General features: G+C 46.9%; 4 protein-coding genes across 25 annotated transcripts; all 4 read right to left on the reverse strand.

Annotated features, from left to right (window-relative positions):
- Positions 1–1,221: 1,221 nt before the first annotated feature.
- On the reverse strand, positions 1,222–18,368 carry PDLIM7 (PDZ and LIM domain 7). 3 transcript variants are annotated; one of them, XM_064279223.1, is made up of 13 exons: positions 18,258–18,368; positions 17,191–17,297; positions 12,851–13,002; positions 12,744–12,774; positions 11,771–11,787; positions 11,400–11,536; positions 11,223–11,259; positions 10,204–10,265; positions 9,842–10,079; positions 8,669–8,849; positions 1,934–2,054; positions 1,725–1,840; positions 1,222–1,560 (listed from the first exon to the last, which is right to left on the reverse strand). In XM_064279223.1, the coding sequence occupies exons 2-13, from the start codon at positions 17,284–17,286 to the stop codon at positions 1,474–1,476; spliced, it is 1,275 nt and encodes a 424-aa protein (XP_064135293.1). In that variant the 5' UTR covers positions 17,287–17,297; positions 18,258–18,368; the 3' UTR covers positions 1,222–1,473. The 3 variants fall into 3 exon arrangements, with proteins under 3 accessions (XP_064135293.1, XP_064135292.1, XP_064135294.1); XM_064279222.1 differs by lacking the exon at positions 11,771–11,787 and adding an exon at positions 12,152–12,270; XM_064279224.1 differs by lacking the exons at positions 1,222–1,560; positions 1,725–1,840; positions 1,934–2,054; ... (2 more) ...; positions 10,204–10,265; positions 11,771–11,787 and adding exons at positions 10,658–11,020; positions 12,152–12,270.
- Positions 18,369–27,839: 9,471 nt separating this feature from the next.
- Positions 27,840–32,780, reverse strand: DOK3 (docking protein 3). Its single transcript, XM_010594293.3, has 5 exons — positions 32,700–32,780; positions 31,448–31,744; positions 30,243–30,342; positions 29,935–30,107; positions 27,840–29,855 (listed from the first exon to the last, which is right to left on the reverse strand). The coding sequence occupies exons 1-5, from the start codon at positions 32,763–32,765 to the stop codon at positions 29,175–29,177; spliced, it is 1,317 nt and encodes a 438-aa protein (XP_010592595.3). The 5' UTR covers positions 32,766–32,780; the 3' UTR covers positions 27,840–29,174.
- A 1,885-nt stretch (positions 32,781–34,665) lies between these two features.
- On the reverse strand, positions 34,666–40,990 carry DDX41 (DEAD-box helicase 41). The gene is made up of 17 exons (XM_003404904.4): positions 40,584–40,990; positions 40,391–40,501; positions 39,937–40,096; positions 39,784–39,858; positions 39,642–39,702; positions 39,384–39,520; positions 38,296–38,368; positions 38,021–38,174; positions 37,806–37,942; positions 36,794–36,956; positions 36,466–36,597; positions 36,115–36,186; positions 35,884–35,980; positions 35,587–35,736; positions 35,414–35,485; positions 35,210–35,320; positions 34,666–35,029 (listed from the first exon to the last, which is right to left on the reverse strand). The coding sequence occupies exons 1-17, from the start codon at positions 40,608–40,610 to the stop codon at positions 34,893–34,895; spliced, it is 1,869 nt and encodes a 622-aa protein (XP_003404952.2). The 5' UTR covers positions 40,611–40,990; the 3' UTR covers positions 34,666–34,892.
- A 3,005-nt stretch (positions 40,991–43,995) lies between these two features.
- On the reverse strand, positions 43,996–76,550 carry FAM193B (family with sequence similarity 193 member B). Of its 20 annotated transcripts, XM_064279208.1 has the most exons (15): positions 76,320–76,433; positions 75,212–76,169; positions 72,287–72,375; positions 70,295–70,522; positions 69,672–69,732; positions 60,666–60,908; positions 59,662–59,893; positions 59,344–59,434; positions 57,775–58,171; positions 55,055–55,256; positions 53,895–54,134; positions 46,672–47,668; positions 46,445–46,520; positions 45,473–45,570; positions 43,996–44,150 (listed from the first exon to the last, which is right to left on the reverse strand). In XM_064279208.1, exons 6-14 carry the CDS (start codon positions 60,698–60,700, stop codon positions 45,474–45,476), a joined length of 2,367 nt encoding a protein of 788 aa, XP_064135278.1. In that variant the 5' UTR covers positions 60,701–60,908; positions 69,672–69,732; positions 70,295–70,522; positions 72,287–72,375; positions 75,212–76,169; positions 76,320–76,433; the 3' UTR covers positions 43,996–44,150; position 45,473. The 20 variants fall into 20 exon arrangements, with proteins under 20 accessions (XP_064135278.1, XP_064135282.1, XP_064135277.1 ...); XM_064279212.1 differs by lacking the exon at positions 72,287–72,375 and having other exon boundaries at positions 60,666–60,803; XM_064279207.1 differs by lacking the exon at positions 72,287–72,375.
- Between the last annotated feature and the right edge of the window lie 65,286 nt (positions 76,551–141,836).

Genomic DNA, 141,836 nt, shown 5'->3' on the forward strand with positions numbered 1-141,836 from the left:
TCTGGCAAAACATGAAAGAAACAGCCATAAAGCCCTGCACTCAATCCCCAGGAGTCCAAGACAGAAGATAGCCCCTTCTTCCCCGCCTGTCTCCGTCCAAAGTGCCATTTCCCCAGGCTGCTTGGGCTCAAACTCTTCCCTCTCACAGTCTAAATATGAGTTGAGACAGAGACCCTTGTCTTCTCTTAAAGGGGGTTGGCCCAAGGACCCATTGAAACTGCTGACTGATGTAGGGAAGGTGATGGGGCCAGAGAGCCTGGAAGGACCTGGGTGCGTGGGCACACTGTGCTATCCTGGTCTGCTCTGTCCCCTCTCCTCAGTCCCTCTCCAGTCCACGCTTGGAACAGCACCACTGAAAGTCCCTCTGGGGGTATAGGGCACCAGTGGGAGATGGAAAGCTCTAGGATGAGGATGACAAGGCCACCACACATGCCTTTGGAACTGGAGGTACCAGGAGGATGCAAAGCATCCCAGAGGGGCACTAGCTGGAAAGCGTTGCTGGTGCCAGCCTGGCTTCTAGCCTGGTTTGTGGTTCAGTGGCTGTGTGACCTTGGGCAGGTCTTCTAACCCTTCTGAACCTCATCTATAAAGTGAGGGTAACTGCAGGAGTTACTGAGGTTGCCAGGAGGATCATAGGCATTGATGTAAGAAATGTCTGGTATCTACTAGTTGTCCGGCAAAAAGTACCTTTCTTCCTCTGGGCTCCCTGGGACCTATCACTGGGTCCCATCTCTGCCACATCGATTTCCATTTCCGCTCCTCCTTTCCCTGGACCATTACCCCAATTCTTCCTCCCCACCCTGCTTAGTGTCCTAAGACCACTCTCTGTGCTCCATCCCTGCAGACCCACCCCCGGCTCTTTCTCCAGCAGCTCCCCTCACTTCTGTGGGTGCCTGTGCCCAGCACATGGGACTCCCCACTTTACTTCCTCTCACAGGCCCACCACAAAGACCACCAAGATGGTTAGCCCTGAGAAAACTACCTCGGTCTCCACCCTGCTAAACCCATTGCTGTCAAATCAATTTTTTTACTCATAGCGACCCGAGAGAACTCCCCGATATATGATTTCCAAAGCTTATGGAAGCCAACTGCCACATCTTTCTCCCATGGAGTGGCTGATGGGTTCGAACCACCAACCTTTCAGTTAGCATCCGAGCGCTTAACCACTGCATAGCCTCCAATTCCACCAGGACTGATGCCTGGGAATAAGGACACACAGGACACAGCTGGATACAGGTTTACTGTGGCACTGGAGGTGAACAGGGGCCGGTGTGGCCAGCACCGGTGGTGTGATGCTGATTGAGAGAGTGAGGGAGTGTAGGGGTGAGGCAGGGCACGGGAGACCCCAGGCTTGGGCCAGGAGCCGGGGTCGGGGCCACCTTTGCCAGTCCTACCCAGAAGTCTTGGGGCGATGGTTCCAGAACCATGACCCCTCCAGCTGGGGCGGGCCAGGTAGCAGTGGGCAGGACAGGCTCACACGTGAGAGAAGGCATGGCTCTTGCAAAGGGGCTTGTCCTTCTTCGAATAGAAGGTCTTTCCTTCCAGGTTGATCTGACATATCTTGAGACAGAGAAGATCTAGTCACATGGGCTGGGGGATGGCAGAAGAGGCCCCTCCCCGGGGACTCCTCCCAAGGCCAGCAGTGGGGGTGTGGGGGCTGGCGAAGAACAGAGGGCAGTGGAGGCGGGACCGATTCCAAGGGGCGGCCAGTAGGGAGCGCTCACCGCGCAAACGAAGCACGTGTCATGCCAACTGAATCCCAGCGCTTCTAGGAAGCGGTCCCCAGCGTCGATCTTGAAGTCACAACCTCGACACTTTGTGCCAAACATCTTCTCGTAGTCTGGGGATGGGGGTAAAGAAGAAGAGGGCGCTGGATTCCAGCGGAACCCTCACGGCACCCGACTCGCCCACGCCCCTGGACCCTCCCCCGTACCTCGCTCGCAGTAGGGCGACCCCTCTTCCATGTAGAAGGCCCTGTTGCGAATGGGCGTCTTGCAGGCGGCGCAGGTGAAGCAGTGTACGTGCCAGGTCATTTTTAAGGCGTGCATGATCTCCTGGGAGGGGCGAGAGTCACACGTAGCAGCTTGGCCCCCTCCTCCTGAGCACGCAGACACACAGCAAGCCTGGCCCTGGAACCTCTTCCTTCCCGTGTCTGCACGTCCCTGATGCCCACCTCTCTCTCCAACCCCAATGAGGCCAGTGGCTGTCCACCACACCTCAGACTTGCCATGTGCAGGCAGCTCCCAGTCTCTACGCCCCAAAATCTGTCCTCACAGCCACCCCATCTGGCTGATGGCAACTCCATCCGTCTTTCACTCAGGTCACATTCCCTTTCACTCACACCCCACACCAGGTCTGCCAGGAAATCCCTTTGGGCCTACCTTCAAGGTATCAATCCTCTTTGTGACTGCACGAAGCTGGCCTCGCTGCTCCTACCTCTGTCCCCACCGACTATTCTCACCAGTAATCACTGTGGACCTCCAAACCCAAGCCAGACCACCTCTTCCCTCTGCACAAAACCCTGCAGGGTCCATGTTTCCGAGTAAAAATCCTGTGAAGGGCCTACAGGGCTGGTAGGGTCTGGTCTGTTCCCTATCGGCCAGCTGATCTCCCCCGCTATCTCTCTGTACCATCCAGCCACTGGCCTCTTGCCAGTCCTTAAATGCACCAGGCATATACCCGTTTTGGGGCTTTGCATTGGCTGTTACCGCTGCCTGGAATGCGCTTCCTCAGATATCTGCAAGGCTCACCCCTCACCTCCTCCCCATCTCTGATCAAGTGTCACCTTTTTAATGAGGCCCACTTTGACACTATTAATTCTCCAACCTGCCCTCCCGATACCCTTTACTCTGCTCTTTGCCTCTTTCCATAGCACTTATCCTTACTAACATACTATCAGATAATTTACTAATGTCCACTTTTTACTGCTTATTATCTGTCTCTCCCCCACTTCTTCCTGCTCAAATATAAGGTCCAGGAGGGCTTGTTAATCACCAGCGAGTTGATTCTGACTCATGGAGGGCCCATGTAGTAGAACCATGCCCCAGTTTTCAACGGCTGTGACCTTTCAGAAGCAAACTGCCAAGCCTGTCTTCTGAGACGCTTCTGGGTAAGTTTGAACCGCCAACCTCTTGGCTAGGAGTTGAGTGCTTAACTGTTTGTGACACCCAGGGACTCCTGCTTGGCCTTTAGTGGGCACTCAGTGTTTGTGGGCTGAATTCACCTGCCTCCACTGGAGACGGGGCTCTCCCTGAGGGCTGGGCTGTCAATCTCTGGGACACTTGGGCCAGCCAGGGCAGGTGGCATTCAGAGCTGAAGTGGGCAGAAGGCAGCGTAGAGCCCCAGAGAGAGGGCGGAGGTCTGTGGGTTCTGCCTGACTTTGCTTCTTAGCCGGGTGACTTGGCCAAAAGCTTTATCTTGAGACTGGTTCTTGTGCCTGTGAACTGGGGACCTAATCCTTGCAGGGTGGTTGCCAGAATGACCTCACATTTGAGCCGGGGCCCCAGGCCCAAATGCCTGCAAGGGCCAGGTGGGAACAGAAGGGAGTGAGGCTGGCAGGGGTGAACAACAGGGCAAGGAGGGGACTGTATCATGGGGGAGCACTTGCCTGCCCCAGGGGGCAGTACTGACTGGTTTACTCTGGAATGCTATGAAAGCTCAGGTTGAAATCTAAGTGTTAGAAGTGAAATCTCATTTTTAAACGTTGGCCATTAATTTAAAAATGAAACAGTTTACAGGTCAATCGAGATAAGCATGGGCTGCATCTCGCCCTCCAATGGCCTGTTTGTGACCTCTTCTTGTTGCTGTTGAGTCGATTCTGACTCATGGTAACCCCAGGTGTCACAGTAGTACTGGGCTCCATAGAGTTTTCAATGTCTGTAATCTTGTGGAAGCAGATCACCAGGTCTTTCTTCTGTGGCACTGCTGGGTGCATGTGAACTGCCAATCTTTTGGTTAGTAGCTGAGTGCAAACTGTCTGCACCACCAAGGGGCCTTTAGTAACCTCTACAACATCACATCACATCCCACGTAGACCTCACAACCACCCTGGCCAGGAGTTACTGACACCCCTGTTTTGGTGAGGCTCAGAGAACGTGGCTTGCCCAGACAACTGATGACAGAAACGGGTTTTGTGCCCACATCTGCCTGGTTTCAAAGCTGGCTCTTCCTGCAACCTTGTGTCGCCTCTTTTTAAAAGAAAAAGGGTCAAGGTGAAGAATCTAGTGGGAGCGGATACTCTAACAGAAGTAGGAGCTGCCCAGACAGAAGCCCAGAGCTGGGCCCAGTGGGTATGGGCTAGAAGGCAGGTTTCAGAAGAACCTGTGGGCCAGTTATCAATTTTTATTTTACTCCCTTCATTTTCCTAAATCTGTCTGCTCTCCCATCCCCATTGCCCAGGCCCGGGTCCCAGAAGCCTCCAGTCCTCCCTCTCCAGCCCATCTTCTACCCTCCCCAGAGGAAACGTTCAGTGAGGCAAATCTGACCTTGCCAGTCCCTGCTCCAAACTCCCTAACACGGCCCTGCCTTCCTCTGCCACCCCATCTCATACCCTTCCTGTCTTTCCCTTTTGATGCAAGTGATTCCCTCTGCCTGGAACACTCTTCCCTGATCCTTCTCCAAGCTAATTCCTACTCAGGCTTTAAGTTCAGCTTCAAGGCCACTTCCACCCACTCATTCATCAAATGTCAGCTTACCCCTGGGGAAGAGATGGGGGAACAAAAACAAATGACTGGGATGTAGTGGCAAATTGTGGGTGATCTGACCTGGTGGGAAGGGTGGCACCTGAGAAGGTTCTCCTGAGGAAGTGACATTTGCGTCCCTGATGAGAAGGAAGGAATGGTAAACAAGAAAGCGTGCTAAAGAGTGTTCCTGACAGAGAGGACAGCCTGGGCAAAGGCCCCATCGGGGGAGGGAGGAGGGCACAAAACAGAGAGGCCCAAGTGGGTGAAGTTCAGAGTGAGAGGCTGGGGTGAGCACTGAGACTTGAGGGAGCACAGGGTCCCCAGATGATCCCAGCCCCCTGAGCTTCCCTCCAACTCTCTGAAATAGTCTGATTCTCCGTGCTCCGTACTGAGGGCCCCAAGGGCAGCATCATCGCTAGAGCTGGGCACAGGCAGGACACCGAGCTGGTGTCAGGGAATATTCCTGAGGGACCCCTGGGCAGTGAGAGCCCCTCTCCAAGCACCTCTCAGGGTGGTGAAGTCAGACTCCTGTCTCCTAGCAGGGGTTCCCTGGTGTCTTTCAGGCCCTGGAGTCCCTGCAAGAGGGGAAGCTGAGGCCCATGGCAGCTCTGTGGAAGCACCAGACTGGGCTGGGGACAGGAGCAGGGCTGCCAGCCACAGCTTATTCTAGGACCCAGGATCCATGGAGCCTCAGCAACTCCTCAATGGCTGGGGTGTGGCTGATAACCCTGCCCACCCAGGACTGTATGTGGCCAAGTTGAGGTGCCTGTGTGATGCAAGCAGAGCAGGTCAGCAAACAGCAGGGGGCGAACTTGGATGCCCAGCTCAAGAAAGGTCCTGGTGTCTAGCCCATTCCTCTAGAACAGTCCAATGGGGTGTGGCACAGGCTGGTAGGGGGATGACTGTGATCTTGGGCAAATTTTCCTCATCTCTAAGATGGGAATGATAACCAAACTAACTTCATAGTATGACTGTGAAGCAGAATGCCCACACAGTTAAATGTCCCATAAACATTAGCTGTCATTACAATGACAAAACTGTGGTGATATACATTTGGCCCTTCTTGCCTACTCATGGAACTCCAATTTTCTGCTGGGCACGTGGCCACCCAAAATAAAGACTACATTTCCCAGCCTCCCCTATAGCTCTGTGGTCTTGTGCTGTGATGGAGTTCTGACCGATGGGATGTAAGCAGGAGGGTTGTGTGGTAGCATCCTCAGAAGCCAGCTGCCATGGCCTTCTGTCCCCCTTCTTCCCCTCCTCAACTTTCTGCTGGCTAGAATGTGGAAATTTTGGCTGAGGCTCAAGAGCCATCTTGGACTATGAGTTCTAAGTAAGCATGTGCTGAGGAAGGCCAAGCAACAAGACACAGGGCCTTGGTGAGCCATGCTAGTCCTGGGCTGCCCACCTCTAGCCTTTTTTAGTTGCTTTTGAGTCGACTCCAATTCATGGCGACCTTGTGTGTGTCAGAGTAGATCTGTGCTCCACAGGGCTTTCAATGGCTATGACCTTTCAGAAGTAGGTTGCCAGGTCTTTCTCCTGAGCACCTTTGGGTGAACTCAAACCTCCAACCTTTCAGTTAGCAGCCGAGCATGTTAACCGTTTGCACCACATTATTTTCAGTTTTCTCCTACTCGCAGTCAAGGTAAACCTAACTAATAGGAACATCACCATCACAGAGCTCTCTGGACACATCTGGCAGCTTTGCCTCTGGATTCACAGGAGGAGGGAAGTGTGAGCCAAAGCTGGGAGTCAGGCAGGCCTGGGCCATTCAAGCTCTGTGCAGCCTCAGGCACTCTCTGCCCCTCTCTGGGCCTCCATTTCCATATATGTACAACAGGAGCCTGATCAGCTTGTCGATCCTGCCTGATCTGCCCCTTTCCCCCGGGGTTAAAGAACAAAGGCTGGCTCTGCCCTCAGCCCCTGACACCTTCTGAGTCACCCTCCCCAAGTATGAACTCCTGGGGGCAGGACCCATGTATATCTTGTTCATGGTTGGTCCTCAGCATGGGACACACTGCCTAGCAGTACTCACATTTAATAAAGAGAATGAATCGGCGAAGGTAGAAGGGCCATTACTCTTAGCTCTTGTCACACACTGACCGAGGTCCCAAGCCCAGCTTTGGGCAGCAGGCAGGTTTCCCTACAGGAGACCTTATTAGGCTATGTTTTGTGTTTAAGTTCAGTGGGAAGAACAGGAATCACAAACTTTTGAGTCTAAATTTCTGGCTCTTCAGTGGCCTATGCCCTTATAGTGGCACATTGAGTTGTTTGTTTTGAGGGTTCTCTCATGCGTTAGGTGCGGCAACATGCACCTCACGGGCAGCCACCATCTGTCTGTCCGTGGAGGCCTGCCTACTGATGCTGAACAGGTTTCAGTGGAGCTTCCAGACTCAAACAGACTAGGAAGAAAGGCCTTGTGACCTGCTTCAGAAAGCCAGCCAATGAAAACCCTACAGAGCACAACGGTCCGGTCTGTAACCAATCACGGGCTTGGCGCAGGACCAGACAGCATTTCCTTCCTTTGCGCATGGGTTGCCGTGAGTCATGCCGACTGAACGGCAGCAAATGACAGATGGAACAGACGCTGTGGATTAGCCTCTCAAAAGCCTTTCACAACCACCCCCTTCCTTTTTCTTCCATTCTTTGATTGAGGTTGGAGAGCTAAATCCTGGATTTCCCAGCTTCCTGTGCAGCCTAGGGTAGTCATACAATTCCAGACAATGAGATGAAGATGGAAGTTCCTGGCTTTTGTTCTACAGTCAGAAGTTATGACCCTGCTAAAAGAATGCCAGCTGCTCCTTCCTTTTACTTCTTGCCTGGAATAAGGACATAAGGCTTGGGACTTGAGCAGCCACTTGGCAACCAATGACATGATAAACTTGAGGACAAACCGCGCTAAGGATTTTGGGGCAAAAAGCTGGGAAAATCCTGGGCCCCTGAAGACATCCTTGAGCTCCTGTTCCTGCCGTGGAACTCTAACGATTGAAACAAATAAACCCTTCTGTTTAAATCTCTTCTGTGGGGACTTCTGTTATTGCAGATGAACACACTTCCAACTGACACAGCAGCCATCTCTTATTTTGGCCTGTCCAGGACTTCTCTTCCTAGGATAATGTCATTCTGGTTTTATTTTAGGGAACTACTCATGCCTCACTCTCAGTCTGTAGTTCAGGTGGGGCTGTCTAAGCCCCTGCTCCAGCCATGGGTGTAAACCAGGCCTCCGTGGTCAATCAGAGTCATGGGGCTTGGTTCAGGGATGGGCATGTGACCCAAGCCAGTACAATGACCATCAGCACTGAGACTTTTGTTGCATAAATTGGGACAGAGATAGTCTCTTTCAGTGTGTGATGCTAAGCTGGAGAGATGTACCCCTACAGCTACTGTGGCATGCCCTTTGCAGCCTTTTGGGGAAGCACATGCTGGGGAATGAAGCCACCACAGACAAAAACAGAGGCAAGTGCCAGAAAGACTCTTGATAACCTCAGTACCTGGATTCTATTGTTGTTTTTGCCACTGAGTAGATTCCGACTCATGGCAACCCCATGTGTTACAGAGTAGAACTGCTCCACAGGGTTTTCTGGGCTGTAATCTTAATGGAAGCAGATCGCCACGCCCTTTCTTCCATGGTACTGCTGGGCTGGTTCAAGTGGACAACCTTTAGGTTAGCAGTCAAGTGCAAACTGTTTGCACCACCTAGAGACCTTACCTGGATTCTCCTGGGCCTGAAATTAGGTCCCCATGGGCTTGCGAGTTATTTGAGCCAATAGATAGGCTTTTGAGTAGGCTTTTGGTCATTTGTTAAGAGGATCCTGGCTAATGTACCTCATCTGTAGTGAGGCTAATGTAGTGGCCCCTTTAACAGGCTGTTAAAGCTCCAAAAGGATTATGCAGAGAGAATTCCAGGCCCTGGAGTTGCTCCACAAACGCTGTTCAGTGCTGACCGTCGGGAACCGCCTTCCCGTCCCCCCACCAGCCCCACTCACGCCTGTGATCTTCTTCTTGCACTTGGCACAGCTGGGCGCATAACGCACATCATAGCAGGGGGGACAGAAGATGGCCCCCTTCTCTTCGAAGAAGCCACCCTCTTCTAGGACCTTCCCACACTGGCTGCACACAAACTCCTCAGGGTGGTATGCATGGCCCAGAGCCACCAGGTAGCGGCCCCTGAGAGGAGGCGAGGGGCAGAAAGAGAGCATATACGCCAGTGAGGTGGGGCTCCTGGCTAGAGCCCAAGTGGGTTTATTGAACACCTACTACAAAGCCTTAAGAGGGAAAGTGCGTTCTCCCATTTTCCAAATAGAAAGGAATCAGGCCTGGGAAATGACTTGTCTAAGGTCACACAGTGAGGGTTTTAAGGCCAAGAAAGGGCCTGCTCTGCCAGGCTACACTATTTTGATGACTGATGAGAGAAAGAGGCAGCTGTAGGACAGGGAGGAGAGTTACCCTGGGTGGGGGCTGAGGACTTGAGGTTCCTGAGAGGGACCTGAGGAAGTGGCAGAGAGACAGAGCCCCGGGGGGATAAGAGGCCCGAGTTCCCATGAACCCTAGAAGACCTGAGCTGACCTGTCCTGCTTGCCTGCTCCATCTGGCCTGGGCTGAGCCTAGGCGGTCCCTAGGGGAGGGGTCTGCAGGTCCCAGTTAAATGGAGTGTCTGAAGGAGGGGGAACTTTGCAGAGTGGACAGAAGTCAAGAGCAGAGCAGGGCTGGGGTTGAGAACTGGGAAGGTACTAGAACCTCGTGCACTATGTGGGGCTGTGTGACCCTGCCAGGTCCTGTAGGGGGTCTCTAGCCTGCCTGCTCTGAGAGCAGAGGCCTAGCAGAGAGAGGCTAAGTGAGCAGGAGGGAGAGGCAGAGGGGCTACAAAGGTACAGGTCCTTCTTTGCCCAGGGGAATAAGGCTGCAGCTTGAATGTGTTGTTGGCATCTTCCTCCATTTCACCAGGATAAACCCTGATAGAAGGTTGTGTCGGGGGTCGGCAGTGCAGGAATTGAGAGTCTGGGGCCCCAGGTCAGGTCCTCATTCCCAATGCTGACCAGCAACTGCAGTGGCAGCTGAGGCAAGATGGGAGGGCAGATGGGGGTGGTGGAGATAGGAAAGACACTAGGGCTGGGCTGTGGGATAGAAAAGGCCAGGGTAGGGAAGAACAGACCACTCACCGAATGACCTTGTGGCACTGGTGGCACACGGGAGTCTTGCCATTGCTCCCACTGCCATCTCCTAGGCCCCCTCCAGCAGCCGCCTGCACAATGGAGGTACGGTTCTGCAGAGGCGTGGGTGTGGCTGGCTGGCTGTGCCGGGTCAGCACCGTGCTCGTTTTATCCGGGGCGTAGCGCTCCGCAAATGCAGGGTCCACGGCCCAGGGTGGGCGGCTGGTCAGGGTAGGGGTGGTAGGGCCTGCCACGGCCAAGGACAGTGTGACTCCAGCGGGGTGTTTGGGGACCCCAAAGGACAGGGGCAGCTTGGAGGAGCTTGCCACCCCCATACCCACCCTTCCCCAGGCCCAAGCCCACTCTCTTACCAGGCCAGGGCTCCTGGGCTGTAGCTGAGGCTGGGGCTGGGGCTTCAGTCCTGGGCACCTGGCTGCGAGACCTGCTGTTCAAGACCCTGCAGGGCTGAGGCTCCTGGCATGCTCCCCACCCCCTTGACCTTGGTCCTGCTGGCCCCCTGGGAGATGCTTGGGTGAGTGAGAGCTGCTGAGCTGGGTTCCAGGTCTCACTGGGGGAGGGATGGGAAGAACAGCTTCTCCAGCCAGGTGCCAGCTGGCTGGTCTATTGTGCAGAGCAGGGAGGTCAGCTCTGGGGACCCCTCATACCAGGGCTCTGGCTCCGCTGGCAGGGTGGCACCCTCTTGGCCATGTACCCCTTCCCACAGAGACCCAGACCGGCAGGGACCACATTGAGTCTGAACCATCAAACACCCCCACACCCCAAATGTGAACCAGACCCACAAAGAGAGAAGACAGACAGAGAAAGCAGGGCTGAGAATGTTTATTTCCATGCCCAAGCTGGTGTGGACCTGGCAGACAGCAGCACCACAGGGCAGAGAGGGGCGGCAGTGTCAGACGGAGCCAGGCCGGTGCCAGGTGGGGCTGCTAGGGCCAGGTCTGTAGAAGCTCAATCCAGGGGCAGAAAAGGGGTGGGTGAAGTAGGCAGAAGCTGGAGGCACCCAAGGGGGGTGCACTGGGTGGGAAGAACAGAAAAAGAGAGGCAGAGGGCAGCAGGCCGGCGAGAGGGCCAGGCTACGACTGCACGTTGAGCACGTGGGCAGAGCGCTGGTGGTGCCAGTCCCGGAGGCGGGTGTAGCGTGGGCTCTGCAGCTCCAGGACATACTTTTCCCTGAGGGGCAGAGAGAGAAGGAAGAGGAAGTAGAAGGAAGGAGAGATGAAAGGGAGGAAGGGAGGGAGGAGGGAAGGGAGGAAGCAAGGAAGGAAGAAAGATGAAGAGCCCTGGCTTCAGTGCCAGGAGCAGACCTGGGAGCGGTGACTGGAATGGGGAGAGGCAAGAGGTAGGAGAGAGGGACCGGTGCCCATCCTGTTACCTTGATTTCTTCAGGTGCTCCTCATCCGGGTCTTGCACTGAGAGGGCAGAGGCAGGCATTGACCAAGGTGAGACAAAGGGTCATCCCAACCCTGAGTTCTGGCAGGGGTCCACAGGGCACTGGAGCCCGGACTGGGGGCCAGAAGGAGAGTCTGCCCTGCCCTGGACTGGCACTTACTGAACTCGGTGCCTGTGAGGTGGGCAAGGATGCGAAAGGAACGGGACTGGCCTGTCCCAGGCCGCGGCCGCCAGTCCTCTGTGTTCTCCATCAGCCGCTGCTTGCTGGCATTGGGGACCAGCGGTTGAATCGGCTGTCTGTGGGGAGGGTGTGGCTCAGAAGGCATGCTGGGGGTGGGAGTGGGGGCGGCCCCTCCCAGGATTTGGTACATGTGGGTAATGGTGATGGGGAGCATGAGGAAGGGAGAGGCCAGGGGCCCTACTAGTGAGTGGGTAGGGAAGTGAGAGGTGAGGGTAGTCAGGGCAGGGAGGGGCCACCGCCCAGAGTGCCAAAGGAAGGAAGACAGGGACAGGCAGAGGGGGCTCACTGACTTGTCAGGGGTCTGCACCTGTGAAGAAATAGATGGACAGATACAGGGACAAAGGGACAGACACAAGGGAGGAAGAGAGATGGTGAAGAGTCAGAGCAGCCAGGGGCAAGGCTGTGGGGAGTATCTGGGGCTTGGTCAGGCCCAATACCACACCCCAACCCTAGGCCGCTGGTGGGGGCGCTGCCTCATTCAGAGCCCCAGGAGGTCGATGCCTGGGCAGGAGCCACCCCCTAGGGAAGGGCCCTGTGCCTGCAGCCCCCACCCTGGCTGCCAGGGGTTGCTGCCGCATGGTTTTGGCCGGGCTGGGGCACAGCACAGACAGAGGAGCAGCAGCTGGCATGGGGCAGCGGAGGGACTGCGTGGGTAGGCAGGGACCACGTACCCATTCTGCTGCGGGGTGCTGTCCGCTGGTGGGGATGCCCCAAAAGGCCGGGCCGTCTTGTTGAGGGACGCGCTGGGTGTAAAGGTGTACCGCGGGGTGTCCGCGGTGGGGGCCGGGGCCTGAGCAGAGAGACAGCCGGGCGGGGCGGGGCGGGGGGGAGGGTTTGGGGCCAAACTGTGATGCCCCACCTGGCGCAGAGTGGCTCCAGCCCCGCCCCCATACATCTGGCCAGAGGCAACAGGGGAGGGGGTGACTCGGGTTTCAAGTAAGAGGCCCATCTGGGAGCTATGGTCTCAGCTCATGCAGGCCCAAGGGTGGATGATGTGCACGCGGGCTCACAACACAGGCCAGTGTGAAGGAGGCAGGCAGGGAGGTGGGCTGGCGGGCAGGCAGACAGACAGACATCCACGGTGCCTCCACCGTGCGGCAGCCTCCAGCTCAACTCGGGTCCCCCAGGCCCTCCCTAGCTCCGGCCTCAAACCTCTACTCCCGGCCAGGGATGGTGGAACTGAGCCTGCGCTGAGGAGGGCAGATCAGCCCCCTTGTCCAACACCACCCACCCTCCATCCCATGTCCCCAGTCTGCTGCCTACCTTCTGTGGTTTACTCTGAGCTGGCTGGGCCCTGAAGGAAAAAGAGAAGCAGTGAGGGTGGGCTAGGAAGGGCACCCCACCCTCTGGGCTGGCCAGTACTCTCACACCTGCTAAGACCCAGGCTGAGGCGCTCCCCGCAGGCACGAATCTTATTCTGGGCTTCGATGTGCGTGAGGGTCCCCGCATTCTCGCCATCAATGCTCAGCACCCAGTCGCCCACGGCCACACCAGCCTGCGCAGCTTTGCCACCCGGAGTGAGCTGTGGGGAGACGGGGTCATGGAGGCTTCAGGACTCCACAGGCCATACAGGCCAAGAGCCATCAATCTGCCCTTCCCTAAGCTGCCCCACTTCCAGAGCCCAAAGGCCTCTCCATCAAACAGATTTCTGGGCAGCTGGTGGATACTAAAGCTACCTGGGAGGTAGTGGCTCACCTGAGCTTCACATTACCCCAACCACCCTGCCTATTCACTTACTTATTCATTTCTTTACATTTACCTCCAAGACTCTCCCCGACAGTCCAGAAATTGTTATGACGTTGACAAACAGCCACTCTTATGATAAAACCCAAGCCCCTCAGCCTCAACCACAGCCTTTTGAGAGTCCTGCTGGCCTCTTAGGCCTTCGCCCAGGCTGTTCCACCTACCAGGTATATCCTCCCTTTCCCTGGCTTGTGCATGGTACACATTCCTGATACCTCTGGGTGCTCTGATTTCTGATACTCCCAGTACCCTGTCTTGGGGCCATCTGCAGAGACCTGTCTCCCCCATAGTAGGCCCCTTCAAGAGCCAGAGGTAGGCTGCATCATCTCCAGGTTACCAGTGCAGTGTCTGAATGGGGCCTTAGATGTCAGTGGGGCTTCACGGGCTGTAAATGGTGTCACCCTCAAGCTTGCAAATGCCACATCACCCCACACACACTGCATCACCATCTTTCAGGCTCTGACTTGGGAGTCCCTGGTGGTGTGGTAGATAAGAGCTCAGCTGCTGCTGGGCAGTTTGAATTCACCAGCCACCCCTTGGAAATCCTATGGAGCAGTTCTACGATGTCCTATAGGGTTGCTATGAGTCGGAACTGACTTGACAACAATGGTTTTTTTTTTTTAATGGGGGCAACTGAGGGCAAAGCAGGAACCAGGATTTGGCCTTGATGGCAGGAGAGGGATCTTTAGCAGGTCCCTGATAGAGGAGACCCTGACAGGCCTCAGGGCACTTCCCCAACCCTGACCCAGTACCAGCCACCCAGGCAGGAGTGGCTCCACCATTAATGGGGCAGAGCCCAGGGGCTGCCCAGCTGCCTGGCAAGGGACCTGGTCCTGAGCAGTTTCCACAGGAAGTGCTTGGAGCCAGGTTTACACTTCACAGTGCTCAGAGGGGTGTTATGGATTGAATTGTGTCCACAAAAAATGTGTGTTGTAAATCCTAACCTCTAAGTTTGTGGTTATAACCCCACTTGGGAAAGGACTGTCTTTGTTATGTTAATGAGGTGGGATTAGTGTAGGGTGTGTTTAGAGTCAATCTCTTTCAAGATATAAAATGAGCAGATCAATCAGGCAGAGATGAAGGAAGATTGATGCTAAGCCACATGGAGATCTCCAAGGAATCAGAAAACAAGCTGAAGAGACAAGCACCTTCCCAAAGAACCGACAGAGAGAAAGTCTTCCCCTAGAGCCAGCACTTTGAATATGTATTTCTAGCCTCTTAAACTGTGAGAAAATGAATTTGTGTTTGTTAAAGCCATCCACTTGTGGTATTTCTGTTATAACAGCACTAGATAATTAAGACAAGGGGGGACAGGTTGCCTGAGACAGCAGTAGCCTTTTCAGGTGGGCCAACGTACAAAGTAAGCCCAGGCAAGACGAGGAGAGGGCAGAGGTTCCAAAGAGATGGCGGAGACTGATAGCATTGGGGCCAGAAGGTAGGAGAGCTGGGTTGGCTGGCTCTATTTCATGCCTGGGAGGTTAGGAGTGGCCCCTTCTTTATCTGCTAAGTAATAACAGTAATCGTAGTAGCTTACATTTATTGGGCACCTATTAGTTTCCAGGCCACATATGGACACTGAATCCTCCAACAACTCTGTGGATTGGAGCCTGAGATTATGCCCATTTTACACATGGGAAAACATGGACAGGTTAAACAATTTGCCTCAAGTCGTCCAGCTAGTAAGAGGCAGGGCCAAGATTTGATTCTTGTCCTAAGGTTCCTCCACACTGGGCCACCTCTGCTGAGCACCGGGGCCCCGCCCAGGGTCAGCCTCCTTGTAAAGACCTCCTGACTCCCAGCTTGGTTTGGGGCCTGGATTCACTACCTCACCTTTAGTTCAATCTAACTCCTTATCAGAGGCAAGGGGAAGTAACACCCTCAAGGGGAAGTGACTTACTCAGGTCCCGGTGAGTCAGTAGAAGTGAAACCTGGTCCAGCCACTCCCTACTGACAGTGAGTGACTCCTGGGAGGTGTGGGCTGTGCCAGAAATGGGGGTCTGGGGTGGGCAGGAGCAGCTGGAGGGAGGTAGGGTGGGGAGAACTTCCTTTCCCGGGTGAGGAGAGCACGAAGCACACGAGCAGTAGGGGAGTGGTCAGAGAGACTGACGGAGCCACAGGGGAGAGCTGGGGTGGCTGGAGAACCAAGCAGAGTGCAGCTTCAGGTGGGGGCAGGATGAGGCCCTCGGGTCCATGGAGGGGGAAAGCCAGGAGCTGGACACTTCTTGGGGTGGGGGTGAGTCAGCCTGAGGGCTCCACTGAGCAGCCCAACCCCCGAGTCCCAGACGTTACCTCATCTCCCAGGCCTGGGCCCAGAGCCAGCGTTAGCCCCTCCCTTGTCCCTCTGTTCTGGGGTCAGGGAAGGGGGCTGGCCTAGCTCAAAAAAGACCACCCCTCCCACCTGGGCCTATGCCCAACTCCAGGGCTGGGGCTGCTGACAAGGGAGCCCAGGCTCACAGTGCCCCCAACAGGCCACATCTGGAAGTCCATCCCCTGGGCTACTATGTTGTCCATCCTCACTGATGAGGCAGCTGAGGCTCTGAGCCCAGCAAAGGCCTAGGGCTCCCCAGCCACAGTGGCCAATGCTTTCCCAGGGAGGGGGGATGTGGGCTAGGTTTTCGGGGTTGGCAAGGCTTAAAGATTGTGTAGGGGTGTGTATGGGGGAAGGAGGGAGGAGGGAGATCACTGCCCTTGGCATCCAGGGCAGGTACCAGGGGAATCCTGTTGAAGGCTCTCCAGGAGACGCACTGAACATCTCCTGCCTGCCCTGGCCACAAAGTCTCCACAAACAGACTCTGCCTTGGGGCACTTCTCAGACTGGGCAGTGCTTGGACAACCCTCTGGTCCCCTCCATGATATGCTTGCCCTGGGCTTCCTGCCAATAGTTGCCTGCCCACCGGCACTTGGGTGGGCCTCTCCGGGCAGGCGGATGTGGGGGAAGGAAGTCCCCGCCCCCTCCTAACCCCCAGGCCACAACCAGAGCCGAGTCACCAGTCCCAGAGCTGGCCTCACCCACTCTCAGCAGGCATTTTGCTTTCTGTGCCCCACAACTGACCCCCATAGCTGGAGCTATGGCCTGCTAACCAGCAGGAACCTGGCTTGGGCCACCCCTCAGACAGAGGAGCCCACCAATGAAGTTCAGGGGTCCAGGCTGAGGCCAGCCCTTTTCGGTTCTGCAGACTCCAGCCACCCAGTTGGCCATCCCAGTGTGGGGCTGCATTCTTGAGCTTATAAGGCAATCCCCCTGCCACAGGGAGGAGCCAGCCCCCAGCTCCGCCCCCATCAGGGCTCTCAGGAGCTGTAGGTGGAGCCCCAGAGACAGCCCCTGGCCCCCTACCCCTGCAAGGGATCAAAGGCCACAGCCTCCTGAATGAGCCAGTGGATGATGATGATACCAGCCCTCACATAGGCTGAGGAGAGACCTCTCCTCCTACTTACACAAACTGCAGGCCCAGTGCTGGTGCCTGACTTCAAATCCTTGCTCTGCCATGGAGCTGCTGAACAAACCCCTCCATCTCTCTATGCCCCAGATTCTCTCATTTGGAAAAACAGGATGACAATTTCTATTCCCTGGTCAACGGTGAGAGTGAAATGAGATCCTGCAGTCAGAGAGTCCAGCCTAGGACCTGGCTGGAAGTTACATCCCCTCGACTGGCTCAGACACTTCCTCTTGAGACCTCAGGCTCCCTTCCGCAGAAGGGCACGCACCCTGGCCTCCCAGGTTGGTATGGAGCTTTGTGGAATGGCATCCAGTTCAGCACAGAACTGGGGAACAGGGGGCTTCATGGCCACCTAGTTGGAGTCTTTGCAGCCTTGTTCCACGAGGTTGGGGCAGAGGCCTACTACATCTCTCCACCTGGATACGCCCTGACCTGGTGGCCCCTGGTTGGCTCCTGTTCAGACTCCTCCCACCACTCACTGGAGACTTCAGCACCCAAAGACCCCGACCTGGAACTCAGCCTTGGCTCACCCTGGAGATGGAGAGGGGTACATTGAAGTCTTTGCCCCCTTGCAGCCGGAAGCCCCAGGGTGCTGGTCCCTCCAGCACCACCTTGAAAGAATCCATGGTGCCCGCTCCTGAGAGGAGAGAAGAGAATGTGAGTGGCTGGCATGGTGGATGGATAGGCAGGCTGAGCGCTGGACACTAGCCCTGGACAGGCACCAGGCAGGCACGGGTGGGCGCTGAGCACACCCAGGGCCTGGAGGGCAGGCCCCTCGTCAGGCTTGGCTGGGCGGCTGGCTGGCAGAGCTCACTTTGAAAAGACAGGGGCAGCCCCTCTCCCCCAAAGATGGAAGGCCGAGCGATCCTGCATCCAAATGTGAGATTCTTTTCATCTAGGTGTGGGCTGCTGGGATAGGTTGGCACAGCCTGCCCCCAAGCCAGCACGGAGCCTCGGGCGGTGGGGTGAGTCAGGGGCCAGCACTCCTCTCCCCCGCCCCAGGTCCCGGCAGGCAGGCAGGCCGCTGCTGGAGCCTGCTCGGACTATATAAGGCGTGTAAGCTGACACTGCGAGGAGAGCCAGCGGAGGGAGCACACGGGGGCTCTGGACGCGGGGGGGAGGGGAAGACAAGGGAAGGAGGCGGCTGGGGCGGGTACTAGCCGTTCCGGGCCCGACTGAGGCTGCTGGGAGCCAGGGCAGGACCCCTGGGGGCTGGGTGAGTGGGGCGCGGTCCCTGGGAAGACCGGTGGGGGCCAGGAGCCCGAAGCGTGCCCTGCAAGGGTATCCATCCTGGAGTCTAGTGGGGGCGGTGCCTCCCACACAGGCCTGTTCCCACCCCGACGCGACTCAGTTTCCCCGGGTCCCCCGCCCGGGCCCCAAGCACTGGCCGGGTCCGGGCCGCAGGAAGCAGCGCAGGCGCCAATCTGCCCCGCCACAGCCGGCTTCGCCGCAGGAAGGCGGGGGCGAGGGCGGGGGAAGGGGCCCGGCCGGCGGGAGGAAGCCCAGCGCTGGCCACGACCCCTAATCCCTCCGTGGCCCTCGGCAGGCCCCCGCCCCCGCCTAGCCCAGCCCGAGACGCCCGCGCGGTCGCCCGTACCTGCTCGGCCCCGCCGGGGCGCTACTTCGCCGCCGGCTCAAAGGAGCCGCGTTGGGATCGGCCGCCTGTCCCCCGTTCTGACCCCGCCCCGCGCCCGCCGTCCGCTTTGAGTCTCCGGCTGGGGGCGGGGCCCGAGGGCTCGCCTCCGACAAGGCCACGCCCACAAGGCGCCGCTCCTCTAGGGGAAGCCCCGCCCCACCGTGGAGCTGGAGGGAGCTGCCCGCGGGGGTCCCGTTGGGTGGGGCGGGGCCGGGGCTGCGGGACGCCGCGTCTGAGATACACCGCCTCGCCCCGGACTCGCCCGGGACTCGCCCGCCGCTTGCGTCTCTAGCTGGCGGAGTGAAAAGAAAGCTGACTTTGAAAAAGAGCTGTACACCGTTTATCGCCTCTGAACCTTAGCTTCCTCCTCGGAAGAATGGGGCAATAATACCCGTCTCGCAGGGCCGTCGGGAGGATAGTATGGTATGGCGCAAGGCGCTGCTTCAGAGACTCCAGAGTTTCTAAATCGGAGGGACTTAGGAGAGGAGCCCTGCAGGCGCAGTGGTTAAGAGCTCGGCCGCTAACCAAAAGGTTGGCAGTTCGAAGCCACGAGCCGCTCCTTGGAAACGCTATGGGGCAGTTCACTGTCCTATACGGTTGCTGTGAGTCAGACTCGATGGCAGTGGGTTTGGTTTGGTGGTGGTTGTTAGCTGCCGTCGAGTAAGTTCCGACTCACAGCGACCCTGTGTACCCCAGGACGAAACACTGCTCCGTCCTACGCCATCCTCGCAGTCCGGGGTTTTGTTTTGGTGGAGGGCAAGTCCAGGGGGAGCCAGGGAGCTTGAGGCTAGATTTGCAGAACACTTTGCCGAAGGCAGGAAAAATGGGAGAAGGAAGCTTAGAAGGAGGGGGCCCGGGGCTCCGCCTAGAGCCTGACCATGACCCCTGACCTCACTGCCCCCCCGCCCCGCCCCGGGCAGAGTCATCGTCTGCAGCCCTGCAGTCTGGCCCCGCGCCTGGCACGCTACATCCCACCTCTGAGGAGTTGTCCTCAGGGTTCCCACTTTGCTCCCAGCGCCCAGCCCAGGCGGCTCGGGCAGGTAAGGTGGCAGGAAGATTGAGCACACATGTGAGTGTTCGAGTAAGTGAAGAGGTTTCCACCCTCCACTCATTCCTTGAGCTCCTCTGCTGCAGTTCTCCCCTCCCTCCCATCACCCTAACTCATGGCGGCCCCATGCACAACAGAAAGAAACTCAGGGTCCTACACCATCCCCTTGATTGTTTGCTGATTGGATCTTTGTGATCCATGGAGTTTTCAATGTCTGATTTTTTAGAAGCAGATTGCTAGGCCTTTCTTTTATTCTGCTTCCCTTGATGAAGATCAAAGACTACAGTCTTCAGTATGGATGACACCTCAACATAAAGAAAACAAAATTCCTGACAATTGAACGGATAAGCAGCATGATGATAAATGGAGAAAAGATTGAAGTTGTCAAGGATTTCATTTTACTTGGATTCACAATCAAAGCCCATGGAAGCAGCAGTCAAGAAATCAAATGATGTATGGTATTGAGCAAATCTGCTACAAAAGACCGCTTTAAAGTGTTAAAAAGCAAAGATGTCACTTTGAGGACTAAGGTGCGCCTGACCCAGCCATGGTATTTTCAGCTGCCTCATATGTATGTGAAGGCTGGACAATGAGTAAGGAAGACTGAAGAACTGATGCATTTAAATTATAGCGTTGGTGAAGAATATTGAATATACCATGGACTGCAGAGTAACAAACAGATCTGTCTTGAGAGAAGTACAGCCAGAATGCTCCTTAGAAGGGAGGATGGCAAGACTTTGTCTCCTGTACTTTGGATGTGTTATCGGGAAGGACCAGTCCCTGGAGAAGGACATCATGCTTGGTAAAGTAGACGGTTAGCGAAAAAGAGGAATACCTTCAATGAGATGGATTGACACAGTGGGTACAACCATGGGCTCAAACATAGCAACGATTGTGAGGATGGCACAGGACGAGGCAGTGTTTAGTTCTGTTGTACACAGGGTCACTGTGAGCCAGAACCGACTCGATGGCACCTAACAACAACTTCCCTTTAGAGTAAAATTCCACGAAGGAGTTGTCTATCACTCTATCTCCTATTATCTCTTGAACTCATTCCAGTTAGGCTCTTATCCCCACCAGTTGTCTGAGATTGCTTTCTCAAGGTCCCCAGTGACCGCCACGTTATCAGATCAGTGGTGGTTTCTCAGCTTTCATCCTACGCAGCCAAGGAGCAGCACTGGTCCAGGTTGGTCATGCCCTCCTTCTGGAAGCACTCTTTTCCTGGTTTCTTCCAGCCCCACTGGCTGCTGCTCTATCTCCTTTGGAGGCCCCTCATTTGCCTGATGATTTACCTCTCTCTACACTCTCTACACTCACCTCATCCTGTCTTATGACTTTTAACACCACCTGAAAACCCTGGGGAACACAGTTCTACTCTGGCATACAGGGGCCACCATGAGTTGGAATTGACTTGATGGCAACTGATTTTTGGATATGCCAAGGGGAGTCCTGGGTAGTGCAAACGGTTAATGTGCTTGGCTGCTAACTGAAAAGTTGGCACTTCGAGTTCACCCAGAAACATCTCAAAAGAAAGGCCTGATAATCTACTTCCAAAAAATCAGCCATTGGAAATCTTATGCAACACAGTTATACTCTGACACACATGAGGTCACCATGAGTCAGAGTTGACTCAGCGGGAACTGGTTAACTGGTTGTATGCCAAGGACTCCAAGTTATATGCCAAACCCTGATTTCTCCCCCGTGGACCTCAGACTCCGATATCCAACTATCTGTCCAGCATCTCTACTTGGATGCCTACCAGATATCTCAAACCAAATTTGTGACTTATCCTACCTCTCTCATCTCAGTAAATGGCACTGCCATCCATCCAACTGGTTCAGTAAAAACTATGAAGTCATTCTTCCTTTCTCTTCTCTCTCTCATACCTCCAAGACAAAACCCATTGCGGCTGAGCAGATTCTGACTCATAGCAACCCCATAAGACAGAGTAGAACTGCCCCATAGTTTCCAAGGAGCACCTGGTGGATTCGAACTGCCGACTTTTTGGTTAGCAGCTGTAGCTTTTAACCACTACGCCACCAGGGTTTCCTCTCATACCTCAGCTTCTGTAAATTCCACCTTCAAAATATGCCACATGTGGGATCACTTCTGGCCACTGCTGCCACTGTTGTCCGAGCCAACTGTCATTTCGTTCCTGGACTTGTGACAGCCTCCTAACAGGTCTCCCTGCTTCCTTCACTCTTGCAGAGCCTTCTCTATGCAACACAGTGATATTTTTAAAGCAGAAATCACACCACAGCACCCTCAGCTTTCAGCGTTCCCGTGGGCTGGCGTTGTGCTTAAAATAAAATGCAAAGTCCTTATAACCTACACAGTCCTAATGAACTGGGTCCACCTCCCACTGTTGTCTTCCTCCGGCCACACTGGCCTTCTCACTGTTCCTCCAACACACCAAGCATGTGCCAGACTCAGGGCCTTTGTACCTGTTGCTCCCTCTGCTTGAAACACTTTTCCTCAAATATCTAAATGGCAGGCTCTCTCACTTTGTTCAAGTCTCTGCTCAGATGCTGCTTTCTCAAAAAAGCCTTCCCTGATCACCCTATCTAAAGTAGTGGCCCCGACACCTCCCTGTCATCACCCATCAGTTCCTTACCCAGCTTTATTCTTCACAGAATTTACCACCATCTTTATAAGTTTTTTTTTTTTTTTTATAAGTCAGAATTGACTTGATGGCAATGGTTTATTTTATTTTTTTTACATTAAGCGTTTCTTCATTGTTGTTTGTCTCCATTAAAATGTCAGTTCCACGAGAGCAGAGGCTTGTCTTGTCAGTCTTGGCCACTATTATATCCTGTGTATGCGCACAGCGGGTATAAATAAACAGAGGAAGAACTGAAAGGAAGGAAAGGAAGGAGGGAAGCAAGGGAAGGAAGGGAAGGAAGGAGAGGACAGTCTGAGGAAGTGAAACAGGAAATGAACAAAGGGTGAAGCAGCAGTCTGGGGGTCCTGGCAGTCCTCCAGCAGAGATGCCAGCCCTGGGGTCCTGGTTCTTGGGCCCGCACAAGCTCAGGCCTGGACGAAGCCTCCAAGCCACCAGGGCTCCCAGGCCCAAGGTTAGGAGACTGTGCCCCCTGGTGGCCAGGGCTGCTTCAGCTCCAGGACAAGATTCTGACAGGTTTCCAAGAACTTTCTCATCCAGTCTGGTTGGGACCTTTCAGAACTCACCATTAGATTTGTACTGAAGAGAAGCACACCAGACCGGGGACCCAGAGTCCTGGCTCCAGTCTGGCCAAGATGCTCTCTGGGTAACCTCCAGTATGTCCTGGAACTTGCAGAGCTAACAAGGGCTGGGCCAGGACTTGCCATTTTGGGAAGGAGGGGCACCGCAGAGGGCTGCAGCCACTCTGACTGGGAGCCTGCTGGCCTCAGTTTGCTCTCTGGCAGCCTCATGGATCATGGGACGACTTCACCTGTAAAATGTACTTCCATAAATAGGACCAAATTCAGTCTCCATGCCACCTCTAACCTTCTGGGCTTTGCCCTCTGTGGCCACATAGGCCCTGGCACTGCACTGCAAGGAGCCCCATCTCAATCTACTTTCATTCATTAAATTTGGAGGTGCCTTTTATATGTCCACATGAAGATGTTTAGTTATGCAGTTGGATTTTTTAAAAGCTGGAGCTCAGGGGAGAGGCCTGGGCTGAAGATACGCCTTTGGGAGTCATCGCATTTGGATGGTCCATGAAACCTGGGGACCCAGTTGGCTCACCTGGAGCAGCAATTCCCATTCTTGGATGCACACTACAAGTACCTGGGTAGTTAAAAACAAAAAACTCACACACTGATGGGATCAGAACCCCTAGGTGTGGGCCTATGCAAGGGCATTTTAAAAAGCCTCTCAGGTGCTTCCCAGGTGTAACCAGGGTTGAGTTACCCTGTGTTTGAGGCCAGAGCCCTGGGCAGAGGTCAGATAGAGGAGACAGCAAAAGAGGCTGGGAAAGAGTGACCTGTGAGGGAGGGGAAAACTCAGTGAAGACAGTGTTTCAAGAAGGGTTGTCAAACACTGCTGAGGGATGGAGAGGGTCCAGATCACTTTAAGAAAATTCTTGTGAGGAAATATATATAACAAAAAGTTTGCCATTCTAACCATTTTTAAGTGTGCAATTCAGAGACGTTAACTATATTTACCACATTATGCAATTGTCACCAGTAGCCAAGTTTTTCATCACCCCAAACAGAAATTCAGTACCTCTTCAGCTCTGATGCCCCACCCTCCCTCTCCTTAGCCCCTGGTAACCTCTGATAAACTTTTGCCTCTCTGCATTTGCCTCTTCCAGATATTTCAGAAAAGTGGAATCATACAACATTATCCTTTTGTGTCTGACTTATTTTGCTCAGTATGTCTTCAAGGTCCATCCGTGTGGTAGCATGCATCAGGACTTCATTTCTCTTTATGGCTGAATAATATTCCATTCTACAAATACATCACATTTTATTTATCCATTTATCCATTGACGGACCCTTGGGTTGCTTCCACCTCTTGGCTATTGAGTGGAGCTGTGATGAACATTGCCAGGTCGTTTTTGTTTTGGGGTGCAAGGAGGCTGATGACCTTAATAAGAGCCATGTAATGGAGTTGACCAAAAGGTTGTTAGTTCTAGTCCACCAGAGGAACCTTGGAAGAAAAGCCTGGTGACCTACTTCCAAAAAACCAGCCACTGAAAACCTTATGAAGCCACAGTTTTACTCTGACATACATGGGGTTGTCATGAGTCGGAATCAATTCAATCAACAGCAACTGATTTAATGGAGTTGAGGAGACAAAGGGGTGACGAACGTGATTGAGGGAAGAATAGTAAGCTAGAAAGTGGAAATGAGAGTCATCAACACTCCTTTGAGGAGTTTTACTGTGAAGAGGAACAGAGAAATTTGAGGAGGGTGACTGAAGGGGAATGTGAGGTCATGGGAGGGTTTCTTTGAAACGTGAACTTAAAGAGCATGTTTGTGTGTGGCTGGAAATGGTAATGATGAGGAGGAGGGTAATGGGACTATTAATGGATCAATGAGTCTGTAGCTTGTTATACTGTGGTAGCATGCATGTTGCTCTGATGCTGGAAGCTATGTCACCAGTGTTTCAAATAACAACAGGGTCACCATGGTAGACAGGTTTCAATTGAGCTTCCAGACTAAGACTAGGAAGAAGGACCTGGTGATCTACTTCAGAAAAAAAAAAAAATAGGCCAGTGAAAATCTTGTGAATGGTAGCAGAACGTTCTCTGGAATAATGACGGAAGATGTGCCCCTGAGGTTGGAAGGCCCTGAAAATACAACTGGAGAAGAGCTGCCTCCTCAGAGTAGAGTCAACCTGAATGATGTGGATGGAGTCAAGCTTCGGGACCTTGATTTGCTGATGTGGCACGACTCACAGTGAAATGAAACAGCTGCAAACGTCCATTAGTATTTGGAACAGGGAATATATGAAGAGTGAATCTAGGAAAATTGGAAGTTGTCAAAAATGAAATGAAACACTTAAAGATCAATATGCTAGGCATTAGTGAGCTGAAATGGACTGGTATTGGCCATTTTTAACCAGACAATCATGTTTCCTCTGCAGGGAATGGCAAGTCGAAGAGGAACGGGGTTGGATTTACCATCAAAAGAACATTTCAAGGTCTATCCTGAAGTACCACGCTGTCAATAATAGAATAATATCCATACGCCTACAAGGAAGACTGGTTAATATGATTATTATTCAAATTTACACATCAACCGCTAAGACCAAATATGAAGAAATTGAAGATTTTACCAACTTCTGCAGTCTGAAATGGATCAAACATGCACTCAAGATGCATTGATAATTACTGGGAATTGGAATGCAAAAGTCAGAAACAAAGAAGGATCAGCAGTTGCAAAATATGGCCTTGGTGACAGAAATGTCGGTGGAGATTGAATGATAGAATTTTGCAAGACCAACAGCTTATTGATTGGAAATATCTTTTTCAACAACATCAATGGCGACTGTACACATTGACCTCACTAGATGGAATGCACAGAAATCAAATCAACTACATCTGTGGAAAGAGATGATGGAGAAGCTCAATATCAGCAGTCAGAACAAGGTCAGGGGCCAACTGCAGATCAGACCATCAATTGCTCATAAGCAAATTCAAGCTGAAGCTGAAGCTGAAGAAAATTAAGACAAGTCCATGAAAGCCTAAGTATATCCCACCTGAATTTAGAGACCATCTCAAGAACAGATTTGATACACGGAACATTAATGACTGAAGACCAGATGAGTTGTGGGATGACATTAAGGACATCATACATGAAGAAAGCAAAAGGTCATTAAAAACAGGAAAGAAAGAAAAGACCAAAATGGATGTCAGAAGAGACTGAAACTTGCTCTTGAATGTAGAGTAGCTAAAGCAAATAGAAGAAATGATGACGCAAAAGAGCAGAAAAGAAAATTTCAAAGGGTGGCTTGAGAAGACAGAGTATTATAATGAAACGTACAAAGACCTGGAGTTAGAAAACCAAAAGGGAAGAGCACATTCAGCCTTCCTCAAGCTGGAAGAACTGAAGAATTCAAGCCTTGAGATGCAATATTGAAGGATGCTATGGACAAAATGTTGAACATGGAAGGAACACAGTCACTGTAACAAAATTAATTGATGTTCAGCCATTTCAGTAGGCAGCATATGATCAAGAACCGATGATATTAAAGGAAGAAGTCCAAGCTGCACTGAAGGCGTTGCCAAAAAACAAGGCTCTAGGAATTAATGGAATACCAATTGGGATGTTTCAACAAACAGATGAAACGCTGGAAGTGCTCACTTGCTTGTGCCAAGAAATTTGGAAGACAGCTATCTGGCCACCTGACTGGAAGAGATCCATATATGTGCCTGTATATGTGTGATATGCAAATGACACAACCTTACTTGCTGAAAGGGAAGAGGACTTGAAGCACTTACTGATAAAGATCAAAGACTACACAATTGGGATAATAAAATCTATTAAGAAAACATTCTGCATCCCACTTTGGAGGGTGGTACCTGGGGTCTTAAACACTAGCAAGCAGCCATCCAAGATGCATCAATTGGTCTCAACCCACCGGGAGCAAGGAAGTGTGAAGAACACCAAAGATACTAGGTGATTATGAGCCCAAGAGACAGAAAGGAGCACATAAACCAGAGATTACATCAGCCTGAGACCAGAAGAACTAGATGGTGCCCGGCCACAACCAATGACTGTCCTGACAGGGAACACAACAGAGAACCCCTGAGGGAGCAGGAGAGCAGTGGGATGCAGACCCCAAATTCTCATAAAAAGACCAGACTTAATGGTCTGACTGGGAGTAGAAAGACCCCAGAGGTCATGGTCCCCAGACCTTCTGTTAGCCCAAGACAGGAACCATTCCCAAAGCCAACTCTTCAGACAGGGATTGGACTGGTGAAGAATGAGCTTCTTGGATCAAGTAGACACATGAGACTATGTTGGCATCTCCTGTCTGGGGGCGGAAATGAGAGGGCAGAGGGGACCAGAAGCTGGCTGAATGGACATGAGGAGAGAGAGTGGAGGGAAGGGGTGTGCTGTCTCATTAGGGGGAGAGCAATTAGGAGTGTATAGCAAGGTGTATATAAATTTTTATATGAGAGACTGACATGATTTGTAAACTTTCACTTAAAGCACAATAAAAATTAATAATTAAAAAAAAAAGGATCAAAGACTACAGCCTTCAGTATGGATTACACCTCAACATAAAACAAAAATCCACACAACTGGACCAGTAAACAACATCATGTTAAATTGAAAAAATATTGAAGTTGTCAAGGATTTCATTTTACTTGGATCCACAATCAATGCCCAATTGAAGCTGCAGTCAAGAAATCAAATGAGTTATTACAGGCAAATCTGCTTCAAAAGACCTCTTTAAAGTGTTACAAAGCAAAGATGTCACTTTGAGGACTAAGGTGTGCCTGACCCAAACCATGGTATTTTCAATTGCCTCATATGCATGCAAAAGCTGGACAATGAGTAAGGAAGACTGAAGAATTGATGCCTTTGAATTACGGTGTTGGCAAAGAATACTGAATATACCATGGACGGCCAGAAGAACAAACACATCACATCTGTCTTGGAAGTACAGCCAGACTGCTCCTTAGAAGGGAGGACTTTGTCTCATGTACTTTGGACATGTTATCAAGAGGGACCAGTCCCAGAAGAAGGATGTTATGCTTGGTGAAGTAGAGGGTCAGTGAAAAGGAGGAAGACCCTCAACAAGATCGACTAACACAGTGGTTGCAACAGTGGGCGCAAGCATGATTGTGAGGATGGTGCAGGACCGGGCAGTGTTTCTCTCTGTTGTACATAGGGTTGCTGTGAGTTGGAACTGACCCGACAGCACTTAACAACAACAATAACAATGGATCAAGGAGAGAGAGGAGGGAGCTCCTCAAGCTCAGGGGCTGGGACCAGAGCACATGTGGGAAACTGAGCTGGTGGGTTGGGTACAGACCCTTCTCTCATGTTCAGGAGCAGAAAAGGGAAACAGATGCAAATGCTGGTACATGTAGGTGCAGTTATGGGTGGGTGAGGGTGCTTATTTCTGTTGTCGGTCATTTCTCCAATGATGTCTGCAAGGTAGGAGTGGGTGGGGACGAGAGGAGAAGGTTGGATGATCTCAGGGACTAGAAAGGCAGCCATACTAGGACACAAAAGCGGTAGGGAGAGCCTGTTTGCTTGAGGTTTGCAATCACATTTTTACAATGGACGCAATTAGCCTCATGATGATGAGGCTCAGGAGTGGGCAACTGAGTGCAGTTGAGGTCGAGGGACCAAGAGACCAGGTCCTTGGAGACATGATGCTGTGTATATGGTCCAAGGACAATGACACGAATAGCACGTGGAGAGGAGAATGAAGCAGGCACTGCCATCTTCAGGAGACTTGCTTACCCCATACTGGAAGGTCACCCCCTTGAGAACACACACTGAACACTCCAGAGTCCGGCACAGAGTAGGCATGTTGTAAAAATCAAACAAATGGATGGGCATCTGAAATAGAATTTGATCTTTTTCCCTTAGAGTTGAGGAGGCTGAGACCTGAAGTCCCTCACATGTGTCTACCATTTAGTGTCTCAGCAGGGGACAAACGCTTTGAGTGTGCACATCTTTGAAATCCTTCCCTCCTCTCCCCTAGCCCTGTCCCTCCCTCGGGCTTCCTGGTGTCTAATTGGCTGCTTCAAATCTGGGCTCTGCACTGCTCCTTTGTCAGTCCAACTGTGTTCCTCCCCAATGCAAAATCCCCCCTCTCCCCTGAGCAGGAGACCAAGCTCTTGTAGGACTTTCAGGGACTCTCCTGCTCTGGTCACCAGCTCCTCCTTGGCCAGCCCCCCGCCCTGTGGTGAAGCCCTGTCTGCCTTTTATGTGTTCAAAGGGTGCCTCTCCAATCAGCAAGCCACCTTCCTCCCTTCACATCTTTCTGCTGCACAGAACGGGGGTGGGGGTGGTGGGTGGGCACACAATTATCTGGTCCTGAGGATGTGAGCCCTCTGGTGGCAGAGGTCAGGTCCAAGTCATCTGTGGAACTCAGTGCAGGGTGCTGGGCTTTGCTGCAGCGAATGTGAGTGAAGTCTGTGTGCCCACATGTACCCACTGGCGGGAGCTGAAGTTAGAGAAGATGAAGCTGGGGGCCGCATGGCAGAGCAAAGCTGGCACTGAGTCTGTGCTGGAGCTGGAAGGCTTTATTATCAGCAAATCTCTGTACACTATACAGTGGGTGGGGGGAAGGCAGGGGAGGGGTCCCTGCAGGTCAGAGTGGATGTGAAGGGTCCAGATGTCTCCCTTCTCCAGTGGCCACATAGCTCAGGGGCTCAGGGCCGGTCGCATGGGACAGGGCCCTTCCTCCGCTCTCGGCTCAGCAGCGTCACCAGCTTGGCCTTGAAGCCTGTCTGTGCGCTGGAGCGGCCGATGGCCCCGACTTCGTCGCCGGCCTTGTCCAGCTCCAGCTCGAGGAGCCGCCGGTACTGGGCCTCCAGGCTCTCGTCAGAGCTGGGACCAGGCCAGCTCAGGTCTTCACGGTTGTGGTAGAGGGCACTGGCCTGGGGGCTGGCCTCAGGGCCGCCATCCAGTGCGCACAGGTTCTCGTAGAGGTGCTCGGCAGCGGCGGCGGTGGTGGTGGCTGCGGCAGCGGTAGCCGGCGGCCTGCTGGTGCGCTTGGCCACGACAGCGTAGACAGGGATGTCCTTGGTGTCCTGGCCTGACAGCGGTGGCAGGCTCTGTGGCCCGGGTTCCAGCCCCTCGCGCACCTTCCGGCACGCCCGCGGCTCCAGCCCCAGGACCTCCTGCAGCTCCCCGGGTGGCTCCAGGCAGGGCAGCGAGGTGGCCCGTGGCAGGGGGCTGGGCTGGGGGGGCGCCAGCTCCGGCAGCAGCTCGCGCTGGCGGGCGATGGCTGCTGCCACGGCGCCGCAGAGGTCAGGGGCGTAGGGGCTGCTGAAGGCGAAGAGGCCCTCGCCAGTGTCGCAGCGGCGGCCAGCTTCAAAGGAGAACACTCCCTGGGGGAGACAAGGCCAGGTCAGCGGCCAGGGCCAAGTGTCGCCCCTCCTACCAGGACCCTTGGGATGGGTACCTCACCTTGTGGGAGCCGAACTTTCGCAAGAAGCAGTACGGCCAGGTGTAGAGGGCCCGCAGGCCAGAGGGATCGTTCAGCTGGATGGTATCCCGGCTCAGCCCCAGCAAGTAGGGCCCCTTCAGTTGGCAGCGGGTGGCAGCCTCCGTCTTCTGTACCACCACGGGGAACTTGACCACTGCAGGCAGGTGGCCATGAGGGCTCCTTCTGCCATCACCAAAGCAAGCAAGCAAGCGCAGCCCCCACCGGCCCCCACGGATCCCAGCTCTGGGTGCTGGTGGGCTGAGGCTGCCCTTGTGCCTCCTCAACTCACCTTCCTGCCAAGAGGAGTAGATGGAGTTTTCCTCCATGGAGACAGGGCCTCTGATGGAAGACATGGCCTCCCCTGATGCTGAGGAGCACTCCACTGTGCCCTGAGGGTGGGCCCAAGGTCAGAGATTAGAGTCCCCCCATTCCTTACATTTGGCTCCTCTGTCTCCCCATGGCCTTCCCCTATGCCTCCTTGGTGTTGGTAACTCAGGACTCTATGACAAGCAAGAACATTCCGAGTCCCAGGTGCCAGTCCACTTTGCTGGTGTGCCAGCCCTCTAAGCCTGATCCCCACCTGTGAGATGGGCAGCAGTCCCACTTGCTACTCCTTGGGGGTGCTTGGCTTAGGGTGTCAGACAGCATAAAGTGCTGGGTATATGGGAGGATGTTCCCTGTAGGGACTGGGCTGGGTTGTGTCCCCCTGACAGTGTGGAGCACTGGAGGGGCAGGAGAGCTGGAAAGGAACCATGAGCGACCTGGTTCTGAGCCTTGTGTTCCGCACTCCCCAGGCCTCTTTCTCCACTGAAGCACAAAAAGCCCCTCTCTTCCCTTCACCCCCACATCCAATCCTGCAGCAAGCCGCCCTCCCTGGGCCCCCTGACTTTCAACACCACCACCACCCTGGTCCAGGGCACCATCGCCTGCCTGGTCAGATGCAGCAAATTCCTAACTGGTGCCCTCATGTCTGCTCATTTCCTTTTGGTCTCTGGCTTGAGCCCTCCATAAGGCTTTTCCTCTTACTCAGAATAAAATTCCAAACTCTCACCATGGTCCAAGGCGGTTTTTATGTGGCTCTTGTCAAATTCCAACTTCATCTCCTAGTGTGCTCGTTGCCACTCCTTACCCTCTGGCCGCCCTGGCCTCCTTTCTGCCCCTTGAACACACCAAACTTTTTCCGGCCTCAGGGCCTTTGCCCATGCTGCTCCCTCTGCCTGTGACATTCTTTCCTTAGACCTTGGCCTAGCGGGCTCTTTGTCATTCAGGACTCAGCCCTACTGCTCCCTTCAAAGAGGCCTTCCTTGACCATCCTGTCTGATGTCCTTCATCGCAGTGTTCCCTTGCTCTATCACACACGTGGCCACCTGAGAATTTTTCTATGGGCTTCTGGGCTGTTTTCCCACCTGTAGATGCTTGGCAGATGCTACTGAGGGACAAGATATGAGGGAGCACGGAGATGACCAAGTCGGGGGTGAGGTGTGCCCTGCTCACCGGGAAGGCCAGCTGGCAGATGGGGCCCATCCAGGCCTGGCGGTCCTTCGTGGCCAGCAGGTGGCTTCGATCAGTGGTGGTGATCAGGAAGGCCCCAGTGTCTTGGGGGCAGCTCTCACCGTCCGCAGGCAGCACAGATACGCAGTCAGCCAGGCGGATGACCCGCCGCTCCCCGCGCCGTGCAGACCTTTCCCCCACAGACCCTGGGCCACCATTGCGGACCTCCCAGGTCTCCAGCCGGGCCACACCTGATGGGCCTCCTGCGTACAGCAGTGCCCACACCTTCCGCCAGCACTTCTGTGGGAAAGAGGGAGACCCTTGGGTGGTGGACTCTCCCTGCTGCACAAGCTCAGCACAAGCAGCTTAGCATACACTCCTGGCTGCCCTGGCTGGCCTCTGCCTCCCCGATTCCTCAGGGCCCCAGTGAAGGAGGCCCATTACAGCCAGGCTGACACAGAGAAGAGTATGCGCAGTGTCAGTCAGCCCTGGGTTCAAACCCCCGACCCTTTCCTGTGATCTCCATAACATTGTGAGAACACAAAGTTGAAGATTCTACTGGATGGTGTCTGTGAAGGCCCGAGAGGCACGGAGCTGACCACCCGACACTGTTGTTGTGTTGATCACCTCCCACAAACAAGGCCTCTCGGGCCAAGGGCCGGGTGGGTTGCAGGGAGGCCTCAGTCTCATGATGGCAAGGAAGGAAACATGCAAATAACTTCGAACAAAGGAAACAGGCCCTTTATCTGCCTGGGCAGCAGCTGCAGCTGAGCTGGGGGTGCAGGGTTGACTGTTGGGGAGAGGTGGACTCCCACCCACCTCTTCTCTCACGACTGGCTAGGAGCCAAGCCCTCTTCTGCAGGGTGGGGCTCGGCCATAGGACCTCGGTCTCTTCCACCTCAGCTGACCCTCCCTAGACTCCCTAGGGGCCTTGGTGCTACTATGAGATGGGAAGGAGGGCTGTTGGTCTACACAGCCTCTGCTCTGACCCGCTAGGAGGTTGGATTCTTGGTCCCCCTCCCTGCTCTTGGCTCCCCCAGCTGTGAATGAGGCAGGGTCTTCCACAGGCTTGGCCAGCCTCAGCCCATCGAGCCCAGGACCAGGCTCTGCTCCATGCTCCCATACCTGGGTTGGGTTCCCCACCCCAACTCCCCAATTGTCCCAAGTCTGGGTGAGATGAGCAAGGTGGGGATGGGGGGCTGCTTTCTGCCCACTTTTGTCCTGGATAGCTGCCTGGCAGCTGGGGGATGCCCACCTTGCCGAACTTGATGTGCTGCTGGTAGAGGATGCCATCCTTGACGGGGGTCTCCGGAGGCTCCATGGCCGCGGCTGGGCCACAGGGCCGCCACTCCGAAGGCCTGAGGAGACTAGTGACAAGTGGAGGGGAACTCCTCACACTTCCCCTTCTGGCCACTTCCCCTCCCTCCGTCCAGAGAGGCAGCTGCAGGGCTGGGGGGAGGGGAGCCCCGTCTTCAGTAGAGAAGCTGGGACAGGCAGTGGGGCATCACATATTTTTTCCTTGGGGTCTTGACTGGGCCCTGGTGCCCATACCTGCCTGGCAGGGGCCTCAGGCTACCCAACGGTAATGGCCCCAGACGAGCCTGGGTCAGCTGGGAGAGCTTCTGACCGGCAGGCTGGCTCCCCTGAGTCATGAACTTGGCCCCACCCCTCCCCTGCTGCTGTGCACCCCAGGCCTGGTGTGCCCACCGCCGTGCTCTCACTATGCATCCTCCTTGCTTTTCCGACTCTGTGAGTCTGGGTTTGGACCACTGGGCCGGCCAGCAATGGTCTTACCCATCCCACTCTGTGTTTCTTTTCCTCTGAAGTATTTCTAACAGTCATTTCATCCCCACAGCCCCTGCCCCACTGCCAGCCTCAGCAGTGCTCCAGCCCTCTCCACCGTAGGAAGCCATTTCTTTACTGCTCGAACCCAGCCCTGTTTCTCCCCCTCCTAACACATTTCCTCACTGCCCTCCTCAGCTCTGCACTCTGGGTCCTGAGTTCGAGCCCCACAGATCAGCACCCCCAGGTGCTCTCACCACTGTGCCACCTCTTCCTCCTGGAGTCCCTCCCAGACAATCCATGGTATTCCAGAACACAGTGCTCCCATAGCGTGCACCCAGTCCACACAGGAGTACACACCTGAGCCACCCAGCCACCAGGGTGTGGGTGGCACCCTTGCAGGCCCCCTGGAGAGGTCACATGCTCTGTTAGAGTGGCTGTGCTTCCTGCTGGGGGCCAGTACCTGGGTTGTGTGTGTGACTCCAAATCCTGGGGCAGTCTCATGCCAGTCACCAGTGCCACCTTGAGGAAGGCATGTGTGACCAGGCCAAAGAATGCTGTTTGGGGCCATGTGTAGGACAGGCAGTTTCTTCTGGCCAGGGTTACTTTCTCCGGCCTCCCGGGCACTTGCTCTACGGCCATGACAGGAGGTGGCCAGGCAGCCTGAGCTTGGGGGACCTCAAACACCATCGGCTTTGCCTTCTCATCACCATCTCAACAATGAGGAAATCGAGGCTTGGAAAAATTATGTAACCTGCCCAAGGCCACACACCAAGTGACAAACATGGCTTGAGTAACTGCTGTCCCACTGGGATCAGTGTGTGGCTTTCTATGTAGTCACCTTACCCAGAGGAACGGCTTGGGAAGTGGCTGCTGCCAAGATTGTTGCTCTACTAACCCCCTGCTCAGATGTTGAAATTCAAGTTCATCTACAGCAGTCTGGTGACGGCCACCAGTCTCATTTGCGTTTTTACTTGTGAGCTTTCCCACTCAACTGAGCTTCCCAGGCAGGCATTAGCCTGGCTCTCCTGGGCCCTAAGAGCCTAGCACCAACTGAACTGGGCAGAGTGGGGCCAATGGTCACCAGCCAAGCTGGGCAGAGCGGGGACCAATGGTGAATGATAGTCCTGTGTTGACTGCTACTCCTTAGTGAAAGGAGCTGAGGGTTCTCCTCTGGGAGCCTGTGCAGGTGGGCCGTGGGCCTGGGACAGGAAGTGGTCTCCCAATGGGCCCCAGGAGAAGCCCCAGGAAGCTTCACCCAACGGACAGGAAGACGGAGGATGACCTTACCATGCCGGCTCCCTACACATCCAGGTCCCGGCAAGCTGGTGCTAATGGGTGAGGGACATGCTGAGACCTTGCCTTGGAGGGCTCTGAGGTTGGAGGGTAAGGCTTGCCTAGGGACCACGGGGGCAGCCAAGAAAAACGAGAGGCGGGGCTGGGGTGAGACCAGAGAGGCTGTGCTTTAATGGCAGCTGGGGTGAAGGAGGACAAAAATAGTGCTTCTGGGGGCACAGGAAGCAGGCGGTCAGGCCCGGCCTGGCCCAACCCAGGCCAGCTGGGCTGAGGACGCTGGCTTCTTGTCCAGGGCACTGGGGTGTGTATATGCGTAGGGGTGGGTGGAGCCCCAGGGACTGGAGCCTCTTGGTGAGGACAGACAGACGGCTCAGAAATCCATGGAACTGTGGGCCAGGTAGTCCTTGCGGCCGATGTTGCTGACCTGCTTGGTCTGCATAGCCTCCAGCTTGGGGCAATCCGTGATGCGATGGCCCAGACCCCCGCAGAAGGCACAGCCACGCTCTCCTGGGGGTTGGGGTAGGGGATGGGGTCAGCATGGCCATAGGGCCAGACTCCAGGGCCCAGAGCTGGGACTGCCATAAGAACCACCCAGGCCCTGATGTCCAACGTGGACTTGTTTCCACTGTGTTCCTGTCATGCACCTTCCCCACCGACCCTGGGCTTGTGCCCCTACCCCACAGTCACCTCCGATGTCCAGCATGGACTCGTCCCCGCAGTGTAGCACTTGCAGCACAGGGGGCACCTTCTGCTTGGCTTCCAGCAGCAGGGCTTTGAGGTCCATCAGCACAGACTCATCTGCAGGGCAGGCGGAGGTGATATCATCAGACCCAACCCTGGGTCCTGCAGTCAGAACCTGGGGGACAGCCCAGGCTCCAGAGATAGACTCACCGCAGGCCTTGTTGATGAAGGTGGTAGCAATGCCCGTGTTTCCTGAGCGCCCAGTGCGGCCGATACGGTGTACTACAGATGGGAAGCAGAGCTTTGGCCCACTGCCCAGGAGTTGGGGCCTGGCCTGACCTTCCCCTTGACACCCTGTACCCCCGGCCCCTCAAGCTTCCCACCATAGTTCTCAATCTCCTCAGGCATGTCGTAATTGATGACGTGCTGGATGGCAGGGAAGTCCAGGCCCTTGGAGGCTACGTCTGTGGCCACGAGGACATCCTTCTTGCCCTCTCGGAATGCCTCAATTGCCTTGGTCCGTTCCTCCTGGTCTGGGGTGGGGAGTGGGGGTCAGGCAGAAGCTGTTAGAGCTAAAGGAGGAATTTGGGGAGAAACAGCAGGACGGCTGGGCAGGAGAAGGGGTTAGGAGGGAGCTGCTGTGGCAGCAGGGTCTGTGCCAAAGGAGACATCACCCTGACCTTTGCCCCCATGGATGGCCACAGCCTCGACCCCCTTGAGCAGCAGGTACTCATGGATGGCATCCACGTCTGCCTTCTTCTCTGCGAAGATGAGCACCTGTCCAGGGAGGCCAACACCAGTTGAGTGGGTTGACTCAACCTGGGCACACCCCAGCCTCCCTGTGGGAGCTATCCTGACTGCCCCCTCCCTCCTTCCCAGTGATCCGGGCTGGCCTTGCCTGCTGAACTCACTGGTGGGGGTGTCTTCTGCAGGCACTCGAGCAGGTACACCATCTTGGCCTCTTCCTTCACATATTCCACCTCCTGCCACCACAGGGACCAGGTCAGGTGACCCTGAGGTTAGGTTCACCAGCCATGCCCCTGCCACAAAGCCAGATCCCCAGTCCGGGCTGGGAAGTGACCAGAAGTCTGTTGCCACCAAAAGCTGGAAGTTATACCTATGTTTTCTGTTAAGGGGTCTGGGGCCCTGAATGATATCCTCAGAGCCCCCAAGGTGGACACCCTCAACCAGTCAGTTTCAAGGGAGCCCAGTTTCAGCTCTCAGAGGTGACAGTCTGACCATTAGGGGTGCCCCCCCCCCACCTGGATGACGTCCAGACTGGCAGCCCCGGCACGGCCCACGTTGATTGTGACAGGCTTCACCAGGGCGCTCTTGGCAAAATTCTGAATCTTCTTGGGCATGGTAGCACTGAAGAGCAGGGTTTGCCGCTGGCCCTGAGGAAGGGTGGGGGCTGGCACCTTGGGGACATGGGATGCGGAGGCTGGAGCCAAGGGCAGGTTGGGGTTTGGGCACTGAGCAGCTGGGATGTAGCCCTTCTGATGGTGGCGGGGGGGGCAGCAGTGCAGTCAAATATGGTGTGTATGGGGACTCTAGGAGCAGGAGGACATGGAATCAGGCAGGGGCGGGCACCTTGAAGTAGGAGAAGATGGTCCGGATGTCACCCTCAAAGCCCATGTCAATCATGCGGTCAGCCTCGTCCAGGGCCAGGTAGCGACAGATATCTAGACTGACCATCTTCTTCTGTAGCAAATCCATGAGGCGCCCAGGGGTGGCCACCATCATGTGCACCCCACTGGAAATGGAGGAGAGACTCTGAGGTGGGGGCCACCTGCCCACCCCTACCTAGAGACTGGGGCTCTGCCTCTGCTCTGCCCTCTCGCTGCCAGTCTCCCTGTCTCTCCTCACCTGTCCCCTTCTCTTTGCTCCCACCACCCTGCCCTCCATATGGCACACAATTCTCCCCCTGGAAGAGGCTACAGCCTTCTTGACCACTGCTCTGCTCCTGCACCCTCTCCCCCTCCCCCGGACCACTCTTCTCTTGTCCCCAGGGGTCTGTCCTGAATCGCAGGATGGGCTTCAGTCTGCGCTTATGAAGCCCCCTCTGTAGTCCTCGGTGGGGTCCTTCTTCTGTTAGAGAGCTCATCTTTCCTGTAGTGGCATCTTCCCTGACACAGGGAATGCCTTCGAGACAAGGGACAGGGACTGGCCCATCCATGGTCCCAGGAGTGGCTAATGTGGAATAGCATGAGTGCAGCTGGGATCGAGCCCCTGGCCCAGTACCTCAGCCTCTTCATTCTGACCACACCAAATGACCCCAATTTTCCTGCGCACACCGAGCCCCTTGCCTCTCTGCTTCTGTTCTTGCTGTGTCTTCTGCCTGTAATGTCCCTCTTCGAAATTCAAGTGTCCCCTTCCCCGCAGTCTTCCCTGACCACCCTATATTCTAGATCCCCCAGGCAGGGGTGGGCTGCTCCATCTGCTGAGCTTCCGTGCACCTCGCCATATCCCTCTGTCCTACCCCGACGCCTGGAGTTGTGGTTCATCTGTCCACTGCCAGGGGCTGGGAGCTCCCTGAGGGCTGGGCCCACAGGAGGCCTCTCTCTTCTCTTGGGGCTCTGGGGCAGCCTGGGCCAGCACTCACTGTCGGATGGTCTCCATTTGCTCTTTGACAGACATGCCCCCAATGCAGAGTGCGCAGCGCAGCAGGGGCGAGCTGTCTTCCTGCAGCAGGCGGCAGTAGTACTCCAGGATGCCGTGCGTCTGCCGGGCCAGCTCCCGCTGCAGGCACAGGGGCAGAGGCTGGCACCGGAAGGCAGTCCTAGCCTCTGCCCTGCCTGCCAGGCTCCTGTATCTTACCGAAGGGCAGATGATGAGTCCATATGGTCCCTCTCGCTTGGAGAAAGGTAACCTCTTCTCTTGTTCCAGGCAGAACATGATGACGGGCAGCGTGAACACCAGAGTCTTGCCGGAACCGGTGAAGGCGATACCGATCATGTCCCGGCCAGATAGACTGTGGGGAGAGGACAGGCCTGAGGGTCAGGTTCAGCAGAAGACAGGGTCTACTTCTCCAGATGGATGTGCAGCACCTGCTTCTCCCTCACCACCCTTCTCAGGCCCCCACCCACACTCACATGGTGGGGATGCCCTGGATCTGAATGGGCGTCGGGTGGTGGATGCCTTTCTTTTTCAGACCTCTCAGGATAGCTATAGAAGACAACCTCCGCATCATTCCTGTGTCTCACAGGTACTTTCTCAGGCCCCCAAAGCCTATAAGATTGGCACCATCCTCCCAAAGTTACAAACGATAAAACAGAGAGACACAGACACACGCACTCACACACAGGCATTTGCCCAAGGCCCCTGGGCTGGGTAGAGCCAGGAGCCAGGTTGGGCTTCTTACTGCTGGAGGTGCTACTCACTTTCCCAGTGAAGTTCCCCCAACTTGAACAGAGGACAGTGAACTTGAACAGCTAGTGACTGAAAAAGAAGCCTAAAAAATCTCTCCTCAAGTCTTTTCATTTCCACAGGTTACAGCCAACACTGTAGCTGCTGAGCTCAGTGGGGGGAGGGGGGCAAGGGCACAATCTCGTATATATCTGCTTATAAAACTGTCAGGTCCCTCCTAGCTCCCAGGTACTTCACTTGTTTTATCTTTAATAACTACCTATTCTTATAGGTTTTACTACTTGTAAGTCTAATGTAAATAAAGAAACAAAACACCTGGACAAAGTATTTATCCTTTAAAAAGATAAACCTTTGTAAGTCACACGATCTTGCACATGGCACATGGCCCAGGGGTTCCTATGCCCCAACTGTCTGCGAGGTCTGCCAGAACAGACCACTGCACTTTGCTCCCTGGCTCTCCTGCCTCAGGCCAAGTGGGTGCTAGGAAACAACCTCATAATTTTTTTTTAAATTGTGGTAAATATATAGGTACCAAACATTTGGCATTTCAACAACCTTCACAAGAATAGTTCGGTGACATTAAATATGTTCATCGTGTCCAACCATCACCATGAACCATTCCTTAATATTCCCACCACCTTTAACAAAAGCTCAGTGTCCCGTAAGTATTGTGTCTTCTTTTCCCCTTCCCTCCTGCCAGCCCCCGGTAACCACTAATAAACTCTGACCATTTTACACTTGCCTATTCTAGATATTTCATATTGCACAGACTTTTAATTATAAAAATATGGCGTCTCTCTTAGTTCCCAGGTACCTGCAGGGAATTTCATCTCCTTGAAGCTCTTGATGGGTGGTGGGATACCATCTCCCTCCACCAGGATGTGGTACTTTTTTCGCACACGCTCGTGCCGCTCTTCAGACATGCTCAGGACGTAACGGGGGGGCATCCAACTGTGGGTGGGTTGTAGTGGTCAAGAGTGGCCAAGAGCACAGCTGGCCTTAGGGCATACCTGCCATTCTCAGGTATACACCATCCCAAGTAAGGATAACTGCACAGACTAAAAAGACATACCTGGTTTTGATTGGATCATCATACGTGATTCCCTTGGCCATCTCCTTCACTGACATCAAGGCTGAGGACACAGGCAGGGCTCAGGGGTGGCTCCTGCTTCCCAGAAGCCAGGCCCTCCTCACCGCACTAGCTATAACCATACCTCGGCCCTCGGCCACACTCTCCAGAATTTTCTCTTCTTCTTTCAGCTGCTTCTCCTTGGCGGACTCTTTGCGGGCTGAGAGAAGCAGTATTTGTCAAAAAGGCACCAGCACCAGGCTCCGCCTCCCGCCCCCAGGCTTGCTGCTCAGTCCACCTTCAGCCTTCTCTTTTAGGTGCTGATGCTGGTCCAGGAGACTGACGTTGGACTGAGGGCCCAGCGGGATGTCGTCCTCATCTCCCCGGGGCTCACTGCCGCTGTCCTGCTGCTCCTCCTCTGCAGCCCCCTTGCGCCTTCGCTGTAGCAGCTTCTGGAGCTGTGATTCCCCCAGCGCCCCTCAGAGTCACGCCCAAGACAAAGTGGGGGATCGGGTCCAGGGGCCCTGAGTTAGGATCCTGGCTTTTGGGAGAGGATCTCGGGCCCCCTGGCGCAAACCTTCCCCACCACTCAGATCAAGTTGCCAGTCCCTCGTTTGCCTGGGACCACCACTCCCATATACTGACACCGAACTCCTCAGACCGCGACCGCCCCCCACTGCAGACTCCCGGCAGTCCCTCAACAGCGAACCGGTGGTCACTCCTTCATTCCTCCGCCGACCCGGGCTCCTCACCAGCAGTTGCCGGCGCTGCCGCAGCGGCACGTACGGCACGTAGTCCTCATCGTCCTCATCCTCCGCCTCGGAGCGACCTCCTCCGGCAGTCGCCTCGTCGGTGCGAGCCCGCTGAAGAAACACTCGAGTCAGGCCCGTTACCCCTGCCTTCACTCCCGCTCCCCACCCGCGCTGACCACAGCCTCGCTCTCACCTTGCGCTCTGGTTCTGACTCCTCCATCCTTTGCTGCACGCATGCGCACCACGGCAAAACCCCGCCTCACCTTCGACTGAGAACCAATCAGGTGTGAGGAAGCGGACGTCGGTGCCTAGCAACGACCTCTGAGTGCCGGATCGCGCAGAGGGACAAATTTTCTCCTGGGCAGCTCTCGCACGGTGCGGCGTCAACGCCCCTTGTGTGACTTCTGTTGCTATTGCCGGAGTTGAGGGAGAAAGCGTCAGGCAAGGCATTGTAGGCCACTGGGAAATTAGGAGCATGCGCTAAAGGCTCAAACCACCCTGTTTGAAGAGGAGGGATCTGAGCGGAGGCGGCTAATTCCGAACCCAGGGAGGCTGGACACCAGGCCAGGGCATAACATCATCCAGGCACGCCGCGCCGTCTCGTGGCCTGGGAGCCGCGGGGCAGGGCACGCTGGTGTCCCGGCCATGTCGTCATCCCTAGCACAAGGCCGCCGGGGCAGGGTGGAGCTTGTGGAATTAATGACCCAGCCCGCACGGCCTCCCTGACTGCTGTCCTCGTCTGTGTGAGGCAATACCTATGTTCAGAGCCGCGAGGGTTAAATAGAATCCTGATGACAGTGATTTTTAACTGTGAGGCTCAGAACATTTGGAAACGATTATTATTCTGAGGGCTGTAACAGAGCTCAGAGTGACTCACTGCCTGGGAAACCTGAGAAGCTTCGAGAAGGAAAGTGTCCGAACTTGGAGGGAAGTGTAGGAACCTCCGTGCAGGGAGTGGAGGAGAGGAAGAGAGAGGCTTCCAGATAGAAGGTGCAGCAGGAATAGAAGGCTGGCGATGTGCTAGTACAGATTTCTCAGGGAACAAAGAGATCACTGCAGCTGGAGTGAGTGGGAGTAGTCAGACACAAGGCTGGAAAAGTAAATTGGGCCCAGAGCACGAAGGGGCCTTGACTGCCGTATTGAGTAATTTCAACTTCATTGGGAATTTTTTAGAGGAATTTCTTCGCTCATATTTAAGAAGAACCTACTGTGTGCTGGGCACCCTGCACAATGCAGAAGCAGATCAAAGATGAACAAGACACAAACCAATCTTGAGAGTAAGGAGAACCATCAGAGTCATAATTGACTCAACAGCAGTGTTTGGTTTTTGGGTTTATCATAAGACAAAGTATCACTGTAGTTAGTATCACCAAGGCAGGCAAGCCAATTCTCCAGGAATTCGTAGCAAAAGCAGGCCCTTAGCTGGGACCTGCAGGATAGGCAGGGAGTCATGAAGGAAGGGTAATCCGGGAAGCAGGCGCCTGAGGGTGCTGGGCCTAACTGGGAGCTGAGGTTGTCCAGCAGGGGCCAGGCATGAAGGGCCTTGAATGCCACTCACACAGTCTTTCTCTGTAGGTGAAGAGGCTGCCTGATCAGACTTGCAAGTTTAGAATGATGAAGCAGACTTTTAGGTGGCTGTGCCAGTGCAACCTCAGGGTAGGAGACTGGTACAAGAGTTGAAGGGAGAGAGGGCCACAACTAAAACGAGGGAAAGGTTTCACAGGTTAAGTGTCCATGCTTACTTGAGCATTGGGAAAGGCCAGGGACCAGTGATTGTGAGCCTGTGGTTAGTGCTGTTTGTTTCAGGCAGGACTTTGAACCGGTTTGAATCCCTGCTGAGAATCTCCATCATTTTTATTTTAATGTTCTGTTCAACCCAGTATAACCGGTGTCATAATTTAAACATGTAGTCAATATTTTAAGTTAATGTTTTTCTTTTTTTTAAGGATGGTCTAAATCATTGAAATCCATGTGTATTTATACTAACAGCACATCTCACTTTGGACTAACCACACGTCAAGTGCCCAGCGGCCACACGTGGTCAGTGGCTGCCTGACTGGACAGTGCAGAATTAGTAATTTTGCATAATAAAAATAATCATCGTCGTCATTTGCCACTGAGTGGACTCTGACTCATAGTGACCCTATGTGACAGAGTAGAACTGCCCCATAGGGTTTTTTTTGGCTGTAATTTTTAAAAAAAATTTTATTGTTTTAGGTAAAGTTTACGGCACAAATTGGTTTCTCATTCAGAGAATTTGCAATTCTAGCAAGTTCCCAGGCAATGCTAATGCTGCTGGTTAGAGACCAATTCTGAAAACTGCTAGTAGAGCAGTGGGTCTCAAAATTTATCATACATATCATACATAAGAATCACCTGGGGGTTTTGTTCAATTATAGATTCAGATTGAGTATATCCGGGGGATGGAAAGACAACAAATTCTCAGCAGGAGTTCTAACTGGAACGAACCGGTTCAGAGCCCTGGGTCATGCCTTTCAAAGAGGAAGTTAGCACACACTGCCAGCCCCATAGTGCCCCCAGGTGGGGCTCAACTGGGGGTGAATGGGAAGAGGGAGAGGAAGGAAGAAGTGGCTTCTGATCCTGCTCACAACACTCCATAAAGGGCTCTTAGCGACTGTGTGGCCACTGCCCCCATAGGGCACTGCCCACAGGGGCACTCCCTACAGAAGCTCAAGTTAAAGAGTTGGTTTTGGTAAAGAAAACTACACCAGGGACCCATTGTATTAAAAATCTGAATGGACAAACCAGATCAATTTGGGCGGGATGAGGTAGTTTGCTTTACTTTTCTGCAGGGTTCATTATCCTCTCAGCTCAAGCACTTAGGCTCATGTCCCATTTCCATGAGAAAGTCAGATTTGATTTATAAACACTCAATTTATCCCTGACTTTGCTAATTCCATGTGAAGAACCTCAATAGCCCCGGCTGCAGGTACACGGGCTGTAAGCCCTCGCAAAGCCTTTCCCAGGTATCAAGTCCAACCCCTTCAACTCACCATTTTGCAAAGGGGGAAAATGAGGCATAGAGTGGTGAAGGGGCTGCTCCAAGTTTACATACTAGAGTCCTCGCCACAGGAGGAAAAGGCAGAGATGCCAGAGTTATACAGGCCTGCGCCCTAACCCTAGTGGGCCAGACTGAGCTCAACTGAGTCACTTTCCTGTCTTAGCTTTTGTTTCCTCATCTGTAAAATGGGGTAAAACAGTACCACTAGGATTGCTGCAAGGGTTGAGTGGAAATGATGCCTAACTCCAGATGTGTAGGACACGCTCAAAAGGGTTAGTGACCAACAGCTGATCCCATGCTTCTAAATACATCCCCACCACACTCCCCACTCAGACCAGCAAATCACCAAACATACCAACTCTGTGTCCAAATGTTGCTTTATCTTTCAGCATGAAAGATCTTCACAGTATCAAAAGTAATGAATTGAAAAAACAAAAACAAAAAATCAAACACAAAGAGAGCAGTATTGGGCCAGCAGTACCATCAGCCCCCGGCCCACAGGCCAGCCCAGTCCCAGGCTCTGAGTGTGGAGGCTGCGTAGCACCAGGAAGCGGCTCTGTGGAGGTCTAGAAGGACTCCAGCACAGTCCGGCATCCATTCAGCTTTTGGTTGGTCCAAGATGGCAGGGAACAGGGACGTCCTGGGCAGGTGGACAGGGCATGTAGAAGGAGGAACTGTAGACCTTCAGCTGGCAGTCGGAGTCTCAGGATACCCTGAAGGAGCTTGACCTGGCAGGGGCTGAGAAAGAGCAAACGCAAACATTGAACAGACTCCCTGGGTCAGCTCCAGAAGAATATGAGGTTAGACCCTGTCAGAGACCGAGCACCAGTCCTGGGGTTCTGGAATGTGCAGAGCGTTGTCCTAGATCTCAAGGAATGGGGAACAATCCTGGATGAGCCCAGGACCCCCTGCTGCAGGCTATCCTTCCAGGCTGGGGCGATAAGACCCCGGCTTCTGATATTTGTTCTTCTGTCAACAGTCCCAAAGGTTGCCCTGGCCTCATCTTCTCTGGGGCCCCCTGAGAGCTAAGGTCAGCTGTCAAGGGTGGGGGATCCTGATCCCAAGGGGACTCAGCTGCTGTGATGGGGGTCAGATGAGCTCAAAGAGGAGGTGCCTGGGCCTAGAAAGAGGAGGAGGATGGGTGGAGACATCTGGGAGGAATGGGGGTACCCCAGCTTGCCACTGCCTTAAGGGCAGCTGTGTGATTGCCAGCTGGAAAAGGCCTCTCCCCAGGCACATGGCACACAGCACAGGGTTGGGATATGCACAGCCACTTGGCCCCAAGCCCAGCCTGGCACAAGGCCTACTTGCATGCTTCTCTTCTGCACTGGGACTCTCATCCCTTGCTTTCTTTAGTCTTCTGTTCCCATCTAGAACATCATCGGATACTCTGCTATTGCAGACTAAACGACCTGTGCAGGCAGCTGGCAGGGGAAGCTGGAGCCCAGTGAGGGCCAGGTCTCTTCTTCCAGGAGCCAGTTGGACCCTCAATTTCCACATGGAATGGCTGTTTCGAGTGTCCCCTGCACCTCCAGGCCAAAATGACCTCCTAGCTCTCTGCCCTTCTCATTGCTTTCAGGGCTGGCCCCTTTCCTCACAGCTTCAGCTGGGAAGTATCCCAGTTACCTGCAGTGAGAAGCCAGCCCTGGCAAGTGGGATTCAGCCTGAAGGGCAGATTGTGTTGGGGTAGGGGCAGGCCCCATGGCACACACTGGCACTGTGGGAGGCAGCTGGGAAGGGAAGTAGAGCCCTGGCAGGACCTCCCTGACCGAAGGGCCCCTTCAGAAGCACAGGCAGGATTTGCTCACAAGAGGGCCTGGGCCAGGGTGGGGCCATGGGAAAGCACAGGCTGAGGGGTGAGTGGTCACAGGACAACAGATGGGGCCTAGACCTTCAGAGACGATAGTCCACATGCTGTTGCTGTGGAGGCAGAGGGACCAGGGCTGCCAGCCCAAAGTCCAGCTCTCTGCGCCCCAGAGCACGAAATGGTCTGGCAGGAGGCATGGAAGATGGCGGAACATGGGGAGAGAGGGTGGCACGCATACTTGGGGTCTCTTTACCTCACTGAGCTGTGCTGGGAGTGGTTTTCTTGAGGCTGAAGTTGGTCCAGTTCACAGCAACTTTCTGACGTGTTTGTTTTGCAGAATCCAAACAGAACCTGTTGGGTTTGGAGACACAGGAGGAGTGCAATCAGAGGTTCCATCCCCTCCTTGTGGGACCCCTCTGTCCCCTGGTCAATAAGGAAACCAGGTTGGCTCTGCACAACCTCTCTGGCACCCAGGCATTGATGTCTAGCAGGTTTGGAAGTTTTGCTGACTAGGGGGCCTCCTGGACTGGGCCAGGAGCCACTGGAGGAAAGCAGAGGCTGTCTTGGGATATGGGCTCTCTCCTCATCGTCTAGCTATACTGGGTTGCTTCCATCCCCCAAGTACGCCACCTCCCTTCACCCTCCAAGCTTTGTACTTGCTGGCCTCACTGTCACAAAGGCCCTCTCCTGTTTTACCTGGTCACCTCATTCTCCAGTCTCCAGAAAATCCTTTTTTCTGCTTGGTTGTCACCTCCTCTGGAAGAGGTGTCCCTGGCCTGCCCCCACACCCCAGTTTGGTTTGGAGTCCCTCTCCCAGCCCCACGACCTTGGCCCTCCACCACCACCCATCAGGTTTAAGGACCTCTCTCCCCATCCAGACTGTGCTGGATTTACCTGTTCCCAGAGCTCAGCCCACGCCCAGAGCAGAGCGTCAAGTGAACAAAGTGAATAGAGCTAGAAAAAGGCCTTGTTCCTGGGGCCTGACACATGTCCTTCCTCCATTCCCCATTTCTTCCCCAACACCCAGTCCTGCCAAGTGGCTCCCAGAGTTCCAGCAGACAGGTTGGGGGTCAGCCCTGCCCTCTCAACTGAGCTCTAGTAGTTGGCAGACAGAGAAGACTGAGGGAAGACGGCTTTCTGAGTCCTGAAGCACAAACTGGGGCTCAAGTGTAGGCTGGACTTAGAGTCCCAGGTGGGTGGGTGCGCAGCCACCTCCCACACCTACCTCTTGAAGTACTCCACTTCCCGGTCCGTCTCATCCATCTCCACCCCATCCATGTCCTTGGGCAGGAACACATCGTCTAGGAAGACACAGCCAGGAGGGCTCAGTGCCCACAGCCAGGCCTCTGGGGTCATGCTCTTGGAGCAGCGATGCCCACACGTGAGGACTGCCCTCCACCCATGGCTTGGTTGGGATCGGGGGGTCAGCCACTTGGTTCCTGAGGCACTCACCCAAGGAGGAGGCTGACTTCTCCTGCTTGTTGCGACTCCGGCGGCTGCGGCCCTTGCCCTGTGGCAAGCTCTGTGGCCTCGCTGGGCCTGGGGGCTGCACAGACTCCTGCTCTGGGGGCCGAGCCTTGGCCTCGCCAGGCCAGTTTCGCCAGGAGCTGCCCTTCTGCTTCTCAGCTTTGGGGATGCCAGCCCAGCTCCCCTCTCCAGCCTCAACACAGTTACCCAATTTGGGAGGCTCTGGGGCTTTGCCCGGCAGTTTGAAGCGAGGGGTCTGGACCTTGGCACTGGGAGCCTCCAGGTTGGCTGCGGGCTGGAGGCATGGGCTTGCCTCACTCTTCTTGGCCTGATTGCCTTGTCTCTTGCCCTTACGTGGCTTCCCACCTGAGGCCACAGGCTCTGGCAGCTCCTGCTTGCAACTGGGGACCTCCTTTGGGCTTGGGTCCTCAGAGCTGGGGTTGGCTGGCTTGGGTGTCTTGACCCAGATCACCCGGGACAGGTTGGGCACAGTGTTGAGCCTCCTCACTAGACCATTCTCTGGTACGATACCAGGAGGGGGACCCCTCACCTCTGTCCACGGGTGGGGGCCTCTCACTTCTGCCCATGGTGGGGCTGGCTCGCCTGGATCTTGTAACGTGTGGTTACGCGAGGAGCCCAAAGTCAAAGGGGACAGGTCAAGGTTGATGTCAGGCCGTTGCTCTGAGGAGCCATTGAGGTTTGAAGGGGGCTGACTCTGAGGCTCAGGCTCAGCAGCTCCATCCTTTGCGTAGCCGTTGCTGTCCATGCTGAGCTCACACACACTGAAGCTGGCCCGGATGGAGTCCTTTACAGTGTTCTTAATCTCCTGCAGACGGCTGCTTAGGAAGCTATTGACCCGATCCAGCTCCCGGCCAGGCCACTCCAAGAGCCTTTCCCTGGCAGGCCTTGGCTCCTGGCTTCCAGAAACACTGTGATGTGCCTGCTTCACGGCTTCTGCTGCCAACTGGGCCTTCTCCTTCTCCTACCAACACAAGAGGCAGCGTAAGCAGGGGCCCAGCAGTGGCTGGGCACAATGTGACACCTGACACATCAGCCTGGTGCCCTGCTTTGTCACTCACTGGCCGAGGCAGAGCCAGCCACAAGCCCGTTTGCCCACCCTGCAAGAGTGAGGAGGAAGTGCACTTGGACAGCTGCATGTCCTCGGGGTGGAGGTACAGTGACAGGTAGGGTTTCCAGTATGTTTATCCAGGGCCCCAGGCAGTCCTCTGGCCTAAGAAGGTTAAGAGTCAAGGGGATAGGAACTTTGCCAAGTGGATCTCGTCTCCCAGGGCTGAGTGTGTGTGAGCTTTAGCAGCTGACTGACTTGTTGGGTCTCAGTGGACTCATCTATAAAATGGGGACAGTAATTCCAAAGACTAAAGGGGGGTTGCCTGTGACGAAGATGGTTCTACAGAGACGTTCTGTAGGTGGGAGGCGAAAGTCATGATATCATGGGGATTGTGTGAGAAGAAAGATGCAGGGGCAGGAGGTTGTCATGGGAGATGAGTCTGCTCTGGGTAGACGGGAACATGTGTGCCCCTCCTGACACTGTGAGTGGGGGCTGCCAAAGTGAGTGAGGTTCCCATAGAAAGGCCACTCACTGCTCAGCTGGCCCCAAGTCATCAAGGTCACACCTAAAGTGTGCTCCCTGGCATACAATGGGCCCTCACTGCAAGATGTAACAGCAGCCCTTTTGCCCAGGTGATGATGGGAGGCTAAGAGAGTCTAGATACGGCCGTTTAGCTCTGACAGGCCCAGATGTGGAAAGTCAAGATGAAAGTCTGTGGGCCTTGAGTCACACACCCTACCTCCCAACCTCGAGGTGCCAGCAGACCAACCAGGCCTCAGAGGGAGACATGAGACAGATGACAGAGCCTGCGGAAGTGGGTGGCAGAGATACACTGGAAGCTGGACAACTTCCAAATTACACATGTTCCAGTTGATCTGGGAGCGGAGGAGGAAACAGGAAAAGGAAACTGGGAGAGAAAAGAGGGTGTGCTGCCACTTCAGAGTCAACTTCAGCAGGGTGATTCTGTGCTCGGAGGGCACGCACTTAGTCTTTTGTGTTTTTTGACCTCTGGGTTTACAATCGACTAGCAGTGGGACCTTGGACAGATCATTTATTCTCTCTGAACCTTATCTTCCCCATTTGTAAATTAGGGAGAAAGGTACCTGAGCCCGACAGGCTTGCTATGGGCAACCTAAGAGGGCACGCAGAGCCCTCGTCCCTGTGTGCAGAGGCTGCCTCAGCACTGTGATTTGAGGGGAGGAGGACGCACCACCCACAGCCACACTCCCAGTGCTGCCCAGAGCTCCAGAGCCATGGGAATGGACGAGCAACCTGGGCCCTTCATCCCTCTCCTCCCTTTCAGAACAGCTTTGCTTTTGGCACAGACTGAGGGTCCATGTAAGGTTTCATTTGCAGAAAAGAGTTTTGTTGCTAAACCAAAGAGCCTGAGAAAAGGTATAGAGGGAGCAATGTGGTGCCACTCACAATCTGGCAGCAAGAGGAGAAGGCACAGAAAGATTTATTTTCTGCATTTAACCCTCATACAGCCCTTGCTATCTCATTATCCTCAATTCACAGATGAGAACACTCGACTTTTGAAAGACTAAGGAATCAGCCCAAGGTTACACGACTAGTAAGTGGCAGCTTACTACTTTGGTCTTCGGAAGTTCCTACGGTTTTCAATTGTTTGATAATCGTTTGTTGACCACAACTCTGTGAGGCACTGGGCTAGGTTCTGGGAATTCAGCCTTGAGTGAGACACGGTCTCTGCCTGGCTACCTTCATCTGCTGGGGAGACAGACAGCATGCAGACTGTGGAGGGGAGAATGCTGAGCGAACAGGGCTTTCTGAGGCCTGAGGCACAAACTGGGGCTCAAGTGTGGGCCAGACCTGGATTAGAAGTCCCTGCCTAATTCAGAGTGGCAGGGACAGGTGCTATATAACGGAAGAAAGCACAGGGTGCTCTGGGATCCCAATGGAGATGCCCCTGTCCCAGACAGGCCACTAGAGACTGCTTTCCAGAGGAGGCAGCCTCTACACTGTGCTAAAGAGTAAGGGAGTATCCTGGAGAAAGTGAGACCAGCACTTTCTAGACAGAAGGAACAGCAAGTGTAAAGGCCAGGATATGGGAGCACAACACCTCTGAGGGAATGCAAACCGCTCAGGGGTACAGCTAGAGCCCAGATTTACCTCTGTCGGTGGGTGGGCAGGAAAGCCAGAAGGAGAGACTGAGAGAGGAAGCTGGAAAGCTCAGGAGGGGCAGGATCATGAAAAGCCACACGGGCCACCAAGAGTCAGGATTTATGCTGGGCCAATGCTCAGCCACTGAAGGGTGTTAAAAGTAGTGGCAGTAGGGTGGTGACAGGTGGGCTGGTCTGAGCTACTTAGGAGGCAGCATGGACAGGACTTGTGACTGGTGGGGAGAGAGAACAAGAAAACAACACCAACAAGCACAGCTGCTGCTTAAGCAGGCACCGTTTATTAAGTGCTCACCATGTGCTGAACACATGGCCAACCCTTTTCATGCATTACTCCATCTCATCCTCACAACCACCTGAGTTAGCTTCTCCTAGTATTCTCACTTTATGCATGAAGAAACTGAGGCCCGGAGGTGAAGTGATTTGCCCAAGGTCATAGAGCAAGTGTGGCTGAGCCGGGTTTCAAACTGATGTCTAACTCTAAGGCCCGCTGCTCTCATCACCAAAGCACACTCCTCCCCAGGCGGCACCCAGGTTTCTGGTTTGGGCAACTGGGTGGATGGTGGTGCCTTTAACTAGACAGACAATGGAGAAGGGAGAGGGCCTTCTTTGGAGAAAGAGGACAGCTCGGCTTTGAATGTGCTGAGTTTGGGGTTCCCGTGGGCCTCCCGTGAGCAGGTGCCTAGCAGCAGGAAGAGATGTCAATACCAAGTACAGGGAGGAAATGGGGTGGGCACAGCAAATTGGGAGTCAGCACTGTCTGGTGGCTTCTTTTTCTAGGGAGGTGTCCTCAAGAGGAAGGACCAGGTAGAGGAAGAGGAGCTCACAAAGGAGAGAGAGGTCAGAGAGGAAGGCAGAAACTCTTGCAAACATGGTCTTCCCACTGCCCTTTCCCTGCCCCTGCTTGGCTGAAGATGAAGCTGCCAAAGAAAACAATGTTAGAAAAAGAAGAAGGAATACAAAGTGTCAAATGTTGCTCAGTGGACAAATAAGATGGGAACAGGAGAGTACAAAGTGGCTTTGGCAACAAAGGAGCCCTTGGTGACTCTGTGGAGGGGTGTGGCTGGGAATAGTTTGCAGAGTGTTGACAAGAGAAGTGAAGACAGTGAACACAGATAGGATTCTTCAAGAAATTTGCTGTAATGAGAAGGAAGAGGCTATGGGGGTGAAAGAAAGGTTGTAGGCTCAAGGAAGAGCTCGCTCTCAAAAAGAGTACTGAGGTACAATGAAATGTCAGTGGGAAACAGCCTAGAGGAGAGACTTGAGCGCCAGAGAAAGTGGTCCACTGCTGGACTGAGGACTGGAATGGCCTGAGGGGGGAACAGGGACAACTCCTCTACCATGACAAGAAGGAAGAAATTTTTCAGGTGGAGTCGTAAGATGTTGAGAGAATGCCTGTCCAATGGCTTTTTTTTTTTTTGTTCTTGTTGAAGTAGGAAGTGAGGTTATTTGATGAAAAATAAGGTGGGGACAGGGAAGGCCTAGAGGTCTGAGATGGATGGAGATATGACAAAGGGGCTGGAGGGTGGAAGTGATAAGGAGAAAGAGAACTCAGCGAGCAGAAGGCCATGTGGCTGGAGGCTCCAACAGATCTGATGATCTGCCCCCGTCAAGGTGCAGGAGCAGAAAAGGCAGGATGCGGTCTGGCCCAGTGCTGCAGTTTTTCTGAGTGGGTGTAATGGAAGGGCAAAGGAGTAAGGAATTGAGTGTGTTGGCTAGAGAGTGACTGAAGCACTAGTCCAAGGATCTAGATTGGTCTGGGAAGATGAGAAAGAGGCATTGATAGTCTTCCATGAATGAAGAGGAATGGCTGGGAGCCTGGAGGGGACAGAGGCAGGGGTGCAGCTTCAATGGATCAGGATTAGTACGTAAGATGAGAGTCATTTGCAGTGGCATAAGAGAGCAAGAAAGACACTTAACTTTATCCATCCCTTGAGGTGGAAGAGAATGAGCAGCCCCCGCTGGACAGCTGCTGGGGAAAGCTGTGTTTTGGGGACAGCCAGATTTGTTAGTCTGGGAGGTAGAGAGAGTTCAGGGAGGAGACCATGAGTAAACAAACAATGGCCACAGTTGCCGATCATATGATACTGCACCGACGGTTTCTATGTCTGCACACGCCATGACTGTAGGTCCGTTTCGTTCCGGGTCATTTCCCTGACCTTGGGAACTGGGCCTGGCAGACAGGAGCTGTGTAGTGGGTTCCTGAACAAGTGCCCAGAGGGTGATGAGTGGCAGACTGGAGAGATGTGCAAGGTGCAGAGCACTACTGATGAAGTTATCTGAGGAAGTCTGCAAAGTAGGAAACACCTGAACTGAGCGTGGATGGGAAGTTTGTCAGGAAGAAGAGGAGGGAGGAGACAGCATTACTGGGAAAGGGAAAAGGACGTGTGGGACTCCGCTGTAGGGAAAGCTCGCCAGTCCGGAACTGTTGAGTGTGCTCTCTGGGGCCCTAACTGGGCACCACTGCCTTATGAGCTGACCAGTCCAGAGACCACTGAAGCCTGCTGAAACACTTGAGGTGGGCAACGCTGGGTGGGAGAAAGAAAGGGCAGGCGGTTTTCTGCAGGCAGTGGTGAGACTCCTTGGCTCCCTACTTCAGGCTGCAGAAAGGTAGGCCTCTGGGCTGGAGAAAGGTGAAGAATCACTTTTACTTTCCAGAATACCAGGGCTGTTTGACCACCCAGGAATTACAGCCAGCTGGTTGTCAACCCCAAATCTCTTCAGATGCTAGGCTCCTGAGGGTGGCACTGTGCAGACACAGTTGGGGTGTAGTCAAGTAAGAGGTAACAAGGCAGCTGGGAACAAGCCACCAAGCCCTGGGGCTCATCTGGCAGCGGGGCTGCCCGGGAATAGCTAATCAGGTCCTACCTTAGCCCTCTGTGAGGCGAACTCAGCCCTGTGGACTTGCTCGCTCCCATGGCTTCAATTACATCTCTGTGCCAGCAACGCCCAGCCCTGTACCTTCATGGTGTCTCATGGGACCCTCCGAGTCAACAGGCCCCAAAAGAATTCACTGTCTTCTGCAAATCCCATCCTCACTCAGGGAAAGGCACCACCATCTTTCCAGTCACCCAAGCAAACACCTGGAGACACCCCTGACTCCTTCACCTCCCTTTCCTGCAGTTAGATCATTGAGGCCTGTCACTTCCTCTGAAAATCCATCTCTTCAGCTCCCACCCCAGAGCTGGCTTTCATTGAAGGATCATCAATCATCTCTCCCCTGGGCCACCATTTCCTGCCTTGAGTGTCAAACTCAAAATTTTCCTGCCTTGGATATTACCCTCTCTGACCTACCTTCCACATTGCCACACAGTAACCTTAGAGTACAGGTCTGACCAGGTGGATTTCTTGATTAAATCCTGAAGGGGACTTCCTCTCACCTGCAGAATTGAGCCAGAGCTCTCAACAGGGCCTGAGAGGCCCTCCTTCGCCTGTACTATATCGGTCCTGCCTTGCTTTGGTTTTAAGCTCGGGTCAGACCACGCTGCTGTGGAACGTGCTGTGCCTGCTGCCGGAGGCCCCATGGTGAGTCTGTAACACTCCCTGCCACTCAGCTCATGCATGATCCTCTTGGTTCAGCCACTTCCAGCATGCTCATCAGGACTGACTAGGTCACCCTCTAACATGCTTGGCCAGCTTTGCGTCACTCTCCCTACTGGACTGAGCTCTTCCAGGTGAGAACTGCACTGTATCATACTTTGCTTCCAGTATTTGGAGACGTGTTTGCTGATGGAGTAAGGGGCTGACTGACTGATCCAAGTCCTGGGCTGGGAGGGCTCCATAAGCAGCTTCAGAGGCCAAGACATGGCTTTCCTCCAATCCTGTGCCCCAGGTGCCCTGACCCTGATGCTTCCCAAACTCATTCAGATTTTCCCAGAGTAGAGAGCCATGCCAAGGCCTTTGGCAGCCAGCACCATTCATGCCCCAGAAGTCTTGGGGGCTGGGGTGAGGGATTCCTCAGGAAGAGGAGGTAGTAGAACTCGGCTCCCCCCCACACCCACCTTCTTTTTCAGCTTGTGCCGGGCCCGCTTGGCGGCCCTGGCGCTGTTGGGGACTTTGGGTTCCGTGCTGTTGATGAATTCCAGCAGCTCATCCACATCTCGGTGGTCCACGGCGGGCTCCCCAGAGATCCCGCCCAGGGCTCCCCCCTTCATGGGCAGCTCCTCTTTCCGCCTGGTCAGCCTTGAGCGGAGCTTCTCCCGGATCTCGGTATAATTCCGACTCGTCGGGGCAGCGGGTGGCTGGGGGAGGGGGAGGTGCTTACATTACACCCTGGGCCTGGGAGCCCATCATACTCCCACCCGCTGGTATCAGAGATGTGGTGAGAAGTGAGACAAATGTTCTCTCTACCACCAGCCACAGGGCCAAATGGAGTATCCCTCAGCCAAGCTTGGAGCCAAGGCTGCAGGGGGTGCGAGGTGGGTGGGAGGAGGCACACAACAGCAGGGGAGAACCCTGACAGGGAGCTGGGAGGCCAGGTTTGAGCCCAGCTTCCCTACTTAGAGGCCGTATGACCTTGGGTGAGTCACTCAGTCTTTGCGAGCCTCAGTTTTGTCATCTCTAAAATGAGGACAATAATTCCTAGCTCAAAGGTGACTGGCACTTTAATGATTTTCATTTCTTCTCAACTGCTCTCCCCTAACCAGCAGCCCTCTCCTCTTCACCTTATGAGACTCCTGCACTCTTCCTCCCCCTGTCCAGAGAGGATGTGCTCTGATCTGAGCCTCCTGGCTGGCGTGATCTGTGCCCACGGCCTTCCCCTCGGCTGGCTGTCACACTGGGGACTGAGCCTTTGCTTCCACTCTGCCTTCATCACTCACAAGCGCTCATTGCTCTGTGATTACACACGTATACAGACTCATCAGAATCAAGCTTTCTCTCTGCCATTTCCTTCCCTTTTGCCTAAGGAAAAAAAGTCAATCTTAAGAGAAACCACAAAAAGAGCAAAGGTAGCAAAATTAAAAAACTCCCTACCTCACAAATCTGGTGAGAATACACAAGTGGACGCAAGTAAAAGGACTTACATGGTCCCAGCACGGTTGTTATAAAACAGAAGAGTAATGTCCTCCTGTGAGTCACAGGGACCTCTGCGGAGAGCAGGGGGCTCCTCTGGCTCATCTTGCTGGCCCCCAGCCCTCTCTGGCCTGGCAGGCTCACTCACCGCATTGTGGCCGAAGAACTCACAGTAGCAGCAGTCACAGAACTTCCCATCTCTCTGGTGGGTGGAGGACGAGGTGCAGGAGCTGCGCTCTGAGCTGCTATCCTCTTCCTCGCCCAGCCCCTCATCTGCCTCGCAGGGCTGGGGCAGTTGGCATGCCAGGCCACTGTGTGTAAACTTGTGTCCCTTGCACCCGGAGTCCCTGCTGATGGGGGAGAAAGACAGGCCCCAAAGTGAGGAAGGGCATTTCCGGAGCAGACCATAACAGGAGCCCTGAAAAGCTTCTCAACCCCTATTCACCTCCCCAGCTATTCTTCACCTGCCTCCTTCCACCAAGGTCTGAGGCAGTCAACCTACACAACATCTCCCGCAAGGAAAGGGTGAGCACCCCTCACTGTCCCTCAGTGCCCATCCCAAACGCTGCTCTCTGGGAAGGTTTCCCACACCTCCCTCGCCACACCCACCAGCGCACACTCTTCTCAGGAGTCCCTCGGCACCACGCAGAGTTCTCTCTGTCCTACCATTTATGCTTATTGTAATGGTCTGTTTGCTCACTGCTCTCTCAAACCACACTGTGTCCCCCAAGGGCAGGGACTACGCCACTTTCATTTGTGGATCCTCAGTGCACATACAGCTTAACAACCTTGCACATAGTAGGTGCTCAGTAAATACCTGAAAACAATTAGTGGCTCCCTTAGAACATCCAAAGGTGGTAAGTGAGGCCAGTTTTCTTTCACTTTCTAAGGTCCTTATGACTCAAGTCTAGTACTCTGCAGTTAACCATAGAGCATTAAGTTCAGAAAAGTTACTGCGTCTTCCGGGCCACAGCATATTATTTCTAACCATCCCCCAAATCCTACAAAACGGCATTATCAGCCCCATTTTGCAGCGGAGGAAATGGAGGCTCAGAGTGCTTAACTGCTCTGCCAAAGGAGGGGCCAGCACTCAGGCTCTGTCTGTAAAGCTCATGTTCTCTCCATTGCATTGTCCTGCCTCTGGATTTCAGGAGGTATGGGGGTATCTTACAAAATAGAACATTCTCCCAGGGTAAGAATGAGACATCAGCATGAAAGGTCCCAGAAGTGGAGAGCCCGGAAAAGTCAGAGTACTAGGTTGGGCTACAGACAATGCAAGTGCTTCAGAGGCTGGTCTCAATGCTAAGGCTAAGGCTAAGGAGGCAGCGGAGCCGAGAGTAAGGATGGAGCCCAGAGAGCAGTGTGGCTGCTCTGCTGCTGGGGCAGTCCAACTAGTAACCCCCCTCTGCTGGTAGAGAGAACAGGAAGCACATGGCAAGTGTTAAAAAGAAGGAAGCACTGGGAGGGTTATTATCAGTGGTGCTTTTAGAAGTTTAATCCAAATCTACCATCTTTCATCTATTACATTAGCAAAATTATTTTCAGAAAAATTAAAACACCCAGTGCTCCAGAGACTGACTGGTGATCACATTGGAAAGCAATTTTCAGTGTGTATTAAGAACCCACTTCCAAAAAACAAACACAAACAAAACACGCTTTGACTAAGAATGTCGTTTCATATTGAGGAATCTTTTCCAAGGGGAAAAAGTCAGAAGAGGCAGGAAGCTTCAGGCACAGAAATCTTTAGCAACATCACTGATAACGTTAAAGTGTGGGAATGACAAATGCTGAGCAACTGGAGAAGAGTTAACTGAACTATGGTCCATATTCTCCAGCCTTTACAGCTGAGGGCTAGGACGACCACACAGGGGCCATAAATGTGCTTATGATGTTACGGTAAGTGAATACCAGAGGATGTGAAACTGCACAGACACCATCAGTACTGGGTGTGAACAACACACACCAAAACACATTGCTCTGAGGGGTTGCGTTAGGGGAGTGGGAAAATGTAAATGCAAGATAAAACATCTGATTTATCATACAAAACATACATCTATCTCCTTTAAAGAATCTATCCTTCCAATATATATTAATATAACCTTTCTCCAGTACTTAGAGTTATTTTACTGAGAGTTACTTCTAGGAACCCACCTTATGGACATCATTCCTGACTCAAATGAAAATTTAGGTGCAAGGATGTTTTTACAGCCTTATTTACTTATAATGGTTAAGAAACCAGAAATACTTCTAAGTCCAGGGATAGGGGAAGGATAAATTATGCTACAGCTACATGATTATGCATCATGTGGTCACTGAAAAGTTTTCTGAAAAATTTTAACTGGGGAAACGTTGTGAGTTAATTAGCTCAGCTGCTATCTGAAAGGTTGGCTGTTCGAGTCCGCCAGAGGCACCCTGGAAAAAAGGCCAGTGACCTGCTTCCAAAAAAAATTAGTCATTGACAGTTTACTCTCACACACAGTGTCACCAGAAGGTGAAACTGACTTGACGGCAACTGGTCAGTTGGCTATGATATCATGTGAAAAAAATAACTTCCCCAAAATGCATACAGAATATAGACCTAATTATGTCATTTATATAAAGAAACATAAATGAAAATATGTATGTAAATATGTTTCTTTATATAAACATATGTAAGTTAGAAGTTTATTTTTGGGATGTGAGGACATATTTTGCTTCTTTATACATTTCTGAATTATCCCAAGTTAAAAAAAAAATAATACATATTTCTTTCATAACTAGAAAAACAATAAACAAATAGCTACCCTTTAATTTCCACCCAAAGGCACCCTTACAAAGTTTTTCAAAACTCTGAGCTCAGGTCACCCAGGGAGTTTGCCCTTCACTTACCTGTGAGTGCTGGGGAGTTGCTGAGAGCTTGGTGGTGGGAGGAGAGGCACGCTGCAGTGCCCGCTGCAGTGCCCACTACAAGGGTAGCTGGACCCCGGGAATGGTGGAGGCATCTTTAAGAGTGGCATGCTGGTAGAGGGCAGGTGGGGGCTCTGACATGTCCCTGGGGTGTGGGGGGCAGCAGCAGTGGTAACAGGGCACTCGGATGCCTGGGCCAGAAAAGGTGCTGCCGGGGTAGTGGGCAGCAGGTGGGGGTGGGGCGGTGAGCCAAAGGATTCAGGGTGAGACGGGATCAGAGATGCTGGCTGGGGGTGGTGGCCAGTGGGGCTGTTAGGAGGGACAGTGAGGTCAGTGAGGTCTGAGTGCCGGTGGTGCTCCGAGATGGGGAAAGTCTCACCTGCGGGCAGATAGGGAAGAAGGTGTCAGCGTGGGCACTGAGCCCTAGGGAAGGAAAGCCTAAAGGCTCACTGCCACAGCATCTTGCTTGCTGTGACCAAAGGAGTCCTCTGTTCTGGGCATAGCCTCTCCGCGCTGTGAGAACTGGAGCTTTTGGGAGAGCTCTGCAGTGCCTTGGGCTGGGAGGAATCTCTACAGGCGGCAGCTAGGTGAAGCAGGCTTGAGGAGCTCAGGCCTGAGGGAGGAGGCACCAGGAATGCTGGTCCACTGAAGGCAACACACCTCTGCTGTGGCACTAACAGAGAGTGTGTGTGTGTCCTCAGGGCCTCTCCAGGACTTGCTTGTCCCTGGGCATCCCCCAAGCCCAGGTCAGGATCTCCAGAAGCCAGCCGAGCAGTGGGCCAAGCCTCTGCCTCTGGGTGTGTGGGCTGATGCAGCCAGGGGCTGCCAGATGTCCCGTTGGCCCCACATTTTGGTAAGGTAGGAAAAGGCTTTAATGATTCTCTCTGGCTTATGCACCAAAATAAACTGGAATAGGTACTGCCCAACTCTCCCACATTTTGGGAACAGCACCACTTTGCAGAACTTAGCCTCTCCACTTCCAAGTATGATAGTAAATCCTATTTACATAGTAAATCAATAACCCAAGAGCCTTTTCTCTGGTCTCTAAGCGATATCTCAGAGCCTAAAGAGGGTTATATAGCTGCTAAACTGGCTAATAATCATGGCAGTCTCTTTTGGTTGGAAGTGCAGGGCTTTTATACTTCTTTTTCAGTGGAGAAAATGAGGCCTCTATTGTGTTACAGCCAGAATGCTCGTTAGAAGCGAAGATGGCAAGACTTCGTCTCACATACTCTGGACATGTTATCAGGAAGGACCAGTCCCTGGAGAAGGACTTCATGCTTGGTAGAGTAGAGCCTCAGTGAAAGAGAGGAAGACCCTCAATGAGATGGATTGATACAGTGGCTGCAATGATGGGCTCGAGCACAATTATGAGGATGGTGCAGGACTGTGCAATATTTTATTCCGTTGTACATAAGGTCGCTGTGAGTCACAACTGATTTGACAGCACCTAACAACAACATAGTGCTACAGGAGTCAGGGGTTGGTGCTCTAAGCCCTAATTCCCTAAGGGCCCTTCCAGACTCCACTTTCTGTTCAGACTGTGCTCACCAGGTCCCCTCCTGGATCCAATGATGAGAGCCAATGACGGCTCCGAGGGCGAACTGTTCTCTATCAGCAATATTTTTTGAACGCCAGAGTCCTGGGGGCAGAGAGATGGTCAAGGTCTAGGTACCCCCTTCCACACCCCATCAATCAGGATAGCTCCATTTTTACTTGTTTTAATGCCTGCTATTCTGATTTGTTTGGAAACCACAGCTCTCTACATTTATGGGTTCCCCAGGCCTATCTTAGAGCCACAAAACCCCCTCCTTATGAATTCCTTGCAGGGCAGTCAAAGGCCTGGCTCTCTCAAGCTTGGAAACTCACCGGGTATGGCAGGAGGACTCCCGAGAGAGCTGCCTGGCATGGCTCCACTGGAGTGCGGGGAGTTCCACAGGCCTGAGAGCTTATGTGCTGACAGGAATGAGCTGGGATCCCAGTCCCCTGAGTTCCCGTGGCAGGAGGAGGACGAAGACGAGGATGATGAAGAGGAGGATGAAGAAGAATGAGAGTCACCCCCACAAGACTGTGATTTGCAGGATGTATGTGACAAGGAGATCTGGAGAAGGGGGAAGAAAAAGGCTCAATGTAAAACAGCAAATATCAGAGTTGGCCCCGTGCTGCTGAAGCATACCAGGGGTAGACCCTCTTCCCTCAGGCTCCTGTGCCATGGCAAAGTGCAATGACTGCACTCTCAAGTGCAAGGGAAAATGATGGTCAGGCCTTTGCTGGGCAGAGGATGAGGTGCTCCCGGTTAAGTGTGGATATCGGCGAGAAAGATGCTGGCAGGGGTAAAGACTGCCTGTGAAGTGTGGGCTTTCAGGGAGTAGTGAGAGCTGGCTACAGAGGGATAGGGGAAGGGGGTCTTTAGGTCAGGAATCCAGAAGCTGAACTGATTCTGGATAAAGGGGTTCTGGAGGGGAATGAGAAACAAGGCAAGTCTGGCCATCATGATTCATGAGATGGTCAACTTAGATGGCTCCCAGTTACTCTGGAGGCCTTTTAACTGAGGCACCATTCAGACCTTCAAACCAACTCTTGCCTTCCATATCACACTAATTGGCTTTCAAGTTGCCAGAGCTGAAGGCAGCAGATCAGTGGCAAGGGACTGTGCCGACTGTCCTGAAGTGCTGGCTGAAGCCTTTTTCTTCTTCCTGCAAATCTGAACCAAAGCCACTAATGTTGTGTCAATGCAACCCAGCAGTCTCTAGTGCCTGGGGCTTTGGGGCTGCCCAAGTGGAGCCACTTGACGGGCTAGGGCAAGGATGGCTCAGCTTATTCGGGAACGCTGCCCTCCTGCATTCAGGGGCCTTCTCTCAGCAGTTACCTACCGCCACTGCGTGTTCTTGACCTGTCTGCCTTTCATCTTCCTCCATGCTCTTTCGGCAACTCTGGCAGACCCACAGGGGCATCTCGCCTAGGAGGTTCTTGACGAGCTTTGGCATGAAGTCAGGGGGCAGCTTCTCACCCTGCAACACCAGTCCATTTTGAGAAGGGCCTTCTTCCCAGCCTTTGCGTTCCCGGTGACATAGTAGACAGCAAGTCTGCACAGACTGGCTGGTGGTGGGGGGAACCTGTCCAACAGACAGAAACAGGGTTTCCGAGGAGCGGAAAGGCTCTACATAGAAATAATATTAATGATATTAATAATTTTAGGTATTACATGCCAGGAACGGTGTTAGGCACTTTATATACATAATTTTAGTCCTTGTAACAGCTCTGCAAACTAAGTGGTATTATTCCCATTTTTTTAAGATGAAGAAACAGATTTCTAGAAGTTAAATAAGTTGCCCAAGGTTATAGAGTTAGTGAGTGGTTGAGCTAGGATTTGAACTCCTGTCAGTCTGACTCCCAAGGCCATGCTCAAATGCCTAGAAATCCCTGAGGCCCCCAAATCTTGAAGGTCAAAGAGAAGATGGTCCCTTCCTCTTTGGAACGTCTGGGAGGAGCCACTAGTCTCCAGTCCAATCCTCACTGGGAAGGAAAGCAAGCTTTCGGTCAATGGAGAGTTTGGGAGCCCTTGTGTGTTTCCAGAAGAGTTGCATAATTCTGCTAAGATCACAGCAGCATTTTGGGGGGAGAGGAAAGGGAAAAGAGAATGGAAGGCAGATCCTGGTGCTCCAGAAAGGCAGTGAGGTATGGAGAAAAGAACCTGGGCTTTGGGGTCAGACAGACATGCATTCTGATCCCTGCTTGACAATGCAGTAGCTGGGTGACCTTGAGCAAGTTATTTAATTTCCCTGAACTCCAATTTCCTACCTACCTTGCAGAGTTGTTGTGAGGATCAACGCATAAGCAGGTAAGTGCCTAGCGCTATTCATGCTCATATGATAGGCCAAAAAGCAGTATTATTATTTGGGATTTTTTTTTTCTAGGACAAATTTACCCAAGAAATACAAGTCAGTAGGTTTTCTTTCACATTAGGGGTACTGACTGGTGGACTGATTGCATTTAATGGCCCCAATTAACGGCCTTCCTAGATCCTGTAACTCTATAGTCCCCTCCCACTCTGATGCTGGGCTTGGCCGGGGCATTTGCTTTGGTCAACGGAATGTTAGCGAATGTAGGATGTTAGCAAAAGCTTGAAAGTGTATGCACTGCTGCTTGCTTTCCTGCGTGACTGGGCTTGCTCACCCTCGCACCTCTGCCATGCCATAAGAACATGACCGAACTAGCTGTTGGAAGGAGGTGAGAGACAAGGGGAGAACTCGGACACCATCCTATACCAACCAGCTTCCAGCTGATCTACCAGCTGATCAGAGATACAGAATGAGCCCAGCTGAGATTCAGCCAAACGCAGCCAACCCACAGACTCTTGAGGAACAACAAATGGTGTCATCCTAAGCCACTACGTTTTCGTATGGTTTGTTATGCAGCATTGTTAACTGATATACCTTCCAAACTTACCCACCGCTAGGAAATAGGTATTTCAAAGGCCTAAGCAAAGCAATAAAGGGTACCACCCTTATCCTACCAATAAAACCAATGCCATTTTCTTTCTTGCATAAAATCACCTTCTCAAAAAGAATTGGCATCAGGGCCTGTAATGTTACACTTACACTGACCTGGGTCCCTGGTTTCTTGAAAAAGAAGGATCGTTTTTCCAAAGAATGATATCAAGAGCATAATGAAACATTTGTGGAAGTATGAGGAGTTTGGGAAAGAGTACCAGAGAAAGCGAATTTTACAAGCAGAACTCACGTGAGATACTGCCTAGACAGTTCCTGCCAAGGGAACATTTCAGTGAGCAAGGCAGGTGCCTAACAGCAGCTACAAAAGAGACAGTCCTCCAGAACCCATCACTGGTAAGTACCCACTGGAAAGGGATAAAAGGCTGATTGAGAAGGGTGGTGTTCAGAGAAGTTAAGGCCGAGAAGCTCTTTTTAGAAACGTACCCAGGAAACTTGCCATCACTACAAGGAGCCATAGTCACTCTAGGTGGAGACGGTGAGGCCCAAGCCCCTTTCCCTGTAATGATGCTGATCATATTCTTAAGGCATACACCAGGACATGAATTTTTACTACAACAGAGTTTCCTTTCATTTGGGTGTTAGGTTTTAATGTCATCACATAAGATGACAATCTTGTGTAAGTAAAATTATTCTTGAATTTCTTTACATGGCCTTAAAGAACAATATGTGTAGTTTTGTAGGTGCAATCAAGAATTCAAATGTATAATGTATACAGTAATGTACAGTAAGTTTTTTTGTTTGTTTCTGTTTTAACAGCAAATATAGAATTCTAGTAAGTTAAATGTGTGACGAATGTTACTGTACTTGGTGCCCAAGTATTGCAAGAGGTGATAGGGTGCGGTGGGAACAACACTGGCTTTGGCATTAATCCTGGGCTTCCATCACACACCAGCTGTATAGTGCTGGGTAAGTTCTACTTACCCCGTTTCCTCATTTGTAAAATAAGATTAAGTCCTAACCTGTGGGGCTGGCTGTGAGAAATAAATGTGATATAACACCTAGTCCTGTGCCGATAATAACTGGTTTAATAAATGGTACTAATTATTAACATGGTGGGAACAATAAGAAACAATACTAAAATGAGCAGTAGGGATGAAAATATAGAATATATGGTCTTTGTACCTCTCACATGCCATGAATCTAAGGTGACTTGTTAGACATCTTTTTTTTTTTTTAATTTTTATTGTGCTTTAAGTCAAAGTTTACAAATCAAGTCAGCCTCTCATACAAAAATTTACATACACCTTGCTATATACTCCTAGTTGCTCTCCAGCTAATGAGACAGCATGCTCCTTCTCTCCACCCTCTATCTCCGCGTCCATTCAGCCGGCTTCTGTCCCCCTCTGCCTTCTCATCTCCCCTCCAGACAGGAGCTGCCCACATAGTCTCATGAGTCTATGGGATCCAAGCAGCTCAGTTCTCACAAGTATCATTTTCTATCTTATAGTCCAGTCCAATCCCTGTCTGAAGAGTTGGCTTTGGGAGTGGTTCCAGTCTTGGGCTAACAGAAGGTCTGGGGACCATGACCTCCCGGGTCCTTTTAGTTTCAGTCAGACCATTAAGTCTGGTGTTTTTATGAGAATTCGAGGCAAAGGGCCTAGGCCCAACTGGGTACATAGCAGCTAAATCAGGTTTGTAAGGTGTTCCCGTAGCAGTACAACTGGCAGGCAGCTTGTGAGGCATGGCTTGAAATGATTGCTTTCCACTGAGAAGGGCCATCTCCCCACACCGAACTTCTATCCAAACAGTTCCAAACTCAAGAGTGGAAGACTGAATTCTTCAGAGATTACAGTGAGACACCCTTACTTCATGGAAATAATGTGACTCTCTCTAGAACCAAACTGGTACACATAATAAATGAGATTAGCCATCAGTGGAAATGACTTTATAAGACAGGCTGTCTCCCCAGTTACAGGAAGAAACACAGGGCCTGGGAAGCTAATGAAGCCCTAGCTGAAGCAAGGCTATAGCCCTGGTGGTATAGTGGTTAAGAGCTCAGCTGCTAACCAAAAGGTCAGCAGTTCGAATCCACCAGCTGCTCCCTGGAAACCTTAGGGGGCAGTTCTACTCTGTCCTATACGGTCACTATGGGTCAGAATCGACTCCATGGCAACAAGTTTTTTTTTTTTTTTTTGAAAGCAAGGCTGATACCATCTACATTACATAATGTTGCCCAGAGGATTATGGACATCACAGGAGCAAAGCACTTAGCTTGAGGGATCCACGCAATAGATAATCTATTATCTAGGCCCCCTGGCTATTCTGATCTTAATAAGTCTACAATGGAAACTGGTTTATCCACTGTCCTCTCTAAGTTTGGTATACATGAGTTCTTTCTAGGCCCAGGCAGTTCTGGAGGCCACCCTCAAGGCCACGGTGTCTGCCCTTGGGTATAATCCTGGTGAGTCCTGGGTACTTTTCTCTCTCACTCCATCACCTCTGTTCTAATTGCCTCTAATTGCCAGAAGGTGGTAGAAATCCCAAGCCCTAGAGATACTATATTCAGTCAGTAATACCACTGTTTGGATTTTGCTTTGGCAGAGAAAACCTCTCAGTTCAGAATTCCTTTTGGCTGCAATCTCCTGTCATCCCCCAAATTTCTGGCTATCATGACCCCTTATATCCCAAAGAGCCAGTCACCCATGCTTTCCATTAGCTGTATTCAAGCTGTAGTCTTAGCACCTGGTATAGCCGTTTCACAGAGAGAACATGCTCCATAAATGTTTATTGAATGAATGAAACAGCCAACCATTTTTCTTCATCACGAAGGCTGATGAAATTCTTTCTCAAACCCAGCAGCCCTGAGTAACAACTAATTGTTCCTTCTCAGTTCAGCTTAAGTTTTAGACCCTCTCTGGACATAGGTCTAGCTGTAAGCAGAAGATGAAGAAAGAGGAAGAAAAGGCTACAGGGGTCCTCTTGATTTTGGGTCTGCTCAAAAAATCTCCAAGATAATTCCGCTTCAATCTCTCAGGATACTCTTTGAGCAAAACCAGAATCTCTGGACAGTTTGGGGTTACTCACACAGGGGACTCATGCTGCATCTCCCACATGCCTGGAGCAGCCAAGAAGCCAGGGGAACTCTAGTCTACAGCCGCTTCAGGGCCCATGGTGCTGGCAACTGCAGCCATTAAAACCAGTATGTCTTCTCCCTTACCTGACCAGGCCCAAGACTTTTCTAGCCCAGGCCTGATAAGTATGAACTTATTAGGGAAATCTAGTTTTTCCTGGATAAAAAGAGACAAAATCAAAGGAAGGGGGAAGTTGACCAGGTAGTCACTTTACTTCCTAGTTCACGCACTAAAGTTTGGCTTCTGGCTGGGAAAACGCTGAAGCAGCAGGAGTTCTTTGGAGCCAGTGTATCTTGACATACTCCTGAAACACTCTGCCGCATTATATTATTTTCATGCCTGTCTCTCCTGCTAGATTCAAAGGCAGGAACTATGGCTTATTCAACTGCTTTCTTTAGCACACTGGACCCATGCTAGCTCTAGTGATAACTATGCTTTATAATCATTTACTGACTGGCTGCTCCTGTGAAGATACAAATGCAAGAACAGAGCACCCACTGTCTCCCAGAGCCTCAGGTAGTAGAGCTAAGCATCATGAAGGAACAGACTGAGGTGCAGCTGACTTCCCACAGACCTTAGAACAATCTGCTCTCAATTCACATCACTGGAGTAGGGGCTTTTATGTATATTTAGTACAAAGGAATGAGTACTGAGATGCAATGCAGAATGGAAACAGAATAGGCCTACTTGGGTTTAAATCTGGGCTCTGGAAGCCAGAACTATTGTGAATAGGTGTGCAGTGTGCCTGGCCAAGGGGTTAAGTGGGAGCTGAAATCCCAGCCCTATTCTGCTCAGCAAGCCTGTAAGCCTGCCACACTGCCAGGAGGAAGGGATGCTACTTCTTTTTTAAAACAACTACAAAAACCAAAGGCAGCTTGGCCACAAGCCAGGTTTGCTTTGGCCCAAAGAAGTAGTCTTTGTAAAATTCAATGACATAGACGTACTGTCCAGGACTTAGTAACAGTGATACTGAAGAAGTTAATTTTAAAATGGTAAAGCCAATAACATGTACTGGGCAGGACTCTTATGAGGATTAGAGGGTGATTATAAATGATATAAAACAGCAGGTTTCAAAGTGCAGTTCACAGGACCCTGAGGTCAAAACTATGTTAATATTTATACTAATGGTGCAAAAAAAAAAAAAAAAGTAAAATTCTGGTGCCTTAACACAGATCAAGGCAGCAGCACTGGACCACTGGTAGTACTGTAGAAGAAAAAAGAAGGAAAAGTACCGATTTCACTTAAGAATATCCCCGATGAAGAAATAAAAATTATTAATTTTATCAAATTTTGCCTCCAGAGTCTATGTTTTAAATCTCCTATGTGGTAAGAATAGGAAGCAAGCATAAAGCACTTCTGCAGCAGACCAGAGTATGGTGGTGTCTTGCAGAAAAACACATGGGGTACTAAGTGGTGAGCTGGATTTGCCATTTTTTCCATGGAACACGATTTTTACTTGAACGATTGACAAACTATGGTGATTCAGACTTAGGTATTTGGGAGAGGAGACTTTTTCTCAAAAATGAACAAAATGAGCCTGTTATTTCAAGGAAAACAAGTGAAAGTATGTGTCTAGTGATAAAATTCAATCTTTCAAGTGAAAGAATTTTTGAAAACTTGTATCCACCACCATGAGCTTAACAGCTTCCCAATGCTTAAAGACTTTTCTGATTAAATTGAGGGTGATGATAACAAATGTTATCTTTTGATACTAGAAAATAGAACAGGACATTTGGAAGACTTGCATAACTCAGCAAATCTGTTTTCCAAATGATCAAAGTATGTTACAAAGTCGCGTGTGAGTAAAAGATCCATTCCAAGTGCAAGACAGACCAATGGGTTTTCATGAAACAGGAGTATAAAAAGTTCACCAATACGGTTTCAGATTCCATATTGCAAAGAAGTGCTACAATCATTTGGAAAGACTATTAAAATACTCCTCCCTGTTCCTTTATATATCTGTGTGAGGCTGGATTTTGTTTTGCATACTTCAACTGAAACGACATACTGCAACAGACTGAATGCTTCTGCATATGAGGACCCAGTTTTATTCTATGAAGTCAGGCAAAAAGAAATTTGCAAAAATGAAAACAAGATCATTCTTTTCACTGATTTTTTGAAAATAGTTATATTTCATAAAAACGTTATTTATGTTAACATGCGATGGGTTTAGTACTATTATGAATTAGTAACTACTTGAAAAAATTCTCAATTTTAACACTTAATTTGGTAAATATCGATAGATATAACCAACATAAAGAAAAGCTCTATGGGGTGCTCAACACTTTTTAGGAATGTAAAAGGGTGTTCAGACCAGACACTTTTAGGACTGCTGATGCAAAGCACCTAATGGGACTGGTCACACAGCGAGTGCTTGGTAAGTGATAGTGATTAGTAACAATGATACAGTTCATGGTGTATCTAGATAGTTCTCTGGGGGCTTCACTCAATTTTCCACCTCAGCCTTTTTTCGTTCACAATTTGGGAATTGCTGGGGAAGAGCCCAGGTTGCAGACCAGGAAGTTATCAAGGACTGCTCTGAAGCTAGATCTAATTTCCAGCACTAAACCTGCTCTCACTGCTCCCATGGATTCTTTCCAGTCCCAAGAGTTCGTGTCTGTTTGTACATGATTTCCCCAAGACACATGCTGTATCTAGCCAGATGCCCTGCAATAAGTTCCAAATTCTATTCTGAAATGGCCCATTAGAGCCCTCTACTCTCAAGACACCCAAGTCCTCCCTGTCACCAAGGCAGGCTGAAGACAGCAACAGCAGCTAAAGTTCCTCCCAGAAGCAGGGAAAATGATTAATCCCCAGTCCAGAAAAATTCATCATTCTAGTCACTTCACTTGTTCTTCCATTCACCCATTCATTCCACAAACATTCTCAGAGCCCCTACCTGGTGCCAACCATTGTGCTATGTGCAGAGGAAACATCAAACAAGAGAGTTCCCACTTTAAGAACACATAAACCAGGCAAGTTCATGCACGGGGTTATCACTGCTCCCAAACTCCCAGGACGCCTCATAGTCATTTTGGAGAACCAAGCAGGGAATAAACAAACTAAAAACAAACTAGGACACTGGGCTTCTCTACTTGACATTAGCTTATTATGTGACTTCTCCCCAGTTCTCCTACACCTATCTAGTTGGTGGATCTCCTGCCATTTGCTCCTCTTTCCTACCCTGTCCCTCTTTAATCCCCAGTCTACTCCCATCACCAGCATATGGAGCAGGCCCCCTGGCTGAGCACTGCTCATGATTAGTTTGTAATGAATTCACTACCATGGGACCCTCTGCCCCCTGGCATTCATGACTTGGCCCCAGCTAACCTCTCCATTCTTCACTTCCACTTTAACACCTGAGAACCTTAGGTTCTACTCATGCTGTTCCTCAGATACACTTTGACCATTAAAATTTCAACACCTCAGCTCTTCTCTTGGGCAAATTCCTATTCATTTCCTAAGACCCTGGTCACTGGTCAACAAAAGTTTTTCTGGGCCAGGGTAAGTAGAACTAATTCTTTTAGTATAGCACCTATCACATTGTGCCATGGCTGTATCCTGTCTGCCCCCCAGTCCCCTGGGGACAGGGAGCAGATCTTGGTCATTGAAGTGTTCCCAGGACCTAGGCGTGGTTTGGGCCTGGCATGTAACAGGCATTCAATGAATAAGGTTAAAGCCCATTTGGCTTATGTCTCAGCTGCTCTACACAAAGGATAGAATTTGAAACAGTCGAATCAGCCCCTTTCTAACATGCTACACTGAAAGCATGGCTGTGTCACTCAGAGTCACAGATGAGAGGGCACTGGTGCTAAGAATCTCAGACCACTCCAATGCTGACAGTCAGAGCTGCAGTTAATTCTGAGGGAGGCAACACAAGCCCTAGTCAGTGCCCCAACTCCCACTCAGGCAGTCAATGCAGGTCCTTCCAAGGCCAAGGCAATGAGTCTCTCTGACCCCAGGGACCTCCACACTTCAAGGCTAGCTCATCTGTTGAACTGCTTCCTGGGTGCAATCACCCACAGGAAGGCCTAAACTGTTGTTTATCTACCTAGATCCTCAGGCAGAGCTCCCACCTACTACTCTGCATCCCCAGCACAAGCTTCTCATGGGTGGAAGAGTATGAACTTTGAAGACAGACAGTTGTGAGTTCAATCCTGGTTCTGCCATTTTCAGTATCATCTTGGAATATCACTCAATTTCTTTCGGCCTCAATTTCTTCATTTATGAAATGGGAATAAAACCATACTTCACAGAGTTGTGAGGACAGAAGGAAATAAATTATGTAAAATACCTGGCCTGGGTCTGGCACACAGTAGGTGCTCAATACCCGTTAGTTTCTTTCCTCTTCTGCCCTGGAAAAAATGACAGGGAAACTTACTAAGTAAGACTTGCCCAATCCAAAGTTATTACTTGAAGCACAGGACAGAAAACTAAACAGGTGATCTTCAAGGCTTGTTCTAACCCCCAAGCCCATGCTTCCTGCAACAACTTCCTAAATAAGAACCTTCACTGTTTGCAGTCCCTCAGTCCCCTTCTTTCTGCCTTAGCTTCCTTATATCACTTTTCAAAGTAAATAAATATATCTACTCATTTCAGAATGGAGGGGGAAACCACAAGGCGGGGCTGGGGAGCTAAACAACTCAGGTGGGGAATAAAGGAGAGATGACCTACAGAATTGCAGCATGTTTAGCCACAGGCTGCATGAGCTTGGAGCCATTCAGCTGGGAATTGCCTGGAGTTTGAAGGATGAAGGCAGGAACATGGGCACAGAGCTGCTGAGATCGGAAGGGTGCAAACACAGGCCCTTCCCAGAATGTAAGAATGCCTCTCCACAGTCCTCTTTTCTGCTTCTGCACTTCTTGCTGCAAAGGATCATTTATTATTCATTTTCCCTAATACGTGAGGTATTCACACCTTCACTTGTGCCGTTCTCTTTGCCTCTTCCTTCTTTTCTTCGTAGGCTCAGATTAGGTGTTACGTTCTCCCAAGGCCACGGGCTGAATAAATTGTGCTTTGCTCTGGGATCCCATAACACTTGAACATATGTCTATAGTAGTGCTTAACAGCCACAATGATGGACTTTGATGGACTTGCACATGTTGGTGATCGTGAAGATGGTGCAGGACCGGGTAACGTTTCATTCTGTTGCACATAAGGTCACCATGAGTCAGAGTCAGCTTGATGGTAGCTATCTATTCTACTGCTCTAGATCAGTGCTTATCACATGTATTCTAGTTGTTGACAAATCTGTCTTCTCCACACACTGTGAGATTTTCAAGGGCAGAGCCTGTGTCCCCAGATTCTCCCTAATTCTAGTCATTTGGCAGTGGGTGCAGCATCTAATAGGCACGAGTATGTGTTTTGAAGGTTATCAGGTGGAGGGTATCATTAATAGGGCAACAACTAGAAAACTGGGAGAGGTTTTCTTTCTTTTTTTTTTAAACAAAGGTTATTTCCATTCTTGCTTATGGAAAAGCTCCCCTCCTGGAAAGACCAATTCTTTGCAAGAGTATCATAAGCCTCTCTCTGCAAAGATTCCCACAGCACCCACAACTCAGCAGCTCCCAGACCCAGGCACATATCGGAATCACTTGGGGCAATTCCATAGCAGATCCCTGGGTTCTGGGCCTGGAGCTGCTGTTCTGTTGATCAAGAACATGGTCAGCCAAGCCCAGGGAATTCTGATGATTTATTAGGCCCGGGGGAGGGAGGATGTGTCACGCAATCACAGATGCCTCTCCCCTCAGAATCACTCCTTCACAAGCTATCAGGGAACTTACTGAAGTACATCACGCCTACTTCCCTACTTAAAATCTTTCACCAGTGCCTCGCTGCCTGCAGGATGAAGTCCCAACCTTTCCGTGTGGTTTTCAAGAACCCTGCTAACCTCTCCAGCCTCATCTCTCCGGACTCTCCAAATGTGCCGGCCAGTTCCTTGCCTCTGGGCCTTCGCATATGTCACTTCCTTTGTTTAGACCCCTTTCTCTCACCTTATCCTCTGGAGGAACAACTCATCCTTGAAGACTCAGCTCTGAAAAGCCTTCTCTAGGGTGTCATCGTCTGTGCATTCTCAGCACCAAGCATTCATCCTAACTGTGGCTACCACTTGTGTTAAGTGCTTTCCATATGTTACTTGTCTAACCCTACCATTAACCCTGTGAGCCTGGCATCATTGTCATTTTACATTTCCTAAGCCACTTGCTAGGATCTAGGATTTGAATCTTAAATCAGAGGAAGCCAATGGTACACCCTTGTCTAGCATTATTACAATTGTTTATATACATGTTCTCTACACCATGAACTCCTTGGGGGCAGGGACCCATCTGATTCACTTCTTCATTTCCAGCTAGCACACGGCCTGCAGAGATCAGGTGTTGGTTACTGTTCGCAGAATACATGGACTCCAGGCAAGAGGAAGCCTAGGGGGCGCATGTGCGCAATGTATGGCCTAAAGGAATGCATAGCTGCCAGCCTGGCCAAGCAGTGGGGGCAGGTAAGAATAAAGTGGTAGAAACCTAATTTATTTCTGTTGTTGTAGTTTGGTTTAAGGCATTTATCGAGCACCTAAGGACCATGCGCAATACCCACAAAATGAATAAAGCATAGTCCTTGCTCTCAAAAAGTCTAGGTGTGGTAAGTGAAGGCTGTTGTTGTGCACCATCGAGTTGACCCTATATGACAGAGTAGAACTGCCCCCATAAGGTTTCCAAGGAGTGGCTGGTGGATTTGAATCGCTGACCTTTTGGTTAGCAGCCTGAGCTATTAACCACTATGCCACCAGGGCTCCATGTAAAGGTAGTAGGATCCTAACCCAGGTCCATCTGGATATCAGACATGGTAATAAAGCTTATTGTTCTGGGACATATTAAGGAAATAAAAATTTTTTAAAATCTGAGGTAAGTCTACCTTCAAAGTCCTTTTGATTTTTCTACACAGTCATTCTCTTGGCTTGCTACAAGAGTCAGGTGGCAGGCATCCTTCAGGGTCACTTCCTCCTACTTGCAATGAAAGTGGCACAGGCTAGGCAGGCAGGATTCTAAGGGGGAGGTCCCTCAGGGTAGGGACTATCTCATTCATCTTTGTACCCCTAATAAAGGCCTTGGCATAGAGATAGTTTAATGCTGGCTGAACAAATTAAACATGAGATGGTTTTAGTAAGGGTACTGCTCCAATTCCTGAGGAGGCAGGTCTACTCTTAGCAGTGGGAGAACCAGGTCTCTACAGTCCCTTCAAAGGAAACTGGCCCAAGTCCTAGGGGATGCTGGAGAGATCAGAGGTGGAGAACAAGAGGTGGGGAAGGGGAGGATTAGGCCAGCCCCCCGCCAACTGTGGGTTTCCATTCTAGCAAGTCTCCTGGGGGCCTTTACTGAGTGTGTACCTGGATTACAAAGCTGAAGGGCCCAAGAGACACTTAATGACAACCAGTGAGTAAGCAGGTGAGAACACTCAGGCTTTCGCTGGCTACCTGGGCACAGCTTCTGCCACATGCCACCTCCCACTCCCGCTAGTGCTTGAGAAGCCTCTTTGTACAAGGTGCCATGTGGGAAGCTTCACATCCTCTCGTGTAGTTGCCCACGAGGCTCAGAGGAACAAAAAACTTGCCCAAAATTATAAGCCAGAAGGAGGCTAAGGTGGGGAGTTCAACCCAAGTTTGGAACCACCAAACACTATTCCCCACTGCTTCCTTCAACTGCTTAAAAAAAATTTTTTTTTTTTTTTGCTAATAAGGCAGTAATTGTTTTCTTGTGAAGTAAAGGCGGGCGAGGGGTCTGGGTTCTTAGTAAACAGATCAATGTGGTTTAGTGGCCTGAACAATTGAAAATGAGGACTTTTGGGGTCCCAGTTAGCTCGGGGTCCTGCGCTTAAATGTGTACCAAAAAACTAAACCAAACCCATTGCCACGGAGTCAATTGTGACTCATAGTGACCCTACTGGACAGAGTAGAACTGCCCCAATAGGGTTTCAAAGGCTGTAAATCCTTATGGAAGCAGACTGCCAGATATTTCCCTCTCAGAGTGGCTAGTGCATTTGTACTGCCGACCTTTTGGATAGCAGCCAAGTGCTTAACCACTGTGCCACCAAGGCTCCTGTTAAATGTGTACTGGTTATGCAAATGAGGGAAGTGGACTGGACGGAAGAGGAGTGGCCTAGGGAGCACATGTTATTTAAAAGGGGCAGATGCTGCGCACAGACTGTAGACTACTACGGTGGGGAGTGGGGGGGAGGGGCAAACGTGGCCCAGCATCACTAGATCATCAGTTTTGAGATCATACAAATCCAGATCTGTGAGAAATCTTTTGATTTTTTAAACTGTGGCTCAAATTAAACCAAACGATGTGTGAGGTAACACATTAAACATGTCTGTGCACTGGAACTGGTCCTATTTGCTACCTGTGGGTTAAGTTTGGTATATGGCACTGACTCTCACCTTACTTTCTTACACTACGTACATAAGACAGGGTTCCAAGTGGTGGTGGAAGCCAGAAGATGCTCACCAAAGGATGCCAGTGGGTAGGGCAGTGACTGACCCCAACCCCTTCAGTGGGTGCTTTTCACCAGGGCACGACAGCCTGTTTCTGGCATCCAGCCCCCTCAGCAATAAAGTGGGGCACAATCAGGAAGGAGAATTCAGAGCTTGTCAGTTAAAAATGCCTTGTTAAAGTCCCCAAAGTACACAAGAGTGTCTTTTTTTTTTTGGTCTAAGACTTATGGCAGGAGTCATTCTGGGTAAATATTTAGTCTGAGTTTCTGTTTCTTCATCTGTAAAATGGGGTAGTAATATTTATATCCTTCAGCTCATTCATTAGCATTTGTTAATCACCAGGTATAGGGGTACAATGGTGACTGACATGGTTCCTGCATTCTCAGAGTTTATGTAGCAAAGACAACAATCGCACCAATAATTAGTTCATTACAATGGTGCTAAATGATGAGGCGATGAGATTAGAAGATATGTAAAGTGCCTGGCATGAATAAATGAATGAATGGGCAGGTAAAGCAGTGGAGTAGACAGAACATGGTAGGAACCTAGATGTCAGACAAGTTAATAAAGGTTATAGTTCTCGGGAAAGTCGTATCCTAAATGAAAGCTGAATAGTTAAGTCAAGTTTTTTGGCTCCTCTATACAATGAACACTATAGGTTGGCTAAGTGGAACCAGAAGTAGGAGGGACCCTGAAAGTATTGTATGGTCTGAATGGGTGAATAGGAAGGAGAAGACAACAACTCCCTGGCTCTCCCTTCCCCTACTCCTCCCTCTGGATAACAGGACTGGGGGAAAAGGGGGAGACACAGACGAGTACGGAAAGAGAAGGCTAGAGAGGGAAGCAGTCTCAAGGTCCCACCCCAGACCTAGTGGGGGTGGGGTCCAACCTGGGGGAGGTTAGAGTATCCTTTACACCAGACTCAGCCCAGGGCAGGAGGTGGGGGTGGGCATGAAGATGTTGATTCTGACACTCAGTAAGTATGACATATTCATTAATTAAAACCCTTCTTATTGTGATTTGAGACACAAAGGAGACCAGCATCAAAACTGGTTACAGTAAGCACAGATTCTCAACTGACTCATTTTCCCTCTCATTCATCTAGTTATTTTCTACCCTGTGTCAGCTAGGCATGGAGGATCAGAGCTAGATGACATAGTCCTTGCCCCTGTGGAGTTCACAGTCCAGAGTGGGGGACAGACACATCAACAGAACATTTCATCACAGAATTGGGGATGCTACCAGAGGGAAGTACAGAGGGCCATGGGCATAGAAGGGGCACCTGATGCAACTGGGGAGGTCAGGGAAGGCTTTCTGGGAATGGTACCCCAAATGACATCCCCACTCACATGCACAACTCCAGAGATTCTACTAGAAAGCTGTCAAGAGCCATGCCTTCTGGCTGCACCAGCCTCCCAGAGTCCCCTGCTGCCCGATGCAGTGTCTGCAGAGCCAAACGCATCTTCCGCCACGCCTCATCCTCATCCGGCGCTGCATCCGACCCTCCAAGTCTCCTGCAGGAACCTGCCTTCCTTGGCAGGCTCAGCCAAAAGACCAACTCAAAACTCTTTTGTCAGAGCAAGCTTAGGGCGAGCCACCCATCCCAGGGTGCCACAACCCTCCCAGAGCAACTGTGGCCCGTGCCTCCCCGGCCTCTCAGTGAACACTGACAGGGTGCCCCCCATTATTTCCTTTGCTCAAAAGAAAGTAACCTTCCAGGTAGCAAGCTGGAAGCTTTGGGGAATACTCCTACTGCTCACTCTCAGCAGGATTCGCCAAGCCCAGGGACCTGAGGGTCGGGGTGGGCCAGGGTACCGAGAGGAGGAAGGAGAGATTTTGCTGGGTTTCCACCTCAGTGCAGGAGCCCCACCAAATAGTCTTCCTGGCAGCCAAGCTGTCTGTCTGCTCCAGCTGTTCAGCTGGGCAGGGAGAGGAGGGAGGTCCCAGGAGACATGCTGGGGGCACAGCTGCTGAGGGGGCAGGGGCTGCAGGCAGTGCAGGGGAAGGGGTGGAGCTGCTCCCTGGGGGACAGGAATAGGCTGCAGCCGGCCTTCCAGGACCCTTCGCCCACAGATGCCCCTCCCAAGACCTGTGGGTGGGGGAGCAGGTGGGCCCAGGGGAAGGTGGGCAGAGGGCTGAATCGTAGCCCCAGGATCAGAGCCAGCCCCAATGTGGGTGTATGAGCAGAACGGTTAGCCTCTACTCCAGCCCGGAGGCGGCAGGGCGGTTGCGGCTGGCAGCTTCAGTCTGGTCTTGGGAGGATGGACCATGCCTCGGCATGGAGTTGGGTCCAGCCTGCACTCCCGCCTTGGAGAAGAAAGCCTCAGCTGCGGACCTGGGGGTAGGCTCCAGCCCCAGCCCGGGGAGAATGGTCCATCCCAACTCCGCCCTGGCACCGACTCCGCTCCGGGGATGCGAAAGCGCCCGAGTAGCCGGAGCCGCTTCGCTCGCTCCTACCTGCGGGCCAGGCACCAGCTTGGGCTCATCTTCCTGCCTGGGGTCGTCGCGGTCGGGCTCCGCAGGCGCCGGCACCTCCGGGGGCCCGGCACCCACTCCCGCGTCCAGGCTCGGCGGCGGCGGGGGTTCGGGCGCCTGGGGCTTCTGAGGCCCCGGCACTCGCGCCCGCTCGCGCCGGCCCGCGCCGCCGCTGGGCCTACTCCGCCTCCGAGTCATGCTGCTCCTAACGCTGCTACCTCGCTCCACTCCCGCCGCCGCCACCGCCGCCGCCGCCGCCTCTCCCCTCACAGGACAACAGCCAATATGGCGGCGCCCGGCTCGTCTCCGTCCGCTGCCAGCAGGTCAGAGGGCATGCGGAGTCGGCGCCGCCGCATTAGCCCCTGAGGCTGCCTGCGCCATCTTGCATAAGGTCACCACCCGTAGTTCGTGGGAGAATGAGCCTCGTGGGGAGGCGCCTCCTCCTCCCCGGAATCCGAGGGATGAGACCTGCCAGAGGAGCGGGTATAAAGTTGTAGTAACTGTCCTGTAGGTTAAAAGAAACCAAATCCGTTACCGTCCAGTCGATTCGGACTCATAGCGACCCTACAGGACAGCGTTGAACTGCCCCATGCGGCTTCCTAGGCTGTAATGTAATCTTCATAGGAGCACCTTGCCACATTTTTCTCCCGCTGAGCGGCTGGTGGGTTCGAACCAACAACTTTTTGGTTAGCAGCAGAGCGCTTAACCACTGCGCCACCAGGGCTCCTTGCACAGGCTTAAAAAACCGCACTTAATAATTGCCTGTTAAATGGGTGAGTGAATTAATTCATTTGTGTAGTTCTAGGTACTTTGACACCCATCATCTGACTACCCCCAACAATACAGTGACGCAGGCATGATCATTCCCATTTTACCGCGGAGAAAATTGAGGCTATGAAAGGCGAAATGGTTGTTCAACATCATTCAGCTAGAACCCATGCACTCCAGGATGGCCTGAGCTGAAAGGGAGGAAGGGATCTTCTACGTCTTTATTTTAAACATATAGGCCACTGGGAGCTCAGTGTTCGGTGCTCGGGACAGTGTGACTTCACACTCAGCTCCCGCCCCCTAAACTGTTGGGGAAGGTGGGCACTTAGATACACACTTAAAACCAGTGTGATAAAAGTGAGGTGACTGGGGCATGTCCTGGGTCAGTGGTATGTGCAGGAGAGGATTTTGAGTAGCACACAAAAGAACATTTAAACTTTTTTTTTTTTTTAATTTTTATTGTGCTTTAAGTGAAAGTTTACAAATCAAATTGGATTCTCATACAAAAACTTACCAACACCTTGCTATATACTCCTTATTGCTCTCCCTGTAATGAGACAGCACACTGCTTCCCTCCACTCTCTCTTTTCATGTCCATGCGGCCAGCTTCTGACCCCCTCTACTCTTTCCTCTCCCCTTCAGACAGGAGATGACAACATAGTCTCATGTGTCTACTTGATCCAAAAAGTTCATTCTTCACCAGTTTTATTGTCTATCCCATAGTCCAGTCCAATCCCTGTCTGAAGAGTTGGCTTTGGGAATGGTTCCAGTCTTGGGCTAACAGAAGGTCTGGGGACCATGACCTCTCTGGGGTCCTTCTAGTCTCAGTCTGACCTTTAAGTCTGGTCTTTTTATGTGAATTTGGGGTCTGCATCCAATGATCTCTTGCTCCCTCAGGGGTTCTCTGTTGTGTTTCTTGTCAGGACAGCCGTTAGCTGTAGCCGGGTATCATCTTGTTCTTCTGGTCTCAGGCTAATGTAGTCTCTGCTTTATGTGGCCCGATCTGCCTCTTAGGCTTATAATTACCTTATGTCTTTGGTGTTCTTCATTCTCCTTTGCTCCAGGTGGGTTGAGACCAATTGATGCATCTTAGATGGCCACTTGCTAGCATTTAAGAGCCCAGATGCCACTCTGCAAAGTGGGATGCAGAATGTTTTCTTAATAGATTTTCTTATGCCAATTGACTTAGATGTCTCCTGAAACCATGGTCCCCAAGCCCCTGCCCCTTCTACGCTGGCCTTCGAAGCATTCAGTTTATTCATGAAACTTCTTTGCTTTTGGTTTAGTCCGGTTGTGCTGACCTCTCCTGTATTGTGTTGTCTTTCCCTTTACCTAAAATAGTTCTTATCTACTATCTAATTAGTGAAAACCCCTTTCCCTCCTTTCCTCCCTCTCCACTCTTGTAACCATCAAAGAATATTTTCTTTTCTGTTTAAACTATTTCTCAAGTTCTTATAATAGTAGTCTTATACAGTATTTGTCCTTTTGCAGCTGACTAATTTCATTCAGCATAATGCCTTCCAGATCCTCCATGTCATGAAATGTTTCACGGATTCATCATTGTTCTTTACTGATGTGTGATTTTCCATTGCGTGAATATACCATAGTTTATTTACTCATTCATCCGTTGATAGGCACCTTGGTTGCTTCCATCTTTTTGCTATTGTAAACAGTGCTGCAGTGAACATGGGTGTACATATATCTGTTCGTGTGAAGGCTCTTATTTCTCTAGGGCATATGCCAAGGAGTGGGATTGCTGGATCATATGGTAGTTTTATTTCAAGTTTTTTTTTTTTTTTATTAACTTTTATTGAGCTTCAAGTGAACGTTTACAAATCAAGTCAGACTGTCACATATAAGTTTATATACACCTTACTCCATTCTCCCACTTGCTCTCCCCCTAATGAGTCAGCCCCTTCCAGTCTCTCCTTTCGTGACAATTTTGCCAGCTTCCAACTCTCTCTATCTTTCCATCCCCCCTCCAGACAGGAGATACCAACACAGTCTCAAGTGTCCACCTGATATCATTAGCTCACTCTTCATCAGCATCTCTCTCCTACCCACTGTCCAGTCCCTTTCATGTCTGCTGAGTTGTCTTCGGGAATGGTTCCTGTCCTGGGCCAACAGAAGGTTTGGGGACCATGACTGCCGGGATTCCTCTAGTCTCAGTCAGACCATTAAGTATGGTCTTTTTGTGAGAATTTGGGGTCTGCATCCACTGATCTCCTGCTCCCTCAGGGGTTCTCTGTTGTGCTCCCTGCCAGGGCAGTCATCGGTTGTAGCTGGGCACCATCTAGTTCTTCTGGTCTCAGGATGATGTAAGTCTCTAGTTCATGTGGCCCTTTCTGTCTCTTGGGCTCTTAGTTATCATGTGCCCTTGGTGTTCTTCATTCTCCTTTGCTCCAGGTGGGTTGAGACCAATTGATGCATCTTAGATGGCCTCTTGTTAGCATTTAAGACCCCAGACGTCACATTTCAAAGTGGGATGCAGAATGTTTTCATAATAGAATTATTTTGCCAATTGACTTAGAAGTCCCCTTAAGCCGTAGTCCCCAAACCCCCGCCCTTGCTCCGCTGACTTTTGAAGTATTCAGTTTATCCCGAAAACTTCTTTGCTTTTGGTCCAGTCCAGTCCTGTTGAGCTGACCTCCCATGTATTGAGTATTGTCCTTCCCTTCACCTAAAGCAGTTCTTATCTACTAATTAATCAGTAAAAAACCCTCTCCCACCCTCCCTCCCTCCCCACCTCGTAACCACAAAAGTATGTGTTCTTCTCAGTTTATACTATTTCTCAAAATCTTATAATAGTGGTCTTATACAATATTTGTCCTTTTGCCTCTGACTAATTTCGCTCAGCATAATGCCTTCCAGGTTCCTCCATGTTATGAAATGTTTCACAGATTCGTCACTGTTCTTTATCGATGCGTAGTATTCCATTGTGTGAATATACCACAATTTATTTAACCATTCATCCGTTGATGGACACATTGGTTGCTTCCAGCTTTTTGCTATTGTAAACAGAGCTGCAATAAACATGGGTGTGCATATATCTGTTTTTGTGAAGGCTCTTATTTCTCTAGGGTATATTCCGAGGAGTGGGATTGCTGGATCATATGGTAGTTTTATTTCAAGTTTTTTAAGGAAGCGCCAAATTGATTTCCAAAGTGGTTGTACCATTTTACATTCCCACCAGCAGTATATAAGTGTTCCAGTCTCTCCACAACCTCTCCAACATTTATTATTTTGTGTTTTTTGGATTAATGCCGGCCTTATTGGAGATGGAATCTCATTGTAGTTTTGATTTGCATTTCTCTAATGGCTAATGATCGTGAGCATTTTCTCATGTATCTATTAGCTACTTGAATGTCTTCTTTAGTGAAGTGTCTGTTCATATCTTTTGCCCATTTTTTAATTGGGTTGTCTTTTTATAGTTGAGTTTTTGTAATACCATGTAGATTTTAGAGATCAGGAGCTGATCAGAAACATCACAGCTAAAAACTTTTCCCAGTCTGTAGGTAATCTTTTTACTCTCTTGGTGAAGTCTTTGGATGAGCATACGTGTTTGATTTTTAGGAATGCTCAAGTGTCTAGTTTTTCTTCTGCAATGTTAGTAATGTTTTGTATACTGTTTATGCCATGTATTAGGGCTCCTACCATTGTTCATATTTTTTTTTCCATCATCTTTATCGTTTTAGATTTTATGTTTAGGTCTTTGATCCATTTTGAGTTAGTTTTTGTACATGGTGTGAGGTATGGGTCTTGTTTAATTTTTTTGCTAATGGATATCCAGTTATGCCAGCACTGTTTGTTAAAAAGACTGTCTTTTCCCATTTAAGTAACTCCGGGCCTTTGTCAAATATCAGCTGCTCATATGTGGATAGATTTATGTCTGGATTCTCAATACTGTTCCATTGGTCTATGCATCTGTTGTTGTACCAGTACCAGGCTATTTTGACTACTGTGGCAGTATAATAGGTTCTAACATCAGGTACAGTGAGGCCTGCCACTTTGTTCTTCTTTTTCAGTAACGCTTTGCTTATCCAGGGCCTCTTTCCCTTCCATATGAAGTTAGTGATTTGTTTCTCCATCACATTAAAACATGTTCTTGGAATTTGGATCGGAATTCCATTATTTCTATAGATGGCTTTTGGTAGAATAGACATTTTTACAATGTTAAGTCTTCCTATCAATGAGCAAGGTATGTATTTCCACTTATGTAGGTCTCTTTTGCTTTCCGGAGTGGGTGTTGAGCTTTGTCAATGCCTTTGCTGCATCGATTGATAAAACCATGTGGTTCTTTTCTTTTATTTGTATGATGGATTAGATTAATTGTTTTTCTAATGTTGAACCATCCCTGCATACCTGATATGAATCCCACTTGGTCATGGTGCATTATTTTTTTGCTATGTTGTTTACTAGGATTTGTTCAGGGTTTTTGCATCTAAGTTCATAAGGGATATAGGTCTGTATTTTTCTCTTTTTTTTTTTTTTGTGGTGTCTTTACCTGGTTTTGGTATCAGGGATATGCTGGCTTCATAGAATGAGTTTTGGAGTATTTTGTCCTTTTCTATGTTCCAAAATACCTTTAGTAGTGTTGTTGTTGTTAGGTGCTGTCGACTTGGTTCCGACTCATAGCAACTCTCTATGCACAACAGAACAAAACACTGCCCAGTCCTGTGCTATCCTTACAATCGTCGTTATGCTTGACCCCATTGTTGCAGCCCCTGTGTCAATCCACCTCGTTCAGAGTCTTCCTGTTTTCCGCTGACCCTGTACTTTGCCAAGCATGATGTCTTTCTCCAGAGACTGATCCCTCCTGACAACTTGTCCAAAGTATGTAGACGCAGTCTCACCATCTTTGCTTCTAAGGAGCATTCTGGTTGTACTTCTTCCAAGACAGATTTATTCGTTCTTCTGGCAGTCCATGGTATATTCAATATTCTTCGCCAACACCACAATTCAAAGGCATCAATCCTTCTTCGGTCTTCCTTATTCATTGTCCAGCTTTCACATGCATATGATGTGATTGAAAATACCATGGCTTGGGTCAGGTGCACCTTAGTCTTCAAGGTGACATCTTTGCTCTTCAACACTTTAAAGAGGTTATTTGTAGCCGATTTACTTAATGCAATGCGTCGTTTGATGTCTTGACCGCTGCTTCCACGGCCATTGATTGTGGATCCAAGTAAAATGAAGTCCTTGACTACTTCAATCTTTTATGCTTTTATCATGATGTTGCTCATTGGTCCAGTTGTGAGGATTTTTGTTTTCTTTATGTTGAGGTGCAATTAACACTGAAGGCTGTGATCTTTGATCTTCATCAGTAAGTGCTTCAAGTCGTCTTCACTTTCAGCAAGCAAGGTTGTGCCATCTGCATAATGTAGGTTGTTAATGAGTCTTCCTCCAATCCTGATGCTCCATTCTTCTTCATATAGTCCAGCTTCTCGGATTATTTGGTCAGCATACAGATTGAATAGGTATGGTGAAAGAATACAACCCTGGCACACACCTTTCCTGATTTTAAACCAATCAGTATCTTCTCATTCTGGCCGAACAACTGCGTCTTGATCTATATAAAGGTTCCTCATGAGCACAATTAAGTGTTCTGGAATTCCCATTCTTCGCAATGTTATGCGTAATTTGTTATGATACACACAGTCGGATGCCTTTGCATAGTAAATAAAACTCAGGTAAACAACCTTCTGGTATTCTCTGCTTTCAGCCAGGATCCATCTGACATCAGCAATGATATCCCTGGTTCCATGTCTTTTAGTAGAAAAAAAAAAAAATTTAGTAGTAGTGGTGTTAATTCTTCTCTGAAAGTTTGATAGAACTCTGCATTGAAACCATCCAGGCGAGGGCTTTTTTTTGTTGGGAGTTTTTTGATTACCTCTTCAATCTCTTGTTATGGGTCTATTTAGTTGTTCTACCTCTGTTTGTGTTAATTTAGGTAGGTAGTGTGTTTCTAGTAATTCATCCATTTCTTCCAGGTTTTCAAATTTGTTTAGAGTACAGTTTTTCACAGTAATCTGATATGATTTTTTAAATTTCAGTTGGGTCTGTTGTAATATTGCCCATCTCGTTTATTTTTTTTTTTTCATTTCTTATTTGGGTTATTTGCTTCCTCTCCTTTTTTTCTTTTGTCATTTGGGCCAATGGTTTATCAGTTTTTTTTTTTTTTTAAAGAACCAGCTTTTGGCCTTTTTAACTCTTCGATTGTTTTTTCTGTTTTCTATTTCATTTAGTTGTGCTCTGATTTTTAGTATTTCCTTTTTCAAGTTCTGAAGGTTTCTTTTGTTGCTCTCTTTCTATTTGTTCAAGTTGTAGGTATAATTCTTTGATTTTGGCCCTTTCTTCTTTTTGCATGTGTGCATTTATTGGTATAAATTGACCTCTGAGCACTGCTTTCGCTGTGTCCCAAAAGTTCTGATAGGAAGTGTTTTCCTTCTCACTGGATTCTATGGATTTCTTTATTCCATCCTTAATGTCTTCTATAACCCAGTCTTTTTTGAGCAGGGTATTGTTCAGTTTCCAAGTGTTTGATTTCTTTCCCTGCTTTTTCTGTTACTGATTTCTACTTTTATGGCCTTATGGTCAGAGAAGATGCTTTGTAATATTTTGAGGTTTTGGATTCTGCTAAGGCTTGCTTTATGACCTAATATGTGGTGTATTCCAAAGACTGTTCCATGTACACTAGAAAAGAAAGCATACTTGGCTGCTGTTGGGTGGAGTGTTCTGTATATGCCTATAAGGTTGAGTCAGTTGATTGTGGCGTTTAGATCTTCCGTGTCTTTATTGAGCTTCTTTCTGGATGTCCTGTCCTTCACCAGAAGTGGTGTGTTGAAGCCACCTACTATAATTGTGGAGCTGTCTATCTCACTTTTTAATGCTGATAGAGTTTGTTTTATGTTTCTTGGAGCCCCGTCATTGGGTGCATAAATATTTAATGGTTATATTCTCCTGGTATATTGTCCATTTAATCATTGTATAATGTCCTTCCTTATCCTTTGCGGTGGATTTAACTTTAAAGTCTATTTAGTCAGAAATCAATATTGCCACTCCTACTCTTTTTTGATTGTTGTTTGCTTGATATTTTTTTTCCGTCCTTTGAGTTTTAGTTTCTTTTTGTCTCTAAGTTGTGTCTCTTGTAGGCAGCATATAGATGGATCATGTTTTTTTTATCCATTCAGCCACTCGCTGTCTCTTTATTGGTGCATTTAGTCCATTAATATTCAGCGTAATTATGGATAGGTATGAGTTTAGTGCTGTCATTTTGATGTCTTTTTTTGTGTGTTGTTGACAGTTTCTTTTTCCCAGTTAATTTTTTCTATTTATCTTTATATATTGTCTTTTCCTCTTCTTCATTGTTGTTGATTTTGTTTCTGCTGAGTCTCTATTTTTTTTCTTGTATTTTATTTTGATGAGTAGGATAGTTAGACTCCTTTGTGGTTACCTTGATATTTACCTCTGTTTTTCTAAGTTTAAACCTAACTTTTATTTCTTTATATCACCTTGTCTTTTTCTCCATATGAAAGATCTGTGACTGCATTTCTTAGTCCCTCTTTATTGTTCTAATGTTATCTTCTCTTATGTAATGACATCACTGTTTCCTTGTTTTGAGTGGTTTTTTTTTTAATCTTGATTTATTTTTGTGATTTCCCTGTCTGGGTTCTAGTCTAGTCCAGTGTTCTAGTCTTGGCTTGATGCCTGATAGTATTGATTTTCTAACCAAAGAACTCCCTTTAATATTTCTTGTAGTTTTGGTTTGGTTTTTATGAATTCCCTGAACTTCTGTTTATCTGGAAATATCCTAATTTCACCTTTATATTTGAGAGACAGTTTTGCTGGCTACATGATTCTTGGCTGGCAATTTTTTTCCTTCAATGCTTTATATAAGTCATCCCATTGCCTTCTTGCCTGCATGGTTTCTGCTGAGTAATCTGAGCTTATTCTTATTGACTCTCCTTTGTAGGTGACTTTTCATTTATCCCTAGCTGCTCTTAAAATTCCCTCTTTATCTTTGGTTTTGGCAAGTTTGATTATAATATGTCTTGGTGACTTTCTTTTAAAATCTGTCTTATGTGGAGTTCGATGAGCATCTTGGACTGATATCTTCTTATCTTTCATGATATCAGGGAAGTTTTCTGCCAACAAATCTTCAACAATTCTCTGTATTTTCTGTTATCCCTCTCTGTTCTGGCACTCCAATCACTTGTAGGTTATTTCTCTTGATAGAGTCTCACATGATTCTTAAGGTTTCTTCATTTTAAAAAATCTTTTATCTGATTTTTCTTCAAATATATTGGTGCCAAGTGCTTTATCTTCAAGGTCATCAATTCTGCCTTCCACTTGCTCGATTCTGCTCCTCTGACTTTCTACCAAGTTGTCTAATTCTGTAATTTTATTGTATATCTTCTGAATTTGTGATTGGTGTCTCTCTGTGGATTCTTTCAGCTTATTAAATTTTTCATTATGTTCTTGAATAATCTTTTTAATTTCTTCAGCTGTTTTATCTGTGTGTTTCTTGGCTTGTTCTGCATATTGCCTGATCTCTTCTTCCTGTCTTAAAAAAAAAAATCTTAAAGGGTTCTGTATATTAATCTTTTGAATTCTGGATCTAGTAATTCCAGGAAAGCACCTTCATTCAGAAGATCTTTTGATTATCTGCTTTCAGAGCTTGTTGAAGCAATCATGTCTGTTTCTTTATGTGCTTTGATACTGACGTTCTCTGAGCCACCTATAAGTTATTGCATTAGTTTATTTTATGTTTGCTTATTGTATCCTAGTTTCTCACTTTGTTTTGTTTTGATATACCCAAATGGGTTGCTTGAGTAAGCTAGGTGGATTATTTTTGCCTTTGGAGCTCTGACGTCTTGTCACCAGATGGCTAGAGCTGTTATCAGGTATATGAGCTTATGGGGCCATTCACTTTTCTTGTTTGGATTCAGCTCAGGTGTCCAGGTAGCTGGTCATCAAGTGTGTGGTATAGGGTCTGTTCTATAGTCTTAGAGGGACAGGGGTGTTTGGAGTAGGTACTGGTATCTGGTTGCAGTGGGGGGGTCATGCTCCACATAAAGCAGGGGGCTGAGAACCATCCCCTGAATGTCTCTAAGGAATGTGCGTCCTTGTTCCCTAGAGCATACAGGTACGTGGGTTCTGCAGATGGACCATGGGCACCCAGTGATTTTGGTTGTAAGGACTGGGAGGTACCAGTTATCCTTGGATCCTTGGGTGGCTGGGCGACCTGAGTGGAGCCACCAGTCCTTAGGCCCCTGATGTGAGTAAGTGAGGACCCTGTTTAACAGGCAAAGCAGTGTCAAATATCCAACACCCAACTCTTCACTGCATAGCTTAAACAGTTGCAGTCTGCCAGCAAGGGCCTATTCTCCTGAAATAGGCCCACACACGTTCATGCAGGGGGGAAACATATTTAAAGGCCATGGACTGTTTATGCCTGTACAGGAGCCACTTCTGCCCTGAGCTCTCCAGGTTAGTGGAGCTGGCAAATTATCTTTTCCCCCTGTTGTGAATTTATTTCTTCTCCAAGTCTGGGAGCATGGTCAGGGTGCTCACATGGGCCTGCCTCAGACCCAGGGAAATCAACGCCACTGAAGCCAGCTTGGGGGTGGGGGGTGCGGTAAAATATACGAAATTGCTTAGCTTTCGCTGAGAGCATTGTTTTCCTCTGGTTCTGGAGGTGTGAGTAGGCTGTGCGGCTGGCTGCTTCTCCCTGAGGAAGCTGCAGCTGAATGCTACTACCAGCCCGCCGCTGCCAGTCCCGGGAATGGAGCTTGAGGGATCCCAGCGATTCAGGTCTGGTAACTCGTCTCTGCTTCTGAACTGACTCTCCCTCCTCCTGCGGCTCAGCCCATTTTCTAACTTTGCCTTTGATGTTCAGGGCTCGTAGCTTGTCATAAATATAATCGTTTCACTTGATTTTTCGGGTCTTTATTGTAAGAGAGATCGCCGGAAGCATCTGGCTATTCTGTCATCTTGGCTCTGCCTCCATTTAAACATTTTTAATAATTAAGAATTTAATTGTTAAAAACGGGATTTTTTTTTTTAGTGGTATTTACATTTTATTTTGTTAGGAAAAAAATTTGTATATATAATACATGCACATGGTAAAAAATTAAAAGTAGAAAAGCTTTGAGTGTAGTCTGTTTTATAGCAGCCCCAGTGGTACCCTGAAACCGTATGGTGGTTTTATGTAGAGTTGTTACTGGTATCCTCAACAGGGACAGAGTTCTGACATTGGCTTCTTAACCCACAGAGCAAGGACTATTTAAAAAAAAATACTATGTTATTTTTTCCACATTTGGTTGGCTCACCTTTCTTGGGAATAGGCATAAATATGGATTTCTTTCAGTCAGTTGGCCAGCACTTCCAGCTCTGCATCCAATTGTTGAAACATTTCAGTTGGTATTCTCTCAGTTCCCAGAGCCTTGTGTTTTGCCAATAGCTTCAGTGCAGCTTGGACTTCTTCCTTTAGTACCATCGGTTCCTGATCATCTGCTGCCTCTTGAAATGGTTGAATGTCGACCAATTCTTCTTGGTATAATGACTCTGTGTATTCCTTCCATCTTCTTTTGATGCTTCCTGCATTGTTTAATATTTTCACCATAGAACCTTTCACTATTGCAACTTGAGGCTTGAATTTTTTCTTCAGTTCTTTCAGCTTGAGAAACACCAAGTGTGTTTTTCCCTTTTGGTTTTCTATCTCCAGCTCTTTGCACATGTCATTATAATACTTTACTTTGTCTTCTCGAGCCACCCTTTGAAATCTTCTGTTCAATTCTTTTACTTCATCATTTCTTCCTTTTGCTTTAGCTGCTCGACATTTGAGAGCAAGTTTCAGAGTCTCCTCTGCCATCCATCTTGGTCTTTTCTTTCTTTCCTGTCTTTTCAGTGACCTCTTGCTTTCTTCATGTATGATGTCATTCCACAACTCTTCTGGTCTTTGGTCATTAGTGTGCAACACGTCAAAGCTGTTCTCGAGAGGGTCTCTAAATTCAGATGGAGTATATGCAAGGTTGTACTTTGGCTCTCGTGGACTTGCTCTGATTTTCTTCAGTTTCAGCTTGAACTTGCGTATGAGCAGTTGATGGTCTGTTCCACAGTTGGCCCCTGGCCTTGTTCTAGCTCATGATATTGATCTTTTCCATCATCTCTTTCCACAGATGTAGTCGATTTGACTCCTGTGTCTTCCATCTGGTGAGGTCCATGTGTATAGACTCTGTTTATGTTAGTGAAAAAAGGTATTTGCAACGAAGAAGTTGTTTGTCTTGCAAAACTCTATCATTCAATCTCTGGCATTGTTTCTATCACCAAGGCCATACTTTCCAACCAGCGATCCTTCTTCTTTTCCAACTTTTGCATTGCAATCACCAGTAATTATCAATGCATCCTGATTGCATGTTCGATCAATTTCAGACTGCAGAAGTTGGTAAAAATCTGCCATTTCTTCATCTTTGGCCTTAGTGGTTGGTGTGTAAATTTGAATAATAGTCGTATTAGCTGGTTGTCCTTGTTGGCGTATGGATATTATCCTATCACTGACAGCGTTGTACTTCAGGATAGATCTTGAAATGTTCTTTTTGACAATGAATGCAACATCATTCCTCTTCAAGTTGTCATTCCCGGCATAGTAGACTATATGACTGTCTGATTCAAAATGGTCAATACCAGTCCATTTGAGCTCACTAATTCCGAGGATATTGATGTCTATGCATTCCACTTCATTTTTGATGATTTCCAGTTTCTGATTATTAATGGATGTTTGCAGCTGTTTCTTCTCGTTTTGAGTTGTGCCACATCAGCAAATGAAGATCCTGAAAGCTTTACTCCATCCGTTTCATTAAGGTCGGCTCTACTTTGAGGTTGCAGCTCTTCCCCAGTTGTCTTCTGAGTGTCTTCCAAACTGGGGGACACATCTTCCAGCACTATATCAGACTATGTTCTGCTGCTATTCATAAGGTTTTCACTGGCTAATTCTTTTCAGAAGTAGACTGCTAGGTCCTTCTTCCTAGTCTGTCTTAGTCTGTAAGCTTAGCTGAAACCTGTCGTCCATGGGTGACCCTGCTGGTATCTGAATACCAGTGGCATAGCTTCCAGCATCACAGCAACACGCAAGTAAAATTTTGCTGAAGATCATTCAAAAGTGGCTGCAGCAGTATATTGACAGGAAACTGCCAGAAATTCAGGCTGATTCAGAAGAGGACATGGAACCAGGAATATCACTGCTGATGTCAGATGGATCCTGGCTGAAAGCAGAAAATACCAGGAAGATGCTTACCTGTGTTTTATTGACTATGCAAAGGCATTTGATTATGGATCATAACAAATTATAGATAACATTGCAAAGAATGGGAATTCCAGAACACTTAATTGTGCTCATGAGGAACCTGTACATAGATCAAGAGGCAGTTGTTCAGACAGAGCAAGGGGATACTGAGTGGTTTAAAGTCAGGAAAGGTGTGCGTCAGGGTTGTATCCTTTCACCATACCTATTCAATCTCTATGCTGAGCAAATAATCCAAGAAGCTGGACTATATGAAGAAGAATGGGCGTCAGGATTGGAGGAAGACTCATTAACAACCTGCGTTATGCAGATGACACAACCTTGCTTGCTGAAAGTGAAGAGGACATGAAGCACTAATTGATGAAGATCAAAGACCACAGCCTTCAATATGGATTATACCTGAACATAAAGAAAACAAAATCCTCACAACTGGACCAATAAACGGCATCGTGATAAACCGAGAAAAGTTTGAAGTTGTCAAGGATTTCATTTTACTTGGATCCACAGTCAACACCCATGGAAGCAGCAGTTAAGAAATCAAAAGATGCATTGCATTGGGTAAATCTGCTGTAAAGGACCTCCTTAACGTGTTGAAAAGCAAGGATGTCACCTTGAAGACTAAGGTATGCCTGTCCCAAGCTATGGTATTTTCAATCACATCATATGCATGTGAAAGCTGGACAATAAATAAGGAAGTCCGAAGAAGAATTGACACCTCTGAGTTGTGGTGTTGGTGAAGAATATTGAACATACCATGGACTGCCAAAAGAATGAACAAATCTGTCATGGAAGAAGTACAACCAGGATGCTCAGTAGAAGCAAGGATGGCAAGACCGTGTCTTATGTACTTTGGACATGTCAGGAGGGATCGGTCCTGCAGAAGGACATCATGCTTGGTAAAGTACAGGGTCAGTGGAAAAGAGGAATACCCTCAATGAGATGGATTGGCACGGTGGCTGCCACAATGGGCTGAAGCATAACAACGATTGTAAGGATGGTGGAGGACTGGGAAGTGTTTTGTTCTGTTGTGCATAGGGTCGCTATGAGTTGGAACTGAATCGATGGCACCTAACAACAACAGCTATTTTATTGTACTTCTGATGAAAGTTTACCCAGTAAATAAGGTTCCCATTTGACAATTTCTTTTTTTATACAAGTTGTTCAGTGACATTAGTTACATTTTTCATGGTGTGTCAACATTCTCTTTCACTGTGTTCTGGTTGTTCCACTTCCAGTAGTTTAATTTCCCTGACCCCTTATCTTGTCATCTTTCTTTAGACTAAATGTTGACCTTTTGGTCTCATATGGATAGTTTTTGAGTAGAACACTGTGCTTATGGGTACCCCAGTGCTATCCTTTATTTTGTGTGCCACTTGGTTATTTCACTAAAAAGTGATCTCAGGAGTTAGTTTTGGTTCACGGTTTAAAGAGTACCTTAGAGTGATAGTCTCAGGGAGTCCTCTGGTGTCAACTGGTCCCGTTAATCTGGATATCTGGATATCAGTCCAATCTACCAAGACATTGGTGACATCATCCCAACAGACTTTCAGAGCACGAAGTAGCAGATACTCTAGATGACTTGGTAAGACCTATGAGTGCCAAAGGGCAAGTGATAAATTGCACGAATACAGGAACCTATCTATTTACTGAACTATCTAGGGACCTGTGGTGTGTTGAGATATTCCCTATGAAATGAAAGACGAGTTGCTATACGTCATACCCCTTACCACTAAGAAAAGTACAATACTTTGTGGACTTTTTTTAGATTTGAGAGGTAACATATACAATTGTCATTGTTGTTAGTTGCCATTGAGTTAGTTGCAGAGTAGAACTGTTCCATAGGATTTTCAAGGCTGTGAACTTTTGAAGCACATCACCAGGCCTGTCTTCTGAGGCACCTCTGGGTGGGTTCAAAGTGCCAACCTTTCAGCCAGTAGTCAAACACTTAATTGTTTGTGCAACTAGGAACCCAATATATACCATAGTTAGGCACATTATTTTGACCTGTAACTAGTTTTATTGAAAGCTGCCAACTTTAGGGAAGCCATACAAGGAGAGAAACTTCTCCTACTGGCCCAGGCTGCAGAGTAAGTACTTCTGCCTTTGGTCTTTATAACTCAGGAGTTGGATTTTGGAGGGAAGTTATGATCTCCTTCAGCAAATAGTTATTCTTTTTGAGAAATGGCTCCTGGTGCCCTCCAGGTATCTGGTGAAATTGGATGCCTGGCCATGGTATACCAGGTGACCATGTGACCTGAGCTGCCTATAATGAGCCAGGTGTTATCTGATCTACCCAGCCATAAAACTGGGGCAGCAAGAAGCACTCCATGATCAAGATGAAGTGACATATATAGCCTGGGTCCAAGAAAGTCCTAAAGGCACAGGTAGGTTACCTGAGCTAGTTACTTTCCTTTCTTGCCACCTTTCCATCAACTCACATACATGGTCTTATGGACAGTTGATATACATGTGGGGGCATTGATGGCATTCGATCAAATTACCACTCCAGTGGATATCAGGCTAATCTACCAAGACACTGAGGACATCATCCTGACAGACCTTGAGAGCCTGAAGTAGGAGATACTCTAGAAGACTTGGTAAGACATATGGAGTAAAGACATACATTCTCATACATTAAATTAGTTTATTATGCTGCTTCAGGAACTGGAAGAAAGTATATTTAAAGCAAGCATACGATATACCAGTAAAAACAAAAAACAGTGTTGTTGAGTCAATCCTGACTCGTGGCAACCCCATGTGCATCAGAGTAGAACTGTCCTCCAGAGGGTTTTCAGTGGCTGATTTTTTGGAAGCAGATCAGCAAGACTTTCTTCCAAGGTGCTTCTGGGTGAACTCAAACCTCCAACCTTTTGGTTAACAGCTGATCATGTTAACAGTTTGCATCACCCAGGAAGTTCATATGATGTAATCCAAATTACATCTTTTGGGACAGTTTAAATTGTTTTTACATGTTAATTTAAAAATGGAGTCTTAGTGGTGCAGTGGTTAGGAGCTCAGCTGCTAACCAAAAGGTCAGTGGTTCGAATTCACCAGCTGCTTCACAGGAGAAAGATGTAGTGGTCTCCTTCCATACAGATTTACAGCCTTAGAAAACCTATGGGGCAATTCTACTCTGTCTGATAGGGTAGCTATGAGTCAGAATTAACTTGACAGCAGGTTGCTATGAGTTGCAGTCAGTTTGATGGCAATAAGTCCCTCCTTGAATCCTGGAGTTGGGACTCAGCCTTCCTAAAGAAATTTCCTAGTACTTTTTTTTTTTTTACTTTTATTGTGCTTCAAGTGAAAGTTTACAAATCAAGATGGACTCTTATATAAAAATTTATAAATACCTTGCTAACCAAAAAAACCCACCTTGCTATATACTCCTAATTGCTCTCCCCCTACTGAGACAGCACACTCCTTCCCTCCACTCTCTCTTTTTGTGTCCATTCAGCCAGCTTCTGATCCCCTTTGCCCTCTCATCTCCCCTTCAGACAGGAGATGACAACCTGGGCTTTCCACCTGGCAACAGAAGGAAGGTTGGAAAGGATGAAAGATAGGGTCCTGTGGTGGAGGGTCTTGAATCCCAGAATGAGCTTTGGACTGTCCCTGAGGGTGATGGAGCCTGGGGCACAAGGGAAGAATGCAGTAGATGTGTCCGGACAAGGCGCCCTAGGGAGGCGAAGTGTGCTGGGCCGTGCCCTCACCTCTTTAAGGTATTACAGCCATGGTTGTAACAGTGCCTTTTGAACAGTAGTGTTAACAGCACAATTTTAACAGATAACTCTCTTTTTAAAAAACACACTATTTTTTTAGAGCAGTTTTAGGTTTACAGAAAAATTCTGCAGAAAGCACAGAGAGTTCCCATGTCGGATACACTTTTTCTAGTAAGTAAATAGAAAATTGCTTTATGGGAGTACACGTAATTGCTCCTGATCATTAATTAACTGGGCAAGAACAATTAAGCCTATGTTAGAGGACTGGTAAGGGAAGACCATCGGGGAAGGAATAAAAACCTTGCAATGCTTAAGGGAAACAGGTCTACAGAAGGTAGGAGAGAGCTCCTCTTCCTCTTGCTCACTACCCTGTCACCGATCTGACCTTCAAGTCTTGTTGACTCTGCCTCCATACATTTACTGTATCAACAATGAATCTATGCTCATGAATTAATATGTGTAAGAAATATAAAGTTTTTCTATAACTCAGCTTAATTTCTGTTTTTAACTCCTCTCTGCTTTGGTGGCAGAAACTTAATCTCAGCTAATTTAGGGCTTTAGCCCTTCCCTGGGCTTGTGTTTAAGGCCCCAGGTTCTTATCTAGTACTTAAGTGTGAGACAGTGTGTGTATGTTTGTGCATGTGTGTGAGGCTGTGTGTATGTGTATGTGTGAGAGTATGTGAGTGTGTAAGAAAGCCTGTGTGTGGTGCAATGAATTAATTAACGTAGCCCTTCTAGCCATGGTCTTTGTGACTCACACACAATGATTGGGTAGGACTATGTAAATAAGGGAGAGGCAGAGCCAAAATGGCAGAATAGACAGATGCTTCCGGTGAGCCCTCTTACAACAAAGACCCCGAAGAAACAAGTGAAATGAGTATATTTATGACAAGCTAGGAGACCTGAACATCAAAGGCAAGCTTAGAAAATGAACTGAGGGGCAGGGGGAGGAAGAGGCGGTTCAGAAGTGGAGAGGAGTTACTGGACCTGAATCGCAGGGAGCCCTCAGGTACCATTCCTAGGAGTGGCTGTGGGGGGCTGATACTAGCGTTTGGTCGCAGTTTCTGCTGGGAGAAGCAGCCAGCCACACAGGCTACTCACACCTCCAGAACCAGAGAAGAATGGTGCTCTTGGCAAAAGCTAAGTATTGCGTACATTTTACTCCCCCCCGCCCCCAAGTTCCCAAACCAGCTTCAGTGGCTGATTTCTCTGGGCCTGAGACAGGCCCTGTTGAGTGCCTAGAGCCATACCCCTGGTCTTGGAGAAGAAATAAATTTGCAAAGGGGGAAAAAGATAATTTGCCAGCTCCACTAATGGGAAGCTCAGGACAGAAGCAGGTCCTGTCCAGGCATAAATGGTCTGTGGACTTTGTGTACTTTTCCCCTCGGCATGGACCTGTGTGGGCCTATTTCGGGAGACTAGGCCCTTGTTGGCAGACTGCAACTGTTTCAGCTGTGTGGCAGAGAGGTGGGTGTTTGATGTTTGACATTGCTTTGCCTATTATACAGGGTCCTTACCTACCCACATTGGGGGCCTAAGGACTGGTGTCTCTGCTCAGGTCAACCAGCCACCCACGACAGGGGTCCAAGGATAACTGGTACCTCCCAGTCCTTACAACCAAAAACATTGGGTGCCCATGGTCCATCTGCAGAACCCACCCACCTGTACACTCTAGGGAACAGGGACATGCTTTCCTCAGAGACACATGGGGGATGAGTCTCAGCCCCTGCCTTGTTCAGAGAGTGAGTCTCTGCTGCAACCAGATACCAGTATCTACACCAATCACCTCTGCCCCTCTAACTGTAGGACAGAGCCTGTACCACAAACTTGATGATCAGCTACCTGGATACCTGAGCTGAATTCATAGAAGAAAACTGAATGGACTCCTAGACTGATACACCTCATAACACCTCTAGCCATCTGGGAACAGAACGTCAGAGCTCCGAAGGCGAAAATAATCAAGCTAGCTCACTCAAGCAACCCATTTGGCCATATCCAAACAAAACAAAGCAAGAAGCTACGACACAGTATGCAAACATAAAATAAACCAATGCTCAGAAACAACAGTCAATATCAAGTCACATAAAAAAGAAACAGACCATGATTGCCTCAACAAGCTCTCAAAACAAAGAATCAAGGGATCTTCTAGATGAAAGTGCCTTCCTGGAATTACCAGAGGGAGAATACAAAAGATTAATATACAGAACCCTTCAAGACATCAGGAAGGAAATGAGGCAATACATAGAAAAAGCCAAGGAACACACAGATAAAGCAATTGAAGAAATTAAAAAGATTATTCAGGAGCATAAAGAAAAACTTAATAAGCTGGAAAAATCCATAGACAGCAATCAGAAATTCAGAAGATTAACAATAAAATTACAGAAGTAGACAACTCAATAGAAAGTCAGAAGAGCAGAATTGAGCAAGTAGAAGCCAGACTTTCTGAACCCAAAGATAAATCACTTGGCACTAATATATTTGAAGAAAAATCAGATTAAAAAATTAAGAAAACTTAAGAATCATGTGGGACTCTATCAAAAGAAATAACCTACAAGTGATTGGAGTACCAGAACAGGGAGGGATACCAGAAAATACAGATAGAATTGTTGGCAGAAAACTTCCTTGATATCATGAAAGATGAGCAGATATGAATCCAAGATGCTCATCGAACTCCACATAAGGTAGATTTTAAAAGAAAGTCACCAAGACATATCATAATCAAACTTGCCAAAAACAAAGATAAAGAAAGAATTTTAAGAGAAGCTAGGGATAAATGAAAAGTCTCCTACAAAGGACAGTCAGTAAGAATAAGCTCGGACTACTCGGCAGAAACCATGCAGGCAAGAAGGCAATGCGATGACTTATATAAAGTAATGAAGGAAAAAAATTGCCAGCCAAGAATCTTATATCCAGCAAAACTGTCTCTTAAACATGAAGGTGAAATTAGGATATTTCCATATAAACAGAAGTTGAGGGAATTCGTAAAAACCAAACCAAAACTACAAGAAATACTAAAGGGAGTTCTTTGGTTAGAAAATCAATACTATCAGGCATCAAGCCAAGACTAGAACACTGGACTAGACTAGAACCCAGACAGGAAAATCACAAAAATAAATCAAGATAAAAAAATGCTCAAAACAGGGAAACATCAATGTTATTATGTAAAAGAAGACAACATTAAAACAATAAAGAAGAACTAAGAAATGTAGTCATAGATCTTCCATATGGAGAGGAAGACAATGTGATACAAAAAATAAAAGTTAGGTTTAAATTTCGAAAAATAGGGGTAAATAACAAGGTAACCACAAAGAAGACAAAGTATCCTATTCATCAAAGCAAAATACAAGAAAAAATATAGACTCAGCAGAAACAAAATCAACAACAACAAATATGAAAAAAGCACAATATATAATCTACTCAGCACGTAAAATTAAGTGAGAAAAAGAACCTGTCAACAACACACAAAAAAAAGACATCCAAAGGATAGCATTAAATTCATACCTATCCATAATTACGCTCAATGTAAAAGGACTAAAGGCACCAATAAAGAGACAGAGAGTGGCAGAATGGATTAAAAAACACGATCTGTCTCTAAGCTGCCTACAAGAGACACACCTCAGACTTAGAGACACAAACAAACTAAAACTCAAAGGATGGAAAAAAATCTATCAAGCAAACAACAAACAAAAAAGAGCAGGAGTGGCAATATTAATTTCTGACAAAATAGACTTTAAAGTTAAATCCATCAGAAAGGGTAAGGAAGGACACTGTATAATGATTAGAGGGACAATATACCAAGAAGATATAACCGTATTAAATATTTATGCACTGAGTGACAGGGCTCCAAGATACATAAAACAAATTCTCGGCTTATTGAAAAGTGAGAAAGGCAGCTCCACAATAATGGTAGAGGACAGGACAGTACATCCAATAGTAGGACAGGACATCCAGAAAGAAGCTCAATAAAGACACGGAAGATCTAAATGCCACAATCAACCAACTTGACCTCATAGACATATACAGAATAATCCACCCAACAGCAGCCAAGTATACTTTCTTTTCTAGTGCACATGGAACATTCTCTAGAATAGACCACATATTAGGTCATAAAGCAAGCCTTAGCAGAACCCAAAACACTGAAATATCACAAAGCATCTTCTCTGACCATAAGGCCATGAAAGTGGAAATCAATAACAGGAAAAGCAGGGAAAAGAAATCAAACACTTGGAAACTGAAGAACACCCTGCTCAAAACAGACTGGATTATAGGAGACATTAAGGATGGAATAAAGACATTCATAGGATCCAGTGAGAATGAAAACACTTCCTATCAGAACTTTTCGGACACAGCGAAAGCAGCGCTCAGAGGTCAATTTATATCAATAAATGCACATATGCAAAAAGAAGAAAGGGCCAAAATCAAAGAATTATCCCTACAACCTGAACAAATAGAAAGACAGCAAAAAAAAAGAACCCCTCAGGTACCAGAAGAAACAAAAAATAAAAACTAGAGCAGACCTAAATGAAATAGAAAACAGAAAAACAATTGAAAGAATTAACAAGACCAAAAGCTGGCTCTTTGAAAAAATCAACAAAATTGATAAACCATAGGCCCAAATGACAAAAGAAAAACAAAAGAACAAGCAAATAACCCGACTAAGAAATGAGATAGGTGATATTACAACAGACCCAACTGAAATTAAAAGAATTATCTCGGATTACCGTGAAAAATTGTACTCTAACAAATTTAAAAACCTAAAAGAAATGGGCTAATTCCTAGAAACACACTACTTACCTAAACTAACACAAACAGAGGTAGAACAACTAGATAGCCCCAAAACAAAAGAAGAGATTGAAAAGGTAATGAAAAAACTCCAAGCAAAAAAAAAGCCCTGGCCCAGATGGCTTCACTGCAGAGTACTATCAAACTTTCAGAAAAGAATTAACACCACTACTACTAAAGGTATTTCAGAGCATAGAAAAGGACGGAATACTCCCAAAATCATTCTATGAAGCCACCACATCCCTGATACCAAAACCAGGTCACAAAAAAAGAAAATTACAGACCTATATCCCTCATGAACTTAGATGCAAAAATCCTCAACAAAATTCTAGCCAATAGAATTCAACAACATCAAAAAATAATTCACCGTGACAAGGAGCATTCATACCAGGTATGCAGGGATGTTTCAACATCAGAAAAACAATTAATGTAATCCATCATATACCTAAAAGACAAGAATCACATGATTTTATCAATTGATGCAGAAAAGGCATTGGACAAACTTCAATACCCATTCATGATAAAAACTCTCAGCAAAATAGGAATAGAAGGAAAATTCCTCAACATAATGAAAGGGCATTTATACAAAGCCAAAGCCAACATCATCCTGAATGGAGAGAGTCTGAAAGCATTTCTCTAGAGATTGGGAACCAAACAAGGATGCCCTTTATCACCACTCGTATTCAACATTTTGCTGGAGGTCCTAGCCAGAGCAATTAGGCTAGATAAAGAAATAAAGAACATCCAGATTGGCAAGGAAGAAGTAAAAGACATGATCTTATACACAGAAAACCCTAAGGAATCCTCAAGAAAACTACTGAAACTAATAGAAGAGTTCAGCAGAGTATCAGGATACAAGATAAACATACAAAAATCAGTTGGATTCCTCTACACCATCAAAAAGAACATTGAAGAGGAAATCACCAAATCAATACCATTTACAGTAGCCCCCAAGAAGATAAAATACTTAGGAATAAATCTTACCAGAGATGTAAAAGACCTATAAAAAGAAATCTACAAGACACTACTGCAAGAAACCAAGAGACCTACATAAGTGGAAAAACATACCATGCTCATGGATAGGATGACTTAACATAAAAACGTCTATATATTTTTTTTGTATTCTACCAGAAGCGATCTATAGATTTAATGCAATTCCAACCCAAATTCCAATGACATTTCTTAATGAGATGGAGAAACGAATCACCAACTTTACATGGAAGGGAAAGAGGCCCCAGATAAGTAAAGCATTATTGAAAAAGAAGAACAAAGTGGCAGGTCTCACTCTACCTCATTTTAGAACCTATTATACCGCCACAGTAGTTAAAACAGCCTGGTACTTGTACAACAGGTATATAGACCAATGGAACAGAATTGAAAATCCAGACATAAATCCATCCACATATGAGCAACTGATATTTGACAAAGGCCCAAAGTTAGTTAAATGGGGAAAAGACAGTCTTTTTAGCAAATGGTGCTGGCATAACTGGATACCCACCAGCAAAAAAATGAAACAAGACCCATATCTCACACCATGCACAAAAACGAGCTCAAAATGGATCAAAGACCTAAATACAAAATCTAAAACAATAAAGATCATGGAAGAAAAAATAGGGACAACGCTAGGAGCCCTATTACATGGCATAAACAGTATATAAAACATTACTAACAATGCAGAAGGAAAGCTAGATAACTGGGAGCTCCTAAAAATCAAACACGTATGCTCATCCAAAGACTTCACCAAAAGAGTAAAAAGATTACCTACAGACTGGGAAAAAGTTTTAGCTATGACATTTCCAATCCGCACCTGATCTCTAAAACCTATATGGTATTACAAAAACTCAACAACAAAAAGACAAATAACCCACTTAAAAAATGGTCAAAAGATATGGACAAACACTTCACTAAAGAAGACATTCAGGTAGCGAACAGATACATGAGGAAATGCTCACGATCATTAGCCATTAGAGAAATGCAAATCAAAACTACAATGAGATTTCATCCCCAACAAGGCGGCATTAATCCAAAAAACACAAAAGAATAAATGTTGGAGAGGTTGTGAAGAGACTGGAACACTTATACACTGCTGGTGGAAATGTAAAATGGCACAACCACTTTGGAAATTGATCTGGCGCTTCCTTAAAAAGCTAGAAATAGAACTACCATATGATCCAGCAATCCCACTCCTTGGAATATGCCCTAGAGAAATAAGAGCCTTTACATGAACAGGTATATGCATGTTCATTGCAGCACTGTTTACAATAGCAAAAAGATGGAAGCAACCAAGGTGCCCATCAATGGATGAATGGATAAATAAATTATGGTATATTCAGTAATGGAATACTATGCATCGATACAGAACGGTGATGAATCTGTGAAACATTTCATAACATGGAGGAATCTGGAAGGCATTATGCTGAGTGAAATTAGTTGCAAAGGGATAAATATTGTTTACGGCCACTATCATATGAACTCAACAAATTGTTTAAACAGAGAAAAAAATATTCTTTGATGGTTACGAGAGGGGGGAGGGAGGGAGGGTGGGAGAGGGGCTTTCACTAATTAGATAGTAGATAAGAACTACTTTCGGTGACTGGAAAGACAACACACAATACAGGAGAGGTCAGCACAACTGTACTAAACCAAAAGCAAAGAAGTTTCCTGAATAAACTGAATGCTTTGAAGGCCGGTGTAGCAGGGGCGGGGGTTTGGGGACCATGGTTTCAGGGGACATCTAAGTCAATTGGCATGATAAACTCTGTTAAGAAAACATTCTGCATCCCACTTTGGAGAGTGGCGTCTGGGGTCTTAAACGCTAGCAAGCTGACATCTAAGATGTATCAATTGGTCTCAACCCACCTGGACCAAAGGACAATGAAGAACACCAAGGACACAAGGTAATTACAAGCCCAAAAGACAGAAAGGGCCACATAAACCAGAGACTACATCATCCTGAGACCAGAAGAACTAGATGATTCCTGGCTATAACCGATGACTGCCCCGACAGGGAACACAACAGAGGACCCCTGAGGGAGCAGGAGAGCAGTGGGATGCAGACCCCAAATTCTTGTAAAAAGACCAGACTTAATGGTCTGACTGAGACTAGAAGGGCCCCGGTGGTCATGGCCCCCAGACTTTCTATTGGCCCAGGACAGGAACCATTCCCAAAGCCAACTCTTCAGACAGGGATTGGACTGGACAATGGGTTGGAGAGGGATGCTGGTGAGGAGTGAGCTTCTTGGATCAGGTGGACACTTGAGACTATGTTGGCATCTCCTCCCTGGAGGGGAGATGAGAGGGTAGAGGGGGTTAGAAGCTGATGAAATGGACATGAAAAGAGAGAGTGGAGAGAGGGAGCAGGCTGTCTCATTAGGGGGAGAGCAATTGGGAGTATGTAGCAAGATGTAAGTAAGTTTTTGTGTGAGAGACTGACTTGATTTGTAAACTTTCACTTAAAACACAATAAAAATTAAAAAAAAATAAGGTACATAGAATATGTGAGTGTGTTATATGTCAACTTGGCTAGGCCATGATTCCCAATATTGTGTGGTTGTCCTCCATTTTATGTGTTGTGGATCCTGACTTCTATATTTTGATGAGGTAGGGCTGGTGTGGGGTATGTCTTGGGTTGCAGCCTTGCAGGAGGGGTGACTCAAGTCCCATACTTACTCAAGTTATGTGCTTCCTTGGGGTGTAGCTTGCATCTAAGGTTTATATGTGAATGTCCCAGCAGGGCTCTCTCTCTCGGCATCTGAATCCTGTGTCTGGTTAGTGATCAACTAACCTCTGGTTATTGGGACTTGCTTTATGGGAGTAAACGTAATTGCTCCTGATCATTAATTAACTGGGCAAGAACAACTGAACCTATGTTAAAAGACTGGTAAGGGAAGACCATCAGGGGAAGGAATAAAACCCTTGCCATGTTTAAGGATCTGAATTTGCTTGATGTGTTTGGGAAACAGTTCTATTGAAGGTAGGAGAGACCTCCTCTCCCTCTTCCTCACCACCCTGTTACCCATCTGATCTCCAAGTCTCCTGCCTTATGACCTGTCGATTCTGGGAGTGGGTGTGTGCCCTTCGCAGGCAGGAGGGTCCTACAAGGAAGATGGGCAAAGTGGACCAGAGTATGCCCATGTTCTACCCAAAAGCACTACTCAGATGAGCTGTTCTTTCTTCCCAGGGTTGAGTGAGTGTTATAGAATGAACTGTGGTCCCCAAAAATGTGCGCCAACATGGCTAGGCCAGGATTCCCAGAATTGTGTGGTTGTCCTCCGTTTTGTGATCTGATGTGATTATCATGTGTGTTGTAAATCCTAACCTCTATGATGTTAATGAGGCAGAATTAGAGGCAGTTATGTTAATGAGGCAGGACTCAATCTACAGGATTAAGTAGTATCTTGAGTCAATCTCTTTTGAGATATAAAAGAGAGAATGGAGAAGAGAGGAGAGAGACCTCATATCACCAAGAAAGAAGAGGCAGGAGCGAAGCGTGTCCTTTGTACCTGGGGTTCCTGCACTGAGAAGCTCCTAGACCAGGGGAAGATTGATGACAAGGACATTACCCAAGAACCAACAGAGATAGAAAACCTTCTCCTAGAGCTGGCACCCTGAATCCAGACTTCTAGGCTCCTAGACTGTGAGAGAATAAATTTCTGTTTGTTAAAGCCATTCACTTGTGGTATTTCTGTTACAGCAGCACCAGGTAACTAAAACAATGAGGTAAAGGGGCTGAGAGGGTCCAGATGTCATGGGCCTCCCTTTCTCCATCCCACTTGCCCCTGGTAACCACCGATAAACTTTGGTCTCTGCAGTACAGTGAATTACCTAATATGGCCTTTCTAGCTATACATCATCTGTGGCTCCCACAAAATGATTGGGTGGGGCTATGCAAATCAGGTGCTTGTGGCCCACCGAGAGGATTGGACAGCCTGCTAATAGTGTAACTAAGGTGCATGGAACACTTGCAGGGGATTAGTTAGTTCGTGGTCTTGCTCGGGGGGACCATACCTTGAAATTGATAGCTTGCTATATAACAAGCTTACCTGGTGGAGATTTTAGGAGAGAGACGTGGAGAGAGAGAGAAAGGAGTTGTAACACTGAAGACAGAGAGAGCAGGAGTGATAGTGGCAGGAGACCGGCGCAAGACAGCTGCAGCAGGGCTTGTGGACCCACAGAGCTAAGAGCTGTAACGTTTGCCCAAGAAGGCCCCAAGCAGGGCCCTGTGGCAGCAGCGGAGAAGAAGCTGTCCTGATAGAACTGTGTCCTGACTTGTTTCTGTTACTTCTGAGTAGATCCTGAACCCGAGTTATACCTTGTTACTTCCCTAATAAACCACTTCACTGTAAATATGCTTCGTGAGTTCTATGAGATGTTGAAGGGAATCACGGAACCCAAAGATGGGAAGGAGGTTAGTGAGGGGAGGGGTAGGAGTTGGTGTTAGAGATGACGGAGTGGTACAGCAGTTTAGGGAAGTCGGGCATTTGGGACATCCTTAGCCTCCGCCTCATAGGAGCCAGCTTTGTGCTAATCCTCACAAAAGAAATTATTCATTTAGTCTCTCACAAAGTTTCTCAGAATTTTTGGGCTATGATTAGGATTTCTCTTCTTTCCCCCAAGTCTTTTTTTTTTAATTGTGCTTTAGGGGGAGGTTTACAGAGTAAATTAGTTTCTCTTTAAACAACTAACATATATGTTCTTTCGTGACATTGGTTGCCCCCCAAATCCAAATCCAGAAATATTTTTTAAAAAGTCTTTTTATTATACAAAGTTTAAACATAGACAAACGTAGGCAGAATTCTACAGCAAATCCCCACGCAGCCATCACCCAGCTTCAACAATGACCAGCTCGTGTCCAATCTTGATCCAACTATACCTCTACCCCCTTCCCCAGCCCCTTATTATTTGAAACAATTACCATTCATCTTACCAGAAGGACTCTTGCTCCTGTTGTCTGCCCTGTCATATTCCAACACTGAGGCAATGAACACAGAATGGACTAGCATTTGAAAGGGGGGTGGTGGTGAATTGCTAGAAAAAGGAAAAATTAAGGGTAACATTATATGAACATGACCATGCTGTTTCCATTTTCCTTGCCATCGTTCCAGTTCCGGACTCACCATTTGTCTCTGGCAACAATGTCGTAATGGTCTCCTTGCCTTACCAGTGTTTCTTAAAGTCATCCCTTGCTTCAGAATCATCTGGAAAATTTGTTAACATGCAGATCCCAGGGCCTCTCTCCAGCCCCACCGACCCAGGATCTTTGAGTGGGTTCCAGGAATCTGTTTTTTTTTCTTTTTTAAACACCCCAAATGATTCCAATTCACATTAATGTCAAGAACCGCTGGGCCAATTCACCCTCCATGCTGCCTCCAGAGTTATCTTTAAATACTCCTTCTTAGAACAACCCAGGAGTCCTTACAGCCTACAGGGTAAGTTCCAGTTCATCAGGCCTGGTATTTAGGGCCCTTTGCCCGGATCAGCAGCCTCCTTCCCCATCACTCTCTCCCCTGAACTCTCGGTTTCAGCCACGTCTTACAACTTTGGTGTGTTCAACTCTTTAGGTTCTCTTCTTACCCCTCCTGGGCCGGATAAACATGTATTGATCCTTCAAGGACCAGTCCAAGGATCGTCTCTTTTTTGAAGCTGTCCTGGTTAATGTACTCGGCTTGTTACCTTAAAGGCCACCTGGAAGTGCCTTGGAAGAAAGGCTTTGTGATCTACTTGCGAAAAATGAGCCACTGAAAATGCTATGGAGCATAGTTCTAGTTGACACACATGGTGTCACCAAGTGTCAGAATCAATGGTAACTGATGCTGGTGACTTATTTGGCTGTATATTGTAATGGAAAGCCTTGGGAGTCAGACAGATTTAGATTTGAATCTAAGCTCTGCCACTTACTAGCTGTGTGGCCTTAGGAAAGTCCTCAATTTCTCTGTGCCATGCTAACAAAGAGGCAAGGTGAGCAAACCCCATCTGCATCACTAACTGCGTGGCAAGGATCAGCATGAATTCAATGCCCAGTTGGAAATGGATCCAGTCCTCATCTTCCCATATTTCCACTCTTCTCCAGACACTTCCATGGCAGTTCCTCTCTTTGACCCTTACTACCCAGAGTTAGATCAGACCTCATCCCTGGCTATCCTGAGTCGGGTCAAAACATCCCTGGCTACCTGAGACCAGGTCATCAGGGAGCAGCTGTAGGCTCAGGAGTCTGCCCAACGCCTTGCACTTCTGACCAACTGGCCTCCCTGTCTCTCTCTCTGGTCCCCTGGGACTAGGTCACAAGCCAGAAGGACTCTATCCTCCTCCATCGACTACCTGTGCAAACTTTCCCAGCCATCTAGAGCCTGGTCTACACAACTGACTCTGTACTGCCAGCCCCTGCTGGCTCATTGCCCCTGTCAGTTTGTTAATTCTCTAAATGGCTCACAGAATTCAATGAAACTGTTACCTACACCTACAGTTACCCATTTATTAGAACCAGAAAGGATACAAGTGTAGAGATGTATCAGGCAAAGTTTGGGAGAGTTCCCAGCCAGGGATCTCCATTGTCCCCAGGGATGCGCTGCTCCCTCTCCCGTGCATGGATGTTCTCACCCACCCAGGAGGCCCCAAAAAGAGGGCTCAAATGTTCCAGGTCCCCCTAGACATTGAGACCTCAATGAATATGCCAGACTTGGGTCTTAATGAAGAGTTATGATTGATCCAATCAATAAGTGAATATACATGACTGCATTAGCACTCCCCCCTCTTGAAGTTAGTTCATCAGGTATGGGACCTCTGTAGCCCCTACTTGCTTGGCTAGTTTACAAAACAAAGTCATCTTGATTGCGCAGGTTATTTTCAGAAACCAGAGTCAAAGGGCCAAACCAAGTTCTCTGTCTCACACTCTGGTTCTCAGTCTCATCATCTACGGAGTAGGGATGCAAGTACTTGTCTCATGGGATTGTGAGATGCATATGGAAATCTTAGTCACAGATACTGTTGTTGTTGTTAGCTGCTGTCAGAGTCAGATCACCACTTAGGGTGACTCCATGCACAATGGGATTGGACTACTCTGCTCCAGAGGGTTTTCATTGATTTTCAGATGTAGATTGCCAGGCCTTTCTTCCTAGTCTGTTTTAGTCTGGAAGCTCTGCCAAAACCTGCTCAGCATCACAGCAAGACAAAAGCGTCCACTGATAGATGGGTGGTGGTGGCTGTGCATGACATTGGTCAGGAATTGAACCCTGGTCTCCTACCTGGAAGGCGAGAATTCTACCAGTAAACCACTACTGCCCTCTGGCACATACACTAGCATGTTCATAGACAACACCTCCCCAACAAGGGTCTGGCTCAGAGAGAGTTAAGTGCCATGGCACCTTGAAACCCTGCACACGGTTCCCCAGTGCCTCTGGTATCTAGTGCAGCCTGTCCTCTCAGAAGTCAGGTGATAAAATGATTTATCACAGAAACGACCATGAGGTCATCACTGCTCCATAGACAATATAACAGCCCCATTGCAGGGCTCCTGACCCCCACAGCTGTCCCTTCCAGCATGTGCTGCCCACTGCTCTGGAGTGAATTTTCTTACAGATAAGGCAATGTTGTAACTTGGGATGTTAATAATTTCCCATTCCAAAATGGCATTCCATGTTTGTGCTTTTGATTTATATTCTTTCCCAGTCTCTCACTGAAATAGTAAAACCAACATAATAGGGAAAATTCTCTACATCACTGGAAGTTAGGAAAGGTCTCACCCACACACCTGAAAATTTATAATTGTGGCAAGAAATGACTCAGATTAGGACAGAGTATGGATGGGAAGTCAGCTGGAGACATCCATTCCTATGCATCCTAGTCTCATTGGTTAAGAGCTCAGCTGCTAAATGAAAGGTTGGCAGTTTGAACTCATCAATGGCTCAGAGGGAGAGAGAAGACGTGGTAATCTGCTCCCACAAAGATTCCAAAAAAATTCAAATCTACTGCCATCAAATTGATTTCAACTTATAGCTACCCTATAGGACAGTGTAGAACTGCCCCATAAGGTTTCTGAGGCTGTAAGTCTTTACAGAAGCAGACCGCCACATCTTTCTCCTGCAGAGAGGCTGGTGGGTTCTAACGGCTGACCTTTGTGTTAGCAGCCGAGCACAGTAACCACTGAGCACCAGGGCTCCTTCCCTATAAAGATTACAGCTTAGAAAACCTTGTAGGGCAGTTCTACTCTGTCCTATAGGATTGCTATAAGTTGGGATTGACTCGATGACACACAACAACAACATCCAGAATATATAAAGAACTCTTACAATTCAGCAACAAAAAAGACAAACAACCCAATGAAAAAAATGAATAGATATTTCTCCAAAGAATATATACAAATGGCCAGGAAAAAAAAAAAAAGCACAAACAAGGTCCTGAAAAGATGTTCAGCATCATTAGTCATTCCAAACAACCCAAACCCAAACCGAACCCACTGCCATCAAGTTAATTCTGACTCATAGCTACCCTATAGGGTTTCCAATGCTGTATATCTCTACAGAAGCAGACTGCCCCATTTTTCTCCTGCACAGCCACTGGTAGTTTTGAACTGCTAACCTTTTGATAAGCAGTTGATCGCTTTAATCACTGTGTGATAGTAACCGCCCCCCCCCCCCCCGCCAAAATAACAAGTGTGGTGAGAATGCAGAGGATTCGAAACCCTCGTACATTGCTGACGGGAATATAAAATGGCATAATTGCTGTGGAAAACAGTTTGGTGGCTCCTCAAGAAGTTAAACATAGAATTACCATGTAACACAGCAATTCCACTCCTAGGTGTATATCCAAAAGTTAAAATGGTGATTTTATGTTATGTGAATTTTTTTTTTTTACATTAAAAAAAGAGGGTTCCAATTTCTCCACCTTTTCACCAATACTTGCTGCTTTGGGGTTTTTATTACTGCTCTCTTATTGGGTGTAAAATAGTATCTCATTGTGGTTTTGACTTACCTTTCCCTAATGAGGAATGATGCTGAACATCTTTTCATGTGCTTGTTGGCCATTTGTATATCTTCTTTGGAGAAATGTCTATTCAAGTTCATTTTGTCATTGGGTTGCTTTTTGTTGTTGTTGAATTGTAAGAGCTCTTTATATATTCTGGATATCATCTGAATCTGCATCTGCAGGCTGAAGGGGCTGGAGGATCTACTACAAAGATGGCTCTTCTTGTGGCCGATGGCAGGAGGTCTCAGTTCCACATGGACCTCTCCACAGGCTGCTTGAATGTCCTCATGGCATGAAAACCCTCAGAATGTGTGATATAAGTGAGAGCAAGGTGAAAACTTCAGCGTCTTTTATGATGTAGTCTATTATATAGCAATCTGCTTTATCTTATCATTTTTACAATATCCTTTGGGTTACACAGGTCAGCACCATTCAGTGTGGGAACAGACTACAAAAAGTAAAAATGTTACAAGACTTTTAATGTTTATGTTAATTGGCCTGGCTTGGGTCCCCCCAACTCACCATCCCAAGAATGTTTTTCTTACCTTGTTCCTTTCCGAGGTAGGTCTGCAACTTAGTCACCCCGGTCAGTCTTGCAGAATTTCACAGAACAGGACCCTGGAAAGCTTAGGGAATCCTCAGAAGCTGTCCTTTGGCTGTTGTAGCCCTACAGTGTGGTCAGAAATCCAGCAAGCGTGGGGGACCCTTTTCTGGTGTGGCTGGAGTGCTCTTGGCAAGCTGGGGCGCTGCCCCTATTGCCGTAGCTCTTCCCACTTCTACCATCATCAGTGGATTGGGGAAGGGAGAGAGTAATGGCAGGGTCCAGAATCTGGTTCACTCTCATTGTCTCCTAGAAGAGGGAAGCAGTTGTTTACTGTTACAGCCTCCTGAGGCTCTCTGATGCAGGAAGCATCAAAAGAAGACAGAAGGAATACACAGAGTCACTGTGCCTAAAAGAATTGGTTGGTTATGTCAGTTTCTTGATATTGGCTTACCCATCGTGACGTATTTCCAGGAAAGGATTTTGAAGTTTTGGGCAGTGTGTTCCAAAACAGCTCCAGAGTTATTAAAAATCAGCCATTTACTATTATATTTAACATTTATTGAGCATATACTATAGATGTCAGACATTGTACTAAGTGATTTACATGTATTATATTACTTAATCCTAACTCCCTAGAGGGTAAGTATATCATTGTTCCCACTTTACAGATTAGGAAACTGGGGCTTCGAGGAATTAAAGGGTTTGTCCAAAGCTGCACAGTTAATAAGTGGCAGAGTTATGGCTCTAACCCAGGCAGTTTGGCTTCAGAGTTCAGGCTTTTGACCACTTCTCTGTAATACCTTCCTTGTTGAAGGGGCTCAGAGTTGAGTCATTTACTAACACACTAAGCTGGGCAGGTCTACCCTACTGGTAGCACCTTGGGGTAATTACTTGGACTGTGGGAGTATAAAACCTTGTGAGCCTAGTCTTGCTGGGAAAGGCAACAGGTATGCTAGAATGAGCACTAGCCTTATAGTCAATAGACACAGACTCCAATCCCAGTCTTCCAACATACCACTGTGTGGTCCTGGACGTGTCACTTTCCTGTTGGGGCATCCATTTTCTCATCTGTAAAAATGGGATAGTAGTATTGGTCTTATGGGGCTGTGGTAAGTATTAAGAATGATAACTGTGATCGTTAAGGTTGTGTGTCAACTTGGCTGTGCCATGATTCTCAGCGGTTTGGCAGTTACAATGTAGTTTGGCAGTTGTATGATGATGTGATCACTTCCACGGTGGGATTTGCTGAGTAGCCAATCAGTCGAAAGGGAGTTTCCTTGGAGGTGTGGCCTTCATTGAATGTAAGTAGACTTTCTGGCAAGGCTTGGGGGCTTTTTCTCGCTCTGGATCCTGCAGCTGAGTCCTGTTCATCTGACCTCCAGTTCTTTTCACTTGAGCTAGCAACTTACCTGCCATCTTGCCTGCTGATCTTGAGATTCATCCATCTTTGTAGCCTGTGAGCAAGAGCCTTGCTGTCTGACCTGCTGATCTTGGGTTTGCCAGCCCCTGTAGCTACGTGAACCACGAGTAGTGTCCAGCCTGACCCACGGACTGGGGGCGTTCCAGCCTCTACAACCACATGAGCCATTTCCTTGATGTAAATCTCTATATTTATAAGCTTTACTGGTTTTGCTTTTCTGGAGAATCTTGCCTAAGACAATAACATATAAAAGTACCTGGCATATTTTTAGGTATATGTTGTTAGTGCCATTGAGTTGGTTCAGACTCGTAGTGACCCTATGTACAATAGAACGAAACAATGCCCAGTCCTGCACCATCTCACAATTGTTGCTATGTTTGAGCCCGTTGTTGCAGCCGCTGTGTCAATCCATCACATTGAGGGTCTTCCTCTTTTTTGCTGACCCTCTACCAAGCACCATGACCTTCTCTAGCGACTGGTCCCTCCTGATAACATGTCCAAAGTACATGAGATGAAGTCTCGCCATCCTTGCTTCTAACGAGCATGCTGGCTGTACTTCTTCCAAGATAGATTTGTTCGTTATTCAATATTCTTTGCCAACACCATAATTCAAAGGCATCATTTCTTTTTTTTTTGTTGTTGTTTTAAACAATGCTATCAAGAATGTCCTTGTTCTTGCCTCTCCATGCACATGGGCAAGTCCTTCTCTAGTCTGATATCCAGAAGTGAAATTGTTGTGACTCATGGCTTGTGTATTCTAAAATGTTAATAGATGCTCTCATAGTGTCTTCTAACAAGGCTGTACCTGTACCTGTACCTCTGATACTATCCACCTATTATGAGAGTATCCACACCTCTGCAAATATTAGATATCATCAACTATTAAAATTTATAACAATCTAAGGGGCAAAACCAAACCAAAACAAAACAATGAGTAACAAAAAATGAACAAACCGAAAAACCTAATCTATCATTGTTGAGTTAGTTTGAATTTGAATCATCCTAATTTCCAATGCAGTCTTTTTTTTTTTTAATTGCATTTTAGGTGAAAGTTTACAGCTCAAGTTAATTTCTCATACAAAAATTTATACACATATTGTTATATGACATTAGTTACAATCCCTACAATGTGACAGCACATTCCCCCTTTCCACCCCGGGTTTCTTGTGTCCATTCAACCAGTTCCTGTCCCTTCCTGCTTTCTCATCCTGCCTCCGGTCAGAAGCTGCCCATTTGGTCTGGTGTATCTGACTGAACTAAGACGCACACTCTCCATAAGTATTATTTTCTGTTTTATAGTCCAGTCTAACCTTTGTCTAAAGAGGGGGCTTCCAGAATGGTTTTAGTTCTGAGTTAACAAAGTGTCTGGGGGCCATAGCTTCGGGGGTTCCTCCACTTCAGTCAGACCATTAAGTCTGGTCTTTTTACATGAATTTGAGTTCTGCTCTGCATTTTTTTCCTGCTTTTTCTGGGACTCTGTTGTGTTCCCTGTCAGGGCAGTCATTGATGGCAGCCGGACACTGTCTAGTTCTTCTGGTGTCAGGCTGATGGAGTCTTTGGTTTATGTGGACATTTTGTCTCTTGGGCTGTTATTTTCCTTGTGTTCTTCATTCTCTTCTGCTCTTCCTTATTCACTGTTAAGCTTTCGCATGCATATGAGGCTACTGAAAATACCATAGCTTGGGTCGGGTGTACCTTAGCCCTCAAAATGACATCTTTGCTTTTTCATACTTTAAAGAAATCTTTTGGAGCAGATTTGTTCAATGCAGTATGTCATTTTATTTTTTAAAATTAATTAATTTATTTATTGTGCTTTAAGTGAAAGTTTACAAATCAAGTCAGTCTCTCGTACAAAAAGTTATATACACCTTGCTATGTACTCCTAGCTGCTCTCTTCCTAATGAGACAGCATACTCCTCCTCCCCACCCTGTGTTCCCTGTGTCCATTCAACCAGCTCCTGTCCCCCTCTTCCTTCTCATCTTGCCTCCAGACAGGAGTTGCCCAGATAGTCTCATGTGTCTGCTTGGGCCAAGAAGTTCACTCCTCACCAGTATCATTATCTATCTTATGCTCCAGTCCAATACCTGTCTGAAGAGTTGGCTTCAGGAATGGTTCCAGTCTTGGGCTAACTAAGGGTCCAGTGACCATGACCTCCAGGGTCCCTCTAGTCTCAGCCAGACCATTAAGCCTGTCTTTTAATGAGAATTTGAGATCTGCATCCCACTGTTCTCCTGCTCCTCCAGGGATTCTCTGTTGTGTTCTCTGTCAGGGCAGTGATCAATGGTAGCCGGGCATCATCTAATTCTTCCAGTTTCAGGCTGATTTAGTCTCTGGTTTATATGGCCCTTTCTGTCTCTTGGGACATCATTTTATTTCTTAACTACTGTTTCCATGACTGTGGATCCAGGCAAAATGAAATCCTTGACAACTTCAATCTTTTCTCCATTTATCATGATGTTGTTTATTGGTCCAGTTGTGAGGATTTAAGTTTTCTTTATGTTGAGGTGCAATCCATACTGAAGACTATAGTCTTTGATCTTCATCAGTATATTAGGCATATATTATATGTTAATACACTTTAGTTGTATTTGAATCTGAATAGGAAATTTCAAGTTAAAAGACCTGGGTTTTAGTCTTGGATTGAACACAATGGAACGAGGACTGGGGCTGGCCCTTCTAGGCTCAAATTCCTCATCTTTGTAGCGGGTGGTTGGACTAGATGATCTCTATGATCATCTCCAGGATTCTAGGCCTTTGGTTGGTCTTAAGAGAAAGGAATGTGGCAGATGTTGTCTTCCCCTCTCAAATCAGCCTGAAATGAGGCCAAGGTGCTCAGAGCGCAGTGTTTCTCCTTTGGTTCCTGTACCCTGTGGATGCTCTTGACTAGATCTAAGCACTTGGAACTATCTGAAGTATTTGAGGTCTGATGAAAATCACAAATATTTCCTAGAAGGAAAGGGTGAGGACTGTGTCTTTGACTGCCTGGACTCTGTTGCTTTTATTAGCCTTTCAAGGAAAGGAGGGCACATAGATTTCCAAATGATGAAGGCAAATAACGCCTTTGAATTGCTCCAAGGAATAGAGTTGGGAAATCACAAAGCTGGATGATTTTTTAGGTTTCTTACTGTCTTAGTTATCTAGTGCTGCTATAACAGAAATACCACAAGTGGATGGCTTTAAAAAAACAGAAATTTGTTTTCTCAAAGTCTAGTGGGCTAGAAGTCCAAATTCAGGGTGTCAGCTCCAGAGGAAGGCTTCTTCCCTCTGTTGGCTCTGGAAGAAGGTCCTTCTCATCATTCTTCCCCTGGACTAGGAGCTTCTCCTCACAGGACTCTTGAGTCCAGAGGATGTGCTCTGCTCCCTGCGCTTCTTTCTTTGTGGTATGAGGTCCCTGGACTCTCTGCTTGCTTCTCTCTTTTTATATCCCAAAAGAAATTGGCTCAAGATACAATCCAATCTTGAAGATTGAGTCAATGCCTCATTAACATAATTGCTGCCTATCCCCCCTCATTAACATCATAGAGGCAGGATTTACAACACATAGGAAAATCACATCAGATGACAAAATGGTGAACAACCACACAATACTGGGAATCAATGATACACATATATTTGGGGGACACAATTCAATCCATGACACTTACACTATCATTTTGTGATTCAGTTGTAAGACAATCAGTTAATTGGGTTTTAACAAAGTTACTAGACGCTAAGCACTGTGGAGAGTAGAGAAATGACTTGGTTCTCAGTCTCAGGATGTCTCTCGTCTGTGTCCATCAAAGACATGTAAACCAGTAGTTGAAGGGGACAGATAGCTTTTGGCAGGACTCCACAGAAGGGATAATCAAGGATTTCTCCCATCTCCCTGGCTACTCCTTTTTATTCTCCGTGACTGGTGCCTCCTCTTGTACCAATCTCTAAACAGTGGCGTGTCCTAGGGCTCAACCACTGGACCTCTTCTTGTTCTCTGCACACTTCCTTGGAGATCTTATTCAGTTTCAAATTTTTAATAAAATTTTATACCTAAAATCATATCTCCAGCTTAGACTTCTCTCTGGAACTACAGACTTGGAAATCCAGCTGTCTGCTCAGTCATCTCCCTTTAAATGTCTATGAGGTATCTCTAACTGAACACACATCCAAATTGGAGCTCCTAATATGTCCCCCAAGGAGCCATGGTGGCATAATTGTTAAATGCTTGGCTGCTAACCAGAAGGTCAGTGATTCAAACCCACTAGCAGCTCCATAGGAGAAAAGACTTGGTGATCTGCTCCCATAAGGGTTACAGCCTAGGAAACCTATTGGGCAGTTCTACTTTATCCTATGGGGTCACTATGAGTCAGAATTGACTCCATGGCACACAGCAATAACAACAACAGCAATATGCCCTCCACCTCTTCCAGTCTATTCTACCTGCAGTCTTTCCTATCTTATCTGTTGCTGTCGAGTCAATTCTGACTCACAGAGACCCTAAAGTACAGAGTAGAACTACCTCATAGGGTTTCCAAGGAGCAGCTGGTAGATTTGAACTGCTGACCTTTTGGTTAGCAGCCAATCTCTTAACCACTGCACCACCAACGCTCCTTTCCTATCTTAGTAAGTAACAGTTACATTTGTTCCTGTTGCTCAGGCCAAAGAATTTGGAGCATGCTTGATTCCTCTATATCTCTCATGCCCCACATCTAACCTACCAGAAATACTATTGGATCTGCCTTAAAAATGGACACAGAATTTGAACACTTCCTGGTCCAAGCCACCATCATCTGGATATTTCCTGGCCCAAGCTACCATCATGCCTCACCAGGATTAATACAACAGCTTCCTAAATGATCTCTATGCTTCCGCCTTGCCCATCTCAACAGGGTAGCCAGAAGGATCCTGTAAAATAAAATTCAGATCCTGTCCAAACCCTCAATAGCTTTCCATCTCATCCAGAGTAACAATGAGTTCTTCCAATGCTCTAACAGGCGTAACCAATCTACCTCTCCTTCCTCTCCAAACTCATCTCCCTTGCTTTGCCGTCCTTCACTCATACATGCCACACCCGTCTCCTCGATATTCGTGAAACATGGCATGCACACTCTGGCACAGGGCATTGACACTTGGCTCTTTCCTCTGTTTGCCTGTTCCTATCTCAGTTAATCAAATGGCTTTCTCCCGCACCTATTCTTAGTCTTCACCCAAATGGCAACTGCTCAGCAAGGCCTTCCTCTCTAAAATTGCACACACATGCCCTACCTGTATTTTCTGCTTTTTTTTCCTTTTGAGCATTTATTATCATCAAAAATACAGGACATATTTACTACCAAGTTTATTGTGTTTCGCCCCACTAGAAGGAAATCCCACAAGACAGGTTCTTTTGCCCCCACAGTGCCTGGCATTCAGTAAATATTAATTGAAGAAATGAATGCGGTAGTTGGCTATAGGCTTCATGGAGGAGCCTGAGTTTGAGTGAGGCTGTGGACTACAGGGAGGATCTGAGCGAACACAGAGGCTGAGAAAAGGTGTGCCTGGGAAAAGAACAGGCTGAAAGCTGAACAAAGGCCCGAAAGGGGCCCTGTGGGGGTGGTTAGGGCTGCACTAACTGACCTATTCCCATTAGCACTTACCTTCCTGGTTTTTTTCCTTCCAGAATACCTATTGTTTGTCTTTCAGTTTGTGGTAAAATCCCACAGCTGCTTGGTGTAATAGAAAACTCATGGATGGAATTCAGAGTCATAGATCTGAATCTAGAAGTGTGACCCTGGACAAGCCACTTAACCTTCCTAACCCTCTGCTTGCTCGTCTGTAAAAGAAAGACGGCAACACTGGCTTGTGCTTCTCATGGGACTGTTGTGAGGATCAAATGAGGTAACGGATGGGAAAGTGATCTGTACTCGGAAAGCTGGACAACTGTAGTGGGTATTAGTGAAATGTATGAGTGTATCACTAAAATAATTACTCAGACTTATATACAGATATCTCTCAGTGGCAAGGGAAGGAGGAGGGGGGCTCCAAATCAGTGACTAATTCAGAAATTCTTTGTCTGGGCTTTCGGTCATGGCAGGGACACGGGAGGAGGGATTGGAAGGAGATGTACCTCCCTGAGGATGTGGCTAGTGTTAAATGAGCTGCTATTTATTCTTTGTGCATCATATTCTGGGGATTATTTCTTTCCTTTAGTCCTTACATAAATGTGTGAGTTAGGTATTAATAACCTTCTTTTTTGAGTTGAGAAAACCAAGGCTTAGAGAGGTTAAGTAACTTGCTCACAGTCACATAGGTATTTGGCGTGAGTTAGAAGAAAACAGATTTGTCTCCTCGAGAGTCTGTTCTCTTTCCACAGGCTGCCTTTTCAGAGAGTGTAAACCTTGGTGCAAACAATTAAGCATTGAAAGTGCTACCTCAGTCACCCAGATTTGGACAAATGGATAACACAGTCTAACATCAGGGGCCCAGGCAGATAACAGACTCTGAGCTATTAAGCATTACTCTAAAAGTGAAAAGGAAGGTCAGTGTCCCACCTTTAAATCCAATCCCTTTTCTAGGCCACTGCCCTGTGCTATGAATGGTTTCTCTTGCCGATATGTAGTAACAGTTTAGAAGAAACCAGATTTGAAGCTAAATCTTCAGTTAGAGCATTAAGAGTAATATAGCTGGGAGCAGCGTGCACTGGTCTTTGTAAGCATCCAAAATAAAAGAATAGTGGTATAAGAAATGACATGACTTTGTGGATACTTGACAACCCTACTCCAGATTTTAACTAGGTGGCACTTTTGCGGTAACTTGTAGCCTGTTGCCTGCCGCATAATGGGGCTTAATAAATGTTCACTGAATATATGCACGTATCTATATGTATGTATAACATGTACGGTAATGGGTAGGTTTTTTGGCATATATGTATGTAAGTTCATTTGGATGGATGACGGATGGTATCATGGATTGAACTGTGTCCCCAAAAAATGTGTATCAACTTGGCTAGGCCATGATTCCCATGGACAGTATCGTGTGACTGTCCACCATTTTGTCATCTGATGTGATTTTCCTTTGTGTTGTAAATCCTATCTCTCTGATGTTAATGAGGTGGGATCAGCAGCAGTTATGTTAACGAGGCAGGACTCAATCTACAAGATGACGTTATGTCTTGAGTCAATCTCTTTTGAGATATAAAAGAGAGAAACAAGCAGAGAGACAGGGGGAACTCACACCACCAAGAAAACAGCGCTAAGAGCAGAATGCATCCTCTGGACCCAGGGTCCCTGCGCTGAGAAGCTCCTTGACCAGGGAAGATAGATAACAAGGACTTTCCCTCAGAACTGACAAAGAGAGAAAGCCTTCCCCCGGAAGCAACACCCTGAATTTGGACTTCTAGCCTCCTAGACTGTGAGAGAATAAATTTCTCTTTGTTAAAGCCACCCATTTGTAGTATTTCTGTTGTAGCAGAACTAGGCAATTAAGACAGATAGGTAGATGGATGGATAGATGGGTGGCTACTCAGGCCAGATGTCAGACAAACGCCAGAAGAAACAGCCTGTAACAAGGTCTCAGATGTTGATGCTACACTTACTTTACACACTGATGCACCAGAGAGTTTATTGTGCACTTAATGAGTGTTGGTGGAAGGAAATGGGTGGAATATTTCTTTGCATTGTTCTCAAATAACCACAAAAAACATATATGCTGTTGTTAGCTGTCCTCGAGTTGGCCCCTCACTCATTGAGACTCCACGCATAACCCAATGAAGCACTGCCCAGTCCTGTGCCATCCCCATGATCCACTGTGAATCTAACCGTTGTGATCCGTAGAGTTTTCACTGGTTGATTTTTGGGATTAAGTCACCAGGCCTTTCTTTCTAGTCTGCCTTAGTCTGAAAGTGCCACTGAAACCTGTTCAGCATCATAGCAACACGCAAGCCTGCACCGACAGACGAACGGTGGCTCCACGTGAGGCGTATGGGCTGGGAATCAAAGCCGGCATGAAAGGCAAAAATTCTACCACTGAACCATCAAAGACTCCCCCCCGTATATATAAATGATCTTAAATCAGTGATTTTTATAGGAAAGAACCCCTTGGAGTTGGAGGGTCATTTTCCTTTTGGTGTGAAGCACCAATCATAGAGTGCTGCGAGTGAAAGAGGCCTGGGTCTATCCAAGAGAAAGCTAACTACCACTTCAGCACACCAAGAGTCATCAAAAGATGAAAAAAGACTGATTAATCGACTCGACGGCAACGGTTTGGTTTTTTTTTTTTTTTTTTGGGTGTTCTGATAAATACATGTTAATATATGTGTCCACTGAGACTTGGTAAACTGCCCTTAGCTCTCCCTTTTGGATTCTTGATTCAGTTCTATTAGAGAAAACTTTCAAACTGACAACTCCCACCAACATTATTCTTAAGTAACTCACTGCAATGAAATGTGGTAGCTAGAGTTTTCGTCTGTCTAGCAAGGCTTGCCACCCCTCTTCTTCCGATTCCTTGAAGAAACCCCTCCCTACTTCATACTGGGCTGCCAATCACTGTCCCCAGATTCAGACTCTGACTCCTGACTAGGCTAGCCTTGCCCTGGTTCAATCATGAACATGTGACAGAGCAAGGCCAATCTGAATTCTCTTTGGGACTATTATGCAGACACGGGAAGGAGCAGTCTCCTATCTATGGACTAAGCTAGGAGAATGTGAGACTGGGGATGCTGGTGGTCTTCTTATCAACGTATGGACAGAGCTGGGGTGAGAACAAAGTCAAGCAGAGGAAAGCAGTACTGAGAGATGGAGAAAATCAGAGTGCTGGGCACACTGTTTGGGCCTTGGGTCCTGCCATTTTTGATGTGACATCATGAGCACTGAATGAGTTAAGCAGTGCCTGGCAGCACAGGAGGTGCTCTGTAAATGTTGTTACTTCCTGTCTTAGTCATGTAGTGCTGCTATAACAGAAATACCACAAGTGGATGGCTTTAACAAACAGAAATTTATTCTCTCATCGTCTAGGAGGCTAGAAGTTTAAATTCAGGGTGCCAGCTCCACGGGAAGGCTTTCTCTGTCAGCTCTGGGTGAAGGTCCTTGTCATCAATTTTCCCCAGTTGAGGAGTTTCTCAGAGCAGGGACCCCAGGTCCAGAGGATGTACTCTGCTTCTGGCACTGCTTTCTTGGTGGTATGAAGTCCCCCTGTCTTCTTGCTTGCTTCTTTCTTTTATATCTCAAAAGAGATTGACTCAAGACACAACGTCATCTTGTAGATTGAGTCCTGCCTCATTAACACAACTGCCTCTAATTCTGCCTTATTAATATCATAGAAATAGGAGTTGCAGCATATAGGAAAATCACCTCAGATGAAAAACTGGTGGACAACTACACGATACTGGGAATCATGGCTTAGCCAAGTTGATAACATTTTGGGGGGACATAGTTCAATCCATAACACTTCCCTTCTCTTTTCCTCCTTCTTTGACTTTGGAAGCTTCCAGACAAAGATTCAAACTATCTTTGGCAGCCAATGCTCCTGCTTCTGGCTTTTAGAGGAAAGCCGGTAAGACAGAATGGAAAGCGATGAGCACAAAGTTGGCACCCTAGAGCAATTCATGCTCCGTTTGCATCTTACAGAGATCACTTTGGAAACAGAAATGCTTTGTTCAGTGCACCATCTCATCTCAGACAACAGCTCAGCCATGATCAAGCTGGTACACCACATGACATTTTATTTTCTGGGGGAGGAAGAAGATAAGATGGTAAGACTCTGAAGTGGAACCTACCACAGCAAGCAGAGTGCATGACCACCTTGACGGGCATGCATTTTTCCAAGGGCCAACTGTACACAGGCATCAGTTTGTGTTTGTTTGGCTATTTGCCAGAGGCGCCGTCCTAGAAAGGAGGCAATCCAGAGTGGTATAACCTGACACAGTGTTTAACCTCATGAAAAGAAAGCAGCATGGTGGTGATTAGTACTAAATATCCACGGTGATTTAAAATTCAGCTAAAATGGGGCAAATAAAACTGCAGCTGCTGAATGATATTTGCAAAATACCATCCTCTCACCCCCGCACAGTGGTGCAGATAAACCATTTGCTTGCACAATTAATGCTGTGATTGATCACAAAAAAAAAAAAAAGAGTCTTGGGTCATTGGGTGCACTTAGCCATTTTAGATTGCAAAATTCAGCTGCATAAAGGAGGGTGACTTTTCCAAGGTTACGCAGTGATTTATAGGCAGATTTAAAAACAAAACAAAACAAAAACAATGCCCTTGACAACCACCTCTGTTTTCTATAGGTTCTCTGGAAATAGGTCAGAAATGTGTCAGTGCGTGGAAGGAGAAAACTTGGCAAGATGGTATAGGGTCAAGAGCATGGAGCTGGGTTTTAGCTCAGCCTGGGTTTGGCTCTCCCCGCTCTGCTTTGATCTCGGGGGGGGGCTCTTTTCATTTGGAACCTTAAGCTCCTGGTTTATGAAATTAAGAGCTTGCCTCATATGTTTCCCATCAGAAAGAAATGAGATTATGTTTGTAGGAGCCACAGCAGAGCTCCTGACTAATGGTGGTTTCCAGTATTCATTCCTCTCGGTACGCCCACTTATGTTGTTTCAGCTTCTAACTTTCTGAGAGACCTTGGGCAAGGTACTTACTGCCTTCTCCCTTTTCATCTACCACACTCAGATGTTGGACTAGGTGATCTCCAATGTTCCATTAAATGGGTCTAAATGTCCAGTCTTATATTTTTACCAGACAGCTGGCTTAGCTGGGCAATGTATAACATAGTCTGCTTCCTACACACTTATGCCGACAATGAGTGTGCTTCACCTCATTTAATCCTTAAAAGAAATCCTGCGAGGTAGCAGTTACTTTCCACTTTTACAAATAAGCAAAAGGAGACAAGGAATCCCTGAGTGGTATAAATGGTTTACAGGCTTGGCTGCTAATCCAAACTTGGTAGGTTCAGTCCATCCGGAGGCACCCCAGAAGAAAGGCCTGGTGATCTGCTTCCAAAAAATCAGACATTGAAAACTCTGTGGGGCACAGTTCTATTCCAACACGCATGGGGTCTCCGTGAGTCAGAATTGACTCAGCTGGTTAGTGTTACATAAACCAAGGCAAGAGGCACAGAGAGAGAATCCTACACCTCTGGTTTGGCATGCAGAATCCCAGAGATGACTCTTTTGAAAGATTTCCACAACACAGCATTCAAAACGGAGGCCCTTCGTTTTACCCCAGCCTTGAAAATCAAATGCGAAGGTCCCAATTTTCACCCCACCCATTCTCCTCCTCTTCCACTAAAAGCTTTACTCGTCTTATCTTTTTTTTTGGTTGTCTCTTTTAAATGTTGCCATGCCAGGCTGAGGTCATGACTCTCATAAAAGCCCTAATAAAATCTGGGAGGCAACAGGACTGAAAAGTCTTCAGCACCTGGTTTCCAGACTGGACTTGCACAAACAGAGCTGATACTCAGCAATCCAGCTGTCATTGCCTGAGGCCACGGGACGGGCTGTGAATTTTTACTGGCTTCTGCCTGATCATCTTTTTTTTTTTTTTTTTAAGTTTGTCATATTTGTCCCTGGATCCTAGGTACAGCCAGCCTCTTTCTCTAGCACTGATGTCTATTCCCCCCAGAGGGTCTAGAACTGTGTTCCAGGCAGTAGGTACGCACCGTGCTGGAGGTGGTACCACACCCATTGCAATCCAATACATCGAGTATTTTAGGAATGGCACCGAATTGCTGGCCAGCCTTGAGTGTTACGTCAGCTTTATTCCCAGCCTTTTCCACCTGGATTGGCAAAATGCAGCTTGTATTGTTGTAGGGTAAAAACATCATAAAGTTGAGTAAAACAAAAAGAAAGTTTTATTCGGCATATATTCAAAAAGGCAAAAGTGGGAAGCGGACAAGAATGCTGCCAGAGCTAATGTCTGCCCAAATCCAAGGAAATATTGTAGAACAGCTGGAAGTGGGAAACCAGACAAGAATGCTGTTAGAGCCATGTCTATCTGAGTCCAAGAAATATTACAGAATAGGCAAGAATGGGGAAACAGACACGGATGCTGCCACAGCCATGTTTGCCCAAACGTTATAGAATCATCAGTGTATATTAACATTAAACCAAACAACAACAACAAAAAATTAGCATTACAGATGGGCAAAAGCATTGAAAGCTTCACCTTTTCACAGATTGGCTAGAAACTCTGATCCTACATTCTGAATTGTCTTTCTTAACAATGATTGGTACAGGTTTCAGTAATGACAATCAGGAGGGTCTTCATTGGTCCGACAAATTTTCCATTCACTAAATTCTAATAGAAAAAGATGAGTGGAAAGTCTTTTGTGTTCTGTTTGACTGGTTTATGTGAAAGATTCCCTAAAAGAGATTTTCTAAGATTATCTTAGCTATTGTCTTTATACCTCAGGGCCCAGTTGATGTGTCCTTGTGAGTCCAGCTCCAGCTGGGTCACATTCTCTATGCTCAGGGACAGGGAATAATGACTGTAATATTATTTCTTAAATCACTACTAATTCCAAATAATACAATCAACTTTTTGGAAAATGAAGTAGGCTTTTGTATTTGAATGTTGACTTTCACCAGCCAGGAAAGTTTGGTCAAATGCTGAAGTGACTGGAAGATTTTGGCAAAGATATTAATTTGGATTTCCCATCTCAGAGAAGCTGTATGTACTGATACACAGGAAATACTCTGTCATTAGGGGTTCCCAGGGACTGAAGAGTGAGCAAAGCCTGAAAGTGAAAACCAATGTGCCTCATAGGCAATCACTAGTATTCTCAAAAAAATGTCAAATAAAGGCAGAATTGAACTGTTTCCACTTCTGAAATGCAACAACGCCTAACTCTCAGGGCTATTGTGAGGATGAAATTAGATGGCATATGAAAAGGCTAGCACAGGCTTGTGCTCAGAGTAGTGTGCAATGAGTGCATTTTGGTTGTTCGTACTACGATGAAGGAAAAGGCATTTGCCTGAAGTCAAAGGACAGGGTTTTGAAACTCACTCTGCAGCTAACCAGCCTGGCTGGTGCCTTCCCCATTCCAGGTCCCATTGTCCTCATGTTTCAAATTGGAATAATAATTCCTGCCTACTTCACAGGGTCACAATGAAAAACTACTTAAAGAATGCTGAGAAAGTTCTTTGCAAACCAGAAACCTTTCTGGATAGAATAAAGCATTATTAGTTGCTTGCCCAATCTCTGCATCAATTTTTAAAATAACTTATTTTGTTGTTGTTGTTGTTGTTGAAAACGTACACAGCAAAACACACCAATTCAACAATTTCTACATGGACAATTCAATGACATTGATTACATTTTTCAAGTTGTGCAACTGTTCTCACCCTCCTTTTCTGAGTTATTCCTCCATCCTTAACACGAACTCACTGCCCCCTAAGTTTCTTCTCTAATCTTTCAAGTTGCTGTTGTCAGTTTGATCCCATATAGGTAGCTCTTTAAGAGAGCACAATGCTCAGGGCAGCCTGTGTCATTATTTTAGCTTTTCTTTCTGCCTGGAATGCCCCCCTTCCCCACACTCCCTCTCCTACCCTGCCTGGTGAAGTTCTACCCCACATCCATAAGGCAGGAGAGCATAATGGCCAAGAGTAAAGACTTTAAAGCCACGTCAACCACCCGACCACTCAACCAACCAACAAACCAGTTGGCATTGAGTTGGGTTCAAATTCCAGTTCTGGTAGCTGTTTGACCCTGCTAAGTTACCTAACCTTTCTTTGTTTCAGTTTTCTGTCTAGAAAATGGGAATAACAACAACACCTATTTTATCAGGTAGATGTAATGATTAAATAAATTTTAATAAATGCAAAATACTCAGAACGGTACATATTAAGTACCACAGAAATGTTAGCTATTATTATTTCAAGGCTATGCTTATTGTTTTGATGTCTAGTATTTCAAGGATATGCTTGTTATTTGACATTATTTTCTTTTTATGTTCAAATCCCACCCCCCAAAAAATTTTCCTGGATATCTTAGTCAGAAGCAATCATGTTTCCATACTCAACCAGTGTGTGTTGTCTGCAGGTCAGTGGTAGCCCTTGTCATTACTTGTGTGTTTGCTTATATCTCTTTCTTGCATGGCTGCAGAGCCCCTGAGTGACAGAGACTTCCTCTTATATCTCTGTAGACCTTGTCAGTGCACATTAAATATTTGCTGAATTAGACGGAAGGTATGCAAATATATGCACATGAATAAACCTAAATACACTGGACAACAGCTAATAACGTTTTCTACGTAATAACTGTATAGTTATGCAGCACTTAACATCCAAGATGCGTTCTGTGAGATGGGACGTTAAGTGATTTGGACGTTGCGTGAACACCATATAATACATTGTAGAGAGTTCACCTTGCGGCAGGGCTAGCGGAGAACACATCCCACACATTACGTGTGTGTCACAGACCATTCTCAGCATCAGTTGGTTGGACCCCAAAGGCGAGGCCGAGATCTTGATATTTGAGCAGCCTTATTACCAGAAGGACATAGCCAAGGTGACAATGAACTTGGCTGACTATCATCGCCAGGGCTGGATGAAGGCATGTGAGGGCCCTAAACACTCCTAATCTGTAGTGCCCCCTCCTCTGCTTACTCATGCATTTGAATGGGGTGTGTGAGTTATATATATACATGTATATGTATAAATGTGTGTGTCTTAGCTATTCATGATGTAACTTCTTTTTAAATGTAACTATAATACTAGCAATTGAATGCGAAAGTGGCGTGTGCCATCTTAGTGGAATGAGATGAACTGGATTATAAAATTTTTAGTGAATGTGGGATATTCAGATTTTTACTATATACCACATTTTCTGCACAAAGACTATTTCATGTATTCTACAACAAAGAAAATGAGCCAGTGACTCTGTTTCAATCGTCAATGTAAAATTCTGTGGATTTCCCACAATAGAAAACTGACTTTTACCAATCGTGCTTTAAACAGCTCATACTTCAGTTTTGATGCTTGTTTCATAATAAATGCTGTACACCTACTCCACACTTATTGACCTTCTTGTTATCTGACATTTCACATTCACAACAGTAGTAAAAAATCTACTATCTGACTTTTTAAAAAAATTTTTGTTGTGCTTTAAGTGAAAGTTTACAAACCAAGTCCGTCTCTCATACAAAAACTTACATACACCTTGCTGTATACTCCTAGTTTCTCTCCCTCTAATGAGACAGCACATTCCTTCTCTCCACTTTATTTTCATGTCCATCCGGCCAGCTTCTGACCCCCTCTGCCCCCTCATCTCTTCTCCAGACAGAAGCTGCCCGCATAGTCTTAAGAGTCTGCTTGATCCAAGAAGCTCACTCTTCACCAGTATCATTTTCTATCCCATAGTCCAACCCAATCCCTGTCTGAAGAGTTGACTTTGGGAATGGTTCGGGTCTTGGACTAACAGAAGGTCTGGGGACCATGACCTCTGGGGTCCTTCTAGTCTCAGTCAGACCATTAACTCTGATCTTTTTACAAGAATTTGCGGACTGCGTCCCACTGATCTCCTGCTCCCTCAGGGGTTCTCTGTTATGTTCTCTGCCAGGGCAGACATCAGTTGCAGCTGGGCACCAACTAGTCCTTCTGGTCTCAGGCTGATGTAGTCCCTGGTTCATGCGGCCCTTTCTGTCTCTCGAGCTTATGATTACCTTGTGTCTTTGGTGTTCATCATTCTCCTTTGCTTAGATGGGTTGAGACCAATTGAAGCATCTTAGATGGCCGCTCGCTAGTGTTTAAGACCCCAGACGCCACTCTTCAAAGTGGGATGCAGAATTTTTTCTTAGTAGATTTTATTATGCCAATTGACCTAGATGTCCCCTGAAACCATGGCTCCCAAATCCCCGCCCCTGCTACGCTGGCCTTTGAAGCATTCAGTTTATTCAGGAAATTTCTTTGCTTTTGGATTAGTCCACTTGTGCTGACCTTTCCTGTATTATAACAGTGGTCTCATACAATATTTGTCCTTTTGCAGCTGACTAATTTCATTCAGCATAATGCTTTCCATATTCCTCAATGTCATGAAATGTTTCATGGATTCATCATTGTTCTTTACCTATGTGTAATATACCATAATTTATTTATCCATTCATCCATTGATGGGCACCTTGGTTGCTTCTATCTTTTTGCTATTGTAAACAGTGCTGCAGTGAACATGGGTGTGGATATATCTGTTCATGTAAAGGCTCTTATTTCCCTACGATATGTTCCAAGGAGTCAGATTGCTGGAACGTACGGTAGTTCTATTTCTAGCCTTTTAAGGAAGCGCCACATCGATTTCCAAAGTGGTTGTACCATTTTACATTCCCAATAGCAGTGTAGAAGTGTTCCAGTCTCTCCACAACCTCTCCAACATTTATTATTTTCTGTTTTGGGGGTTAATGCCAGCCTCGTTGGAGAGATGGAATCTCATTGTAGTTTTGATTTGCATTTCTTTAATAGCTAATGGGAAACCCTGGTGGCGTAGTGGTTAAGTGCTACGGCTGCTAACCAAGAAGTTAGCAGTTTGAAACTGCCAGGCGCTCCTTGGAAACTCTATGGGGGCAGTTCTACTCTGTCCTATAGGGTCACTATGAGTTGGAATCAACTGGACAGCAGCGGGTTTGGTTTTTTGGTTTGAATGGCTAATGATCGTGAGCATTTCCTCATGTATCTGTTAGCTACCTGAATGTCTCCTTTAGTGAAGTGTCTGTTCATATCCTTTGCCCACTTTTTTATTGGGTTATTTCTCTTTTTGTTGTTGAGTTTTTGCAGTATCATGTAGATTTTAGAGATCAGATGCTGATCGGAAACGTCAGAGCTAAAAACTTCTACCCAGTCTGTAGGTAATCTTTTTACTCTGTTGGTGAAGTCTTTGGATGTACACAGGTGTTTGATTTTTAGGAGCTCCCAGTTATCTGGTTTCTCTTGTTAGTAATGTTTTGTATACTGTTTATGCCATGTATTAGGCCTCCTAGCGTTGTCCATATTTTTTGTTCCATGATCTTTATTGTTTTAGATTTTATAATTAGGTCTTTGATCCATTTTGAGCTCGTTTTTGTGCATGGTGTGAGGTATGGGCCTTGTTTCATTTTTTTGCAGATGGATATCCAGTTATGCCAGCACCATTTGTTAAAAAGACTGTCTTTTCCCCATTGTGCTGACTTTGGACCTTTGTCAAATATCAGCTGCTCATATGTGGATGGATTTATGTCTGGATTCTCAATTCTGTTCCGTTGGCTTATGTACCTGTTGTTAAGCCAGTACCAGGCTGTTTTGACTACTCTGGTGGTATAATATGTTCTAAAATCTGGTGGAGTGAGGCCTCCCACTTTGTTCTTTTTCAGTAATGCTTTACCTATCCGGGGCCTCTTTCACTTTCATATGACATTGGTGATTTGTTTCTCCATCTCATTAAAAAATGTCCTTGGAATTTGGATCGGAATTGCATTGTTTCTATAGATGGCTTTTGGTAGAATAGACATTTTTACAATGTTAAGTCTTCCTATCCATGAGCAAGGTATGTTTTTCCACTTATGTAGGTCTCTTGGTTTCTTGCAGTAGTGTCTTGTAGTTTTCTTTTTACAGGTCTTTTACATCTCTGGTAAGATTTATTCCTAAGTATTTTATCTTCTTGGGGGCTACTGTAAGTGGTATTGATTTGGTGATTTCCTCTTCAATGTTCTTTTTGTTGGTGTAGAGGAATCCAACTGATTTTTGTATGTTTATCTTGTATGCCAATACTCTGCCAAACTCTTCTATTAGTTTCAGTAGTTTTCTGGAGGATTCCTTAGGGTTTTCTGTGTATAAGATGATATCATCTGCAAATAGAGATACTTTTACTTCTTCTTTGCCAATCTGGATGTGCTTTGTTTCTTTATCTAGCCTGATTGCTCTGGCTAGGACTTCCAGCACAATGTTGAATAAGAGTGGTGATAAAGGGCATCCTTGTTTGGTTCCTGATTTCGAGGGGAATGCCTTCAGACTCTCTCCATTTAGAATGATGTTGGCTTTGGCTTTGTATGAATACCCTTTATTATGTTGAGGAATTTTCCTTCAATTCCTATTTTGCTGAGAGTTTTTATCATGAATGGGTATTGAAGTTTGTCCAATGCCTTCTCTGCATCAATTGATAAAATCATGTGGTTCTTGTCTTTTATTTATATGACGGATTACATTAATTTTTTTTCTGATGTTGAACCATCCCTGCATACCTGGTATGAATGCCCCTTGTCACGGTGAATTATTTTTTGATGTTGTTGAATTCTATTGGCTAGAATTTTGTTGAGGATTTTTACATCTAAGTTCACGAGGGATATAGGTCTGTAATTCTCTTTTTTGTACTGTCTTTACCTGGTTTTGGTATCAGGGATATGGTGGCTTCATAGAATGATTTTGGGAGTATTCCGTCTTTTTCTATGCTCTGAAATATCTTTAGTAGTAGTGGTGGTAATTCTTTTCTCAGAGTTTGGTAGAACTCTGCAGTGAAGCCATCCGGGCCAGGGCTTTTTTTTGCTGGGAGTTTTTAAATTACCTTTTCAATCTCTTCTTTTGTTGTTTAGTTGTTCTACCTCTGTTTGTGTTAGTTGAGGTAGATAGTGTGTTTCTAGTAATTCATCCATTTCTTCTATGTTTTCAAATTTGTTAGAGCACAATTTTTTGTAGTGATCCGATATGATTCTTTTAATTTCAGTTGGGTCTGTTGTAATATTGTCCATCTCATTTCTTATTCGAGTTTTTGGTTCTTCTTTTGTTTTTCTCTTCTCAGTTTGGCTAATGGTTTATTAATTTTTTCAAAGAACCAGTTTTTGGTCTTGTTAACTCTTTCAATGGTTTTTCTCTTCTCTATTTCATTTAATTCTGCTCTAATTTTTATTATTTGCTTTCTTCTGGTGCCTGAGGGTTCTTTTGTTGCTCTCTATTTGAACAAATAAAAAAAAAAATTTTTTTTTTATTTGTTCAAGTTATAAGGATAATTCTTTGATTTTGGCCCTTTCTTCTTTTTGTATGTGTGCATTTATTGACATAAATTGACCTCTGAGCACTGCTTTCTCACTGTCCCAAAGGTTCTGATAGGAAGTGTTTTCATTTTTATTGGATTCTATGGATTTCTTTATTCCATTCTTGATGTCTTCTATAACCTGGTTGTTTTTGAGCAGGGTATTGTTCAGTTTCCAAGTGTTTGATTTTTCTTCCCTGGTTTTCCTGTTATTGATTTCTACTTGTATGGCCTTATGGTCAGAGAAGATGCTTGGTAATATTTTGTTGTTTTGGATTCTGCTAAGGTTTGCTTTATGACCTAATATGTGGTCTATTGTAGAGAATGTTCCATGTGCATTGGAAAAGAAAGTATACTTGATTGCTGTTGGGTAGAGTGTTCTGTATATGTTTATGAGGTCAAATTGGTTGATTGTGGCACTCAGACCTTCTGTGTCTTTATTGAGCTTCTTTCTGGATGTTCTGTCCTTCACCGAAAATGGTGTGTCGAAGTCTCCTACTATAATTGTGGAGCTGTCTGTCTCACTTTTCAATGCTGTTAGAGTTTATTTTATGTATCTTGCAACCCTGTCATTGGGTGAATAAATATTTAACATAGTTATATCCTCCTGGCATATTGTCCATTTAATCATTATATGGTGTCCTTCCTTATCATTTCTGATGGATTTAACTTTAAAGTCTATTTTGTCAGAAATTAACATTGCCACTCCTGCTCTTTTTTGATTGCTGTTTGCTTTATATATTTTTTCCACCCTTCGAGTTTTAGTTTGTGTCTCTAAGCCTAAAGTGTGTCTCTTGTGGGCAGCATATAGACGGATCGTGTTTTTTAATCCATTCTGCCACTCTCTGTCTCTTTATTGGTGCATTTAATCCATTTACATTCAGTGTAATTATGGATAGGTATGAGTTTAGTGCTGTCATTTTGATGTCTTTTTTTTTGTGTGTTGTTGACAGTTTTCTTTTCCCAGTTAATTTTTTGTGCTGAGTAGTTTATCTTTGTATATTGTCTTTTCCTCTTGTAGTTGATTTTGTTTGTGGTGAGTCTCTATTTTATTTTATTTCGATGAGTAGGATTGTTAGTCTCCTTTGTGGTTACCTTAATATTTACTCCTATTTTTCTAAGTTTAAACCTAACTTTTATTTCTTTATATCACCTTGTCTTCCTCTCCATATGAAAGATCTATGACTACATTTCTTAGTCCCTCTTTATTGTTCTAATGTTGTCTTCTTTTACGTAATGACATCACTGTTTCCTTGTTTTGAGTGTTTTTTTTTTTTTTAATCTTGATTTGTTTTTGTGATTTCCCTATTTGGGTTCACATCTGAAAACTCTGTCCAGTGTTCTAGTCTTGGGTTGATACTTGATATTATTGATTTTCTAGCCAGAGAACTCCCTTTAGTATTTCTTGTAGTTTTGGTTTGGTTTTCACGAATTCCCTAAACTTCTGTTTATCTGGAAATGTCCTAATTTTGCCTTCATATTTGAGAGACAGTTTTGCTGGATATATGATTTTTAGATGGCATTTTTTTCCTTCAGTGCTTTATATAAGTCATCCCACTGCCTTCTTGCCTGCATGGTTTCTACTGAGTCGTCCAAGCTTATTCTTATTGACTGTCCATTGTAGGTGACTTTTCATTTAACCCTAGCTGCTCTTAAAATTCTCTCTTTATCTTTGGTTTTGGCAACTTTGATTATAATATGTCTTGGTGATTTTCTTTTAAAATCTACCTTATGTGGAGTTGGATGAGCATCTTGGATAGATATCTTCTTATGGTTCACATTATCAGGGAAGTTTTCTACTAACAAATCTTCAACAATTCTCTCTGTATTTTCTGTTGTCCCCCTCTGTTGTGGTACTCCAATCACTTGTAGGTTATTTCTTTTGATAGAGTCCCACATGATTCTTAAGGTTTCTTCATTTTTAAATATTCTTTTATCTGATTTTTCTTGAAATATATTGGTGCCAAGTGCTTTATTTTCAATCTCACCAATTCTGCCTTCCACTTACTCAATTCTGCCCCTCTACCTTTCTATTGAGTTGTCTACTTCTGTAATTTTATTGTTAATCTTCTGAATTTCTGATTGCTGTCTCTCTATGGATTCTTGCAGCTTATTAAAATTTTCATTATATTCTTGAATAACCTTTTTAATTTCTTCAACTGTTTTATCTGTGTGTTCCTTGGCTCGTTGAGCAAATTGCCTGATCTCCTTCCTGATGTCTTGAAGAGCTCTGTATATTAATCTTTTGTATTTTGCATCTGGTAATTCCAGGAAGGCACCTTCATCCATAAGATTCATTCTTTGTTTTGAAAGCTCGTTGAAGCAATCATGGTCTGCTTCTTTAAAAAAAAAAAAAAAAATTTTTTTTTTATGTGATTAGATATTGACTGTTTTCCCTGTGCCATCTATAAATTATTGTATTAGTTTATTTTATGTTTGCTTTTTTTTATTATATCCTAGGTTCTTGCTTTGTTTTGTTTTGATATGTCCAGATAGGTTGCTTGAGTGAGCTAGCTTGATTATTTTTGCCTTTGAAGCTCTAACAACCTGTCACCAGATGGCTAGAGCTGTTACCAGGTATATAAGCCTAGGAGTTCATTCACTTTTCTTGTATGGATTCAGCTCAGGTGTCCAGGTAGTTAGTCATCAAGTGTGTGGTACAGGCTCTGTCCTACAGTCTTAGATGGGGATGGGTGATTGGTGTAGGTACTGGTATCTGGTTGTAGCAGATGGTCATGCTCTGAACAAGGCAGAGGGCTGACAACCTTCCCCTGAGTGTCTGTGAGGAAAGCATGTCCCTGTTCCCTAGATCTCACAGGTGAGTACGTTCTGCAGGTGGACCTTGGGCACCCAATGTTTTTGGTTGTAAGGACTGGGAGGTAACAGTTATTCTTGGACCCCTGTCATGGGTGGCTGGGTGACCTGAGTGGAGCCACCAGTCCTTAGGCCCCTGGTGTGGGTAGGTGAGGACCCTGTTTAATAGGCAAAGCAGTGTCAAACATCAAATGCCCACCTCTCCACTGCACAGCTGAAACAGTTGCAGTGTGTCAACAAGCGCCTAGTCTCCTGAAGTAGACTCACACAGGTCCATGCAGGGTGGAAATGTATTCAATGTCCACAGACTGTTTATGCCTGGACAGGAGCCACTTCTGTCCTGAGCTCCCCAGGTTAGTGGAGCTGGCAGATTATCTTTTCCCCAGTTGGAATTTATTCCTTTTCCAAGGCCGGGAGAATGGCTCAGCACATGCAACAGGGCCTATCTCAGGCCCAGGGAAATCAACAGCCACTCAGCCTGGCTTGGGGATGGGGGCACGGTAAAATATACACAAGTACTTAGCTTTTGCTGAGAGCGCCATTCTTCTCTGGTTCCGGAAGTGTGAGTAGGCTGTGTAGCTGGCTGTTTCTCCCTGAGGAAAGTGAGGTTGAATGCTACCACCAGCCCACTGCAGCCTGAGTGCTCCCAGTGATTCAGGTCTGGCAACTCCTGTCTGCTTCTGAACCGTCTCTCCCTCCCCCTGCCACTCAGTCTGTTTTCCAACTTTCCGTTGATATTCAGGGCTTCTAGCTTGTCATAAATGTAATCGTTTCACTTGTTTTTTCAGGTTTTTGTTGTAAGAGGGTTCACTGAAAGTGTCTGACTACTCCGCCATCTTGGCCCTTCCTCCTATCTGACTATTTTTCACATTAACGATGCACATCTGGCAGTAATGAATGCTGAGATTTTAGGCCAGAGTGACTCTGGCTGTGATGGTTAAGGTTATGTACCAATTTGTCTGGGCCATGATTTTCAATGGTTTGGCAGTTACATAATGATATAATTTGGCAGTTACATAATGATGTAATTTAGTGATGTAATGAATCAAGTCTTTCTTGAATCCTTGTCATACACTGAGTGTTTTTGAGTCTCTTTAGGGATGAAAATGACCATTGTGTTGTGCAGTTTGTGATCATTAAAGTTAGGAATATGAGTAAAGCAATTTCAACATTGGGAAAAACACATTGCATTTTATCTTCTATTATGAAATCATACATGCCTACATGAGTAAAGTTTGTCTTTCCTGAATCTGTAAACTTAGTTCTCATGTAAGAATGAAATTGCTGCACTTCTCCATAAGGGCTTGTATTTAAGTCATCAGGATAAACCTGCACTAATTTCTTGGATATTTTCATGGATTCTTCATCAGATATATCCACATTGTTTAAGAAGGAAAATGCATCTGAAACAACTTCATACACTTTTGTCCTTCTTTTTGTACAAGATTCAAATGTGTCAATGATGGTGTGGTATGTAGTTACCTGAAATTGATTTTTTGCATTCAGTGATACTTCTGGAGCACTCTCTCATTTTTTGTTTCTTCCTAATATTTCTGCAAAGATGAACTGCTTCATTATCAGCATTTGGCAGTATTTGTTTTGTTGTGTTTCAAAAATTCAAAATATTCTCTTAAAGTACGTAAACACCCTGTAAATGATTGTTAGAGATCTGGGCATACCTTTAAATTTACTTCTGAATCTTGGAGAGCTTGACTTGCGTGATGAAAATGCTGCAATATATTATTCCACATAACCAACATAAATATATACTCTAGTGTTTGCATTTTGTTGGTGATGTTTTCAGCTTCTCTTTTGGTATCTCCTTTTTGAGCCTGGTCTTCAGCAATATTTCCTAAGGCCTCTAGAATCTGAGTGTATGATTCCAGGACTGCACTTGTTGCTACAGTGTGTGCTTCTCAATGCGTATTACAAAGACATTTTAATACCCAATCATTACCTAAATATGCTTTAAGAACTGCCCATTGATGAGTAGAGCAGCAAAAAATATGTAGAGTAACTGAACAGTAGGAAAAAAACAGTTGCTTCCAGACAACAATCTACCATACTACATCTTACAAAATAATAAATGCACAGCACATGGTATGAAAATGGCATATTCATTACATTCTTTAAATTTTTCTGTTGCATGCCTTTATAACACCCTGACAAATTGGCAGCATTGTCATAGGACTGGCCTCTGCACATAGAAAAATCAATTTTGCAACCTTCACATAATTATTGAGGTACTTGATTTGCAATTTCTTCATTGGTATGACTTTTTAAGCTACTAAGTGTGATAAATTGCTCAACAGGTTTTCTATTTGTTGGAGATAGTGCATTTTAAAACAATACTTAGCTGATCTGAGAAAGAGCAGGAGTGGAATCAGACAAACTGAAATATCGAGTTACACTTATTTCACTGAAAATAGTTGATCGAACCTTATCACTTATTAAGTTTATTAATTCTTCACATGTTGTTTTAGACTTATACGATATGTTACCCTTCCCTCTGTTACCGTATTTTGAGATCTGACCAGCTAAAAATGGATCATTGAGCAACAAGTTCAAGTAAAACCCCCAAATTTCCATTTTGTGGGGACACAAAAACTTTATTTCTTCCTCAAAAAGGTAGTCCACATTCAGTGATTGTTATAATGACAGCAAGAACATGTTGCAAAATGGCTTTCTGATACTGATGTTCTTCATTAATTTCCATTTCCAGTTCGTGAGTTAAGCCAAAGCAATGTCTTTGGTTTAAATATGACAACATACAATCTCTGTGAATTAAACTGTTTTCATGCTTATTGAGTTGTGCCAATTGCTAAATCCATCTGTAGCAAATAGAGAATTAAATGATTTAGGACTGAATAGTTTGCAAACAAAACAGTATACACAGCTGACTAATGGAGGTTACAGTAGCCACTCCTTATAATTTTCACCATTAGCTTTGTATCCTAGAAATATATTCTGGCTACAGGACCTTGTTTACCATTCAGAAATTTTCAACATGAATTTTCAAATGGTCCACTGTGATGCTGAAAATCACTTGGCCCTCTTTAAATCTAATAATTTACATCATTAGAAGAAAAATGATTCCACAAAGCAGGATCCATATTTTGGTTATTTATGGGATCTGCAGATGAGGCAATTTGAAATTCTATAATAGCTTCACTTTCTACACAATTATTAATTTTTTTACTATAGCAAGGAATTTGTTCCAAATTCTGTTGCATGCATATTGCTGTTAGTAATTTCAGCACTAACATTACTAATACAATGCTTTCCACCCATTAAACTCGAGTGTTCAATGGAAGAAATGTCTTCTGATGCATTACATTTTAAAAAGGAAGTTAATTTTGGAATTGTCGTTAGAGATTCACAAATACTTCTCTTTTTGTCTTCTGTGAACTTTTGTCTTTGAGCTCCACTTAGTTATTGCTGTTTCATTTTACCTGGACATAAAATCATGTAATTTTAAAATTTGGTTCCACCATAGCAAATAAATATGAATAATTAGAAATATTTATAAGGTTTTCTCTGGCTGATTTTTTTCAGAAGTAGACCAGCAGGTCCTTCTTCCTATTAAATGATGCAGGAAGCATCAAAAGAAGATGGAAGGAATACACAGACTCACTGTACCAAAAAGAACTGGTTGACGTACAACCATTTCAGGAGGTAGCATATGATCAAAAACCAATGGCACTGAAGGAAGAAGTCCAAGCTGCACTGAAGGCAATGGTGAAAAACAAGGCTCCAGGAATTAATTGACAGAATACCAATTGAGATGTTTCAACAAACGGATGCAGGACTGGAAGTGCTCATTCATCTATGCCAAGAAATTTGGAAGATAGCTACCCGGCCAACTGACTGGAAGAGACCCATTGCAAAGAAAGGTTATCCAACAGAATGTGGAAATTATCAAACAATATCATTAATATCACACACAAATAAAATTTTGCTGAAGATCATTCAAAAGTGGTTGCAGCAGTACATCAACAGGGAACTGCCAGAAATTCAAGTCAGATTCAGAAGAGGAAGTGGAATAAGGGATATCATTGCCAATGTCAGATGCATCCTGGCTGAAAGCAGAGAATACCAGAAAGATGTTTCCCTGTGTTTTATTGACGATGCAAAGGCATTCGACTGTGTGGATCATAATGATCAAATTATGGATAACGTTGCGAAGAATGGGGATTCCAGAATAATTAATTGTGCTCATGAGGAACCTATGCATAGATAAAGAGGCAGTTATTTGAACGGAACAAGGAGATACTGCATGGTTTAAAGTCAGGAAAGATGTGTATGAGAATTGTATCCTTTTGCCATACTTATCAAATCTGTATGGTGAGCAAGTAATCTGAGAAGCTGGACTATACGAAGAACAGGGCATCAGGATTGGAGGAAGACTCACTAACAAACTACATTATGCAGATGACACAACCTTGCTTGCTGAAAGTGAAGAGGTCTTGGAGCACTTACTGATGAAAACCAAAGACTATAGCATTCAGTATGGATGACACCTCAACATAAAGAAAATAAAAATCCTCACAACTGGACCAATAAGCAGCATCATGGTAAACGGAGAAAAGATTGTAGTTGTCAAGGATTTCATTTTACTTGGATTCACAATCAAGGCCCATGGAAGCAGTAGTCAAGAAATCAAATGACGCACTGCATTGGGCAAATCGGCTGCAAAAAACCTCTTTAAAGTGTTGAAAAGCAAAGATGTCACTTTAAGGACTAAGGTGCACCTGACCCAAGCCATGGTGTTTTCAATCACCTCATATGCATGTGAAAGCTGGACAATGAATAAGGAAGACTAAAAAAGAATTGATGCCTTTGTATTACAGTGTTGGCAAAGAATATTCAATGTGCCATGGACTGACTGCCAGAAGATTGAACAAATCTGTCTTGGAAGAAGTACAACCAGAATGCTCCTTAGAAGGCTGGCAAGACTTCATCTCACTTACTTTGGACATATCATCAGGAGGGACCATTCCCTGGAGAAGCACATCATGCTCGTCAAAGTAGAGGGTCAATGAAAAAGAGGAAGATCCTCAATGAGATGGATTGACAGAGTGGCTGCAACAATGGGCTCAAGTGGAACAACGATTGTGAGGATGGGGCAGGACTGGGCAGTGTTTCATTTTGTTGTACATAGGGTTGCTATGAGTCGGAACCAACTTAACAGCACCTAACAACAGCAACAGCACAATTGGAAATAAATAAAATTTATGAAACGAGTAACATTACAAAATGAAATTACCATTAGAATTTGGACAGGAACACAAAAATTTATATTTGAAAATTAGTAAGTAAAAAAAATTGATTTGGAACGTGTAATTTTGTTCGTCAGGGCTGAGATAGTCAAAAGAAATAGCATTTACGAGGCAGTTAGAAATAATTCCATTCTTTTGTCTTATGATGTTTGTTGGTAGGCTCTTTGGAGATCTCCACGAGTGTTTTTCATCTTGAAACAATACTTAAAAACTTGTGCACTCACTTTCCGACCTTCGATGCTGTGCCTTCACAGTTCATTGTACTACTGTTAATACCCAACGGGATCAAGCAATCACCAATAGCATGATACAAATACAAGGTTATGCTCAGTCTGAAGACGTGTTTTGGTTTGCTTTGCACAGGACCAGATACATCACAATGTGATTATATAGTGCTGCTGGTACGTTCTTTTGTGGTTGACAAGAGAGAATTGAATGTGAGGTTATACCTGATCAGTCTGAGATGAAAAGGAAAATATAATTGTTATCACATATGAAATTTATAAAATGGCATCAATTTCATTTAGTGCCCTGCCAGTTTTCTTCCCCTGTGGTGCTCACTTTTGCTTGTGCCCTGTCTGCTTGGCGTCTATGGGTCTTTGCTTCAGACAATGGGTGCCCTGGTTTGTTGATGTCTTAAGCACTTGCTTACCTTGCTTATTGAGTAATCCTTCCCTGTGTGTGTCATTTGTATATAAGACGATAATTGTATAAGGAGAGATGAGCTTAAGCCTGCTAAAACCATTCTTGACTGGCTCAGGTGTCCATTGGACATGCTTTGTCATGGGTCACCATTTCAAAACCTTACAAGAATTTCTCCCTCACTTTTGTCCTTGTGTCCCTGAGAACTATTTTGTTTTGTTTTGTCTGCCTGGAATCAGAAGGTTGTGTCAGACCTCTGAAGCGTACTTTTTGGCCTTTGGCCAAGCTCTAGAGGAACAAAGTCATCCAAGCACCATCCTTAAGGACCATTCAGTTCCAGGGCATCTTTTGCATTCCAACTGGGCCAAGCCAACACTTACCTCCTGCATGTTTCCTCACTATAACACTAGCTTGTCCTCTTCTCCTGCTACGTGACACAGCTTCACCAGGGACGATGTGGAACTGCAGTAGCCACTTTGGGGAGCTTTTGACATTGAAAAGGTCATCCATATGAGAGATAGAACAAAAATAAAGAAATCCTCATGAAGAAAACATCTTGGTTGCCTAAAAGAGATGTTTAAAAATGTATTGTTTTATTATGGCAAAACATATATAACAAGACATTTGCCAATTCAACATTTTTACACGTGCAATTCTGTGACATTATCTTCATCCCATTGTGCCACCATCACCACTATCCTTTCCAAATTATTCCACCACCATTAACAGAAACTCAGAGCCCCCTAGACAAAGACCCCCCTTTCCTGCTCGCTCCTACCCCTGGTAACCGTTAATAAACTTTGGTCTCTATAACATTTGCCTATTTCATATAAGTGGGATCGCACAATATTTGTCTTTTTGTGACTGACTTATTTCACTCAGCTTAGTGTTCTCAAGATTCATCCATGTTGTAACATGTATCAGTACTTCATTCCTTTCTTTTTATTTTATTGCTGTGAAAATATACATAGTGTCATGGATTGAATTACGTTCCCCAGAAAACATGTGCCTCAATTTGGCTGGGCCATGATTCTCGGTATTGTGTGGTTGTACTCCATTTTGTGATTGTAATTTTATGTTAAAGAGGATTAGGGTGGGATTATGACACCTTTACTAATACAAAGGAAGTTTCCTGGGGTGTGGCCTGCACCATCTTTTATAAGAGATAAATGATAGGGAAGCAAGCAGGGAGTTGGGGATCTCATATCACCAAGAAAGCAGTGCTGGGAGCCAAGTGTGTCCTTTGGACTCAGGGTCCCTGTGTGGAGAAGCTCCTAGTCCAGGGACAAGGACCTTCCTCTAGAGCTGACACAGAGAGAAAACCGTCCCCTAGAGCTGATGCTCCAAATTTGGACTTTTAGCCTACTTTACTGTGAGAAAATACATTCTCTTTGTTAGAGCCATTCGCTTATGGTATTTCTGTTACAGCAGCGCTAGCTGACTAAGACATGTAGCAAAACATTTGCCAACTCAACAATCTCTACATGTACAAATCAATGACATTGATTACATTTTTCAAGTTGTGCAACCACTCTTGCTATCTTTTTCCAAACCATTCCACTACCATTAACATAAACTCAATGCCCCGTGAGCAAAAATTTCCTATTTCATTTCTTTTTATGGCTGAATTAACCTTCCATTGTATGGCTATACCACATTTTGTTTATCCTTTCATCTGTTGTTGGAGAGAGATAATTTTACTTAATGTAGGAAGGACCCTAGTCCTTCATTTCCATACTTTGGAAATTCATCATTTCTGGATTTTTAATCACATGGCTTGAGAAAACTTTTAAGGGCCTGAGTCATTGGCTAAGCCAGCTGTAATGTGGTTTTTTCTGTTTTTCTGTATCTAAACATTTTCTCTCCACTAGTAGAGGAAACATAATTAGCCTTTTACAATGACAATTTCATATTGGTCTGAAGCCAGCTCTTTCTCCCTCTGGAAACTAAAGATCAACCATTTAAAAACAATTACTCAGTTGTTATGTGTTATGTTTAAAAGAAAGTTATTCCACTCTGTTTTTTTTGTGTGTGTGTGCGTGTAAAGTTTTTGGCATGATTGAGAGTCTTTAACAAGTAGCTTACCATATAAAAATAATGTCAGAACAATGTTTTGATTTGTGTAAGACCAGGGTGAGATTTCTCATGATTTAAACTTTCTAAATTTCCTAACTGATTTTGAGTCAAGTTACCACTGTTGCTATAACTTGTTTAAAATTAAAGATTATATGTACACAGTTTTATTTAACAAAGTAAAATTATAATAATGGGTATCTTTTTAAAAGGTTTAATTTTATCAATTTCTTCAAAAATTTTTTTATTGTACTTTATTATTATTTTTCATATGAGGCAACTGAAAACACCATGGCTTGAGTCAGGTACACCTTAGTCTTTAAGGTGACATCTTCACTTTTTAACACTTTAAAGAGGTCTTTTGCAGCAGATTTGTCCAATGCAATGCATTGTTTGATTTCTTTTTTTTACTTTAAAAAACAGAAATTTTTTTTTTTTTTCACAGTTCTGGAGGCTAGAAGTCCAAATCAGGGCCTTGGCTGTGTCAGTTCTTTTTGTGGGCCTTTCTTTCTTTCTTTTTTACTGTACTTCAAATCATTAAACAATTAATACACATACTGTTTGTGAGATTGGTTGCCAACCCCACGACATGTCAACACTCTCCCCTTCTCGACCTTGGGTTCCCGTTACCAGCTTTCCTGTCCCCTCCTGCTTTCTTGTCCTTGCCCGTGGGCTGGTGTACCCATTTGGTATCATTTTGTTTTATGGGCCTGTCCAATCTTTGGCTGAAGGGTGAACCTCAGAAGTGACTTCATTACTGATCTATAAGGGTGTCCAGAGGGGATACTCTTGGGGTTTCTCCAGTCTCTGTCAAACCAGTAAGTCTTGTCTTTTTTTTTTGAGTTAGAATTTTGTTCTATATTTTTCCCCAGCTCTGTCTGGGACCCTCTGTTGTGATCCCTGTCAGAGCAGCATCATCTAGTTTTGCTGGACTCAGTTTGTAAGGGGCTGTGGTAATTGTGGTCCATTAGTCCTTTGGGCTGAACTTTCCCTTGTGTCTTTGGTTTTCTTCATTCTTTCTTGGCCCACATGGGGTGAGACCAGTGGAGTATTTTAGATGGCTGCTCGCAAGCTTTTAAGATCCCAGACACTACTCACTAAAGTAGAATGTAGAACATTTTCTGTATAAATTATGTTATGCCAGTTGTGCCAGTTGCTCCCTGACACCATGGTCCCAACAGCTCTCAGCCCAGTAATTTGGTCCCTCAGGGAGTTTGGACGCGTCTCTGGAGCTTCCATGACCTTGTCTTGGACAAGTTGTGCTGGCTTCCCCAGTAATTTTATGAATTTATTACAATGTTACAAATCATAAGGATTTAATGTTAGCTACAGTTGTAATTTCCAGATCCTTAACTGACTTATGTCACTTTGAGGACTAAGGTGCGCTTTACCCAAGCCATGGTATTTTAATTGCCTCATATGCATGCAAAAGCTGGACAATGAATAAAGAAGACCAAAGAAGAATTGATACCTTTGAATTGTGGTGTTGGCGAAGAATATTGAATATACCATGGACTGCCAGAAGAATGAACAAATCTGTCCTGAAAGAAGTACAGCCAGAATGCTCCTTAGAAGGATGGCAAGACTTCATCTCATGTACTTTGGACATGCTATCAAGGAGAGACCAGCCCCTGGAGAGGGACATCGTGCTTGGTAAAGTAGAGCATCTGGGGAAAAGAAGAAGACCCTCAAGGAGATAGATTGACAGAGTGGCTGCAACAATGGATTCATGCATAACAACGATTGTGAGGAGGCTCAGGACCAGGCAGTGTTTCATTCTGTTGTATACAGGGTCACTATGAGTTGGAACTGACTTGACAGCACCTAACAACAACTAACTTAAAAAATTTAGAATAAATGACTACATTAACTAAAAATAATATTTGGATTCCTATATAGTTTCTAAGTAAGAAACAGATACAAACATTATTTTAATTTACCCTATTTCTTAGAACGACAACATGAATAAAATATGGAAACGCCTTTGGATAATGTTGTTAGGTGCCATCGAGTGAGTTCTGACTCATAGCAACCTTATGTACAGCAGAGGGAAACACTATCCAATCCTCTACCATCCTCAAGATCGTTGTTATGCTTGAGCCCGTTGTAGTCACTGTGTCAATCCATCTCATTGAGGGTCTTTGTCTTTTTTGATGACTCTCTATTTTACCAAGGATAATGTCCTTCTCTAGGGACTGATCCCTCCTGATAACATGTCTTTGGGTGATTTTATATATATATATATTTTGCCACCTCAAATT

The sequence above is a fragment of the Loxodonta africana genome, chromosome 2 (assembly GCF_030014295.1).
Source record: "Loxodonta africana isolate mLoxAfr1 chromosome 2, mLoxAfr1.hap2, whole genome shotgun sequence".
Lineage (NCBI taxonomy): Eukaryota > Metazoa > Chordata > Mammalia > Proboscidea > Elephantidae > Loxodonta > Loxodonta africana.

Coding starts and splice junctions, on each gene's coding strand:
- PDLIM7 (XM_064279222.1), bottom strand. CDS start 17,286: ATGGATTCTTTCAAGGTGGTGCTGGAGGGACCAGCACCCTGGGGCTTC. Junction 2,055..8,668: donor GCAAGAAGAAGATCACAGGC/GTGAGTGGGGCT, acceptor CGCCCCTCCCAG/GAGATCATGCACGCCTTAAA. Junction 1,841..1,933: donor GTCGCCCTACTGCGAGCGAG/GTACGGGGGAGG, acceptor CCCCATCCCCAG/ACTACGAGAAGATGTTTGGC.
- DOK3 (XM_010594293.3), bottom strand. CDS start 32,765: ATGGAGCCTCCGGAGACCCCCGTCAAGGATGGCATCCTCTACCAGCAG. Junction 30,343..31,447: donor TCTGCCAGCTGGCCTTCCCG/GTGAGCAGGGCA, acceptor GCCCACCCTCAG/GGCACAGTGGAGTGCTCCTC. Junction 30,108..30,242: donor CTACTCCTCTTGGCAGGAAG/GTGAGTTGAGGA, acceptor ACCTGCCTGCAG/TGGTCAAGTTCCCCGTGGTG.
- DDX41 (XM_003404904.4), bottom strand. CDS start 40,610: ATGGAGGAGTCAGAACCAGAGCGCAAG. Junction 40,097..40,390: donor GGCAGCGCCGGCAACTGCTG/GTGAGGAGCCCG, acceptor GGGGAATCACAG/CTCCAGAAGCTGCTACAGCG. Junction 35,981..36,114: donor TGCAGAAGACACCCCCACCA/GTGAGTTCAGCA, acceptor CTCCCTGGACAG/GTGCTCATCTTCGCAGAGAA.
- FAM193B (XM_064279200.1), bottom strand. CDS start 76,535: ATGACTCGGAGGCGGAGTAGGCCCAGCGGCGGCGCGGGCCGGCGCGAG. Junction 54,135..55,054: donor AGTTCTTCGGCCACAATGCG/GTGAGTGAGCCT, acceptor CCCCTCCCCCAG/CCACCCGCTGCCCCGACGAG. Junction 45,571..46,444: donor GAAGTGGAGTACTTCAAGAG/GTAGGTGTGGGA, acceptor CAAACCCAACAG/GTTCTGTTTGGATTCTGCAA.